At 40.9% G+C, this 144,179-nt stretch overlaps 3 protein-coding genes across 3 annotated transcripts in view; 1 reads left to right on the plus strand and 2 right to left on the minus strand.

Annotated features, from left to right (window-relative positions):
* Positions 1–7,244: 7,244 nt before the first annotated feature.
* arhgap32a (Rho GTPase activating protein 32a) lies at positions 7,245–32,952 on the minus strand. The gene is made up of 22 exons (XM_008288782.1): positions 32,891–32,952; positions 26,540–26,653; positions 25,477–25,582; positions 23,327–23,418; positions 22,961–23,045; positions 19,193–19,279; positions 18,973–19,110; positions 18,793–18,885; positions 18,075–18,197; positions 17,814–17,891; positions 16,776–16,857; positions 16,521–16,670; positions 15,463–15,565; positions 14,086–14,230; positions 13,603–13,685; positions 13,075–13,182; positions 12,799–12,944; positions 12,489–12,702; positions 11,837–11,985; positions 11,583–11,657; positions 10,787–11,461; positions 7,245–10,610 (listed from the first exon to the last, which is right to left on the minus strand). The coding sequence occupies exons 2-22, from the start codon at positions 26,626–26,628 to the stop codon at positions 8,314–8,316; spliced, it is 5,118 nt and encodes a 1,705-aa protein (XP_008287004.1). The 5' UTR covers positions 26,629–26,653; positions 32,891–32,952; the 3' UTR covers positions 7,245–8,313.
* A 9,423-nt stretch (positions 32,953–42,375) lies between these two features.
* igsf9ba (immunoglobulin superfamily, member 9Ba) lies at positions 42,376–116,716 on the minus strand. The gene is made up of 20 exons (XM_008288783.1): positions 116,653–116,716; positions 96,432–96,629; positions 88,281–88,427; positions 79,455–79,606; positions 73,123–73,240; positions 68,752–68,893; positions 66,163–66,308; positions 64,334–64,476; positions 61,868–62,008; positions 61,659–61,778; positions 61,367–61,517; positions 59,479–59,602; positions 57,330–57,505; positions 53,649–53,875; positions 53,081–53,165; positions 52,836–52,997; positions 51,844–51,889; positions 48,595–50,220; positions 42,669–42,799; positions 42,376–42,584 (listed from the first exon to the last, which is right to left on the minus strand). The coding sequence occupies exons 1-20, from the start codon at positions 116,714–116,716 to the stop codon at positions 42,376–42,378; spliced, it is 4,308 nt and encodes a 1,435-aa protein (XP_008287005.1).
* A 21,441-nt stretch (positions 116,717–138,157) lies between these two features.
* jam3a (junctional adhesion molecule 3a) overlaps positions 138,158–144,179 on the plus strand; it is an 11,145-nt gene continuing 5,123 nt past the window's right edge. Inside the window, exons 1-3 of the mRNA XM_008288784.1 lie at positions 138,158–138,288; positions 143,704–143,775; positions 143,892–144,005. Coding sequence (XP_008287006.1) covers positions 138,225–138,288; positions 143,704–143,775; positions 143,892–144,005 — 250 coding nt within the window. The 5' untranslated portion in view covers positions 138,158–138,224. The remainder of the gene's footprint in view (positions 138,289–143,703; positions 143,776–143,891; positions 144,006–144,179) is intronic.

Below are 144,179 nucleotides of genomic sequence, written 5' to 3' on the forward strand. Positions count from 1 at the left end.
TGGTGATCCTAAATTGTCCGTAGGTGTGAATGTGAGTGTGCTTGGTTGTCTGTCTCTAAGTGTAGCCCTGTGACAGACTGGTGACCTGTCCAGGGTGTCCCCTGCCTTCACCCTGAGTCAGCTGAGATAGACTCCAGCCCCCTGCAATCCTAGTGAGGATTAAGCGGTGTATAGATAATGGATTGATGGATAGCTTGGGCCAGTGGTCTCAGATGTAGCAACAAACAGTCGTAGAATGTTGCACACAGAACCTTTGAATCCCACGAAATCATATTGATTTAGGTGGTTTGTCGATGATGGAAGATTTTGCTTCCACCTTGTTTGAACAGAATAACAAACTAAACATCTGAAATGTTGCATCATCAGAAGTCATTTTCTCTAGTTCATTCTCTGTCCAGACAATCTATAAGACACGGAAAAATTGCTATACATACAGACCAAATGTGTTCTTGTTTCTTCTGCAGAACTCTATTACTGATAATGAAGCATTAAATTAATTTTTCAAGGGGAAGGTGAGTCAAGCAGAGACGATCATCAACTAGCTGGTTTGCAGTCTGCAGTTTGGATTTTGTCTTGAGAGAATTTTCATTATGTTTTTTGTTTTTTTTTGTGACACACTACTTAAATATATTCATTTTCATCGCCAGGTATGATGTCAACAACTGTTGTGTTTTGACTTGGATGCAGATGAAATGTGAATGGATATAGAGATTTACAGACAAATACAGAGTCATGTTTGGTATTCGTTTCCTTTGTTCAGCTGTGCAGAGGATTCAGCTTTTGGTTGGTAAAACATTGCTAAAAAAGAGCTGTTTACATAGTTTGCCTGCGTGGTCACCTCTACACGTCTACGCCGAGTCTACGTTGACACAACAGTCGAGATTGCACACATGCAGCGTGACAAACTGCCACGAGATGAGGAAACCCATCTTCTAAAGCATAATTCTTGTGCTATCACCGGGTATTCATTTTAAGCCGTGAAAGCCTGAGCTTGAGATGTGTAAGCACCCAGCGTCGGTGCACTTTTTACCGAGCCACTGTGATGTGAACAAAAGAAAACGGAGGTAGTGAAACAAAAAAAAATGTGTACAGAAAAGAAAAGAGACAGGTTAATGGAAACAAGATGGAACATATTCTAGTATGGTTAATTAGTATTTTGAGGAATAGAATCTTATTTTAGTCCTTGAGTAATTATAGAGAACGTGAGGATGAACAACGCTCTCCAGTTACGTCGATAATTACCTGTGAACACATCATTAAGCCCTTTACTTCTATTCAAGACAGTCCGTCACCGCATATATGAGTAAAACCAATTAGTTGTTTGTCGTAATCTGCTGTATTTCTGTTTTGATTTACTTCAATTTGTAGGAAAAGAGTTATTTTTATTGAGGATTAGTGAACGACTTACTGACCTCTGTTAAAGAATTAAAGAATTAGCTCATGGATTGAAGTTTGGAGGGAAAGCTCACCACAGATGCAGTTTTCTATCATGTATATTATAAGGAGAGCGTTACAAATAAACAACAGAGTGGGCGAGGTAATGCAATTTACTTTTAACCATATTATATATAACATGTACTTGCTAAGTGGTTTAGTGGTTGCTGAGCTCTTAAAAAAGATTTTTTGCAGAAAACATTTTGTCTCCACCCCCTAAAGCATATTTGATTTAGTCCAATTTAAAAAGGGCATGTCAGAAAGATAAATTATATCCAAGCATGCTTTGTTTCTTAATGTAGAAATTAAATTCAGGTCTTAAATGCATAAATTAAATACTTGTGAAATTACAGAAGGTTGAGCCTGAAGCTAGACAGGCTCTCTGCTCTGCTGTGCTAAATGACTGCATGGATGTAATTACTTTTGTGCACGGTTATAGGTTTTTCTAGTCGACCTTTCCCCGCTGTGTCTTCGTCATACGTGCTATGTTATGCTATGTGTCTGACTTCAGGGTCACCGGACGACTGTAAATTAGCAAACGCGCAGTACGTCCACCTGTAGCAGTGGCGCAACCGTGCAGCCGAGGGGGAGCTTGTTTCTCTCAGTGACCAAGATGAAGGCCTTAAACAAGCGTTTATTTTTTAATTTCTCTGAATTCTGTAGCCTATTGACTTGTTTGCCTTTGGGTGCCATTTCCTCATTATTAAAGCTTTATGGATTTCAAATTTGCAAAACTCTAAATGATCATATTGCATTCAGCATTAAAAACCATGCAGCCCCTAATATAACGGATATATCATTCACAGGTAAATGTCCCAAATGGATTCACATGGCTAAAGCTTACACAGCTGGTGGTTACCTTTTGAACCAACTGTAATGCCTTGGATAATTACATTCTGTTTCTCAGGCTATTATTCATTAGTTAAAGGTCAAGAGCATTATTTGCAACACAAACTCAGCCTGGCATTGTATGGGCCAGCACACAGTCTTCTAGTAGCTTAGTCACTTTGATATGCATGTGAATGTCAAATTAGAGAACTAAGCCCTAATAGGCAGCCATTACTGCAAGTGAGGAGCCTTTGTGTAAACCTGAGGTCTAATCACTTATTCAATCACTAAGCATTGTGTCCCTGCTTCCCTCCACCCTGCCGCCACAGCTCCCCCGAAAAAAAAGCAGCTGATTTTCATTTCTCAAAACCATGGATACACTTGAATAAAATATATATTTCTTTCCATAGCCAGGGCCTAATTGGTTATCTGAAGTACTAACAAGGTTCTCTTGGTGACTTAAATTAAATGGGAATCCATTGTCATGTTAACTAGGTAATTAAGTGCGACACAGATGATCTCTAAGAACTTTCCCTTATCAGTGGCACCACACTACATCTTACAAACAAGTATACAAAATGTGAAATAACACTGGTGATTGCAGGCGGAGAAGGCTGCAGCTTCCCCTAACTACATAATCAGTGAGATGTTGAAAAGATAACAGGAGCGTGCCTAAAAGTAGAAACTGCCATCTTCTTCCTTAGCTCTTATGAAGCTCATCTCCGAATTGTCACCGCCGAGGACAATGTGGCATCGAGCCAGAGTGGCGGTGCGGATCAGACTTTTCCTCTGTCGCATGAACAAGGGAAAGCACCAGAAATTGATGTTTTAGCTTGTAATAACCAGGGGTACTGCTTTATGTGCTCACTAAAACATCTATTTTAAGGCACAATTTCAAGCCATAACACGCTGCTGTCTATATATAGTGGCGACATTTTTTGAAAAGACAACCCTTCTTTATACATATTAACAAGGGGAAAAAAGAATTCAACCCATATTTAGATGACTATGAATTCCACAATAAGCCCCAGCAGGATTCATTTCTTGTTAAAGGATTTTTTTTCTCTCTCCCTTTTTACAATTGGAGGCTTCTACAGCACCATTTTACTATTTAAATATGCTCTGCACTTCACAGTCAAGATCCATCAAAGAAACAATGAGGAAGTGTACATTCATAAAGTTCCAATAATGTTTTGTAATGGAACATTACACTGTAATGAACAACCAAAAATGGTTCATGGAGCCACTAAAGTGTCGCGAACCAGAGAAACACAGCTACTGCCATGTGCTATATTACTAATAGATCTGCCGACTGCAGTCAGAGTCAGAACCATTAAGGATTTTAAATTGTTCCTCCAGAATGTAAAGGGTCTATAATGCACAATTTTGTTCAACTCTAAAGAGTCATCTTGGTAAGTGTGTAGGGCAACTATTATCCTGCAGATCAGCAGCCCCTGGAGAGGTGACAGTCCTTTCACCTTGCACCTGCTTCTCTTTGGCACCACACGCCTCGCACATCCCGTCTCTGCATCTGGACAACACCAGATGTTCTTGAATAATTTTTCACACAGGTTAAAGTTCCTTCCCGTCGCAGCTGAACCTCAACTTGCTCGACATTTCTTCCAATTCAGACACATCAAGACAGGCTGGTGCAATTTCTCTTCAGATATTTCTTGCTTTAAAAACCTTTGCTGCAGCGCGGAGAAGGTGAAAACCTACAGGGAGGGACAGTGAAGAGGCCCCCTTTTCCCTCCACTCATTTCATTTGCCCCCTGCTGAAAAATAAGACTTTAACCTGATCCTGAAAGGTACCATGTCTCAAATGCATCACAATGTCCAAAAAGCAGATGGCTGTCTAGCAGGGCAACAATTCTTTCTCTGAAAAGCTGAATAATACATGCATATCTTGCTGTGATCCAGCGAATTCAATAGCCTATAGAAAAGGATTGCTCTCAACGTAAACCATTTTGCTAGAGGCCGTTCGCTTTCCTCAGGTCCAGTCTCCCATAAATAATTTGCCTTCAACCTTCACATGCATAAAAATTGCAACTTGTTGGTTATGAGAGAGAACAGTGAGGATGCACTTTGAATGCCAATGTGGCGATGAATAAACAATGGCTCGCTGCTCCAGGAGCAATGCCGAGCTGCCAGGAGACATTGCTTTGAGTTCACGGGCTCTCCTAATGGTTTTTGCCACAGACCAAGCCTTTCAGTCAGCTGTGAATGGGAGGCTGTTTTGATCTGGGGGGGAACACTTTAATAATTTCTAACAAAGCAACAATTCCCAAGGCACCTCGGACAACCTTGGCTGATTCGCTCTGATTATCCTCCAGCCACTCAACTCTCTTTAAACCATGACTGAATGAGCTTACTATGGCAACGGCCTTATGGTATATGAGGGAAAGACTAACACTTACTTTTAGAGCATGTCATGTACGGCCGAGGTCACTACGACAGGCAACTGGAGGGATCATCACGCTGAATAAATGAGCTCTTTACACATTTTTACACTGAATCCTGGCAGTTTTTGTAACAACCTACACTGAGAATCATAAGCAATACAAACAATAAAATAGTCAGGATCCTCTGCAGTGCTTCTGAACAGATATGAGATGTCTGAGAAGCAAATCAAAGTCTGTGATCTCCTCTGAATGCAGTAGGAGATTCAGCCGTTCCTGCAGTGCTGCAGTGCCACCTGGTGAGCAGCAGGCGCCACTGGTGAAACTGCAAGAAGATAGTGTGCTTATACAGCCTAAGTTTCCAAAATGAGAGTCAGGACACAAGATGATTACAAGAATAAGAAAGAGGAGGGAAAAAACGTGCAACTACTTTGATTGTTGTGCGACTTTTCATTCATTTTTGCTTTTTTCCTGTGGACTAACAGATAGTTTGACCTCTTCAGAACTCAAAAAATGTGTACAAAAAAAGAGAAATGCAATAGTTTAAAAACAAATCAGAATCTCCAAAGACGAGGTGGTCTTTGGAGCAGCAGTAGTTAAAACTATTGATAGAAAAGTCTTGCATTAAATCCTGATGCTATAGTTAATAAGATCTTTGACAGTCAAAAAGGTCAAATCCTGAACACATGAAAATTCTCAGAATGAACCCTTGTCTTTAAAACAGTTGTGTTTTTAAACACACTTACATGAACAGTAACACACATCAGTTTCAGTACTGATAAGGTTATCTTGTCACGATGCCTGAGTTAGCGAAGTAACGTCAGGTTTAACTCGGGGTTTTCAGTTTGCACCCAGTGTAAGGTCAATTGTCACTTTTTACACCGTCAAACACAATGCTGCGTTTTAAGCTGTGTGTTGACAGTAAACCATGAAAGGGGAAAGACACTTACAGAATCCTGAATAGAAATCTAAAGGAAAATTCTGCCCAAGATGACGGCTGTTTAACACAAAAGCTGAACTTTGAAACATCCAGCACAACATGTTGTTGCACTGTTACAAGCACAGTGTCGTGAAACTGTGCACATGTGTGTTTTCTTTTTACAAGATTTGTCTGGTGATTCTATGCATGCAGTTTTTTATGGCTCGTGACCATTGAGCTTGTTGTGGAGATGGCAGTCTGGTCTTGTTAGTCTGACATAACTGCCCGTGGGCGTTACCAAGATGGCTGCAGAGTGGTGAGATCTGCTTATAAGGACTTTGACTGAATGCCATAAGAAGTGCTATTCAATGATAATATAGAGCAGTTTTGTTGTCTGGAAAGTGAAGCCAGTACAAGTGCTTTAAGCCTTAATTTTTCCTGGTGACCAGCAGGGGGCAAATTCCAAGGGCACAAAAATAAGTTTAATTGTATAGAAGTCTAAGATAACATGGTCCTACTTCTTTCTTGATCTGTTACCTCAGCAAACATTTTCCTAATGAGTTTATGATCTCAATCACTAGTTTCAAGACTTTTTCAATAAAGCATGGTCTTCATTAAAATAGATGACAAAGTTGGGTAGATTTTAGGGTGGGGCTACCTTGTGATTGACAAGTCACCACCATACAGGCGTGAGTACTGTCCTTGAGTTCATAGTCAGATCCACCTCTTGCTCTTCATGTATGGTTTCAAAAAAACAAGATAGTGACAGCCTAATTCCAAATTCAAGGCTTTAAGACGTCCTCAAACTAGTGGGCAACGTCAAAGCCACTGTCATATAACCGCCTATGAATTATATGCATGTGGTTCAGTAACAACTTATACTCTATCTGATGCAGTAAATCCTCAACACACAACACGACGGCAGCCACGCTTGTGCATTCACCATAACAGTTTGTTATGTAAGGCAATCACTTGTTTTTGAGGCTTGCTATTAGGTAGGCGGTGCACGCCTGTGTTTTGACTGTCGCCAGCTATTTCATGAATCAGCAACAGGTGTTACACAGCTGACAGAGTACAAGATGTAGGTAAAGCATTTTTATCACAAAAGGCACTATGTTTCCAATTCTGCTGCGGGGCTGGATAAAAATATGTATATTTTGAGTCAGCATCCTTTGTATTGTTGTTTGTCGATGATATGCATTTTACATATGATGTTTACACGTGCGTTTTTTCATTCTTCATCTCGTCACACTTTGCAGACTCATACACCTAGTGTTTGTGAAAATGACAAAGCTGCAAATGTCAACATCTGTGGAACAAGGAGAACGCAATATGTAAACAAACATCACCAAACAACACAGTCACTAGTTAAATTGGAGCGCCGGCCTTCGAACGCCGCAGCCAATCACCGGCAGTCGACTTGCACTGTGAGTAACGTAGATGCCAGGTTTTGATAAACAAAGAAATGCGTTGAATAAAAAAAGGGCATATATGGTTCTGCTGCATCAATTTCTCTATGTTCTTAACTGTCCAAATTAACAGCGGGGCAATATTAGAGAACTGCAAAGCTAACTAGAGTGCTCTTTTTAAGGGTGGATAAAGCACAAAGTCTACACATAAACAGTTCTCCTCTAAAATACCCATGACACAACAAACTATAATCATTGATAATATATCTTTATTTTATTTTTTTGACTATCACTAAAATAACGCATTTAACATGTCTTAACAGAATATCCTCATCTAGATGTTTGGATTTGAAATAGCATCTTTAATGAATAAAACAACATCATATTTTCATGTAAAACACCACATTGTTAAAAGTTCCCTATAAAGAGGAAAGAAAGTTTTCATTTTTGTGACAAAACCACAATGCCATACAAAATACACTTTTTCACCTAACTGAATGAGCCGATTTGCATTTATGTCAAGCATATTTCGCCATGGTAGCTTTGACCTTAGCACAAATTATAGCACTCATTGTTATTTTAAGATTGCATTATACAATGTGTGATAAAAGGAAGGAAAAAAAAATGTGAAAGGTTAGAATCCATGAGGTTATCTTCCGTTTTGCCCCTCCCCCCAAAAGTGCTAATTAGCGTTAAACAATGATTCCGAGCAAGCCATTTCTTACAGAAAAAAATATATATGCTGTATATCAAGAGGCTTCATGTACACCACGTTAAGACAATGTGTTTCATACACAGTTATCCTCAAAAGTGCTTGTTGAAGTCTGAGCAGACTAGAATAGAAAACAAAATGTACAGTACATTGGCCACATGTTAGCTTTGTGTTATTTATACAAATATAATACATTTAAAATGAATGTTATTTAATACACATTCCTAAACGTTAAAATCATAATAATAATAGAACCAGTTAATATACCTTGTTGTCCCTTGTCACGTTGTTTAGACATTAAATAAAATACACGTCAGCCATCTTTTTCTCAAACATGCTTCTCAACTGTTGCTCTCGGATCTTTTAATTTAAGACAAAACCTGCATTCGATTGGATTCCTCCCTTTCCCAGAAGCCTTTTGCAAAATATGTAACTACCGGCGGTGCTGACAGTAGGATCCCCAGCAGCAGCCTCGCTTCACACTTTTTGTAGCAGCTCGTGAAGGTTACAACAAACACACTTTCAACACAACAGTCTGTTGGTGTGGCTGAGGATAAAGTGCAGTTCTCCTTTGGCCCCGATGTGGAATCAGATAAAAACCAGTGGTCAGAATCACTCGTAGACACCGGCCTCTGATCTCAGTGCAGCATGATAAAAAGCCTCATGACCCAGAGCCTTGGACAGCAGTCTGTGCCCGCGGGGAGACATGCAGCTCTGGCCAGGCAAATATCCTGCCACGGCTTTACCGGATCTTGTGGGTTTAGGTTTGGGCGCCACGTAATACCCCTCCATGTGGTCATATTGTGTGGGCCTGACTTTAGTGCTCTGAGTCCTTCTGTTGGGCTGAGTGGAAAAGGATCCCAGATGTTCAGGATCCAGAGGGGATTTGGCATGATAATGATAGTAGTGACGATTTTCTCTGGTGCTCTGCGACCGCCCGGGTCTCCTGAGGATGCTGGGTTTCACAACACCAGAGTAGCTGTTGACAGCGTTGGTCATCATTAATCGATCGCGGTCGTGACCCCGGGTATGGCTTCTGTCATTGTGCTCGATGTTCTTGAGGTTGGGACAGCCTCTTTCCGGGAGTGAGGGGACCTTGCGGAGCGGCGGCTGCTGCTGCTGCTGCGAGGAACTGTGTTTGATTTGAATCCGCCTCGATGGTCCCGATTCCACGCTGGACCGGTGACCAAACTGCTGCCTGGTGAACTCAGCATCTGCCTTTTGTGACCTCGGGGAGGTTGGGGATGTAACTACAAAGTTTTGGCTTTCCGCCTTGTCGGTGGAGAGGAGGCAGGCGTTTCCGGGGTCTGACTTGCTTCTGGTGTGCATTATGTCTCTGTTTCTGGTGTCAGTTGGCGAGACGGGACTCTCGCAGGGAGACACAGCTGGATATGTGTTTTTAAGTCTGGATTTATTCTCCTGCTTGACTGGTTGATATACGACTCTTTCAAAAACTTCCGAATCTCTAGCCTCGTAAACTACTGTGTCCCTGCTTTCTATGTAAAGCTCTCTGTTCACAGGAGGGACCCGACGTGGAGAGTAGTTGTAGTAATCTGGCTGTCCGCTATCTCTTGTGGAACGCACGGTGTAAGACTGGCTGTGTCGGATACCACTTTCCCGGCAGGGCTCTATGTGATAGCGGGAGCCTTCAACGGGGCTCATATCTGGATAGGGGTTGTAATGGTAGTCAGCATGTGTGTCCTCAAACTGCGGGCGTACAGGGTGAAGACCGGCTTGAATCATCCTCTGATAGGGAGCCTCCTGGCTTGTTGTTTGCTCGACATAAAACATGGTGTCAGGGGGCAGGACTTCTGTCTCTGCCAACTCGTAGTGACTAATCTGAGGGGCATGGAAGGAGCGAGCCCTCCGGATGGCCGGGTGCCCGCCTGCCCTATCTTCTGACCTCTGCCACTGGCTTTGTTGCCTAGGGCAGCCGCTGATAAGGTGCTCATCTCTACGGTAGCGTCTGTACTGAGGTGACAAAGGGTGCCGTAAACCTAAAGTGCTGTAGCGGCTTTCAGAGGACTGCCTGTATAAGCCTTTTGGCCCGGAGAGGTGAGGCGGCAGAGCATCAGGCCGAGGGCAGTGAGGTGCAGGCATTCGTCCTGCTTGAATCGGCCGGTGATGATGATGAGGAGGAGGATGATGGTGGTGGTGGTGATGATTACTGTAGACGTTCTCCACCATGCCCAGAGGTCTGTCCTCCTCTGGGCTGTAGTGACGGGCCGAGGGGGGCTGTAATGGACGTGGAAAGACCTCCTCAATGGAGGCAGGCATGGAGGTCTCTGCCAGAACAGCGCGGAAGTTAAAAACATTGATAGAGTCTGCGTTGACGTATACGGGAGAAGTTGACGGGCTCTGAGCCGAGCAGACAGGCTGAGTGGGCGTCGAGACTCCAACGCTCTGATAGGTGTGCTCTGCTTGTGTCATATCTCGAAGCTCTTTTTCCTCTCCGTGGTCCCTCCTCTCTGCGCTGCCTTCGTCTAGGCTCCCTGACCCGAGCGGGCTGACATTAGGAGTGAAATTGCACATGCTCTCCTGTCCGTCAGCGACCTGTAGCGGCTCTGAGCAGAGGTGCGAAGGCAGGAAATGAGCTGGATGGGGACAGCAGTGGGCCTCCACGGGGCTGTGCGCCGATGTCTGCCACTGGGAAACAGACGGGATATGAGGGCCACAGTACTCCTGAGGGTACACCTTGAGATCAAGAACGGAGGGCCGTGGCAGTCTGTCCTGGGCGTGGGGCACTTCCTGTCTCTGCAGAGGGTGCGATGGGGTGTTGCTTCGTCTTTGGGAGCCACTGCTCGCCTTCTGGGCAGATTCGGCCAGAGCCAAAGCCAACTTGCGTGCAGCACTCGTCAAGGGAGGGTGAGGAGGGAGAACAGACACTGAACTCATAAATCTATCTGTTCCTGGGGAGGGATAAGACAAACAACGCTACAGTATGACAGGACAAACAAAGCTATGGTAAGACATGATGGGACAGGACACAAAAGCTTTCATAAGAAACTACAAAGTGCATTATTATTTAAAAAGACACTAACTATAGAGTTAATATTATATGATGTTAACCAGGAGAAGCACTGACCTGGATCAGGCAAGTTCTGTGCAGATTGACTGAGGTCTGTCGTGGCTGACGCCTGGCTCGCTGTGCTGAGTGGGCTGCAGTGTTGATAGGGCGCTCTGGGCTGTTTTCCATCTGCCACTGCAGCTTCACACTTATCCACTGGGGGAGAAGAAGCCGGCAGAGGGGGCAGAGAGGCGGCTGCACACTGAACATCTGCTTGCGTCTTAAATGATTTCTTCCTGAGTTTTGGAGAGAGCTGCTTGGAGGTAACCTTCTTCCCACCTTTACCGAGAATGGGGCTAATATCTGGAGACTGTGAGCAGCTAAAGTTGTTGTTCGGAGAAGAGATGGGCTCTGATTCACTGGAACACCCTGCGTTTTTCCTCCATTTATTTCCATCTTTGCCGTGCTGGGGTCCGGGGGTCGCTGTGGGTGGGCTGCACTGAAAAGACATGGGGTCAAAGTCCAAAGTAGAGATGCCCGCAGCCGGCGGGAAGAGGTCGAGGTCGTCTTCCTGGTGTGGAGGTGAAATACAAGCTGCAGTGCGGACATGATCAGCACCATTCGGACTGTCGTTCAGTGGCTGAGTTCTGCGCTCGTTTTTACTTCCAGTATTGTGTAAATCGTCTTTACTGACAGCAGAAACGGCCTCACTGGTTGAACGAGGTCTGAGGGGACGGTAACTCGGAGGTTCCCCTGGAATGGAAATGAATTCATTTTTATACCGAGTATTCAGTAGACAGAAATATGCAATTAACATAAACCACTGGGAGACGATCTAAAGTGTGCAAAATAAACAGTTCTAATGAATCATCACCTTCAAAATTGTGCAAAGAGGTGAGAGATTCTTCACTCTTGGTAGAGCGCAGTGTGCCGCTATCGCCCCTTCCACCTGCAAAATGTTTGAGCAAAACAGTCCTTCTCAACAAATGAATCAGCACCTCGAAAACAACAGCACATCCAAGTGTCAAGATTAGTAGAGAAAACTGACAAACTCAAATAGAAAAAGAAGCTTTTAGAGGTACAGAAGCCGTATGATTTCCGACAGCGCAACAGCAGCAGTGAGCTGACCTGGCAGTGCAATGCTCTTTATCTCGTTAGGCTCACTCGGGTGTCGCTTCAGCTTACGTTTGGACACAGAATGGGACTTGCCCAGGTGGAAAAAGGAGAGCCAGTTCCCCACAGGAGACTTCTTAGCCTTGGCAGGAGGCCGCTTGCCGCTGCAACACAAAAACAAATCATCTTCAGCGCTTGCAGTTGCCTCATCGAGCACAAATAGAAGCTGCCACACAGGAGAAGAATAAGAAACCTTAACATTAGAGTTGCAACTACCGATTATTATCATTGCATTTAAATGTGATTAATCATTTAGTTTTGAAAAATTCAGAAAACAGTGACAAAGCCAGCGGCCCAAGTTGCTTGTTTTGTTATGATTTTTTTTGGCTAAAGACATAAAATTTTGAAGGATGAAACACAGAAAAAGCAGCAAATCCTAACAGATGAACAGCATTTTTGCTTCATGAATGGCTTTACTGATTAATCGACGATGAAAATGGCTATCTATGCTAACTAGTGATTCAGTGCATATCACATACACCGCAAAGCACAAAGATGGAACAACTCAAATCGCAAATGATGAATGTAAAGGTATGAAGAAAGGGATCAAGACGCAGAAGGATTCATGTCAGAACAAACACGGAGGACGACTCTGGCGTAGATCTACCTCTCCATCGGGAGCTCGATGACTGTGTGGAACTTGCCGAGGAGAGCTCCAGGTCCCTCCCCGACCTCGATGTAGTCGCTGTGTGTGAGGCAGGGGGTGGTAGCCGGGGAGCCCAGCTGCACCTGAGTGCGAGCCTGAGCCTCCTCTAAAGACAGCAGCTTAGTGGACGGGGAGCAGACCATCAGGGACTTTGGTCTGGATAAGGTGTTGTTACCTAAAGTTGAGGTGTTCAGTTAAGTGTGTTTCAGAATCATACAGTCGCTGTCACTTTGATTCTTCCTTTCTGTTTAGACATTACATGAGAACCTACCAGTACTTTCTCTTATGATGGCGTTGAGTTTGGGGCTGAAGAGAGCCTCAGTGTTGTTGAGGATGAACTCCACCACTACCGACTGGATGCGCACCTCCATGAACGCCGCCGTGCCGCTAAAGCAGGCCGACTCTATCTGTCTGGACCTGAAACACAGTTACAGAACAGCACAACCTATTTCACAGCTCCGGACCGCTGAGACGTGCCCCAGTTCACTGTCACAGAAAGGCTGGAATGAAACAGCAACGGCAACGGTGCCGCGATCGTGATAGTCACCTGAGGAGGTTAGGCGCCCAGACGATCGCTAGGTTTTTCGTGTGCATGTTCGTGATGGAGCTGAAGGTGGCGAGGTGGGAGAGGTGTCTCATGAGGAACTCCAGAGTCCTGTAGAGAGAGAGACGATGCAAATATTTACTATTATTTTACTCTCAGATGGCAAAATTGGCAACTTTAGGTCACAAGAGAGGCTCATATAGGTCAGATACCACTGTTACCCCTATTATTACCAGCAGGTGGAGTCACAACTAATGAGTTTAGTGCATCTGGCAACATGAAGAATGATTTTAACTTTGAATTTCTGTATTCAGTGGACATCAGAGTTGTGGAATTTCAGAGCTCAGACATGAGACTTCTGTTCTGTTGTGAATTCAAACACAGGATTGTGGAGAAAGAAAGTGCTTTGGATGCTTGTTATCTTCACTACAGAGACCGTTTGTTCTTCTCTGATGTGGAGCATCTTTTTCAAGAAATCACATTTTCCCCCCTTTTGGCCACCAGGGTGCAGCCGTGAGCTTTAAACCCGACCTGTAATGTGGAGGAGGCAGCTGCTGGATGACATTGTGGATTTTGACCAGCCTCTCCTCGTCTGTGGCTGCAGACACGGCCTCCTGTGAAGAGACAGAGGATAAAGCGCACATCACTGCGAGGCTGATAATCACAGCGGAGGGAGTTGCCTTAACATCCCCACTCTCTCTCTCTCTCTCTCTCTTTTTTTCCACCCCTTTTATATTCCGAGCAGCCAGTGTTTCAGCTCGCTTAATCTGCTATTCGGTTTTAGCATCCACATCCCCCTGCTGTTCCTAGAAAGCTCGGCATAATGCAATGACCCCATTTTGAGCAGCACTTTAAAATGAGCTGAAATCTTTATATTGTTTCCTCTGTTCCTTTGTTATTACAGAGTTACTAGAAATCCATCCCTTGGACCCTTTTATTCCTCGCAATACTTGACCCCGTCTCCTGCATTTATCCCCAGCATAAATGTCCAGGCTCTGCCGCTTTGGTCCTTACTGAGAATCTGTCGTAGAGTTGGTAGGTGAGCAGAGGGTTGGGCAGCTCTCTGAAGTACAGCTTGCAGAGGGAGCCCACTGAGTGAATGTCCTGTCTGAAGACGTCTCTGCTCAGGTCTGGGATCTGCTCGGAGTCAAACTCGTGCCTGACGGAGACAGAAAGAAAAATAAGAGGATATAGAACAGCGTGGGAGTCGTCCTACTGCCCATCTGTCAGCATGAGGCAGAAAAACAAGGAGGACTTTTCAAACTATAAGCTACTTTCGAGACACACGTCATTAATTTGTCACTTAATCTTTGATGTATTCTAATTTAGCCATAGACACCCGCAGAACACAATATCATTCCTTCTCCAAATAACAAAAGTAAAACCTTCATTCCTGTATTTCATGCATTAAGTCCTTTAATAGGCTTATTGGTCATTGTGGAAACATTACCAACATGTCAACTGCTTTTTATCTACGGCATTTTCCCAAAATGACTATTTCATGTGCTGGCAGTCAAGTTTTTCGAGTGAGGAACGTCCTTTTCATTCGCTGTCAAAGCCCATCAGCTTATGTGGCTCCCAATTTATCTACTGATGGGGGTTTGTTTCACAAATTCCTCCTGGCAAGCATAAAATACACGAGAAGACCATTACAGCCATTCAAAGCGCACAGCTTGAAACAAATTGTATTTGATGGATTTCAGGAGAGGCGGCTCAAAATCAGTACTCGGAGAGCAGCATCCATCATAGCTGTCGGTAATGGGCTCTATAATTACAGCTCTTTTAATGATATTTTCAGTATATATGCTGCGACTGCTCGCTCGTGCAGCAGCTCTGTGCATGCGGCTACAATGAAAGGTGAAGACCATATATAATGGATGATGATAATTTGCTATATGATCTGTGTTTTTAGAGGAATCATGTTATTTAATACATAAAGAACAGAGGTGCTGCTTGACATGACCTTAGATTGACTCCTATTAGATGCATTATACATCTTGGAGACGGTGTTATTTACTGTAGAAATGAAACACAGCATGGTGCACAAAGAATAACAGCAACAACATCCTGAGAAAAGATTACATGACTTCAACTAAATATGAATGGAATTAAATTGTGGACCCTGATTCCAACCCAAAAGATCACCACATGATCTTATGTCCAGATCACCCACCTCTACTCAAACCCACAACTTCTCTCTGCTGACTCACCAGCCAAGACCTTTATCCTTGAAAACACACATTTACAGCACTACCCTACTCATGCTGTTTGAAGGATTTTTGGAAAGGATGGGGGCCAGGTTTGGGATCTGTACAAGTCTGGCATTGCTCAACCTCAGGCACTGTTTGGAGTTTTGTCTGATTTAATATCTTGTACACAACAAGCGCAAACCTCAGCTTCTGAATGTTGGAAGAGATCCCTGAGAGTCTGTAGATCCCGTCCACGACTCCGTGCTTCTCTATGAACTCCGAACAACTCTTCACAACCTGTGGGACTGCAAGAGACAAGACAGTCAGCAACGTGCTTTAATTCATTTAAGACACCTTGAGAAAAAAAAAAAATCCTTCCTAAGCACATAAGAGCACAACTATTAAGCTAGTTTTAAATCATGTTAAAAGAATAAATCTGGAAATATTTTGTTTTTAAGTCTGCAAAACCAGCATGTAATCCCACTTTAAGTTTTGCTTGTGCAACTAAAGTCTGACAATCTGTATGTTATTCCTCCATTGTTCAGGAACTATTAAAAACACATCCCTGAGCCACTGGATGACATCTTCCTTCATCCCTATAAATACAAGCACTGTAGTTTATTTTAAGTGCATCCAAAATACACAACTCTACTGCTGTAAATATTCACAAGTGCACCAAATATATGTGCACCATTTAGTACATTTGCTACATCACCGAGCTGTTTTAGGACATTTAAAAAAAAAAAGAAAGAAAGTGCTTATTTGTGATCTTTTTTTATTGTTTTAGCTATCTGCTACAAACGCCACAAATATGGTTGGAAAGCTAAACATGCGTAGAGTAAATCTGCAGGTTCATAATGTTATTATCTAAAAGGGAAAGAAAACTAATTTCTGCTCTTTATAAACTGTTCCTCTTATGTTGAAATGATCTCATGATGAAGGGTCATAAATAAGTAATGCCCAAAGGCTGTGAATCTAAGGATACCTTAGAACAGAAACGATGCAACTTTAATCCAATAATGTCCAAAAGACTGAGCATAGATTGGTAAAATTTATGCAAGCTCTCTGTCCCTATGGTGCCACAGAAGAAAACACACAGAAGAAACACCTTTTGGCAAATCTACAAGGATCTACGCAGGAGCATAAATTCACAGGGCTTTCTTTGGGATTACTTCTTATCTGCTGGCAGTTTACATTGAATTATTAACTGCCAGCAGGTAAAAATGAGAAATAAAAGGCTCTACTTTGGGAATATTTTACCCTCGTGTCCTGAGTTGTGGAGATGTTCCCCCAGATCGCAGCCAAACACTCGCTCTCGGAGGATACCGCGCTGCCGGAGCTTCTGCGGCGGCGGTCGAGACTTCATGAAAGACCTCAGGAAAGTCACCAGCTTCCCATGCTTCTTACACACTGATTAAGACGGCACACACATACACATAAGAGCCACTTTAAATCAATCTGACTCATATCCTAAGAGCAAGTCTTAAATAAATCATCAAGCGCACTGAAGAGTACCTGGCTTCGGCACTGAGCTCTGAACACTGGGGGGGATCTTGTCATTTATCAGCTCAACACAGTCGCAGGGGAAGAAACCAACCTGCAAGAAGAGAGAAGAGTGAGTGGACTAAAGAGGAGAGACAGAGATGGTGATACGCTTGTAAGTTCAAAGGACCAGTGGGAGTGCAAAGCTGTGGCAGACTGTTGTAGGGTGAAGGTGCAGAAATAGGTCAGGAAGAATGAGGGTGCAAGCTGCCTCAGGCTGATAAAACAGCTAGTTTGTTTTGTTGTCATAAACATTCTTGAGTGTTGCACAGTTACAATCACAAACTGCCTTTCATTTTGCAAAGGTGATTTAAAAAGAAAAAAAAAAGGGGGTTCACCTCATGCAATATTAGAGTATGCTAAAAAAAATCTAAAACATTTTTAAAATATGATGCTATAATGTTTTATCATTTTTGTTTAATTAAAAAATATAAATACAAAATAAATTTAAAAAAATTAGGGGCTCACCTTTTGCAATATTTAATGATTTTAAAAATGTCTAAAATATTTTTAATAATATGGAGTTCACTTCATATAATATTTAATTATTTTAAAAAAATTTTAAATAATTTGGAGTTCACTTCATATAATATTTAATTATTTTAAAAAAATTTTAAATAATTTCGAAATATCGGGTAAACCTCATGCAAAATTAATATATTTTAAAAATTTTGAAAAAAAAACATTTTAACAATATGGGATTTACTTCATCCAATATTCATGTTATTAAAACTTTTTTTTTTTTTTTAAATATGGGGTTGACCTTATACAATATTCAAATATTTAAACATTTATATAAAAAATAAATATATGAGGTTCACTTCATGCAATATTGAACATCTAAAAAATATATATTTTAAAAATGCAGGGTCCACCTTGTGCAATATTAAAGATGAACTTAAACGACTGATCTCACAGTATGAACTGTCCAGACTCCAGAAGCATTATCTTCTAGCCAGTTTGCAGTCAACCTTATTGTGTATTTTATACATCCTACAACAGATATTTTACCTGAAAGCCATGCTTCCCTCTCCACCAGCCTGTGTCTTCTTTAGGAGGCATGTCGATCACTGACACAATGTCGCCCACCTGGATCACAAAGACAGTGAAGATAAGAATAAAGTTTGACCTCAGCTGAATGAGAAGGAATCATAAAAGGATAAAAAAAATATGCAAGACCTCCTATGGGATAAAATTTACTGAAAGAAGAAAAAATAATAGTTAAAACATTGATTTGAGTGCGACTGTATTTCTCTTATATCCAGCGGTTACCTCAAAGGTCAGCTCGTCTGTGGCCTGGGCCGTGTAGCGCTTGGTGACGTGGGCAGCAGCGATGGCGGGGACATTGATCGAGGCTTCTTCAGACACCAGCAGATGGTTGCCTTTGTTGTCGATCTAAAAATAAAAAAAGTGTCTTTAATAACACCACAGATGCACGTTAGCCTAGCTTTGCTCAGAGATCAGAAGCGGGGAGCGGGAGCTGGTAGCGTTTCATTAGAAGCGAGACAAGAACAAACAGAGTACAGTAAAGATAATGCTTCTTACTTCACTGTTTTCTCCCACCTGATATTTTATTCTTTTAATTAGTGGTTTTTGGAGCAGAGTCTGAACAACGCATCACAAGTAATCATGCATTTATTATGGGTGGGATTTTTAAGCAAACACTGCAGAAACCTGGTACAGAAAACACAACATAAAGCCCAATTTCACACAGCATCTCCCACATCTATGCAATGTTATCACAACTGCTCACTAGCTAGTCAGCTGGCTGATGTTGGGGTTAAACAATGACAGCTAGACTGATTGATGCACAGAGCTGTAATGTATGCAGTTTCCCTCCTTCAATATTCTTTCTTTGACTGTGGCAATCAACTGCATTTACAAAAAAGTTTCAATAAGCTTGGATAATCACACGCAAATACCAAGCAACTGTTTCCATTCTATACTTTGCAGTGTAAATCTGAGGAAACCACTGAAGAACAACTCATACCTCCATCCATGTGAGCACTGGACCACAGTTGATCTTGTTGTCAGCGATGGCAGAGAAGCGGGACAGGTAGGTGGCCAGCATCGTTGTAACAGCCTGAAAGGTGAACACAAGATCGTCAAGATTTAGAAAAGACCAACAAATTAAGCAATTAGAAACAAGGCAAAAGTAGCTGTGCGTTACCTCGACGGTGTCCTTTAACGTGTTGAATCGTGGCAGCTCGGTGAGCTCGGAGTAACGGCGGTCATAGATGCACAGGTGCAGGTGTTTGTCCAGCACCCGGAAGTCTTCATAGGATCGCTTCACCAGCCAGTTTTTACCCTGATAAAGTACATATAAGAAGCTATAGTGCAACTGAACACTACTTAAGAAATATATGCTGTCAGACAAAAGCAGTGTTTACCTGGCAAGTGATCTGCACCAGAAAGACCAGCTCCTTGGAGTCCGGACCAGCCTTCGGTGCTTCAGCCTGCCCCTCTGCGAAGGCCAACTATGAGGGGAAAAGGAGCAGAAAACAGGAGAGTCAGTGGAGCTAATGCTGAGAGGGCTAGTACGCTAAATAATGGATGAGGATAATACAACAACCTCTCTTTATATGACCTGCTATACAAGAGGAACATCATGTCTGAACCCATTTCTCCATTAAATAGTAAAACCACTTTTACACTGAGTCTGGAAGGCAACAAGGAATCATGGGAAGTAGCGCCTGAGAGGAGATGAATGTCAACATTTTGTTATAGAAAGTCTGACAAATTCTCTTTGAATAGGACAGCGTTCGTGATACAGTCTATCCAGGAAGTAAGACGAGTATACTTCTTCTGCCACCCATTTATTTTCTTACTTCACCATAAATCCCGCAGTCTGAAATGTATAATAGATTAGCTGCTGGAGCTCGGAGGAGGTGTAGATTTAGCACAGATTTTCTTCTTCTTCCTTCCCACCAATATTTCATACGCCCCTTAAACCGAGAAGATCAAAGCCTCGCCGGAGTTTGGGAATTTGTTTGATAGACGTTACTGTAGGAGCGACTTCAAAGGCCTCGAAGCCAAGGGAAGTTCTGGTTATTTATAACTGGTAGCAACTCATCCACATACTCTGTTACACAACACGCAAGCGACCTAGTTACTGCTCAACGGTAACACGGCAAATCAGGCTGACAGACGGAAACACGCCGAGAAATTACTTCTTGAGTAAGTCACAATGGGAGAGCGAGGATTTGTCTGAAATAGTAGTCCCAAGCAAACGGCTAAATTAAGCACCGAAGGGGGGCAAGAGGCCAAAGGGATGATGGGAAGAAGGATCAGAATTACAGATAAGCCACAAAACAAAACAGCAAAAAAAATCTGAAAGTTTCCACTGAAGGCACGCTTGCTTCCTCTGTGATGCTCACACACCTCCAAGGCTACTCATCTCAAACTACAGCATGCTACTACAGCCCAGCCCTCCAGCCCTTTGCGCAAGAAAACACAACTGCAACGTGTTATTTATTCATAAACATCTGCCACCAAGAAGCTCAAACGAACGCATACTCATCCATATGTCCGCGTTACCTGCCACTAAAGCATCTCAGACATCCATCCGCAACTGGAGGAAGTGCTTCTCTCTTTGTGTGCAGCCGCAGTCCTGGACCACAGTAAGCCCCCCTCCAAGAAGCCAAATCTTGGCTAAGAGCTCGCAGGAGTTTAAATGCAGCTCCTCACTCGCCTGTTTGCTGTCCCCCTCGCCGGCTCACGCAGGAAAAAAAAAGCTCATTTACAGTGCCTTGAATCACCACGCGTTCAATTCAAAGCAGAAAATATGAAAAGAGGATGCTTCCCACTGTGTGTCTTACCCCCCTTCCTGCCTCCCTCTTTTTTTCGATCTCTTCCCCCTCCTCCTCCTCCTCTCCCTCTCCTGTGCTCTGTCTCCATCACCATCCCCCCCTTCTTCTTCTTCTTCCCTCTCTCTCTCTCTCTCTCAACCGCTCTCCTTTCTCCGGTGACAAAAGGGGGGTTTGCCAGTAAATGGGCTCAAACTGGCACACGCAGATGCACAAGCTCATCCATCATACTGAGGCGCGAGACGGATAGACGGCCCTTCGTCATTTCAAAACAATTCTCATTCATTGCGCTCTCAAGGCGAGACTGGAGCTAATCTGGAAGAGGAATCAGTCAGGCAGGCTGCAGACGGCGGCAGTCTGCTGTCCTTGTGCTGCTCTGCAATCAGGACACATGAGACCCTGATCAGCGGCTTTCCCTCCTTTGCTGTGAGCGCAAAGTCAAACAAATGCATCACAGGAGATACAACAACAACAAAGACTCATCTCTGATATTAAGCCGAAGATTTATCACAGCGCACGGTGACGCGCGCCTGCTGTGTGTTTGTGCGGTGCAGCCATTAGTGTCAGACTGATATTTCTCTTAGAGCTCGCCTCAGCTGTTTGTCTCCTCCTGGAGCTTTTCAAGGTCACTGAAAGTGTTGTGCTGCTTCCTTTCCCTCCACATCACTGATGGGAGGCATCACGGTCACGGCAAACCACAGCAGGAACGTTCAACCATCAGCATCTTGGGATTAAAGTCCCGTCCAGCCTGCCACACTGTAGCTCATTAATCCTACACGTAGGGATTCAGCACCACAGAACGCATGGAACTGCTCAGGCGCCCTTTTGTGTTAACCTACGCTGGCAGCTTCAGGTTGTGCAGAGGAGACTGATGCACTCTGCTGGCGAGCAAACAGAACTACACCGAGGTTAACCAGGCGGGTAATAACCACTTCCACACATGACTGAGCAACCCCTAGTGCTTCACTGCTTCTCATTATCACCGAGAAACTCCTTCTTAAGCTTATAGAATATCTATACGTCCAAACCATTTGTTGGCTGGTAAAGGTAATTAAATTCCTAATACGGAACTTCAGGACCGCAGGATTTTCAGATTAAATATTTCCAGCTAATGTTAAAACATTTTTTTCCTAAATTTACTTGAATTTGTGAAAACAAGCCCCAGAGTCCACAGAAATAAATATCAGTACAATAATAGTGTTTATATGTTGATGTTTTGCAGATAAGGCGCAGTGGTTAGCACGGTTGCCTCGCAGCAAGAAGGTCGCCGGTTCGCATCCCGGTGAGGGCACCGGAATCTTTCTGCATCGAGTTTGCATGTTCTACCCATGCAGCGTGGGTTCTCTCCGGGTTCTCCAGCTTCCTCCCACACAGTCCAAAAACAAGTTGAGGTTAATTGGTGATTCTAAATTGTCCGTAGGTGTGAATGTGAGTGTGCTTGGTTGTCTGTCTCTAAGTGTAGCCCTGTGATAGACTGGTGACCTGTCCAGGGTGTCCCCTGCCTTCGTCCTAAGTCGGCTTGGATAGACTCCAGCCCCCCCGTGACCCTAATGAGGATTAAGCGGTGTATAGATAATGGATGGATGGATGTTGATGTTTTGTAGATGCTGATGTTTAGCCTGCTAGCATCTGCTAATAAGGGTTAAATAAGTAAATGCCATTAGTTTTGTATGAATTTTCAAAAATATAAACTTTGTGCAAATTCATCCTGAGGGAACATCTGTATCAAACTTCATTGAAATCTGTCCAGCAGTTATAGATATATTTGACTCTGAACAAAAAAAAAAGGAAGGTCTAAGGATTGCCACATTTAAAAGGCGTCACCAGCTGGGAAACATGACTATGTGCTCTGAATTTCATGGCAATCCATCCAACAGTCATTGAGATATTTCAGTCTGGACCAAAGCAGTGGATGAACATTGCCATCCCTGGAGCAGTACTGGTAATTTGACTAAAAAAAAACATCCCAGGTTGATTGTAGTCTTTTAAAAATAGTCTATAATATAGCATCTACCTTCCACCCACATGAAACTGTAACCGCATATCCTCACACCTGTTATTGTTTTGGCAGATTTTCTGTCTCCTGCAATTCCTGGAGGAAAACAGATGTCTGAAAGCTCTAATGTGGCGTTTCAGGAGGGGGAAAAAAAAAAAGGAAAATGCAATAATGAAGACAGACTGTCCCCAAAAGACAAACAAGGATATTGATTTAACTGCCACAACGCATTTTCGGAATCATGCATTTCTGAAGCAATTCACCAAAATGGCCACTTGAGACTGAGCCAAAGACACAATTACTAAACATACTAACTCTGCAGCTGAAGTCACGGTGTTAGTATTTTCAGGGCTCACCTGGACGTTGCCAAAATCAACAGTCTCATAGTGGAAATGGGCACACTCTGCCAATCTGGGGAAGTGACCTCTGGGGAACGTCAGCCTAAAAAAAACAAAAAAAAAAACACAGAACAACAGCAACTCATCAGTATTCAATCACTGTGATGGAGAGAAGAGCCAAGTGAAAGAGAGCAAAGAGGAGAAAGAGGAGGGGAGAGATTAGGCCCGAGTATGAGAACAGAGTTGGAGATGCAGCAGGCTGACTCGTCTGTCTGTGTGTGTGTGTCGCACCCATCATTTCATAGGTCCTCATTTCACTGGCCTGAATAAGAGCCCTGGTTTACAGCCTATAATAGCAGCAAGTCTGTCACGGGGAGCACCTACTTCTTCATGTTCTTGACCTTCATGCTGGCCGTGCTGACGCAGGAGCGCAGGAGGGGCTCGGCTGGGTGCTCTGTGATGTCATCACTCCTCGCCTGCAAAACACAGCAGGCGGACGTCAATAAGTGTCGGTCAGACGCAAGACAACTGCTGGAGAACCGATTAAAGCCCACGGGAATTAAGTTGACTGCATAAAACAGTGGTGGTGCAGCAAAAGACACAGGAGACACACTTTAGACACTTGGTATAAGAATAGAGAGCTGAATGGGACAGCTGTGTCCATTATTGTCAGTCATGCAGCTTTTCTTGCTACACAATGCTACACTATACTCTGCAATGCTTTTATGCCATTTCATGCTGTGTTGCATTGTGCTATGATAACATGCTATGCTTTGCTTGTGTTGTGTTATGTGAGACTCCTACACTATGTTATGTTATGCCAATGCCATCTATACTGGGCTATTTTATGCGGTGTTATATAATACTTGTGTGACGTTCTGCTTTGGTGCAGCTATGCGTTGCTATGCAGTATACAAGTAAACTATAGTATGTTGTGTTATGCTATGCAGTGCTTTTATTATGTTGCAAAGCTATGTTACATTAGGTTCCTATATTATTTTACATAACTTTCTGATTTATTATAAACAGACTTGTGACCATTAAGGACCCTAAAACATGCATTCTGTCATTCAGTGCTGTTAGTATCAGTTGTAACACGATTGGAATGTAGTTGTATTGTGTTATTATGACAGGATTTTTTTGTTTCTACCAAAATGTTGACAGTGAGCAAGAGATAGTAGGGACGTAAGGGTACACAAAATCACAGTTCAGAATAAATCTTAGTCTTTGGTTCAGTATGTTTTTGGCACAAACATTTTAAAAAAAATGAAAATATTCTAATGTGCTGAATTGGCTGTGAGTCATACTGTAGCAGTTAAGAAACTAAAATGCTGTATAGTGTCATAAAGAAAAGACTGAAGAAAAGCTTTCACACTCAGGTATGAAGTAAATCAAATGTAATCTGCCTATTAAGACAAATGCAGCACATTCATATTAAAATAAATTAACCATTAAAGCCAGCAGTGCAATTTCAGCTTTCCCTGCATTTCTCTTTTTGTCATCTACCTCAGTGCCACTGAGTACGAAGCCATCTTATCTGAAAAAACTGGAATTGTCACTAGACAAAAGCGACTGGTGGCTTGCTATACAGTTTGAGCAGGTTCTGGCTTTGGAGGAAGGCCGCTTAAAACTCCAACTCAAGAAAATACCGTCAGTTGACACATAGTATGCGTTTAATAAAACTTGCACATTGTCCCACCCAGCTTTCAAGGCCAATCCTGCGAACATAAATGAACTAATGGATGGAAACTTCTTAAAAGTTCCAGTTGAAACTCGCAATTTAGAGTTTCTGTTCTGGACTTCTAACAATCAACATAACAAACACAAGCAATTTCATACCATATCATTAGCCTCCTAATCTACAGAGATAAGAAAGTGTGAAAATGTAAAGAAAGACACACTGAGGATACGTAACAGTCTTGCATAGCTAAACCATTCGGCTGCATAGAATGGTCTGGTTGCAATAATGGAAAACAAACCCTCTTGCTCATGTTTATTCCTTTCACAGTTGTGTTGGGTGGAGCTAAGCCAAGGACGCAGAAACAGTTTGTCTTTAAAATAGTAATGTGGGAACTGTTTTGGTGAAACAGAACACATGACTGTCATTAAAATGGCCAGTTCACTGAAAAAAACTGTGACATGTAGATGGCAGAGGAAGGGAACTGTGTGAAAAGCGCATCCAACTGCAGGCTTATACCCTAAGTCTACATCCGGTGAGTCAGACTACACCGGAGTGACCAAAAGCAAAGTGACAGAGGGAGGAGGCGACATCACACACACTGTCATTACGCCTTTACCTCGGCCGTCATCACTCACTCTGAGGTGAGACATCGTCTAATGCAAATTTACACATCCTCACTTCTGTTACTGTGACAACTGACTCTCACATGTCCACCGTATGACTTCAGTGACATCATGGTGTGAATCACCTACGCAGCCGGTGTAGTCTCGTGCAGGAAAGGCAACATGTCTGTTGGTGTTTATGTATTTTCTTGTATAAGCGATGAGTCAGAATCATGTGTGTGGGTGTGTACCATGGCAGTGGATGTCTCCTGTGGCTGTTTCTCTTCTGGAGGATTACTGTTGGCAGCTTGAGGTAAGGCATCGTCTTTGTCCAGGTCCGTAGATGGTAGCACATCACTGCAGAAAAGCAGGAATATAAAGAAAAGAATGATAACATGTCAACTACAGGAGGCTGAGGTGTTCAATTAAGGGGTGTAGTTTTGTAAAAAACACACCAGAGGGAGCAAGTGAGGGAGAATTTATAATATGTGTCTTGGGCTCAAATCATGACATTGCAGCAGGATGGCCCAGAAAACATGTTGTACAAGGACTGTGATGTTTGAATTTCATCATTATCATTATTAAATTAAATCATTATTAATTCAGGCAAACTACTAATTTGTACCAATCGGGTCTATTTGGGATCAAATGCAGCAACTCATCCTTCATACAAATTAGTAGGAAGGGAAAAATGGCGAGCATCTTCAGGAGGGTCAACAAAAAGCCACAGGGTCTTTTGAATGCACTCAGGAAAGCAAAGCTCGTCTATTCAGAGAGCCATAAAGGCAAATCCACCCACAAGGGAGTGCTTCAACAAAACCTTCACTTGAAATGTGACTCAATGTATTCGGGAGTGAAGGGTGAGGTCCATTCAGCTCAACTTTTATGAGCAACAAAGAGAAAGAGGAGAGACGGGGCTTGGATTTGTAACAGTGATTCAGCGTGATGAGATCAGGACACGAGGCCAAGAACGCAGACACACAGAGTAATATATGTGATCCACACTGACACTACGAATTACATAAGCACAATGTAAATCTGGGAGACGTATAGTGAGGCCTGGGCCTGATGAAGCTCGAAACAGGGACAGTTTGTCTCTCTGAGTCACTCCGCGAACTGGGTCATGTCTTAGCCTTAACGTTGCACTGCATCTACTTACATTCACGCCGCATCTGAAATGCAAACACACGTGCACGAGGCCACGCAAGTACTCTACACATGCATGCATGCATCTCTCAGGGCACATGTATGAGGTTTTACATGATTCAGATCAGCTGATGTGAAGCAGAAAAAAAAAAAAAGAGTGTAACTCACCCCTCAAGGACGTCACTACTTCCTGGTTCTCCCTGGGGTCCTGAGGCAGCATTCTCAATCACCGCGGCAACCACGCATCCAGCCTCCATGATGCTGCCTTGCTGCAACAGCCCGCTGTAGAGAAACGTGAGTGGGAGGAGAGACAAGGATAGAGTGAGAGGGAGAGCGAGCGAGGGGTTGGTAAAAGGAAAAAACAAGAGTAGACGAAGGGAGGAAGAGTCCGATGCTATGAAGCCGCCAGACGTTAACCCACTTGAGGCTGCAGCGTGCGCGACTCTCAAGGCTACAATCCACAGAGCCCAGACTGTAATCAGTGATGACATCATGCTACAGCACCAGGAGCTGCTTCGGTGATAAAGCATGACAGGCTGCAAATTCACAGGATGGTTTCACGAGAATATCAGCTTCTTTGTAGCCGAGCACTGACAGGTTTTAGCTGGAGAACACGCACATGTATCATCCTCAAGGAAATGTCAGGACTGTCAGGGAGGCTTCAGCATGAGTTTGCTGATTTGAGGTCATTATTTTTTGCTTTAAACACCCAGAAATGCACGCTTTTTGCTCCTAAAACACTGCAAATTTAAGAAATGTCTGCCCTGAAGTTAACATAAACTCCATTTATGTAAGCTTTCTTTCTTGTTTCATCCCATCTTTCTAACAGGGACTGCTGTCATCTTCTTTCATCAAATTACAACAATGTGTTTTCAACTTAAATCATTTAAAGTGTGGTTCAACTGGTTTTATGTACGTTTCCTCTTCTGTCTTTTGACCTGTACAGAGGCCCTCGGTCAGATTTTAGCCTCGACTTTGAGTTCACATTGTCTCACATGGTGCCCATCCATCCTTTATCTATATCTGCCTATCCTTATCTGGGCGGCTGGAGGGAATCCCAGTTCACATTGGGAGGAGGAGTACATCCAGTCTGTCAGAGGCCTGACACAGACCACTAAATAATGTTCATACTTTTGCGCGGGTTATTTTTCTTGGTCTCCGCTTTTTCCAATTTAATATTTTCTTAACACTTCATCACTGAAGAGCATGTTGAAATGACGTCATAAAAACAGTTAAAGGTAGGAAAAACAGGAGCATACGTCCGACGTTCACCCCGTTGTTTTTGTAATGAATATTTTTCTACATGTGTTATTTTCACGCCATGGGAACTGCACCGGCCCCGATCGCTGACACCCCTCAACGTGCTCCTCTCCTTATGTACTGTAAACAAACAGAAGGAATGTCCTGATGGAGCAAACGTGACTCTTCCTTTAGAATCCTCCCATAAACCGGCCTCTGAACGTATGTGGGTGCTTAGCGTTAAACAATGACTCAAGGGCATGTAGGCACAAAAACAGGTCCCTTCTCACACCTCTGAGGTCCACCCACAGCACTAAAAAAAAGTTCCTCCAATTAACATCGAAGCAGTTTTACCTCCTCCCTAAGGAGCTCGGCTAATCAACACAGAAATGTTTGGAGCAGATTCATCAGCACCCGACTGTCCGGTTGCTGTAATAGCAGTTTCCCATCAGCCAGCCCCCCTTCTGGCCCGGAGCCTCGCTGAGCTGCTGTTGACGGACTTCCACAAAGCCCCCTGACTCAGCAGAATGTGAGCAGGCAGACAGGAGCATGGGCCAGATCGGAGTCCACTCTATCCACATCTCGCACTGTAACTCCTCTCCAGCAGACACCGTAACCTTGCCAGGGGAGTGCATTACACGGGGCGGCAAATTAATTTACTGTTTTGAAGCGTGACGTCAAGCGTTTGTAAAGGGTCACTTGGGGGGAGAACGTCTTTGGAAAGTCACGCGAATGTGAAAGCGGCGTGTCACCAAATGATGTGGAACTGCAGGCATTGTAATATGATTAGTGGCTGTGTAAGTCTGCAGGACAACACAAAAACAAAGTTGCACTGCACAGTCATCAAGAAATAAATGATCTTATTCGAGATATCTTGGCTAAGTTGTGCAAAGATGTAGCCGTTGCATCCTTTAAGAAATGTTGCACAGCACAATACCTGACCTTGTTGATTGTACCACATCAGACAGTGAGTCTTTTCAAGTGTAGGAACATGTTGTGCTGCACATTGCAGAGGAGGCTAGCTAGCGTTGTGCTTTAAAGCTGCCAGAAGACAAACAGAGTCCTCTATGCGAAAAGACCTTGTGGGAGAAGAGCTGGAGATGAGCGCTGTTGCGAGCCCCCATCAGCATTACCAGCATCACAAAACATGAAAAGTGGACTATTTTGGAGATGCCCCAAATAGCTTGAGCTATAAAAAGACTGTGCCGTCACGATTGTAAAAAAAGTCATTTTAGGTGACAACATGGTGACACTTGATGTAGAATCACAGTTGACAAAACAGAACAATGTCAAACAAGGCACCGCTAAGTCCCCGACACTGGCTCTGCGTTGGAAACCTTGGAAATAGCGCCCGCACGCAGCTGCAGAAATCATTTTTCAGTCACAACCACTCCAGATGCGTGAATAAAGAAGCCGCTCCACCTGTCACACTTACAGGAAGAGGCGGCGTTCTGATGTCACACGGCACAAAAGGATGTCGCCCCTCTATCTGATGGCCTACATGGCATTTTCAAGAAAGAAATAGGGCAGCCTACACGAGCTTGCACGCTGTTTATGAAACCGGTATCAGCAAGTGTGCTGACAAGAAGAATGGCTGCCTGTATATTTGTAGCTACAAACACACAGCAGATGTGTCTAAGTGAGTCACAAACACTTTATCACATATGAGAGGAGGGAAGGCGGTGAAGCCGAGGAGAAGGAGGGGGACGTAAAAAAAAGAAGAAAAACCCTTTCAGCTTTTTTGTATGACAGTTAAATGCAACTTTCATGTTAATATAAATCATCTATGGATATTCAGGCAGCATGTTTATGGGCTTTTACAGGTGATTAAGCAATTTCAAGAACATCGAATTATTTAAGACGGGCTGTAATTTAACCCACTCACATTTTCACAATGGAATTAACAGGAGCGGAAAGGTCTGATGAAACAGCCGACTAATGAATGTTCATCCTAATCGTTTTTAAATCCCTGCTACTATATGTCAAAATACTACTTAAACATGATTTTGAACCAGGCTGTACAACGACTATACGGATACATTAGCATTCAGCTGGAGTCGTGTTTCTGGCTACCTGATGAATGGAAATCCAATATTTACTCTCTATTTGGCTGTTTTGCTCTCCAACATCTCCTTAGGGAAATTGCTGGCTCTTTAGCTACTATGTTTTGTTTGCATGTCTTTCGGTGCTGAGCAGCTCGTGTGCAGCAGCATTTTTTGTGCCTGCTGTGACAATGCAGGTGGAAGAAGGTAGACGGAGCCAAAATAGTAAAGCTGCAGGCCGGAAAACAAAAACAATGAGCAGAAAGATGCTCTGCAGAGACTGCAAAGTCTACACGATGAGTGACCCCCTTTAAAGGTCCCATATTGTGCGTCTTTTTTGGCAAATTAATAAACGCTCACGTGTCAACACAGTGTGCTTTTCAGCTCAAAATACTGCAAAGATGGTTCACTTCATTGTGACTGTACAACTGCTGGTTTTAGTTCTGTTTTGCTCTTAGAAACCAACGAGCCGCTGCTGTTTCCGCCCCCTTAAAGGAGATTGGCATTCACAGCTGTCAATCACAGCTTCAGCCTATTGGTTAGTTAGGTGTTTGGCAGCACCCAGGTTAAATTATTACTTTTTTGTGAAGCTGGGGAGGCCAGCTAGCTGTGGAGGAATGTCCGAAGTCAACATTTTCACATCTCAGCAGCTTTAATGTTACACCTCAGGTTTATAGCGACCACTAAAAACACCATAAAAAAAAAGTGTTTTCACCATATTGGACTTTTAACTGCGCCTTTGACGCGCCTCGATTTTGCTGCAAAGAGGAAGTGACAGGCCAGCGTTGTGTCATCGAGGGTGAAGTTGGTTCCTCGCTCTCATCCCGAGCCGTGGATTGCAGTCAACACAAGCGCAGTGGTGAAAGCCCCTGCGGTTGCCATGGTAACCCCTCTCCCGTCCATCGTGACTTGATGCTCCTCCAGACTGAGGATGAGGTAGCGGGCAAACGCAGCCTCAGCCAGCGCTCTGCTGCTGCTGCTGCTGCTGCTGCTAAAGCCACAAAAACAAAAGCCGTCGTCGCTGGAGCTTTGTCACTCGATTTGTTTCCTTGGCTGAGGAGGAGGAGGAGGAGGAGGAGGAGGAGGAGGAGGTGACGGCGGTGGAGGGAATTATTTGATCCTATAATCTTCTTGAAATCTACCAGAGCGAGATTAACTTTATTTCATTGCACACTGAGTCGGTGACACGGCTCAATCATTGCCTCGCAACCTTCAGAGTCACAGTGATCCCTGATGAAGGGCAGAGTGCAGGGGGTGAACTGCAGACCGACTAAGACCCAAATATTTAATCAACAAGCCGAGCTGTCAGTCAGGCTGACAACCTAAGCCTTACAGTGAGATAAAGGCCTTTCTGTTAGGCGGCACAAATTTCCTCCCTCTAAAACAAACGATGAAAAAGAAAATTGTGCAAGACTAATATTTTAGGAACGTTACAGTGATTCTCAGGAGTACAAACACACCACCGTTTTACAAACTCAACACTGAGACTCCCACACAGTGATACTTGATCTCCACCGAGTACGATTCCAACAGAATCCAATACAGCTTCCCTGCAACAGTTACTAATTTTGTAAAGCTCAACTGAGGCAACGCACTGACGAGGCCGTAACTGAGTTGTAGTATTGAACTGCATTACATCACAAATTACAAAACATGTGCTTATTATATTGAGCCCACACACTCCAACACACACACACTGGCAGATGCTGTGGATACAAGTTTCACAATAAATTACAGGGCTGAGGTTATTATTGTATCCAGATTTTTTTTGTTGTCTCGATTAACCACAAGATAAACTCCTTAAACGGCATATGTTGGCCTGCAACATACCCCAAACCCCCAAAATTCACTTTAGTATACACGTGAGACAGAAAAAAAGCAAATATTCACATCTGTAAAGCTGTAACTAGTAAATTTGGGGATTTTTTTTGGCTAAAAATTGACATGAAATCAAACTGGTATTTAATCAACTAATCATCCTTATCATAAGCTTAGTCGTCAAGTCTTGTTTATCGTCGATAAAGGCTTCATAATATGATGTTGGGTGTTTTTTCTTTCAGATTATTTTCCCTGATTAACGGTTTGTTCAATAAAATGGTAAAATACAGTGAGAAACTGCCCCAAAATAAGGTTTTAAAGCCCTGAAATAACATGTTTTGTCCCACAAACTGCCAGACATAATCAGCTTACAATCACATCTGAAAAAAGCAGAATTTCACATGTGCGAAGCTGGAACCAGTCAATTTCAAGATTGTTTGCTTAAAACTGCCTTTGCCAAATAGTCTGTCATCAAAATACATTACTATCTTTCTTTGCTGTCAATCCTAAATGGAAGACTTCATGAGGAAATGCCTAAAAAAAATTCCCCTTATCTTGTTTGAGCAACAGTCCAAAACCTACAAACATCCAATTTGTATCATAAAACACATAAAAAGCAGCAAATACTCACATTTAAGCAGCTAGAACTTGAGCTTGTTTGGCTGTTTTGTCTCCGCATCTTCCTTCAAGTACAAGAACTGGCTTTACAACATGTTGTTAATCTGCAACTAATGTTTTATTTTAAGAGGTTCATCTGTAATCCTAAACTCATTTGGCGTATAAAAACAGCAGAGAGGGAGGAGCATTTTTACTTTTTTAAAAATGGCTTAAATGAGTAGTTTGCTCAGTTGACTCAAGGATTAATGACTAAGTTAGATTGTCCCTAAACATGCCCACACACATGCAGGAGCTTATATTTGCAGCATTAATGCTCAGTCTTCTTAAGATAAACTATCTATACGTCTACATATATAGATTTAAAAAAAAATGAAATTACAAAGGTAGAAGTGTGCCAAATGTGGCACAGATTTTCATTATTTTGACATCAACCATTCCAAGAAAAAAAAAAAATGCACCAAAATCCTTTAAATAACAGATAAACTCAGATTTGTTTTTCATAATCATTTCACAGCCGTCTCCTGGGATCTACTGGGAAAAGTTTACCACCGGTGTACTCTGACCTGTTGGGCCTGACAGATCACCGGTCAGCCCCATGCGCAAAAAAAAAAAAAAAAAAAAAGCGCACACGCACACACAAGCACACGGTCATTAGTCAACTTCATTGGCTGATCAGCTGTTTGTTTTTTTTCTTAAAAGAAAAACAAACAGATGTTATGATCACACCTTAAAGGCAGCTTCATTAGATTAATAAAGACAAACAGTGTGGTGGTGACGATCCCTGCTCACACAGCCAGCCTACCTGTAACTGTGCGCGCCGCTCCACTCCGCTGCCTCCTCTATGCTGCACAGCGCTGAGCTTCTCGACGAGGAAACATGTTGTTGTCAGCATCGCCAGAGACACACACACACGAGCCGCTCATCTGAGGTAGACGATCCGGGGAGAAAAAGCCCCGATCGGGCGCGGCATCGCTGAGGCAGCTGGTGGAGGAGTCTTCCTTTCTTGCTCGCTCTCCCCGCGGCCGCCCGCACTGAGCGCTGAGGAGGAGAAAAAAAAAAAAAGGCTGCACTCGGCAAGCCGGGAGCGCGCGCACGCCGATCTCGTGACCGCGCCTGGGATGTTTTAGCCTCAGGGGCTCCCGGACCTTTTCAAAGTCAAGGACCCCGGTGCGAAGTAGGCGTGAGGGTACGTGCAAGACCCCGGTTTGGTGAGACGCACCGGCCCGAGGAGCCCCATCTGGCAGATTGTGCGGTGTTAGGTAATGCTTGGTACTGAATTACATAAGACCCCAGTGTAGGTGGGTGGTAACAGTGAGAGGAGTGAAACCTGGTGTACAAATCACTCATCCTAATACATCATCTCGCTGTGCTGCTCCACTCAAGGAGATAATGTGGGATGCAGCTATTCCTCTTTATTTGCTGGGGGCCTCAGGGGACCATTTAATTATCTCTAAATGTATTTCCTTCTTTTTTTATCTACTTATTTATGACAGATCATTAAGTTCATGCTAATAAACAGTTCCACATCAGATGAGAAGATCAGGAAACCTTTGCTGTTTTACAATATGGCAATAGAGACCGGAAGTAGAGAAACATCACTTCCTGTTGTCATCCACGGTCGGCCATTGTTGTTGCCAGTCAGGATTGTTAACCGTCTGTTGTCCTTCAGTTAATACTTTGTTTCCTCATGTAAACTCTCACAACACTGTCCCCTATTTTTTTATAGTTTAGTTTAGGGATGGACAGATACCTCTTTTTGATTTCCGATACCGATACTTCAACTTTGAGTATCTGCCGATACCAATACCAACACCGATACCATCTCTCCCCCTAAACTTCTTTGGAAATACCTTATTTGCATGGATACATTTGTTTAAGATGGCTTTATCAAAAGCCTCATACTATTAAAGCATAGACTTTGCTTTTCTAAGACAGGAAAAATAGCCAAAAGCATGTCTAAAGTGAAGCTGTAGCTGCTTTATTTGAGCTGCAATCAGACTACAGTGTGCACTCAGTGCCATTCACATATTTAGAACAGATCAAAATGACACAGCAACATTAAGCTGCAATTTAAAGGTTAAATTACCAAAACTTGGTACTAAATAATAGTACCACTAATAGCCGCTCTCGGCTCTGCGCATGAGCAGTAGGAAATGAGGCCGGAAACGTTGTGACCTGCTGCGGGATGGTATCCAATAGGAAGGGTCTGTCTGCAGAGCCGGAGAGCCACGTACAGGCTGCTGGTAGAGGGCTGCACGTAGAGGCTGGACTCGTCTTCTACGGCCGTATAAGTGCACAGCTTGTAGTTCGGGTGCGCGACGTAGTTTTAAAGGGTGATTTCACTCAAAATATACTTCCAATTTAAAACCGCTCCCACGGCCCGCCGGCGGGACGTGACCACTTTCCAAACACATTACAGCCAGATGTGCGCATGCTCCACAATCACGTTTCCCGACAACATACACATTAAATGAAAGCTCAGAGTCTCGTCTTTCCGATGATATAAACCTTTTTGACCTGCAGCAACCACAGCGTTGACACAAAGAGCTTTTTGTACAGAAAAGCAACATGTTAAAATCCGAGTTTTCTTACTTTTGAAGGCTCTCTGCAGCTCAAACATCGCTCATTCCTCACCAGCTTGGTCTCTTTCTGTCCGGACACAACCAGTCAACTTCATCCCATAAAATAATTCGGTCCGTAAAACGTATTAGATCCTCAAAGGCACAAATTCTGAAGTAATGTCTTCCCAGCTTGAGATCAGCTCCGGCTGTTTCATTCATTTTTTCTGGCAAAATCAGCCTGAATCTATTTCAGATCGCGCTGAAAGCGCTACAGGCAGCTAGACGGAAGCCTCAGCTTTTGATTGACACCTAGCTTGGCCAATAGGAGGGCTTTGGGGGTGAGTGACAGCCTGAAGGGCCAATGGAGTGTCTCATACAGTCAACCCGGTACGCACAAGTCCCACCCTTGTAGATTCGACCAGTCGGGTTGCAGACACTCTCTGAAGCTGTAAACTTGTAGCCAATGAGCAGACGAACACGTGGGTGTGTCGGAAGGCAGGATTGTGTGTGTGTGTGTGTGACGGTATCGGATCGGCCAGTTACCACTGTGAAGGAAATCATCCGATACCCTAATTTCGTCCAGTATCGGCCCGATACCGATACCCAGTATCGGATCGGCGCATCTCCAGTTTAGTTTTTGATCACATTAAACTATATGTAATATGTTAATTTGTGTAGTTGAGATGTTATTAGAGGGATCTTGCTACACTAGTGCTGAACGATTATGTCCAGTTCATGCTTTCTGCGTCTGTATGTAGAGGTCAATGCAGACTTCATTCATGCTATAATATGTATTTATCGCATTACTCCTCATATTGAAGACAATAAATACACCAGGCTTCCATGGATTCTTCTGAAAGGCTGAGAATTTGTGCTTTTATAGTATAGATGGGTCTGTATCATGGTGGGAATGTGATTATTTCAGTAGTTTGCCGCAGACACAGCTCAGGATATCTGGAGAAATCAGCTCCTCCAAGGTTTGGCAGCGACTACTTCAGTTACAACCCTCTTACTAAAGAATGAAAAACGCCGTGGACGATGACATACTTCTACACAGTCTCCTCTGAAGACATGTTTGTTTTAAGTATTGTTTGTTTTAGGTATCGTTTGTTTGCTTGGCACATGTGCAGTGCAGACAGTCTGTCTTTGCAGACACATGTACAGCAAGCATGAATTAGCTTTTGCTTAAAATTATGGATCAAACTTTCAAACAATTTCATTACTTGGTTGTTGGCCACGTCGACAATCAATAATCGATGATCCGTTAAAATAACTAAAATACCGTGGACACTCCTACATGTGCTGATGAAGCCATATTTAACCACTGACATGTCATGTTTGCTGCAAAATCAACTCAGAACTTGAAGGACAGAAAAAAATAAACACCAGGTTATTGAAATTTAAATCAAATATCAAAACAAATGCATACACGTCAGAACTGTAGTTTAACCGTTGTCCAAAGATCAGAGTCCAGTTGTTGCTGATCATTAGCAGTGTTAGCAACATTAGCGGCTAAGCCTGTGTTAGTGTTTAAAAATCCTAGCTTAGCTTCACCTAGCATTAGCCTCAGGTAGCTGGCACACCGTCTTCACAAATTTATCCTGCAGAGGTCATCAACACGACAGTTAGCAGTGAGGAGCGAGGATGTGCGCTTGTTTTATGCGACCCTTATGGGTGGTCAGCAAACACACCTGTAACTCCACCTGGGGGAGCAAGCAGGTACTACAGCAAATCTACGGTACATTCTTTACGTTAAGCTGCACACCCCTCATCTTATGCTTTATCAGGTGATATATTTTTAATTTATATAATTATTAACCGCAATTAATTGGTTGCCAATTAATCTTAAACATTCTTAGGTGAAATATTATCGATCTGGCCAAGTGCAATATACAACGTGCAACGTTTTGATAAAGGTCAAATGTGTCACACTGTTCTATTATAAATGAAGCATTGTGATGCTACTCAGATGACCCAGTTTACAAATCATATTGTCCAGATGTGAGGAATAATGATATTTTGGTGCAGACCACAGCAAACAAATTAAACTATTATTTATATATTTGGGTCAGTGGAAAAGAAATGCAAAAAAGTCCTTTAAAAACCCACAAAAAGTGTGACTTATATCTGTCAGAATAATCGCAATTACATGTTTTCTGCATGTTATTCACCATTTCCTCCATTTCTTGTATTTACTGTATGCAAGATGAACTAACTCCTAAAACATTTATCTGGCAGAGGTATTTACATCGTCTCAATTAACTCTAACTGAGAAAACGTTCTAAAATGTAAAATATTATTTCAAATGTTACATTTTTCTTTTTGATATCACACTTTGTATCGCTGTAAATTGAATATCTGAGGCTAACAGGTCTTTGGTAAATGATGCAATATGCATTTTTCACAGTTTGTACTGTTTTAGAGCAAACAGTCTGTCATAGTTAAGAATAAAGAACAGAAATCAGTCCTAGAATAAAGACAGTGACTTTTTAAAAATAAAAGTAGTAACAGAAAGTGAAACATACACGGCAATCAAACCTCTCTATTCAACAGTTGGCTGTGAAATTTGGGCAACATGGCATCAAAAGGTCAGTGTTTGACCAGTGGATTAACTGAACTTTTCATTTTTCCTCAGGTGTATGCAGATGGCTGCTCATTTGTTTGCTTCCCAGCATGCCAGAGGGAATTTGAACAAAAGCACAAAGGTCATTCTGACAGACCTCATCCTCTTTCAGGTTATTTGTTTTCCTTGTTCTGGCTCGGCCGCTACACAATTCATACCTTAACGTGTGGGTGGAGATGGCAAACCGAGGTCAAAATAATAATCACTGAACAACAACCGAGCATTTAAACCCAGTCTTTGATCTTCCTTGTTCCAACTTAAGTTGCATTTTTCAGACGTACGAGTAAATTAACTGATAATTATGTTTCCTTTTTGGAAGGAAACTGAACTTGAAACCTCCTGTGCTGCTCCTTCCTGTGTGTCCTAGAATTAAAAAACAAAAAAAGCCCATGACCTGATTTAGCGTCTTCCTATCGCCACACCATCTTCCCCGCTCTCTGCCCAACACTTACACCCTGTGTCCAGCGGATGAACTGCACCGCCCTCTTTGACAGACTGGAGACAAAAGCACAAGCAAAAAAATAAAAACCTCTTTTGATTTTTTTATTATATCAAAATACAAAAATTTGAGAGGAAAATTTCGTATGGGACTAAGCATTTGAAATGATATGGTGACATGATTACAACACTGCTTTCATATTCTCACAGACATGCCATAGATAGAGCATAGATCATGTGCTAGGCCCATGTCTACGTCATGATGAGCCACCGGGAGTGAGCCTGTGCGTTTTCCCTAGAAAGGCTTGTGATGGCGCCTGTCGCTGTACATCCACAGGCCAGTTGGTAACAGGCCAGAGTGGTTTTTTTTTTTGTTTGTTTTGTTTTGTTTTATACATCATAGTTCGTTCAGGTTTCTGTTTACGCAAGAAAGAAATGAGATCCATGGCAGTTGAACATGAAGAGTGAGTAAGACATGATCTCAGACGATACAGAATTCACTGGACAGCAGTGGCAAACGAGAGAAAAGTAATACAAATATTTTACATAAGGCTTTGGTACAGCACCATACAGTATGAGTTAATTGCTCACAAAAGAGTTAAGTGAAGCGTAAATACCTGATGCAGTGACGGAACAGAATGACAAGTCTAAAAAAGTGACAAAAATAAAAAACAACAGAAACATCAGGTTATCATTTTAAAACAGAGAAAAGTAAAAAAAAATGTTTTTGCTTTGAAATATTTACATATGAACATTAATGGAGACAGATTATGCACAAAATAAAGAGAAAACCCAAACATATAATACAGAATGTAAACATGTGATGTACAGCACAGAGTTCAGTGGATGAAAGTGAAATGAAATGTGGTAAATTTTCTTCCTTTAAGCACTACTTGGTTTGCTTGAGTATGAGCAATTAGCTAAAACAGTCAACGATGTAGTGCTTATTGTAGCCTACGATAATAATACATTCTAGTTTCTCAGTGCTGGTACACATGAAAAAACAGAGAATATAGAAAATACTACATATTTCTATTTTCCGTCCAATAACAACCAGCTCGGATGTCCATGAATGATTGCTAAATAGGCGTTTTTTTTTTTTTGTATTGTCTCTACATGCAAGATTAATACAATAAAAAATCAAATCTGTTCTAAGTATCATCCTACCAGCACCTAGTGATGCACTAAAAGCTGTAAGCAGAAAAATTTGGAACCAAAAAAAACCCAAGAATAATTAAAAAAAATAAAAAACTGAGCTAACAGTACGTCCAAAGCAGCCCTCTTAAACACTGTACATGTTTCTGTTGAATATGCAAAGGAAAAAAAACAAAAAAACAAAAAAACAGAAGCCCGGAAGACAACATCCATTCGTTAAAAAACCCATGGGGAGGATGCACGAGCTTTTTCCCATTACCTTTCCACCAGGAGAATAAATACAAATGTGGTTGGATGACTACTCATGGCTATACTGTACAGTACTAATAGGAATTTCTAGCTTCAAAAAGGTGGTGGTGGGATGACATGAGACGGTTACGCCCCTGCAGTAGTGTGCTTGAAAAACAGTGCTGTTAACCAAAGACCTACAAGGAAGAGTGTAGAAAAGATCCCCCTCGTGTCCTCTCCGATTCCCTCCCATGTGTCCTGCGGTGGGTTACTAATCTAAATCAGGTTATGTTTTCTCCTTTTTAGGCTGGGCTAATATTCTGAATATCATCACAAATATACTTTAGAGAGGGTACCTTGGAAGCACAGACAGACATTGCAAACACACGATAGAAAACAGGTCATCTTGAGTTCATTTTTGAATGTCACAAGTCTCTATTATTTGAGGTTATACTACTACTTTTTCCAGTATTGTCTATCACTGTCGTCACACCATGATACTGTTATGATAAGGACCTATAGTGTCTACCGGAGCTAGTTTAGTTGCTCACACACGCACACGCACAGGGCCGAAAGAGATGCTTGTGGAAACAGAAAAAAAAAAAAAAACAGAAAAAGAAAAAAAACAAAATCTTTAGACCTCTATTCTACAGCACCACAAAGTTAAACATAGCACCAAGTCGTAATGTTCAAAGCAACTATGCCCTAACACACTTTTCTTCGTCAAACTAATGTAAACACAATTTCCTCCACAGCACGTATTGTACATGACTAGAGCATGTCCGTGACTCTTAGAAAAAAGTTTCCTTCAGTTTATTTGCTTTGGACACGTGAAGGCTGAGAGATCTGGAGTGAATCTACATGTGTGCTCATGAACGGGCAAAATACAGTATTGTTTTTGTTTTCCAGAAATATTATAGAGGGCAACACACTTCTGCTTCTAAAGCTTTTTCCAATGGGCATTCACGTACTATACATCAGAGAAAATACTACTCAACTTGTGCAGCCAGCGGGCTATGGCAATAATACACTGTACGGTACTAACATTAAGTTTTCTTTTCTTCTCAGATAAAATAATGTCTGCTAAAGTATGACAAATTAGGCACCTTAAAATGTTTTAAAAACATTATCCACTTAAAGCCGTACTGTAAGCAAATACTTTTATATATAATCTAATTTCTTTTTCCGTGGGATCCCTCCCGTCTTTTTATACATCCTCATATCAGAACGTCTTCCTGTAAAACATGGTTTGATTTATCTTTACAAATACAATACACACCATGTACAGTACATAACAAATATAGATTTTTTTTCTTTTCTCCTCGTATCTTACACGAAACCAATTTGTTAAAGTAGAATATGCACTTTGACGCTCACTTTCAGGCAATCACCACTTTCTCACTTGTCAAAAGATTTCATTTAGCAGACATTGAGTCGATTCATTCATTTTTTTTTTGTTTGTTTGTTTTTCGCGGAAAACTTCTGATTTGTTGGTAGCAGATGGAAAAAAAAAAAATCAGTTTGATATGTCTCTGAGTGATTGAACTAGCTTTAACGAAACAAGGAAAAACTTTTTTTTTGTTTTCGTAGCCGTAAGAGCAAACGGGAACTTGGCTCAGAACCTGTGTGGGACAGTGATACAGGAATTTGGACTTAATGTGCCGACTGGATCCGATCGCAGCTGCACTTTTAAGCAGAATATTGGGTCATTCAATGTACTGCGACATTGGGACATTCATTTCCTGTACAGCAAAACATACATTCATTATCGGTTAGTGTCGAAAAATTAACAAACATACAGAGAAGTAGCTAGCAAGTAATATACAGTTGTTAAAGATAAACAGTCAGGGTGGCCATTGTTTGAATATTTCCCATTGCTTGTTAACAGCTTTATGAAGCAATCACATTCTCCTCCAACAGCTGCTGTTAAACATTAACATCCTCACTGTACCGCTTTGCATGAAATCTTGTTGCACATACAGAGCTTCAGTACTTTTCCACTACAGCAAAATGTATTGATTTATTTGCCTTTTTTTCCCCCCAATCTAAATGTCTGCATTTTTTTTTTCTTCTGGTTCTGTCCTATTACTTGGATATACACAGTTGAAGCAGGTACCCATGTCAAAAAGAAAAACAAAACAAGAGTTATGCATTCCTCTGTAGCATTTTCTCTCATGTGTCCTTGGCAGAGAAAGTAAAACCACACATATAATACCGGAGTCCCTCACTCCCCCAGAGAGACGAATATGAGAAGGCGAAGGAAAAAGGCAGTTTATGTTAGAAAAAACAACAGAGAAAAAGGCAAAAAAAAGGCACCTCGAGACGTGCCACATTTCACAAATGATTCCTTAACAATGAAATACATACTACAGTACACTTCACAATTCCGTCACCCCCGTTCTTCTGACCCTTTTAAGTCCAACCTCTGTTGAGCAGAAAGTCCCAAATTCGTTTGAGAGATCTCATGAAGGCTATGATCTTTGTCTTAATGCAGCGCTGCAGCGATGAGTGTAAACACACTGAGCCATCCAGCACTAAAATTAAGACACTGTCCTCTTATTGGTTGGCATCGGATCACAAATCAAAATAAACACAATATGCCAGCTATTATCGATAATAAAAAGCTTCTAAATCAGATAAAGTTAGGCCATATTATCCATTTGAATGAGAGCGGTGTGTGATATAAACCTTTTTATCCATACGTTTCATATGTAAAAAGGTCAAGTACGTACAGTATACCACAAGAATTACAGCAACTCTGCGTTTACTCTGAGGTATATTTTGTGGTAAGAACCCTGTGTTTAAATACTGACACTATTTGTATTGTAGGAAAGGTAGACTCATGTCCCTGTCCGAGGACGCACCAGGCTTAACAGTACGCTGTATCACTGAAAAACCTAAAGATATGGACCCCTCAATGACCAGTGAGTGAAAAATCTTTCACGTGTTGTGACATACTCAACCAACACATTTTTATTACTGTAAGAGGAAGCTTAATTCCCTTGTTTTACTATTTATATACATTATATATTTTCAGAGCATTTTCAAGTGAAATTCCTCAGAGACGAGTAGTGGTGACAACTGAGAAAAGCCATTGTTCTTGTCTTCAGATGGGATTTCCAACCCCCGGAGTATTCAGCTCGATGTTTCCCGCTCCCCAGATGAACTTTTAGAGATTATAAGAAATGTATTTGATAGTGAGGTGGAGCAGGGAGGGCTGCGGCGGGGCTTTTTCAGGGGACGTCAGTTTAGTCGAGTCCAATGGCTTGGTGGGCACACGGGTCAGCGTAGAGTCCCATAATTTGGGCCCTCAGAGTCTGCACTGGCCAGGATGCCTGTCTGGTCCTCCTCAGACTGCCTGCGGTGCAGGAAGGAGGTCAAATAGAGATAGGGGTTCTTCTTGTTTTGCCTTTTCCTCTTTCTGTGGAAGCTGAGATCCTTGCCCTCTTGGGGTGTCTGAGATTGCTGCTGGGTCTGAGAGGGAGACACGTCTGCAACACAGGCACAAAAGTAACACAGCAGCCGCATATTTTACCACCAATCTATTGTCTCTTCGCTCGCATCGTCAGACTAACCTGTTCTCCTCCTGGAGGTTGTATTGTTATTGTTGTTGGCAGCCACTCCCTTGGCTTTAGTTATACAGTGGTGTAGCAGTGCTGGTAAGCTCTCAGACCCGGCAGTATCACTAGACGCACCTAGAGGTTCCCTGAGAAGACGAGAGACAGCACAGCATACATTGCTCTGCATTAATCCAACAGTCGTGTTCAGTCACGTGTCTGAGCATAAAGCCAATATGGCACTTTCATTGCTATGTTTCCAGTATGATTTGATGAGCTCTTGAGCTTCTACTGAGAGCCCTTTCACTATGATGATGAAATTCCACTTTCTATCTGCATGGATGGATGATAAAAGTTAGATACAAAGAAAGAAAGAAAGGCAAAGAGAGAAAGAATGAATAAAAGAGAAAGTGAAACAAAGAATAGTTGACATAAGGTGGCAGTGGATTTGGTGAAATTATTAGCTATACGTTTGTTCTTCAACAATCATTACATTAAAGACCCAGTCCAAGATTTATAACAAATTACCATCTTACAGACTACATGTTTATTCTCAAAGGGTATTTACTCCAAACTGTCAGAATCTAGTTTGTTTCCACAATTTGAGGCCTCAAAAATTGTACTTAATTGCAACAACAGCACTAAAAATGGAAGCAAACACACTTTGTGGTTGCAATTACTGCAAAACTGAGTCTTTAAATAGTGACTGCTTCAGAAATGCGGGCAATATTTGTCGCTTTGCTGTATAAAACTCATAAAATGAAAATAATTTCTGGAACTATAAAATGACTGTTCCTGTAAAAAAGTCTTATTGTAGATTAATTTTAAAATCCTGCGGTACCACTACTTGTACCATACTGTAGGTCAGGGGTCGACAACCAATGACACGAGAGAGCAAATGCTGCAATACAATATATATAGATTAGAGACTTTACTGTCATTGCATTTAACATGCAACAAAACTTTCTTTGGCCTCTTTCTCGTAGCAGCATACAAAGTCCAAGCAGCATAATATAAAAATATAGATAAATAGAAATAGTATCAAATATTAAATAAGTTAAACGTGCAGCAGTCCAGCCAAGCAGCATGTTGATGTTATTACATCAGAGGCAATATCTGTGTATCACTACTTAAATGTTACACTAGTTAAGCTAAATTAGGTTTGTGATAAAAGAGCTTAAACCATCAGAACGAATTTATTCATCTGTTAAATCTGCTTTTACACACACTTCATGCTGAGAAGTCTGTTGGGCTGCTGTTGGGAGTGAACACCTGAACGCAACACGGCGAGTAAACCTATTTTTCAACCCAGATGGACAACAGTGTCAGGGGTTGGTTTTGGAAGAAGAGGTGAAGGTGTTCAGCATAAGACGTCATTTTGAGAGTAAACATAAAAAACATCTGAAGAGTTCATTTGCAAAAACAGACAACTCCATTTTTGTAGATTTTCAGAAAACTTTTTTTTTTTTTTGTTCGCTTGAGATAACATCAATCAAACTGAAGTTGAGTGGATTTGACTCAGTAGACTGACATGACAAGAGTAGAGATAACTTAAGTTTGATTGATATTGTCTCAGGTAGACGATAGAAAAGTGGATTTTCTGAAGGTTTGTGAAGACGGAGTTATCTGTTGTTGCAAATAAACTTTTCACTTAAAAAATGATAACTGGAGCCAATCAGAGAAAGAAAAAATCTGGATTTTCTCCTGCGTAGGGGAATATTTGGCAGCCCCTAAAACGGCTTGGTTAAGTGCTGACGGACAACCACCATGTCCGAAATATTAAGAAGCGAGAATAGGAAATATATATTTTTGTTTATCAAATGCTTCAAAAACATCGAGACGTGGCAAAGATCAGACTCATCGCCTTCACTTCGTGCTCATGCATACTGTCATGTGCAGTCACAACCCCAAAGGCCCATTCTAAGACAGGAAACAACTAAAAATGGCACGATTATTTGTGGTTGCAGAAGGCAGCGATGACATTTTAGTGTACTGCAAAGTGACTGAAAGCATCTGAGATGAAGAATACCCATGGGGAGCAGTGTTTTGGCTTGATGGACTGCTGAATAAAGACGCCATAATGTTGAGGATTAAACATTTGTCTCTATTCTTAGAACTTTTAAAAGGCACACTGATGAAATACTGAGAACAAAATGCAAATGTGTGCAATTTACATTTCACTTATTAGCAGCCTGCATCATAACTAGTGTGAATGAGTAACTAAAAGGGGGAATCCTGTGCAAATCATAAACTTGCAAACTCTACTACTGCTGTAAACAAGGTCAAACTTCCATCACTGTTTAACTATCAGGGCAGGCTTTTGCAAATCGTCGCTCATCATAGAAAAGGTTGCCGACCCCTGCAGTAGGTGCATCCAGTCAGCGTTTCTCTGACTGTTTGCTCAGCGTGCTGACATCAAACTACAGTACGTGTGCGAATGCAAACGGGAAGGTGTTTCTGAAACCTGAAGAACTATTTTCATTTCATGAGTGATACATGCTAAGGTAAATGAAAAATAATCAATGTTTAATCAGCACAAAAATAATCACATCAAGTATCTTCAGTTTCACAGGCTGTTTTGGAAGCAGCTTTACCTCATACCGAATACTCTGGTTTTGTTGTCCATCTCTCATAGAAAGATGCAATAAAGTTCAAATAAATAACCTCATAAAACGCTTAACATTTACGTTCAGGTTCATGAGGCTCAATGTTGGCTCAATGTCTTTGCCTTTCAAACAACTGAATACAAACAGCTTCAAAACCTGACTTAATGCTTTCATTAAGCCAAGTTGTTGTGCCAAACATGTATTGTTTCAAAAGGCATAGGAACACAAAGCTTTAGAGATGCTGTCCATCATTTGTCACTGTGGAGAGAGAGATTGAGAGCCATTAGCAGAGAGGGGGAGACAAAAAAAAAAATCTGAGAATTGCAACAGTCCTGGACAGATAGAGAACATTTTCCATTATCACATAAACTGTGCGCAGAGGCCACAGTGTGTGTTAAAAAAAATGTAGTACATTTCCATAGACATAAACACTATACAGCACACTTTCATAAACATGAACACTGCGTACAGAGGCTTCACCATGCTGACGGGAGGAGATGGCAGGAAGAGGAAATGGCCGTTAAAGAACAAGTCACATGACAGGAGGAGGAAATGGCCATTAAAAAACAGTCACATGACAGAAAAACGAAAGCACTTAGGACAACAAATGTGACAAAGAATTTAGTTTGAGAATTGTTGTTATTTGTTTGGTCGTAGAGAGAAGTTTAGAGAATGCATGCATGGCATTTTGCACATGGAACAAAACTTTAAAGGGGAATACTCCAGTCTATCATTCGTGTGCATCCTCTATTGATTCAAGGCTTTTTTTTTTTCTTTTTTCTTTTTTTTAGTGCAGGGAAACATGTCTGTATTCAAACAATGAAAAAGACAAAGTCAAATGCTTCTCCACAGTCCAAAACCAACTCCTTGTGCTTGCTCGCAAGCCTAATTACTGTAGCCTACGCCACAGCAGGCTTTACTGTGCCTTGGAACTGTATTGACAAATGTGTCCTGCAGTCATTATTACCATTAGTCGTACTTCACTTGAATCCAGCACAGAGGCACAACCCAAAGCGATTCCCCTTTAAAGGAGAGAGTGATTAGAGCCCTCCCCCTGCTGACCCCTCCCCTCTCAGACATGGGTCCGACCCTTACCTATTGCGGCGTAGGGGACCGGGTCACAACAACGCTGCCCAGATAGCTGAGATCAATCAAAAACAAATCAGGTAAGACCCTTACCCTCTATAAAGCAGCAGCCCTATAAGCTACTTTCCCTTAAAGGCCAGTGATAGTGCAGGAGCGAGTCTCCGCTTCCAGGCTTTAGCTACCATGTGGCTGGAGCTTCTAGGGTTGTGAGGTGGGTGTGAGGGGGCACAGGAGTGTGTGCAGTCAAGAAGCTATGTGGGGCGTTAACGAGCCTCCGCTGTTGTTTTTTTGAAATGTAAGAAATCCTGCATTATGTTTGAAAATCTGCATCGCTAATCGATGGAAATGTTGGATCCAATGGGAAAAAAATCTCCCAGCATTTCCTCTAGTTGAAAAACTGACTTATGTTGAGTGAGTTTTTTTTTTATCTCTATGGGTAACACTCTATTAACGTGCCCTATGGAATGGGTTTTACGAGTTGTCACTAATTTAACTTACTGGTTGATGATTTACTAATGCTGTAGAGGACAATTAGAAGCCATTAAAAAGAATTATTTTGGGTTGCCAGGTTGTGGCCAGCTTTTATCCTCACTTAATTTGTCTTCTTAGCTCTTTAATTCATCAGAAAGGACCCTCTAATGGACAATTTAACCCCTGACCTTCTGGAAAAGTGCTACAGAGCACCTGGACAAGAAAGTATTTAAGAGCTTATTATTATTATTTTTACTGGTCAGAATTTATTGCTGGACCTGATGGTTTGTTACCCACTGTTTATAAAGCATTTATAAGGTGTAACTAATGGCTTTATTAACAGTTAACAAAGGTTTCACTTATGACTTACAAAGCTGTTACAAGCTCTTAAATAAACAAATAAATGCATAAATAAATAGTCAGGTTTTCCAGTTCGTGAAAAATCTCTTCGCGTGCCGAGTTGTTGATTAGAGCTACGTTTACACAGTATGGTTTTTTTTCTTTCTTTTTTTTTTTACTGTAACAAAAACAGTCTCCATACAGAAGAGCTTTTCAGAAATAACAATAGACTAACATGTCTGAAAACGCACATCACATGACTATTGGGCGTGTGCCTGCTGATGTAAACAGGAAGCAGCGAGTTGGATGCTCAGCTGTGGTCATATTTCTGCATCATCACTTGCAAAAATCTCAGTTTGTCCGTGGCTACAAATCAGCACTGCAAAGGACAAAATGCTAAAATAAAAAAAGTCTTAAAAAATACCAACGTATGTGTGGACAAATCATTAATTATGAGCAACAAAACATCAGGTCTGCAGCTTTAAATCTTAACATTTCATCAGTAAAGTACCAAAAGTTTCTCTCATGCCAATAAGACAGACACTAAAATTAGTAAATCAGTCCGACAGTATTTATAAATGTTCATTAGCCATTATTAGACGGTCCAAGATAATAATATTAAAATAACTGAGGTGTGTGGTAAATAGGTCCAGATGCTGAGCTGTTTTTCAGATGATTTGTCAAATTGTTGAATGAAAACACCTAAAAAGACAAATCACATGCCTATCTGCAGGAGGATAGAAACCATGAGTGATAATGGTTCTACAAAGCATTAGTAAACAGCTCATCAACCATTAATAAAGCCAAGAGTTACAGGTTAAAAATCTAATATAACAGGTGACATATCATGTGCTTATAGTGATACTATGTGTAAAAATGTAAAATTTCATCAAATATACATTATAATGTTAAAGTTAAGCCAGAAAAACTTTGACTGGTGCCTCCCTCAAGTCTTTCATATGTCTGTCAATAATTTATCTCATCAAATTTTATTTATATCCAGCTGTGGAAAATACTTCAACTCAGAGTTTTGATGTTTAATATACGGGACAGAAAAACTGAAAATTTGAGGGATTCTGTAGCCAGTAGTGTTTCATCATAATCTTCCTTTTAAAGTTGATTTAAATTTGCATTATGATCAATATTTTATGAGGTTAAATATGAGCTATCAAATAGTAAAGACAAAAATACTTTCACATGCCATTAAACTGTCAAAGTTTAGAGAGCTGTTATTTTTAAGAGCTGACACAATGTGTGCTAAATGCAATTACATGCCTTCTGCATATTAAAGTACAATATGCATCTTAATTATTCCTAAATGGAAACATCAAAGTCAAACTGTGGATAAATACTGAGGAAATTTGGAATAGAGAGCAGACGAGGAGACAAGTCTCCTCCTTCAATAAATGTGTGACTATTCTCTACTGGAATGGATCACCTACCCTGAGGCTGATATCTGGAGCTGGGAGGGCTCTGAGGGTAGCATCTCCTCCTCTGTCCTTCTCTGGGATGGCCTCTGCCCGAAAACATCCCTGCCCTCCGGAGGGGGAGAGGGAGACTGAGAGGGGTAACTGGCTGCAGTGGAGGCATAGGACATGTGGGCGTGGTAACTGGGGCTGGGTAGCTTGGCGCACTGGCTCTGAGTGGGAGAGGCGGTCAGGGAGGACCTCCGGGAGAAACTGACAGTGGCCGAGGGCTGCAGGGTGATCTCAGGCATCTCCAGAGACCGAGAGGTGCGGAGGATGCTGGGGCGCGGAGGGGGCCGCACTAGAATATCTGGAGAACCCGGCTGGGTGCTAAGGGGGCTTTGGGAGAGTGGAGAGAGTCGGGAGGGCTGGAGTACTAGCGGGGGTAGGCTGGGGTCTGCCCGGCGCCCTGCCCTCGGGCTGAGCCAGGACTGAGGGCTACTACTGGGGGCTGTGCTTGGGCTCCCTGCACGGGCTGCCGGGTCAGGGTAAGGCAACACTGGTACACCCACACCGTGGGCCGTGTGTCTGAGCTGGCCGAGACTTTGGGCCTGTTGCATAGCTAAACGCCTAACCGGAGGCCCTGGGGGCCTGTCTCTGCCTGGGGGAGCCACAGGGACCTCCAGCTGCAGGAGTCCAGGGCTTGTTGGATCCTTTAGGGAAGGGAGGTGCAGGCGACTGGGGGGGAGAGAGTGAGGAGGGTATGGGGGTGGGTCAGGGAGGTCCTGGGGATGATGTAAGGGATGGTGTGGTGGGTATATGAACCGTGGGCCCTCTAGGCCCAAAAAGGGTAATTCATGAGGCTGCCAGCTTTCAGGTGAGCGAGGAGGAGGGCTGTGTGTGTGAGACAGAGAATGGCCAGAGGCAGTGTACTGATGGTGCTCCATCTCTCCACTCTCCTCGGGGATGGAGGGGTAACCAAAGGGCCCCTCGGCGGTGCCTGGGGGCGAGGACAGAGCGGAGCTACGCGGGCTGATGTCAGGCATGTAGAATGGTGGTGGAATCCCTGATTCAGCGCGGCTGCCTAGATACCCATAGAACGGGCCCTGGGGAAAGCCCCTGTAGCGGGAGGCCGGGGCCTGCCCTGAGGCGTGAAGTGCACTGCCCTCTGCAAAGCTCATACCTTCCATGGGCCTGTGTAGGCGGGGACTGTAGGTGGGGGGCTGCGTTGACTCCAGGCTGGAGGACGTTGGGGAGAGCTGGGGCCGCAGCGTGGGCATGATGGGCGGCAGAGGCCCGGGGTCAAAATCATTCTCCTCATCGGACTGCCGGAACTCAGGGTACATGTCAGACTCCTCAGCGAAGGGGAAGCCCTGGATGCGGCGGGGAGGCGGGCTGGTCTCCATGACGAAGCGGCCATCGGGGCCGCGGCTTATCAGCTCAATAGGCGTGGTGACCTCTGCCTCGTGTTTGGACACACTGTATTTCTTGCTGGCTATGGCACGCTTGGTTTTCTTGTAGAAGGAGAGCTCTTTGTCTTTTTCTCTCTGAGGGCTTGGCAGCTTCCTGACGTACAGGCCGGGGCCGTGGGAACCCTCCGATGAAAGAGAGCGGGGTCGAGATGGAGGGGAGCTCTCTGGACTTATTTTCCCCGATGATAACCTGTTAAAAAAAGAAATTCAAACACAAGGCACTGGCTTAATTTTAACCATACCAGATGGAATCCAAAGTGGGCTGAGTATTTTAAAAAAGAAAAGAAAATCTCTGATGCTGGAAATAAATAGGCATGATTGCAGTTTCATTCTTAAAATGAACAGATGACACAATACAAAGCCGAAGCACTCGATTAAAGCAGCCATAATGAACTACATTATGATAATGACCAGTTTATGGTAGCAGCAGCATCCAGAGAGGGCAGCAGCTAATGAACCAAGCCACAGTGACGGGATGAGAGGAGAACCAACGACGCAACCATGACAACCACATCGCAGATCTATTGAATCTACATCTTCTTGAGCAGACGTGAGACCAATTTCCATATGCTGCACCAAATGGTGATGTGAGGGAAGCAGATGACATCTAACCAGGCCTCATTTGCCCACACCAGGAGCAGCATACTCAACACTTACGGTACTGGGTCACTGAATCCGTCAGGTAGACATAAATTAGAATGAGTGCATATACACAGTATTGTACTGTACATGCAGCAGAGCTAATGCAATTTAATCCTTGTATGGTGCGTGAAAGTCTGTGCATGCAAATAGGCCGGGAGGAGGCTCCGCTACAACTACAAATAACCATTGTCAGCCAATCATTTCTATGCAATGCATTAACCATGCAGCCAAGCCAGTGCAGTGCAGCACACTCTGTATTTTGGTGCAGGCAGGCACTCACAGGGGGCTGGCCGGCGGGGGCAAGAAACTGCTCCTGGCAGGCTCGTCCCAGCAGGGCTCTACCCCTGGCAAGGGGGTGAGAGGAGGCCTGCGATGGGAGACAAACGACACGGGCCTGGTTCATCTCTAACTATGCTACTTGCAAGAAGGACTACGTTGGTAAACTCCCTGACCTGCCTGGACCATTTCATCAAAAAACAGACAGAAGTGATCTGACACTGATGATATACCTAGAGTCACAAGCAAACAAACATTTACTCTGGAATGGGATTTACACAGATTATTGTCAGAAATGAGCTTCTTGCAGTCATACATGTACACAGAGATTTACAGACAGACAAGTACACACATGTAGCTGATACTGTACAAGAAACAGCATCATTAAACACTGAGAATCATGCAGAAAGCACACAGCGTTTGAGGTTAAAGAATACAGATGGATCAAAAATCAATACACATACTGCAGCTTGGGCACTCTGGGTAATGTGCTTAAAATGCTGACTTTGCTGCTTTGAACTCTCCTTAATTTGCCCGTGATCCGCTAGAGGTTGCTACTGTCCATGTTCTTCCACACCGTCCAAGTAGCCTGAACATGTAATCGGGTTTTGTTTTGTTTTTTTTTATCATTCACTAAGGCTTCTTCTTAGATATACCATCTATTGCCAATTTACCTCTTATCTAAAAGCACAGGAGAGAGCATGCTGTGTGAAATAATCTGCTCCAATAACAAGGCTTTATGAAGTTGGCTCCAATTTTACTGTTTGTAGGTTTTGTTATCGTGTACTGTTAATGCCTTGTCACAGCATGCATGGAAAGTGCTGGAGTAAAGAGAGGATGAACAGTAGTAGCCACCTCTGGCAGACTGCAGGGGCTCCTGTGTGGCTTTACTTACGGCGACTCAATGCTTTTCCTGAAGTGTGTCACCGACAAGGGAGGATCTGAGAGGACAAACACATTTAAATTTAGCATTTCCTTTTGCCAAACACCAAAAGAAGAAGTCAAACATGGACAGATTGGGAGCACTGGGCCTCTGGTCACCAACAAAACAGGCCCCGAACCTACCCATGAAGAAACAAGACACCCCGACTGAAAGGGACAGAACATGACTACAAACTACAAGAGCTTTAAACCTCTGACCCTCAAGCAGTTTCTGCTCCTGTCACATTTTTACAAACATTTTTCGCTGTAGAGAAAACGAAAACATGCCTTTGTGCAGTATAATGAAGTCACAATGCCATAAATCATACAAAAGGAAGGCTGAATTCCTTGACTATTCATTTTACAAAAATTGAAAACACCCAGAACCAACATGTACAAAACTCTTTCAATTGCCCACAGACTACAGATTACCAAAACTGATGAAACACTGCCTGCACTTCAGGCAAACAGTCCCTGAATTTTAGACGTGTCACTGTTGTGAATTCCTAATAGCTGCACAATTGCACAGAGAAGTGCAGAATTTGTTGATTTCTCCAGAATCTGGTTACTCAAAATTGATTCTTTTAAGCTAATATCTAAATGAGACATTAAGAATCAAGTGATTTTATCATAATTTAAGCTTAGATTTGGTTAATTTTCCAAATTAAACTGAAAGTCACACATGATAAGTGTAAGGATCGTTGGGAAGTTGAAAGTATTCTTCCTGTTTTTAGACTTTCCTGCTCTGATAAATGATGTAATTTGGGGATTGTTTTAAATACAACTTGCCATGATTTCATGGTTCAGAGGGATAAGTACTGTTTGTGGTAATTATAGTCCATTTGTGTCGTTTTGTGTCCAAACAAGAACATCCAGGCCAACCTCATGGGTCTGTTAAGTAACCCATCCACAACGAGACACGACCTACGTTTAATGCATGTAAATTAAGTACACCGGGAGACCAACCTGGTTTACGCTTGAGTTTGCGACGGTGTTGCTTATTGACGAAACAAGCAGCTAGAGTGCTGAACAGTACGGCCGCTGCCAGGAAACAGATAGTTGCCACAACACCGGCCACCACAGGACGCGCCAGCCCCTCATCAGGCAACTCCGCAGGAGGGAAGGGATCTGATGGGGCAAAAGACACAAACACAAAAACTCAGAAATCTGTTTCTTGCTTGAGCCAAGCATTTCTGTGTAAAGACCCTCACCTGTGCTGGACACTCCCACTACATTGCTGCTCTCACTGATCAGGTCATCCATGACGGCCATCACTCGAAACTCGTACCAGGACTCCTGTCAGACAAAAATACCCTTTTTAAAAACTACCTCATACACTAGTTGATGAGTACAGCTTACAAGGGCGTGGCTAAGTCCACTGTCATAATAAAATATGTAATAATTCTCATTATTATTGTTTGTCATAATAAGGGAATGATAATAATCTCAAAATAAGAAAATTATAATTCCCAGCTGTCTTTGTCCATATTCTTACAACAGACTAGCTTTTTGGAGTTTTAAACTGTAGTCTGGAACTGAATATTTATAAAAAAAAAGGCTTATTTTTGATGCTACTTTATTAGGTAAAAATGTGGACTCTGTAGAAATAGAATAATCCTGTTATTAGGTACCACGAAACAGACACATCATTAACTAGAAAAGATTCTGGTCTTTAACTTCTATTTGTCAATTTTTCCTCAGCGCCGCTAAACAATCAAAGAAATAAAATCACAAAGCCACACTAACATGTTTCCCTATCAGAATGTGTCCATAACTGACCTGAACGAGGTCTCTGGCTATGAGCTCAGTCTCAGTGGACGGGATCAGGTCATCCAGAACCTCCCACCTCTCCCCGAGGCGGAACTCCATGATATATCGGTCGATGGGTGAGGAGTGGTTGGCTGGAGGGAGCCATGTGAGGAGGACACCGTGCTGCGTGCGATTGGCTGTGAGGCACCGTGGTGGAGTAAGAAGCACCAGTGGTTCTGGGGTACCCAGAGGGGAGCCTGCAGACCACAATCATTTTTTTGTGTTTTAGAAAAAACGAATGTGTCCCAAAAAGTTGTGAAATACCCTGAAAAATAAGTTTTGTTAACAGCTCTGTGAGGCTCTAACTCAGCATGCGAGCTGCATCCACGATGCCAACATGCTCACAATGTCTGACGATGCAAACGTAGTGATGCGAAGAAGGTGTAATCTTCATTATGATCACCATATTTGAGAAGTGACCTCATCATGCTAACAATCACTCAATGACGACCGAACACAAAGTACAGCTGATGATGTCATGAGGTCTCATTTTATCTGAAAAAATAAACCAATTCTGACCAGACGATGACACTGGAGGGAAAGTCCAGAGATCACCATAGTCATTGCAGTTCATCCTGAGAAGAACATGAATGTCTGAACCAGATTTCAAACCAATCCATTCAATTACTGTTGAGATATTTCACTTTAAGGGATTTCAGGAATTTCCTCTTATCTTATCTAAAACATCATATATCAGCTTCATTGTAGTACTACAGGAAAAGCAAGGGGATCAACAAAGTTATTCAAATATATTGTCTAGGTGCCATCTGGAAGTTGTTTCACAAGATAACTAAAAATCACAAAGTCAGAGGATTACTGACGTTAATAGGATTTATCCTCTGGGAACCCTCGATGTCTGTACACAGTTTCATGGCAATTTATCCAACAGTTGTTGAGCTATTTCACTGAAAAACAAACAAAATGTCAACCTGTTGGTGACACTCAGGGAAATGTTGGGAGCTCAAAGTTAGTTTGATTCATCCTCAGGGGAAAATAAATGTACAAATATTCATCATCACCATCTATCTGTAGCTGACATGTCCATCTGGATCAAAGTGGTAAACTGAGCTCTAGCATGACTAAAAACAGAAAGGAGTCAATACAGATTCAAGAGTGACTTACTCGCTCATTTGTATCATATAAATGGTGTGTTGAGTCACTGCAGCTGAAATATGTTGTATGTCTTGAGAGACAAGAGCAGTTTAGCGTTAATGTGCGAGCTTACCAGTAAACCACTTGACATCAGACTGAATACCTGCAACCCTCCTGTCTGCCTCAATAAACACACCGGCGAAGTGAAGACACAAATTGCTTTCTGTGTCGTGACTTTGACTGTTTTCTTTTACAAACAGCTTTGAGACCTGACACAGTTTCCTTAATTACCCACTAACAAAAAAATAAAAAGCTTGACAGACTAAAACACAGTCATGTACGCAGAAATATATTAGTCTGCTGTACAAAAACAGGCAAGAAAATGCAATATCTGATGTGAACAAATTGAAAATTCGACAGAAAACAAAGAGAATGTTTAAATGTCCAGTCATGACTATGGGTAAAAAATAATACTGAGCATTAAGACTATGACTGATGGCTATGGGTTGAGGTTGACCTCAGCTGGTTGGTTAATATTTGAATTACGATATTAAGATTGAATAAAAATACGAGTCATGGAACAAGACAATCCACCGCAGAAACCTTATGGTGCATTGCATCCATCTAATGGCTGCCGTCCAAGTGGCTGAATTAGGTCAGAACTTTGCAAGCCTCATTTAACCTTTGTGGGATGAAGGAAAGCGTTCTTTGTTGTAGCAGGATGTGTGATTACACTGCATCTAATGCAGCCATTGTTCTAAAGTCATTACTGTCATCAAGTCCTTGAGATAATGTTTTCTTAAACTTCTCAGGTTGATTTTATGGCCTCTCCTGATCTGTGCACAGTTTTATTCAAAGTCTTCACCCACTTCATTTTGTTATGATGCCAGAGACTGGCCATTTTCTGGCTGAACAACTTATTTTAAACATCACACACCTTTAACTTAAGTTGTGATCGAGCGGTCGAACACGCAGACCGAGCGTCATGAATGCGATTCATATTAAATCAGCAATTTAACAACGGCCACTTTGAGCTGAATTCTCCTACGAGCTGCTCTTAAAGGGATGTTTCTGTTGGCAAACACGCTGACGTGTCAAACGCAGGTGAAACTAACAGCATTAATAACAACTCTAGAATTTCACACGCCGGCTTATTGGCACACCTAAATGGAACAGTGCCAACATTAATGACATTAGTTGCACCTGTTTCTTCTCTGCTGTGACAACTAAAATGTTTGGAATGAGAATTATTTATGGCATTGTTCACGGCTGTCGACTAGTACCAAATATTAGCTTTTACTTTCCTTGTAAATCTGAAGTCAAGCATGCACAACATTCTTTTTTTACGAGGCTAAAGAAAACTCTCACGTACATACGGTAAACTGAAGTTCACATTATGTTTGCTTAGATGTTACATTTTAGTGATTTGCTGTTAGTGGTGAGGATCTTCTGGTCTGATCCATCATGAATGACGAGCAAGTAGATAAAATGACCCTGATTTATATGAGTTTAAGTGTGTATATATTATCTAATGTAAGTCAAATCCCTTTTCTTTGAGGCAGAGCCAATGACAAAGTAGAAAACACCACATATGGAGTTTGTGTACATTTCAAGCTGTCTATTTTTTAATAAAATAACATCTGTAATAATGTATTCATCTTTTTGTAGTTAAAGTTACATCTAAATCAGACTAGAAATTAAACAATGATGAAACCGATTATCTTGCTTTTCATAATAATGTTGGATAACAGAAAAAAATACAATGTCTAAAAACCACATTTCATCTCCTTGATAAAGATAATTGTGCATCTTCAGCACGAGGAGCTCAGCGCTTTACTGCATCATCAGACATATTATATGTTTATTTTTATCCTTACTGTGCTTTTGTATTTCTTATCCTGCTTCTTCGCATGCCTCATTTGTATCCAGCTGCTGTAACATGTAAATTACCCCGGTGAGGGATCGATAAAGTTTATCTTTATCTTTATTAACAGTAAGGTCAGCTGGAATAGGCTCAAGCCGCAGTGTGACCCTCTACAGGATAAAGCATGGTATAAAAAATGGATGAAAATGGATATTAACAGTACAAAATGCAGATTAAATTATCTTTTTTTCAATCTAAAAACATGTAGAGATGCTTGAAAAATGCATGCAGCTGGTCCCTTTAGGCTCCATCGTTGCCAACGAACCACTGAAACAGACTGTCTGAAGCCTGAGAGGTAAAATGTTAGACTTATACAGCCAATGTGACTGCATTTGCTGCTGCTAGTTGCTCTGAGCTACACAGCAGTTATTGAAGGTAACTTAGATGTGCACACAACTGAGATTGTCCCTCAATTTTAATAAAACAATCAACCTTAAACAGTAAAAGTGGGGGTGGGACAAGAATCCAAACACATCATACATGAATTAAAACATCACTAGAGGGCAGTATTTTCCACACCGTGTCTGATGATGTTCTAAAATTATAAATAGTGTCTCAGAGCACCTCAGCGGGTTGATTCTGAAGTCAAGAAGCAGCAAACATGGATGGAACAGCCTTTGATTAGCGGTACCCACCTGCAGTGTTGACTGTCACAACTTCACTGAATGGGCCCGTGCCCAGTTTGTTTTGTGCCAACACACTGAACTGGTACTCCGTCCCAGGCTCCAGCCCTGGCACCACCAACCAGGTCTGAGCACCAGAAACTGGCATCGAATGCCAGTCGTGAGGACCGAAGTCTATTCTCTTTGACCTGAGAACAGAAACGAGACAGGAAAATTATATATAGTATAATTAAGGTAAAACTGTATGATGATAAGAACGTTTTTTTTTATTACAGTTTGCAGTTCATATATAGTTCAGGCATCCAATAGAAAAACAGTATTGCTTTAAAGCACTTCATGGTCTTGGACCAGTCTGACATGTTTGCTGTATGTGAACCAGTGCGGCCCCTCAGGGTTTCACGCTCGAGGCTTTGAGATGTTCCAAAGAGCAGGGGGAAAAAAAAAAAAAAGATTTGGTGAGGCAGTTTTTAATTTTATGCGGTTGGAGCAGTTTGCCAGAGAATCAGAGAGCAGCTCTGAGTGAAAATGTCTTTAAACTCGATTTCTTTAAGCTGATTATGCTGTTTCATGGCCATTTTAAAAAAATATATCTAATCAGGTATATACTTAAATTAATATATTAGTCCTATCAGTTCTATTTGTTAGTATATGTTTTACTACATTTGTAGCATTTGTATTTCCCATGTGCATTAGTTTTAAATTGACTATAAAAGGAAATTAAACCTTGAATTGTCAAATCTCAAGTATGTGCTTCAGAATTCAATATGATAGTTATGTTAAGGCCAGAATTGCAACTATATCTGTTATTTCTGTAGCAACGGTGGCCTGTCATTTATTTAATGTATTTACTGCTAACATTTTTATTATTATTTTTTAACCGTGCTTTATTTTTTAAATCAGTCTAATCTCAGTGTTGCATCATTCATCTTTCCTCTACCTCTGTCTGTGCATGTTTCTTTTTGACATTAGTATTTTAAAGCAAAAATACTTATGTTAAAAATATTAGTTCTGTCATCTGTTCACAGTAAATAGTCAGTTGAGAGCCATCACTGTACATATTGTCAATATCCTTTAAAAACTGGCTATAAGTAGGTTGTACACCCAGACTAAAATGTGGAACTAACGACTCATAACTACCTGAAATGTGCATCAGCTTATTCAAACTACCAGAGTCAATGAGTCAAAACTATGGTTGCCTGATATAAATAGGGAAATCACATTTAGCTTTTCATAACAGAGACCTAATACTAATGATCATATATATACATCTGTGTGTATATGTGTTAAAGCAATGTTTCAGGAGAATATTTAACAAAAAATAAGAATTAAAAAAAATGTAAAGAGAGAAACATTTTGACTGTGAAAATAAACTGAAATAAACTGCCTTGGGTTTGGCAGAAAAAAGAATCTGAATTCAGTGCATTTAAAGCTTCAAACACTTCGTTTACGTCTAACCTTTAATACTACTTCAACTTGAGAAACAAAAAAAACACAGCAGCAAAATTCAACTTTAACTACCTTGTATTTATATTTAGTCAGTGTAAACTGTGTATATGCAGGACAACACAACCACATGAATGTAAATCAGCTTCTTTTATGCATATTTTTCAGGCAATTTTCTTGTTTTTTTTTGTTGTGTTTACATCTACGATATCCTCTCCACTAGGCCATAATGTGTTTGGCTCCACAATGTGAAATGTACTTAGCATATAATTATCTTCTACCGAGGCAATTACAGAGCTTTGACTCACGTATTTGTAATTTTACCTCCATATGTTGGCTTCACTTTCACAATCGACAAATGTGTATGTAGTGCTACAAAGATAATTGATTTACTTTAAGTCCAAAAACATATATTCTCTGTTCTGACCACTGGCTGGTGCATATGTATGACGCTGGCTGAGATGTTACTGCAGTGACGCTCCATTAGGTTCCCAGTACACACCATGAATTATGCAAAAGCACATTTTCTAAATACCCTGAGATATCTGCTGTCAAAACAATTCTGCTGCGAGCTTCTGATTGAATTTCACTTTTTTTTTTATGATCATCAGTGAAGAAGTGCTCCTACTTCATGTCAGACTAGGCTGATAACCTCCAGGTAGTGTTTCCACATCTGCAGACTGCTGCCATTGATTTGAAGTAAACGAAGAGCACTCACACTGGACCGTACCACACAGAGAATGTCTGTTCGAAGCCGCCATCATAACCTGGTTCCCAGGACACATTAGCAGAGGTTGTTGAGGGCAATACATGGATATTGCCAGGAGCGTGTGGGCTGGTGCCTGAGTGGATGACAGAGACAGAGTGGGAATGAATTTATAATACATACATACTAATTTACTGATCAAATATGTAACTACTTACATCTTGGCTTGCAGTGATTAAGCTACAGATATCCTGTTATTATGAATACCGTATGAACGTCACAGTCACATAACTGTTCATTTCATGCTGGTTGGGTTTAAGTCGAATGATGCAAATGATGAGCATTTTGTTGCAGTTTTCATCCCCCCCTCAAATGCTCTCTGTGGATAATGTGATGCTGGCTGAGGAGGCGACCACCGTAAGGTCAAGTTCAAGAGCAGCGCCGCTTTTCTGCAGCTCTGCTCATCCCCACCCACCTAACAGCTGTGCAGCGTGGCCCGGAGCCAGCTACTCCTCACTGGGATAAAAGAGAGAGACCTGAGCGTGGTCTGAGGAGCACAGCTGTCAGCACCACCCTGTGACACCTGTCGGTCGAGGGCTGGTCGCACCGAGGAAGGCTGAGCGCTGCCAGCTGTGCCGACAGTGTAACAGCTCCATAGGCGCCAGGGCAAAGGACCAGCGTGGCAGACGTGCTGACCTCCTCACCTCCTCACTAGCAGACTTAAAGGAACAGTAAGAGTTCCTATATTTGCTTTAAAGACTCTTGAATCCATGCAAAGTGTTAAGCTGCAGCTAAAGATAGTCAGCACAGCATAGCAAGAAACTAACATCAAGTATTTAATTAGGTTTTTATGTAATAAACTAATTTAATACAACATGTTCAGCGATGCGGATTTTTTACCATTTGTACAAAGCCAGCAAAGCTAGTTTCCCATTTTCATTCTTTGCTAAGCTAAGCTAACTTTTTACTAGCCTTTTACAAGCTAGCAGACTTAAAGGAACAATAAGAATTCCCTTATACACTTTTAAGACTCTTGTATATGTTTGCAAAACATTAAGCTAAAGCTAGAAGACAGTTAGCACAGCATAGCAATAAAGTAGCATCAAGTATTTCTATTTGTTTTGAATGTATGAAACTAATTTAATATAACGTGTTCACTAACGAGTTTCAGAGGCGCTAGTCAGCTGATTCTGTACCATTTGGACAGAGCCAGCAAAGCCATTTTCCTGTTTTGTGCCTTAATGCTAAGCTAAGCTAACTAGCTACTAGCGGTAGCTGCAGTATTAGCGTGCCAACTGTTTTGTAAGTTTTTTGGTATCTATGTTTTATGTAATCATCATTTGCTATGATTACATTCAGTTAATTGAGGCTGTTTTAAAACGTATCTACTCAAAGTGGCTTCTACGACATTGTCATAACTTAAGCAAGCAAAGGCTGAGCTAGTGTTACAATATCAGGATGAATAAAAGAATGGCACGATTACAAAAGTTGGTCAAACTTTTCTTAATGTATCAGACAAAAAGCTGATGTTCAAACAATGCAATCTTTGTGCGTCTGGCCTTTGTCAACACTTCACTCAATCATTTTAGGAGTAAAAAGATGTCCTTGGTCCAATGACTCAACAAGACAATGGCTGCAGTAACACTGTTTTAACAGAGGGGTTGCACACTGCACACTGTAGTTATACATTCAAGCTTTGAATTAACTATATAAAGCTATTACAGACAAGATCAAATTAAATTTTAATGATGCCCAAGGGGAAAGTGGGTAGAGGCAAGGAGTTTGAGGGATGAGGGTCACTACTTCTTCATGCAAATCACTCAAACCACACAGCAAAGTACGAAAGGTCAATGATGGAGGAAAGTGAGCAAGCTGAGAGCGCCGTGCAGATTTTTTGTACCGATGACTAGGATACGCGTGCTGGCAGTGATGCTTGTGACCACATTGGTGGCTACACACTCCCATTCTCCATGGTCCTCCTTGCTGAGGGACACAAACTGTAAGCTGCCACTGGGTAGGATGTTGTGCTTACTCCTGCTTGGCTTCCCCACCTTCAATTGACATGAAAATTACAGTGACATGGTTAAGCACGAGGCAAACACAAATTTCAGTACATGGTACATAAAGACAAAAACAAGCACACTATGGTATGTTTTACTTTCAGCTGATTGGTTTTGGTGTGTGTTTAGCACCTTTCTCCAGGTGATGGTTGGTATATCAGGGTCTCCAGAAGCAGCACAGGGGATTACTAGTTCTCTACCAGCCTCCTGACGGTACTCCCCCCCAGGCCTCACATTAAAGTAAGGGGGATCCTTGATAAACACACACATTATGTAGGTTTAGGAATAGAAACATGCATAAAGTGGACAGCAGACACAACAAAACCTGAGCAATAATTTACCTTTAGCACCAAAGTGGCAGGGGGGGACATGCCCATGGTACCCAGGGCGTTGTAAGGCACACAGGTGTAGGTGCCCAGGGAGTCTTCTGTGGCCTCCGCCACCCGGATACTTCCGTCTGGCATCAGGCTCCAACCGGGGTACTACAAGACAAGGGGGCATGCTTGATTTCAGGGCTTTTCCTGAAATCTCAGGGTCCCACCTAAATGTTTTTGAACTGCATGAGAAAACAAAGATCCCCAAAAGGCCTTTAAATCAGATGAATAAGAAGTGAACATTGATTTAACATAGACCTGCCCTTAATAGTGGCAATACATTAGTAGATATACGGTATCTAGGTGGAAGTTTGAAAAGTTTCAAAGTGGCTGAATGCTCTTACACAGACAGAATAATGCTGATTTTAAAAAAAACAACCAACATTTAACATTATTGTATGTCGCTGCTGTGACGGTGATGGCAGTAGTACAAAGATACCATACTAGTTAGTTTATAAAGTCAAAGCACCATTTCAACAATGTCAAAATACTCTCTCAGAAGTAAAAATTCAAATCCCGTGCAAGCAAAAATAAAAAAAACTATTATCTCGCTCGTGGTACTCAAAGTATAAAAAGTAAAATTTGTGGATTGGATTTAACTGGATTACAACTGTCAACATGGTGGCACGCCCACTTAAAAGAGTCAGAGGGTAAATCTGAGGAGTCAAGAAATTAATATTGTAGTAGGAACACAAAAAATAAAGTTCTGCTAAAATCATTTGGACAGAGCAAAGCCATTTCCCCAGTTTTCAGTTTTTATGCTAAGCTAACTAGCTAGTAGCGGTAGCTCCAGCTAGCAAAACTAATTTTTGAACTTTCTGTGAAATATTCAGTACTTTACCTACTGGAGCCTCTGACAGTTATTTAATTTAAACAATCTGTGAGTTTTAGAGGGTGGAAGTGTCTTGGAGCAACTTCTAGTAACTCGACACCTGAAACAAGACATTGCTTTTACCTACACCATCCAAAACTCTTGGGAACATCTAGCTCCCATCCGGTTCTTTAATTTTCATCTATAGTTGTTACACAAACGCCTGTCACATTCAAACTCTTAATTAATTCACACAATGCCCAATAAGCCTACCAGCAGCAGGTAAATCTCTCTTTGCAGTACACTTTCATTTTCCACACTGGCACACTAGTAGTAGTGCATTATACATCAACCTGCAATGACTAATTTGCCTGAGCTGAACGGGGGAGGAAACATAGACTATTTATGAGCCTACTGTGGAAAAAAATCTAGCCAACATCCAAAAAGAGCCTCTGATGCTTCAGTTCAAAAAGAAACGCAGAGGAAGGAATACAGTGGTAGACGGCGAAGCATCCGTTCAAAGTATTCATCAACAGTTTTTGTGTAGTTACTCTCTGACGTGAAATCGAAGCTTCAAATTGTGATATTTAATCAAATCACTTCATTCTGCATGTCTCATTTTAAAAACTTGTCAAAAGCTAAACTATTTGCGCTAACCAGATTCTGCACAAGAAAAAAAAAATAGACTCCTCATTGCAAAAGTGAAGCCACGAGTGTTTGAGCTGCAGCCAGAAGTCATGTGACAGAAGTTCAGGGACTTTTAAGCAAACTGCAGGTTGTGTTTGCACAAAGGAGCCACCAACAGAAACAAATTTAACATGAAAAAGCATAATATCTGTATTATGTACAGTCTCCTCTCTTTTTGTATCGGTAAAACATTTTTTCAAGCGCCCACAATATTACCATTGTTTTCATTTTTTCTAAAATACAGACTCAAAGAAATTCGTCCATTAAAAAAAAAAAGTCTTTTATGATTAATGGCATTATGATTGTTGCACAAAACCCATTTCTAAGTTCTCTCCACTTATAGCCATTGCTGTGCTGTTTCCATAGATGTGCAGGACTTAATATTGCAGCGAAAAAAATTGAGTCCACAGTGAATTAAAATGTGACAAGAGCAAGAACACCCAGACACTGCTTGGGGTTCAGAGGTTTAAAAACATTGCATCTGTAACCTTTAAAGCAGTCTGGTCGTCCAATAATGTAATAATTCCTTAAAGGCAAAGTGTTCATTGCAATAAATCTGCTTTAAATAAGCCTGGCCCTCCTTTTAAAAAGTGGGTCAACAAGTAAAAAATTTAATAAAGCTATCATTCTGAGGCTGCTCTGTGAGTTTCTGTATAATCTGCGGTTTGTGTGTTACAGTAAAAGATAAGGTAATCTCGATGTCGTAAATCAAACTGAACATGTTTTTTGAAATTAGATCATCTTTAAGCAATAAATTCAAAATGAATCAATCAGATACATCAATGCATAATAAAACAGTCGCTTGAAACTGAGACCAATTTGCAACAGACCATATTTTCCTTCAATTTTACACAGAAACATCCTGTATAAAACTCAGAAAATCCAAACTAACACATTCAAAATATATATTTTTTTAAACCCAGAGGCAGACTGACCTTCTCCACTCTGAGTGGATAGCCATCTTTCTCCCACTTCACTGATGTTACAGGTGGGTTGGCGTCCACCGGGCAGCGGATGATGCCTGGCAGTTTCCGTGGGACGTAGATGACCGGGGGCATGTTGATCACTCGGGCAGGGTCTGGACATAAAGGCAGGATCGGGGAAGTTATGTACAGGGATACATTAACATTCATGTGTGAGCAAAATGTTTTAACTAGTGTGGAAAGCAATTCAACAAATACTTGAAGGAAAAGGCAACATAAAACATTTGTGAAGCTTCTCAAAGGAGGAACTCACTCCTGAAGGACCAAAAGTTTTTAGCATGATGCACTTTGTTCCTGCCTTCAGGACTAGAAGTATTATTAGCACTAGCATTATCACTTCTCCTTATATCTTAGCCAAAATTTTGAAATATTTTAGAGATGTCCTAATGTGCTATTTGTTCCCAGGAGATGGCATTTAGTGAGTCACAGGAGAGATTATTTGGAAATGCTAGATGGCAATGAGCTTATTATACTTAAGGTATTTTTCCCAAAAACAGACTCATTTCTGAGGCTTTGCGAAACTACTTCAGAGCAGGAAATGCAATTTTACAACAATAATGTTTTTTTTTTTTATCAGAACCAACATTTCCTCAAAAGGACCTTTAGTCACAATAAGTCACAATTTAACACAGCTGTATCTCCCGCTGTTTTCCTTTTTTTTCATTTCTTTAAAACAACAGCTGTCTAAATATTTCAGAGATATGTTCATATCATTATGGAGCCTTTTTCCAAGACTGCCTGACATTATGGAAATCAATTTTTTTTTTCCCTTGCTATGTAGGGCACATAAAAGGGATGCTGAAAGGGGAATTAGTGGAGGAGAAGATTAGTCGACAGCCAGCAAAGAGAGTGTTTGACAAAACCGCTGCATGTGCCTGACGTGGTGCAGCGTTACAGTCTATTAAAGGTGCTTTATAGCGTTCAGTGCAAATTTCCTAGAGAACAATATAAACCTGAATTTTAAATCGTCATATTTCTGCAGATATAAACTCGGTAAGCTATTTTTCTACAAATGTAAAACCAAGAAATCTATTGCACGTCACAGTAATTGTAATTTCTACGTTGAATGTTTCCACTGAAATAAAGTGTAAGATTCTTAAAATGACTCTCAAGTCCTCCTCTGAGGTCGGAGTGTGTTTAGTCTTTACTGGGATGCTTCATGCATAAAGCCCGGGTTCGTTTTGCATGTAACATCCGACGCTGGTTTCAGCTGTATGTGAGGTGCCTGCAGTGCTGTGAATCCCACAGCCCTCTCTAATACTGTAGCACAATAATCAATGGCCGGCAGCAACTTGGGAGCAAATTAGCTCAACACCGAGAGCTGACGACGAAAACGTGGTAAGGCCAAGAGTGGCGTTCCTCCCTCATCGGTGTGCAGGAACGTCACCATTTCGTGTAAAAAAAAAAAAAAAAAAAGATGGGGCCCAGATTCAAAAGAAATGGAGTCTGAGGACGAGTCTGTCTCCATCTTTGTGCACAGGAATGAGGCTGGAGTAGGAATGGATCATAATGCAATCACTAAAATCCGGTGAGAACGTGAAAAGGAGTCAAAAGAGGCTCAGTCAAAACGACGTGGGGGCGAACTCTGCTGCCTCTCTGTAACGCCCGACCTTGAAATTCAAGAAGGTTACTTTGCATTACAGTCGTGGAGCAGTGCTGCCAAATACTACAGCAGCCTCCGACACGAGCAGCCTCCATACTGCTGCTGCTGCTCCTCGCACAGCTCGCTGTACCGTCTCCCCGCCCCTCCCCCTCCACTTAGTTGCCACGGTAACACTCACACTGAACAGTCAGGTAGGCTGATGCTGAGGGCGAGATACCGAGGCTGTTGCTCGGACTGCAGGTGTATTTCCCGGCATCCTCCGGCTTGACCCGGAAGATGATAAGGGTGCCGTCGATGAGAATGCGCACTCGGAGCTTCAGGTCACTGCAAGAAAGACACAGATGTTTTGTCACACCGTGCTGCTGGGAGGGGGAATAATGTAAAAAAAAGAAAAACACAACGACAGGACAGGGCACACGTCTGTTCTTCCTGTGCTAAATTACATCAAGGTGCCATAAGAGAGCAGCAGAGAGTCAAACAGCAGCCAGCTGAGAGGAATCCAAAGAACACAGAGTACAGAGCAAGAGATTCAAATAAATCTGCTAATTGCAGTAATCGCCAAATGGTACAGCGTCCATGTTTTCCCCCCTGACACCGTTTAAAATTAAACACAGTCACGATGGGGTTCATATTCACTTTGCTATTTATAACTGAGGTGCATTTCAACATTGACCATGCAAAGAAGTTCTTTAAATAAAGCGTTACCGCCCTTTATTAAAGGTTCATATCTTGTAGGTTTAACAACTTTATGGCTTTATTAATGCTAAATTGACCTCTCAGACATCTACAGTTAGGTTATGGAACTTATTGAACTGGCTGGATCAGATTACCATTTCTGGAAAAGGGCTGCACCAAAATCCATCCATCAACACTTTATCAACGTATTTCTAAATGTATTTTTCTCACTTTGGTATCACAAATGGTAGTTAAGATAATGTCACGCGTTTCCTCCTGCTTGTACTACATGTTTAGTTACAGAGCTTCTTTGAGTATCTATATAAATAGGTGCTGCATGATGCACTATCAATAAAATGTCACGTTCGCCTCATTATTGCTATAACGACTAATATATTAGTTTTCAATACTCTGTTGGCTGCAGCGGAAAATATAAGATGGTAGAGCTGCACAGAGACGAGCTGGAATACAACAAATTAGAAAAATCTACACGCAAGATTGAAGTTACTGTAAAGTCAATGTTTTCTGCAAATGTTTGTGGGGAAACTTATGCAGGCATTACATGAGAATTATATATAACGTATGAATATATATGTGAAACAAACACAATGCATAAAGTCCATTCATATTTAAATGCATAGTGCTATATATAATATACTATGTGTGCAGCAAATGCATAATACACAACATTCAGCAGTAATACAATGCTGTGAAATACATGGAGCAAAAGTCCCAAAGAACACCATGACATAGCGCTTAATAAAGTAAAAATGTGACACCAAAAATATAGTAGTAATATAATACGACTGGTCTGTCCGTATGTAAGTAAAATTATACAACACACTATAAAACACTGTGATATATAACACTAGTAATATATTAGAAATATTTGCAAGACTCCAGGGTCTGTATTTTTTTAAAGACATTCACAAAGAATCAAAGCTATTTATCAAATTTCTTACAGCCTACAAACTATTTTGAAATGAAGATGCTGATCGTGAACCAATGTACAGCTCAGAATGGGGCATTTTTAGTCTGTTACATATATTTGATTTGGTATATTTCCATTTTTCAAGGACAGTCACCTTAAATGACTTCCCCAAGAATCTTAGATAAAGGTCGGACCTTTGATAGGACATTAACCCACTTTTTTTTGATATACATACAGAGATATGTGTGTTTGGATGCTTAATATTAAAGACTACAGATTAAATCATAAGTGATTTAGAAGGAAAACTATATCACTAAGTAAAATGTAAAAAAAAAAAAAGTCTGATGTGCCAGTAAAATCCCTTCATTGTAATTGGCTAATTGTGCTCTGAGCACACATGTGATGGATCATGTGATCATCATTAAAGGTTACTCCACCACTGAGCTGGAAGTAGGAGTCGGCTGTTTGATAAATGTGTCTTATTCTTGGCTCTTAGCGCATTTTGTATTTGATAAATGCAGATTCCCCTCGATATATAAACTCTATATAAAGGGGTCTTATTATTATAAAGTGATACCAATTCTCCTCATATAAGGACGGATGCTACAAAAGCTGTTCAAAATTGGTTTGGACGTCCTCTGTGAGAGTCCCTCAGACACTTGTTTTCACCGCCAGTCATTCACTTTTTCTTCCCTCCCACTTGTTCGCTGTAAAACCCTCTCAGACTCTAAAGACCTGCTCCGGGGAGCCTGCAGAGGTCTTGGCTACGCTTCAGATCATCACTGCATGAGAGGCATATGATGACACAGGGCCTGAGTCATGTGTTGTTGTCTTTAGAGCGCACTAACTCGGCTGGCACGCTCCACACGGACCCCCGGCAGGCCCACTCTTACTGCCTCTAGGGCCGCAGCAGGACAGGCCACAAACACCAAATACCCTTGGACAGTCGCTCGAAATACAGCACAGCGGAGGGCTCAGAGACACACAATGTCAATCACAGCACAAAAAAATCGAGGATAAAGGCCTGCTTGGTGGCGATTTAAATGACTGAGTCTCTAAGCAAAAGGCTCTCCAGTCCTAACCTCACCCACGTGCTTCACTGAGACGTTTCCCTGCACACACAGTCGCTGCAGCTAGAAGTGAACTTGATCATAACTTTACTTCTTGAAGTAGACGTTATCCTCTTCCCAAAACCAGGTGTAGGTCAGGTTGCCGGGATACGCCTCCGCTTGGCAGGTGAAGAGTGCATTCTGGGATATGTTTACAGTGACGTTTTCGGGTGGTGAGACGATGTATGGAGGCCCTGGGAGAAACACAGACACGTGTTGTAGTTAGTTGTGCACCAGCATCAGCACTCTTTAACTCCTCAAAGCTGCAATAACAAACTCAAAACTGACATATTATCACCTTATCCACTCCCTAGAGTAATAATATGATTTATTTGTTTATTATTCATGCCAACACATGAATGTCAGTCCAAGTTTAACTCTCTGTTTGCTCGGTTTTTGGTCTCCACCAGCTCTAGAGGATAATATTTAGCTCTTTAGCTACTAAATGTTCCACTATGTTCACCAGATAGTTTTTAGCTTTTTCTGTGTGGTTTTTGGTGATGAGCAGGTTGCGCTCGGTTAGTTTTTTTTAAAGCATGTTTAATGAAAACAGCTGCTGAGAGCTGCAAGAATCGAGCACAACACTAAAGTTGTGAGTCACTAAACCGAAGCAAGCTGAAAGAAGCTAAAAAGCTCAGTAGACATGAGTGCAGCTGCAGTGTAATTATCTGTGTGACCTCTTTTTACGTTACACATAGTCATTTGACTTATTATTATTTCAAAAGAACACCAAAAACCAATAGCTTTTACATAGTTTCTTAGCTATTTGGGGGAAATAACTATACTTTTATTCAACTGGCTACCCAGTTTCTAAAATTTTAAACTCCACCAAATGGCTGAAATGCTCTTTTAAGTTTATTTACTTTGTCTAATAGAAAAGAACAGTGTCCAAACCCAGTAAATAAAACATTTTGTATACAACAGAAGCCTAAGAAAACCATAGCATAAAAGCCAAGCATAAAAAAATAACTATATTTCAAGCAAAAAGTCATAATATGCAGCATATTCTTTGTAAGACTAGTGGTTTTTAACAAACCTTGTTTACCTGTATTTGACCTCCTGTTTATTTCAATCTGAACAAACTGCTCGCACCACCCCAAGCACTCACGGTGAGGCTGTTAATATCCATAGTTTACTACGAAGAATCAGTTTGGCTTATCTCATCACTTCCGTTGAAAAAAAAATCACACAAATACCAAACTAATAATTTTAACAAAAAAAAAAAAAGCCACACACAAGAGGAATAACATTAGATTTTTATCACACTGACACCATTTAAAATTCAAAAAACTTAGAATTGCATGGAAATATTTAACCACATTGTGTCCTGAAATCTTTCAGGTGTCTGATATCATTTAAGACCGCGCTTGAAAATCTCCATCTGGTTGATGTAAGTGTAACTTGTTTCTCGACGTATCACAATATCAAACACGTGTTCTGCTGCAGCAAACAGCAGAAAACAGTTAAAGCAATAAGAAGTATGATTAAAACTAATTCTACAGCTCACGCAGGTCATCACTGCTTTGGAAGTGTCAACTTTTTTTCTTTCAGGAACAGATCAGAGTGAGGAAAAGCACACGCTAAGAAGTATTTACAATATATCACCACAGCCTGATGTAAAACACAGGGAGCAGCCAGCTAGTGTAGCCTTAATAGTAGTCAGCGTTGCAGCTTACGCGTGCTTCACATTGTAACCTCTCCGTCCCCTGAGGTACTTGAGGTTTGCGCTTAACTCTCAATAAAACAGCAGAAGCCATGAAAGGTAAGCTGTCTTTTATGAGAGGGCCCAGATACAAGCCTCCTGGTTATTTTCCCTCTCAGCGTGCGCAGCTTTATACATCAGGTGGGACGGCTGGCGGCGCTGAGAAAAACTGTGCGGGCGTCTCACATAACAATTAAAAACAGATCACCGGAGTGAGAATCATGACTCCTCAGATATCTGCCTGTTATTGCTCTGGGTGTGAGCAGTAATCATAGCTTTTATTTCGCTGCGCTTTTTGTGGCAATATTCAGCCAAACTCCAGTGAAAACATTTTGTTTTTGCGGTTTTCTGCAGTCACTGGTGGAACATGTTTGCAACAATGCTGACATTATTCTAATATTAATATGACAGAGATTAACAAAGGTTACCGTCGTGGCAGTAAGTTAAACACCTAACAGCATAATTTAATCAAAGCAAGTAGCCTGGCAATTAATACAACTTTTATGTTTTCCAAGCTTAAAGAAAAATACATATTTTGTAAATTTTATCCCTCGCGAGCTCAGTTTTGTCATAGATGCTTAACAAGGAACCCTGTTTCTTTCTTTCTCTTTTTTTGTGGTTGTTTGATGCAAGATGTATTTTTCCATTGTATATAAATCGGCCTATCCATCTCCAAAAATGTAGTTTTGGATGTTTAGCTGACATTTTCGTCTCATATACAATCAGCTTTGAGTATGAGAACGCCGCTTGTCAAGAATTATTTCAGATTTTTTTGCATTATTGCTACTACCTGAGGGGAGAAAAAAAAACCCCAAAAAACATTAGAAATGACCTGATTCTGGTGTCTTTGTACTTCTTGTTGGTTTAGTTTGTTGTTGTTTCTAAGCCTGCTGTGTAAGTTGTCATGTTGTTATATTGCTTCAATCTCTCCCTGTTTGTGTTTCAGAGTCCTGACTTTGTATTAAAAGTCTTAAAATAATGACTTTAACTAAACTGATATTAAATATTTCAACATATTTAGACATTTTGTGCCTTAGTTTGAAGTTGCAGCTTGTGGTGACTTTGTACTGAAATGCATTTCAGTAAAAATATATTAGTAATATTGGTAATATAGTGTATATATGAGCTAAACTAAAAACAACAACAAAAAAAACTGTCTCGTTTTCAACTCTGTGACAATGAATTCACAGATAATCCTCTGAGGTTTTAATGGCTGATTTTGCAAAAAAAAAAAAAGGGGGGGGGCTTTTTTCTCAAAGCATAAAGAAGACTTCATCAATCTGAACAAGATGGCCAAAATCCACCTGGCACTGTGGGTGAAGGAATTTAAATCACAAATCAAATGTGTGAAAAGTGAATGGCTGCAGTGTACTGGCACTTAGTGGTGCATTTTGTGTAAAATTATTTTAGAAATATTTATGGGGGAAAAAAAATTATCTAATCAGTCTAAACCAGTAAATGAAATATGAGCTCATTGATTTTTAAATTAAACTCAAATTAACCTGCATCTATTTTGAAGATCAATTATTAACTTTAGTAGTGAAAGTGCACAAAATCTTTTTTAAATGTGAGAATTCTGTCCACAAATATGTCTGTTTCTGCTCTTGTATTTTTATTTATTTTTTATTTTATTTCAAACAAAAAATTTAAAACAAAGTCAACATCTGATACACAAAACCAGAGTTTCAAAGTCAACAGTATTCATTAACTGTTGATCACTGATCGGTTATGGGTTTGGACTCTTAGAAAACATTATAAATCTGCCTCTGTGCAGAAACAAAATGACTAATCGATAAGGTGCGATCGTAAAATCTGCATTATAAAAATTAGCTATCTGGTAGAATTCATGTATTGTGCATTGCCAAATGAACAATAAATAATTAAATGCTGTTAGTTGTTGTTCCTTTGTGTAGTTAAAAAGATGCCGTTTGGATGTGATGGAGGCCTCTGCTGCAGTGTGCTGTGGTGGAAAGCAAAAGGTATCGAATCGGTAGTTCCGCTGGAGGCCTGAAGCCTTAATGCAGTTGCATCACATGCATCACCGGCTTCACTCCTCACTCGGTTACAACACAGCCACTGTTTAAATGTGTGTTTGCGGTGCGTGTACGTACCTACGTTTATTGTGCTGCGAAAGAAAGAAAGAAAGCGAGGAGTAATTCCTCCGCTGTGTTTGCACCTGCAGAAGTCAAGCGTTAAAGCAGACCTTACAGTGAGTCCACCAGAGGAGCAAGATGCTCAGTTGCTTGTTAAATACACACTGTTAACTCCCCCAAGCCCCTGTTGTATCAGGAGACTGAGAGGAACTGGAGGCTGGTATCACAACCATCTATCTGATCTGTGTCTAGCAGAGAGCCTGGTTAATGGACCGGAGACAGACAGTGACGTTCTCGCAGACAGATCCTGTTCTACACACATGGCTGTGCACGAGAGCCAGCGCACATGCACGTAGAGAGAGTCCAGACTGAGCTATTGACTGCTTGTTACAGACCCAGAAGGTATGTTACATACATCAGTACACCAGAGAGCCGCACGCCTTTGCCTGTAAGTATAAATAATGAAACGTAGCTACCGTATTGATGCAAATACAACATCAGGCCGCAGGTAGGGAGCAGGAAACACGTTTTTTCATTTCAGAACCTGGTGATCCGTGCAAATGCATTTGTCAACAGCGTTTATTAATAAAAAGGCTTCTGCGGTTCATAATCTATGGAGACTCTTTACCTTGAACCAACAGACGGGTAGTGTGGAGCACTTCTCCCTGGTCACTGTAGGCTCGGCATGTGTACGCCCCTCTGTCATCTCTGGTGATGCCAAGGATGGTCAGACTGCCATCATGTACCTGCGAATTAGAGTGTAGGAGAAACAGATAAACATCCAGCTTCTGACACAAATACATTGAAGTAATGTGATCAAATAAAAAGACAACAGTGAAACAAGCATTAAATAAGAGCTGCCATGATTCATCAACTGGAAGAAAATTAATTAGGAGCAATTTTGGTTCATCTTCTGAGAAAAAAATACAAAACCTCACCGGTTTCTGCTTCTGAAATGTAAATATTTCCTAATTTTCTGGCTCTTCTATGACAGTGAGCTGAATAATTTTAAGTTGTGGTGTGACATAATAAGGAACTTTAATTCATTTGGCATTTTTTCTGACATCTTATAAGACTCAATATTTCATTAATTGAGAAATTTGCTTCTAAAATTGTTCACAATCAAAAGCAAAAGCACACAGCATAGAGAAAAAGACAATATATTAGCAAAGTTGTTTTGTTCTCACTATTTCAGGTCAACCTCATTTTTGCAACTAATAATTATTTTCAATATTGATTAATCAGCTAATTGTTTAGTCCAAAGAAGCAAACGCCACTGGTAGTTGACTATTGGGTGGTTTAGTCAATAGCACATTTAAAAGCAGTTATGGCTATGAAGGAAATGAATGAATGAAAAATACTCTATTTATCCCAGAAGGGAAATTCAATATATATTTTTTTTAAATTCTATGTGTAAATATGTATCTAAATTTGTCAAATAAATCTTCATTATTGTTATCAAATACAGAAATATAGAGCAGCATAAAAGGAAGCTACTGCAGCTATTACAGTACCCCAAATCAGTCCTTAAGAGCAGCACTTTAGATCATGTTTTCAGGGATATTCCACCACAGATCAAAGGTGGATACCATCCCCACCCTTGAAGCAAGTTTGTGGTGAGAATAGTCTAAAGATAGTCTAAAGAAAGCACATAAAACACTTAGAAGTCATGAAAGTGTCACACTTTAATTAACTCCATGTCTGACTCCTGCATATGGTAACCTTGGAAACGTCCAACCCTATGTTGCTGTGTGCAGGCACTGATGAGAACCAATAAGTGGTGAGGAAACACATTAACCAAACCTAATAGAAATACCCTCATAAATTATGCAACAGGTTGCGAGAGGCTCTGTCCATTCAAGTCACACACAGCTGTAGTCTGTCCATTCACACAGCTGAGGGGAGAATCTGCTTGGCCTGCAGAATTATTCCTATTCATCTGTCTCTCAAACGTTTTATAGCCAAGAGATGCGACCAGCGCACAGACCAAAGCAGCATTCAACTTCTGCAAGTCTGTTGGCAAAACTGTATCGTCATCCATCTATCACAAGATAACACTTTGTGTGTCGCTGCTGTAAACACACAACACGAGTGCGAGGGATGTGACCAGTCATTTGTTGTGAAGCGTCACTTTGAGGTTTGGAAAGTCATTTGCATTGATTAAAAGAGATTAAAGTTGTCTTTATTTCAATAAAGAATTCTCTCTGGATAATTTGGTCTGTTTCTCTATCCTGCTCAGCCCTTCCTTCATGTACCAGTTACTTTCATTGATCTCATTTCATATGATGTTTTTTAGATTTTTTGTTATTTTTTTTTGTAATGTGGACATTTTTTTTCTTAAGATACTGAGTGTGAGTTTGTTTGACAAAAATGATAATGCATCAGAATCAATTTTGTTGCTAATCATTGGCTTAATCCAGACTGTCAGGATCAAAAACATTGAAAGCAGAAAATAATATTCCTATATGACATTTATATGTTTTTTTTTTTTTTTTGGACACATCTTCATCATTAAGTACCTTGGATTGACACACGTTAAAAACATTCTACATGTTGCACCTGAAAACAAATTGCATTACTTGTACGTGCCAGTATCGGAGATATCATCGAGATAGAGATTTAGATTAAGAGTTATAGATACAGTAAAGTGCAGCACATTTGAGGTTCGCCATGCATTGTGGGATTCCAGATGATGTAAGTGTAATGAGTGAAATTAACTTGTGTTGTTCTAAAAATCCATTATGGAAGGAACACAGTACTGGGACACTAGATTCAGTCTATGGAGGAGATGACAAATTTTGTTTTTGTACTTTGCTCTGGACCTCCTGAGGGGTTTACTGCACAGCAAGTTTAACATAACCAGGCTTTCTTTGAGTAAGCCGGTTCAACAAAACCTAAAACCCCTTTTAGAGATCACAGGTATCATGATCTTAGTTATTCACTTTCTTTGTTAACCTAGATTTTATTTAGCAGATTCTTTGAGTGCTTCCTTAAAAGGGGGACGTTTAATGCATGATTTGACTCTTTTGTGGAAAGTGGACCAATGACACACAGCATACTTTAGTCCTGACAAAATTATCACCGAAAATAATGCAAGAGATGAATGCTGGTAGAAAATAGCTAATGGTCGAAGTTATTTTCGCACTCAGTTCACTCTCAGTGCAGCTGCTTGTATCTACAGTAACAGCTGCATGCTTCACTTTCATTTATTTAAACATGATATACAAAAGGTACACTTAGGTCTGACTCTGTCCTATATTTTTGTTTTTTGTTTTTTCCTGTGTCGTATCTGTGTACGTCTGTTGAAAGCTGCTACCAACGATGTGAATTTCTCCACTGTGAGATAAATAAAGGCATATCTTATCTTATCTTATCTTAATGGAGACATAGGGAGATCCCTTCAGTTTTGGGAAAAATCAAAGTGAAATAACTGTTACTGATGGAATATTCTCTTGTAATCTAAACAGCATGTAAACATATACATGCGTTTTCTGCAGCTAATTAAAATCACAGACTCTGAACAGAACCTTTTCCACAACAGGTTAGCTGTGCAGCATCAGTTACCATGGTGATGTAGCAGGTTAAAAATGAGCCACCGTCATGACATTAAGGTTCAACGTATGACATTAATCCATAGATTTTTCTGCGTAGTGCCTCAGGACTAAATATACAAACAACAACAAAGTGCTATGAGGTGCAACATCATGTACAGTTGGATGATGTGCTGGTTGCTTATTTACAGTAAACACAGTTTTCTTGTCAGCAAACTCTGCACTAGCTTGGAACTCACAGCAGTGACCGGAAAGTGACACATATCACACTTTCGATCGAACTTTCACCAGTTTGAACAAAAAGTTTGCAGCTGAACAGATAAACAAAACAAAAAAGAGGCAAGAGAGGGAAGCGAAATAACAACCGCAGTTTCCAGTGAGTTTTAGGTTCAGTCAGAGGCCGAACACACTTCCGCAAATTGTTTTCAGCGAGCTTGTCATTGCAAACATACAGTTTTAGGGGTGAATTGGTGCAGTTTGTTTCCAAATCCTTGGATTTAATGTTGCTCTGAATCTAAAAAAAGTCAAAGAATCAAACTGCCGTTGGACAGAATCCTCACACTCCTACACGAAGCGAATGCGGCAGCGATTGTAACAGACTTGGAGGACAGCAAACGTAACAGGATCTGATGATATGTAATGGTCATCAGTCTGTTCCAATACTGTCTGTGCCACTGCTGAACTCAATCCAAGGTGAGGGAGGGAAGATTAAAGAAAAGAAGGAGGAGGAGGAGGAGGAAGTCTGCAGTAGATAAGGTGAGGCATGAGATGAAGGCAGAATCTCAATTTCTGTCACATGCACTTCACTGGCACATCCAGCCAGAGCGATATTTGGTTCCGAAAGCTGCTGTTGTTTTCCTGCTTACATTTATTGTTTGTGATGTTTGCGAATACCCTTATAATCCCATCTCGCTTTCTGTCCTCTCCTTCTCCACTTTTGTATTTAGTGTCTCTGTTTTAAGTCTTTTTTTTTTCTGTGCGTATAAGAAGAAGAAAAAAAAAAAGTAATGAAGGAAAGTAAAGAGAGGAGGAGGAGGTGGAGGATGAGGATTCCTGCTCCTCTCTAACCCTGTCTGTCACATTCCTCCCTTTCTCCACGACGTCTCCATGGATCCGAGCATGTGGGTGAGCAAATATACCCTCATGCTCGCTCTCTGTCACACGCACAGTTTTTTTCTTCTCGTCGAAAGAAAGAATGAGCTTTTTTTCCCGAATTTTCAGGGGAGCTGCGCCGCAAAACAGGATGAGGGAAGCGGATAAAACGCAAAGCGAAGCAGCTGAAATACGGCGTTTTGGCTCTATTTCCTTTTTCAGTGCGGCATTCATATTAAGACTAATGCAATATTGATGCAGAAAAGGGAAGATTAATAATGCATCAGAATGTTGTCTAATCATTTACCGACGGGATGGTGTTAAAAGGAGGAGACTGGAGGGAGAGATGGTGGAGCAAAGAGGCAAAAAAAAATTTAAAAATCAAAGAAAAAAAAAAAAAAGAGGGGAGAGGGGAGCAGCCCTGAACAGACACTCCTGTATGCTCCTGTCACTTCCTCTACAGTGTATCACACGGGCAGCTGGGAAGAGTTGATAGCGCCTGCAGCAGACTGCAATATCAGTGACATATGAGAATGTGAAGGCATGCAGAAAAGGAAGGCAGCAAAACCACCTTTGAGAAAGTCCCCAGAAAACAATTACAAGCTGGATGAAAAATGCCCTTCACCGTTGTCCTGCACTCGTTAGACGTGATCTGCTGCGTTCCGGCAGCTCTTTTAGCAATAAGCTGCTGTGATTTCATTTTTTTTGCTTCTCCCCTTGTCGACTTTTGTTTTCAACTTTTGCACGGCTAACTCCAGACAATTGGGAACTTGTTGCACAGAGCGAGGCGTGTAGGTGGAGAGCGCGGCTGATTGTATGGCTGGAGCAAGACGAGACATTTGCACCTTTTTGTCAAGACGCAGCATCCCGTGGCTGCAGTGCATCATCGCTTCACGGAGCTTCTTTTTTTTTTTGCTGTTTCTGAGTCATCTATGATGGAACTGCGTCTTTGATTCCACGCAACTAACACCAACAAACCTTGTTGGTTTATGCAGCTGAGACATTTTGCTGCTATCAAACCGCACGGAGGCTGAGCCAGAAATATCTTGTCATGACATCAGACTGTCTACATTTGGGAGTTTATCAACAGGAATAAAAATCAGGCATCACCAGACAACAAAGCGGGCTCAGAAATGTGAGGAGTGCTGCCAGTAGCTGCTCTTAATGTGGTTAGCATATCTCAGGGTGTATTTTTTATTTATTTTTTTATTTTTATTTTTTTACTGAAAGCATTACAAGGAAGAAGAAGCAGCCTGACTGTCAGTCATGATGGGCTGCCGGGATATTTGGGTCCTAATTAAGCAAATATCTGCAACTTTTAACTCCCTGAGCACCAAAACCCACCGGTGGGTTTCCAAGGCATGTTAACTTTAAAAAACTGGCAAGATTACATCATGTATCGGAGCCAGAAACAGTGAGAAAAACAGAAAGAAGTTGTATTTTTAACTGGTCAACAACCCTTGAATGAATCATCTGCTGTTCCATCAGGAAAGTTAACCAAATATAATCTTCAACTTGTCATATTTCTGCTACCAAAATCATTTTATTCTACATGTGTCACTTAAAAATTCACCCAAATCCTGAAAATGTGCTTCTCGGTGCATCTGTGAAGCCATTAGTGACTCAGCTGTAAAATAACAATCACGTGACAAAAATAAAAGACTTTTCAACTGAACTGCAGACTGTTTAGAGACGCAGGTGTGACAAGTGGAAGAAAATTAAAAATGTAAGTCGTAAAATATCTATAGAGTCACTTTGTAACATCTGTGGACACATGAAAAAGTTGTACATGGTTCCATTTTAATTAATTTCTTTCTTTTTACACCATTATAACTTTGTTCCACTGTACCAAATGGATCGTTAAGTTCTCTCTACTTTTAGCCATAGCTGTGCTGTTTCCATAAAGGTGCAGGACTTTATATTATAGTAAAGAGTAGTGAAAAATGCCCAGGGTTAACGTCTCATTCACCAAAAACATACAGAAAGAACTTTGCACAGTCTGTCACACAATACTCTCACTATTCTCACCATATGTAAAGTAACTCACTGCTGGCAGTTTTGTTGTTTTTGGACTCCGATCAACAAATCTCAGCCAGTTTTAAAGACTAAAGCAGGTTTTCTTTAAAAAACCGGATACGACAACAACAGAACAAACTGGTATTAGCGTATTAGAGTGAGATATCGTCCATAACGTACGACCATTACAGATGGGCTCAGTGGATGACACCATCTGTGCACAAACCCTGCTTCTATTCTGGTACACAATCATAAATGGGAGTTATGGTTATTACATTTTTTTTGTTCATTATGTTCTTACCGAGTATTTTGCGTTGGTTGCGAGCTCCTCCCCCTCCCTCAGCCAGCTGATCATTGGTTTTGGATTTCCCTGGGCAGAGCAGCTAAGCAGAGTGCTTCCCCCTTCCTTCGCCTCCACATACTGTGGCGGCGTCGCTGTAAATGAAGGTGGGGCTGCGGAGAAAATAGAAAAAAAAGGAATCATTTTTTTTATATAACAGTAGACTCGAATAGCTCAACGGCTATTAGGTGGATTGCGGTGAAATGTTATAAGGCTGTTGAAAAGGGGGCCTCTTGTTGTGAGTGTAATGATTCCTTTAGCATCATCAGCAGGCCGGTTTTCACTCAACGCGTTCACGATGCATTGGCACAAAAGTTTGCACAGTCATTAATGATTCCCAGATGAGCCTTTTCCTCCGGGGCCACCGTGACATCTAGTCGATGCTGCATCATCAAATCCGCTCCACACATCCATGTCTTGCTTGGAATCAATTGTAGAAACTTCAATGAGCCGCTGACTTTTCCTCTCCTCTCATGCCACAATCATTATCTTATACTTTTTGTTGATGAAATACCTTCAAAACTGATTACTTTGACCCCTTTATTATCTCTGGGGTCAATTTGATTCCATTCAATGTTTAACGTCTCTAAATAAGTGGCGTCATTTTGTTCAGTTTTATTTAAAGGGTTATTCACACATAAACTTGGGAAACAATTTTAATTGTGATCATTTTCTGGAGGTTTAAATTTCTGGGAGTCAAACTGACCCAAGGATAAAAGATGTCATTAAATTTGAAAGGTAGTAGGAAGGTAATATGAGCCTCAGCTGTACATTGGGTTTAATGCTAATTGTTAGCATGCTAAATTGCAAAATTAGTATGTTTTGCTGACATCAGCACAGATTAAAAAAAACTAAGAAACTGCTTCACAAAGCTGCAAACATGTCTGTTGATTCCAGCAAAAGGTTCTTATTTAAAGTAGATCTGTAAGGATGCATTTGTTAATTCATCAGCTGTCAGCTATTAAATGAACTGTTTTTGTAATCGTTAACTGAAAAATTCTCTTATTCCAGCTTCTTAAATGTAAATATGCTTTATATCCTCCTCCATGACATTCAACTTAATATCTTTGGAATGTGTAAAAAAAATGTTTTTTAAAGAGTAATTGAGAAAATAATCAATACATTAATCAACAACTAAAATAATCATCATTTGTAGCCTTTAAACTGCTGAGTCACCTTTATAACCATTTAAAGAACTATAGTTTGTGGTGAATTTTGTTGCATTTTACTAAGAGATGTTTTCAATACGTTGTTCATCTTATTTGTATCAATAAAGGTAAAGCCAACAATTCTAATCCAACAGAGTTTTTGTCAAATTCAGTGTATTCCTCCTCATTCATTGCTCACTACTCCAGAAATGCTGAAATATTATCATAAAAAATAGGAGAAAGAACACTTCTATTCAACAAAAATTCCAACCTCCATACACGTTGTATTCTTTTGCAGGTTTGTTGTGTTGTGGGTACATGTGGGACAACTGTGCATTTTTTAGGATGATGGAGGTATCCAAGTGAAACTACATCCAGCAGATGATGTGCAGCAGTTCTGCAGCAGACACGCTCCAGAGCTGATAACAAACCGGCCCTGCACGCTGCAGCTTTCTTCTTTAAGACCTGCAGAAACCACTTTGCGACATCGCTGCATTTCCACCTGATGTTTCCGAGCTTCGCTAACAGCCACAAGGGAGCTGTTCGCCAACCCCTGTAGGCCAATAAACTGCAGCTTCCTCAGCCAGCTGCTTTCAGGGTTTCAACCTAATATTTAATATTATAAATAGTGGCACTGTGTTTAGTTAAATAGAAAAAAAAAAAAAAAAGGCGCTGCCATACAAGTGGGTCACTGCTTGCCGCTGGGAGGGCTGCCATGCTTCAGACTGCACACAAGCACCTGGCATGGAATAAACAAATTGCCCAATTAGCACATTTAGACATCTGCCCATCCATACTGGCCTCTCACTCCCCAACACTCATTACATTATATGATACAGTAGATTAATGGAGATTCTAATAAAATGCACCACTGATTTATGTATCCCTTTGCTCTTGCAGTTGATGGGTCAACGGCTGCATTAAACGGATCATGATGCATCATTTTGGTTATTAGGAGGCGACCTCGCGCAGTTTGCTTCACAATGAGTTTGTGCTTTTTATTCCAAGACATACTTCGCTGATTCTCATCGGGAGCCGCCACTTGATCATTCCGCTCCGGTTGCAAAATATTACACTTCGCTATGTGTGTTCAACGGCATCAGTCACTCTCACTTAAAGACCATACAAAAAAAACCAAAAACAACTAAACAAATGATAAGCGTATATAAAACAACGCACCCATGCATTCCAACATTTTTGGCTTTCATAAACAAGTAGTGTCTAGTTGAAGCTTAGCTGCAAGTAGTTCTCTCCCGATAAATTAACCCATATTTAACAACAAAAGAAAAAAACAAAGATAAATAGATCAAAGTTCATATAGCAGAACACTGTTGAGTCCTTTTTCCTACCTCATTAATCATCGCGTGACCTCATACATTTGTGTTATGAGACCTTGAAGGAGCCTGACCTGAACAACTACACATGGTTGCTTACAAACTGATGCATCAGTATTATTAATATTGTAAAACAAATATGTCCAATCCATGGGCTAATTTCTGCAAATCGCTCTACTGTTGTTATTAAATGTGTCTGATAATAATATAAGTAGAATTTTACATTTTTATCCTGAATTAATCTCAGAATGATATAAGTGGAATTTAAAATGTTTGTTTTACCTTCACTTGTTTAGTTTTTCTTAGTTGATCCACAAATGTCATGCTCTGATTACTTGTAACATTTTAGGACTATTTTATTATTCTATACAATAAATATATTTTGCTTTTTATTCTCAATGTTTAATTGTTCATTTATGTGCAAGACACTTACTTGTGCTTACGTCTAAAAAAAAATATTCATCTATATTGTAGATAAATCGTATTCCAAGTTTAAAATACAGGTTAAATAAATTCAAATAAAGCACCGAAAATACTGTAATTATTCTGTTATTTTACCTCCAGTTGTTTCTGTTTTAGTTGATCTGCTGATTTTATTTTGGATTTTAATTGCTTTAATTGTTCTTAATGTGCTACGATTAGTATTTTATTATTCATCATGCTTTTTTAATTATTCGATTATTAATGCGATTTAATATTTTTGTTGTTGACTCATATACAACTTTGGTATTCGTGTGCCTACATCTTTATTTCTTACTTAGTGACATTGTAAATGAGAACTCTATAACTCATTGTATTCAGAGTTTAAAATACAGGTCGAATGAATGGGAAAAAAAATAAAAAATCAGGAAATTTAGGTGTAAAAAAAACAAAAAACACCTGGAATACTGTAATTATTTCATATTTTAGGATAATTATTTTATCATTCATTTTTTTATTGTTCGATTAATAATGTTTTTTAATAGTTTCAATGTTTATTCGAGCCCTGCGATGGACTGGCGATCTGTCCAGGGTGTATAGATAATGGATGGATGGATGGATGGATGGATGGATGGATGTTTATTCATATTCAAGCTCCTTATTTGTGTGCCTCCGTGTTCACTTTCTTACTCAGCTATACCTAAATGAAAACTCCATAAGTCATTGTATTCTAAGTTTAAAATAAAGGTTGAATGAATAAAACAAAAAAGCAGGACGTTCAGGTGTAATGGGGTCTTTATACACTGTGGTATTGCTGCTTTCACTTAGGTAAAGTACCTGAGTGCCTCTCCCACCACTGTAAGTGCCGTTATTAATTCTAATCCTATTCCATATTTTTCTCAGGGGACTGAGCGTCAGCTGACAGGAAGTAGGTGGCACACACGGCGGCGCCGGTGACAGCAGCAGGTACATTGGTCAACCTGGGATTTGTTTCACACCGTCAACCGCGGCTCGTCACAGAAGAAGTGTCACTACGGTTGGGAAACCTGGGAGTTGCTCTACAAAAAAAAAGTAAGCTGAGCGTCAAATTCTCGCCCTACTTACTGCGGCTCTTCATCAATTATATACATTAGAAGTTGCTTGAAGATCCCACACTCCCGCTGTTCTTCTCTGAAGACCACACAGCGCATCAGCAGATGGCCTGGATGCGGAGACGCGGGGTTCGGCCCGCTCCTTTGAAGGCTTACATTTACTGCTATTTGCTCGCAAGAGTGTGTCTGCATCGTTTTACTCCCTCGCCTGGTTTTTCTTTTCTTGTCTCTGCTCCGAAGAGAATACGGCTACATAGAGTACACATTTTTCATTGATTTCACATCATCGGCCTCAAATGTTTCAGTGTAAACTGTTACACAGAGAAGAAAGAGGCACTCAAGGACACTTTCCTGCCTCTTCTAATGTCAGCACACTCCAGAATCTCCATTATTATATTGTAATTAAGAGAAGAATAAAAAAGGGACTTAGTTCCTCTCACTGCCATATTCCCATCCGCCTTTTCTCTTAGTGCGGGATGAGATGACGCTTTGACATCAGATAATTATGAAAATACTTAGTAGAGACATATGGCAGATTTCATTTTGGCCTTAGATCTCTAACAATTACCTAACCATGACTTTTTTTTAATATCGCTAGAATCATTTCCATTCACCCGTTGAATCAGCTGAATCCAACTAACAGAAATATCACATTTCCATCACTACTTTCACATTATTTTCCTCGTCTTCTGCTATGGCGAAATGGCACAACTTCCAATATTTGACCAACTGCAGTCTGGTAAGTATCTATTGACACGAACATCACGGATTTAAGTGAAGAGTCAAACACCACAGCACCACCTGGACACAGTTTGGTTTAAATTCAAATTAAACCAAATTAAAAACGAGGTTTGTCAGATTTGCAGCGAAAAGATGGCAGTCGAAAGCACTAATACTGCTAATTTTAAACTATCGCAACGAACAGAAAAAGACAAATCGGAATCACAAATATATGACAAACATCTGTTGACAGCCATAGTTGGCTCACAGACCGACGTCACTGTTCAACTTGACAGCACCAACAACAAATACGTTCATCTCCGCTCGATGGCGAAGGTGCGCTCTGTCTTGTTCCTGCCATGTTCCAGTCCATTTTGTGTGGAAGAAGAGTCGACTGATGCATCAAACGCCTCCTTTTATGAGATGTAGCACAGAGCCTGGTGGAGAAAACCTGCTTAACAAAAGAAGTTGATAACCAGTCTAGAGATACCCATTAACTCTCGCTGGGATTTGAGCTTTTGTCGAGAAAATTTACACAAAGAAATCCTGACTAAGTGGAATTTGCTTCATAGTACAACCTTCTGGTGTCACAGCAATGCAAGAAAAAAAGCTAAATTAGTTTTTTTTATTTCGAAAAAAGTAGCTTCCTATTTAAGAGCCACATGTCTACGTACGACATGCATGCGTTTCTAATGGGATGTTCTTTTTTTTTGTCTTCAAGTGAGCAATTGAAGGAAAAACGCGTAGACAAAAATATCTACCTATTTTTAAATCTGCACATTCGGGTCCCATGTGGTTCTGGAGGATGATTGTTAACATCAGCTCCACTGTGCTGGCCGCCGTAGCCACCGACAAAGACGGATACACATGGGAAATATATACGGCGCTGACATTTGGGCCCCAGTTGACTCGACCAAATGGGACCTAAATGCCACCCCATCACTAACCCAGCAGCACAGTGGCAGGGTCGAATTCTTTCTAAGCTCAAAAATGGGACGAAAATGATGGCGTGAGGTGTTTTGATCTTTTAAAATGTTGCTGATGAGTATAAAGAAGGGAAGAACAAAGGAGATAGGACTGGTGACAGAGAGGAGAGGAGGGAGGAGGGAGATAGAAAGAGAGAGAGAGAGAGAGAGAGAGAGAGAGTGGCCTTAGTGTCTTTTTCGGGCACAAGGCCTTGCCATCTGACACCTGCCACTGAGTGGGCATGAATTCCCTGTCCGCTTGGCAGGAAGTTAAGGCCGAGCAAACAGGAACTCAAAGGAGGAGTGTATGCAAATACCAACGGCCAAAGGAAATGAGTGCCCTTAGTGTCTGTGTCTCGGCCAGACGAAAATGGCACCTGCTCCCATCACAGGCTCCCATTTAGAGGACAACAGTACCATAAAGTCTTCATATGAACTCCCCTGTTAGATGTCTAGACACTGAAACAGCTTTTCATAGCCCAATGAACGTCTTTCTATTATTAACACACCAGAAAAATACCGTTTTTTTTGTACCGGTTAACTACGTTCACCTGCTTAAGGGGGATTTGCAGGGTCACTGCATCTCCCAAATACAAAGTTGAGCAAAATGGCATCATTTAAAACGCCAAATATATATATACAGCATTCAGGGATATTATTAGTCCTGCTGCAGCCCGAAGAGCTCAGTTTCTGTTGAAAGGCCTGTCAGGAGTAGAGAGCATAAGAGGGAGGGAGGGAGCATTTAAGAGTGAATATTGATGAGGCAGCTACAGAGATGCAGTATGCCTGCACAACAAGACATTCATACACACACACACGCCTACAGATTTTTCGCAAACTCCAAACATCACGAGAGCGCGCAGGTGACGCTCGGCGGCGGAGTACGACCGGTTCAACTTCCAACAGAGATCTCATTTAGTCGAACCCACGCGACGAGACGCTTCCACGTCAGCGTCCACGCGCGTAACCTTAATTTGTAAGCGTGCAAACCCCCGCACAAACACATGCGAGAGAAAACGTTATGTTCTGCATTGATAATAACTATTCACACAGATCAGCATCTTTTTTTAAACTCCGAGGTGATTATGCGGTGCAATGGACTTTATAAATGGTTCTTTACACAGTATTTCGAACACAGCGCGTCGTAATCATTATTCAAACACCAGAATTGCATCCATTGTAAAACATATGCATGATCAAATCGAATATGCATGAGTTTCACGCAGCACTCATAAGTTCACAGCCCGAAAATACACATGCGAATGAGCTTGACAGTACTTTGCACCCAAAGTCTCTCTGTAACAACACGGAGGATTAAAGCTTTCTGAAGTTAGAGACCTGTGAAGCTTTAACACAAGAACATCACCACTTTTAGACGGAATATTTCATTTATTAAATGCCTGTTTGGGAACTATTCCACCGCCCCAGAGCCAAATAAGAATTGCAGATGAGGGCAGTAATACTACAGAATTAAGACGTGCTGCTGCAGTTTCTTTACTGCATCTTTGCCGCAAAACATATGCAAAGCATTCCTCGTACGAAACAGATACAAGCCTTGAAAACATGAAACACAAAGGCATCGTTGTCTCTGGTGCTCTGCAACAATACGAACACACACTTCACACAGGATTCTCTGAGCCACTGGGGCATTCCTGGGAAATGCAAAGGTGCAGATTTTTTTTCCGCCTGGTCATCAGTTTGATCGCTCTCAGACTATCACAGACGATCCCAGCCGGAACCGCCTTAAACTAGCCACAATCAATCCTCCTCTAACCAGCCTCTCATCCCTTTTTTACCCGAGGCCTTTTGAAAAGGAGCTGCAGGAGTGATCTGAAACAGAGCCTCATTCAAATGGCCTGATAAAAACTTAAATAACTGGAAATGATGTGTAACAGACAACTGGATCAGGGAGTCGACTGTTTGAGCTGAAGATTCGATGTAATTCAAAGTCTGTTTGTAGGACTGCAACCCATTATTAGTTTTTATTAGCTAGGCAGTTTTTTTGTTTTGTTTTGTTTTTTTTAAATAAATATCAGTAAAAGAAATAAAAAGACTGTGGTCGATAAAAAAGGACAAAGGAGGGAGGAATCAGTGTTCAGCAAGTACACAAGATCAAAGCTGCTTTAAATGAAGTTTAAATATTTAAAGCAAATGAGAGTAAAATAATTAACCAAGGATTGATTTTTCTATATAAAGTGTCAGCAAAGAGAAGGAAAAAGAAGTGTACTGTACTTTCCCAGTGATGTCTTCAAAGGCCTTGTTTTGTCAAAAACCAACAATATCTAATTCATGATAATACCAAAGTTAACAGAGCTACATATTTTCAAATTTAAGAGGCTAGAATCAGTAAATGTTTGCAGTTTTCCTTGAAAATGTACATTAACAATATATTTCCTAAGACTTCAAAGAAAAATTCCACTTCATTCTAAAACACCAGGAAGATGTAAGGACAAAAATCAAGGTTAAAACTGTAATGTAGAATTAAAGCGAGGATAAGAAACCGATAATTAAAGCTTCCATTAATGCACTTGATAAAAAGGATCATTTTAACTTCCTGAAAAAAATACAAAAAGCAGAAGAATATGTGAAAATGATGCTGCATGTCCACTGATCCTCACATGTCAGGTGACATTTCTGTTACCTGCCACTGACTAAAATTAAGTGAACTTAATGTAATGGAAATCAGACTGACACAGAGATGTATAGCTGCTCCTATTTTACAGTTTTCTACTCCACTTCTACACATGACACTTGGTTGGGGACTATGTATTTTACACATGCACACTACTAATCAAATCGAAATGACCCATTTTGGTTTTTTCGGTCTGTGCGTTCAGCTCTCTTGCAGCAAAAAACAGCACAACAAATTGAAGGGTATGTCTTCACAGACTTGAGTGCACCCTTTGATTTTAAAATCAGGTCACTCAGACCGTAGTGGACCTTCATGTACTCTCAGATGCAGGATTTTAAAAAGCTAGCCTTACAAACACTCAGTTATTACGGATGGAGCTTAAGTGTGTGACACACATCCCTTTTTTTTTTTTTTTGTCGTCTTCATTCACACCCACATGTTTCCAGGTCAGAGCTACCGCTTTCCCAGATGACTCACCATTGACTGTGAGGTGCACCCAGCTGCCGTTGTGGAAGGTGTCGTACTGTTGCTCCAGCATCAGGACCCTGCACTCGTACCAGCCCTGGTCCTCGGAGCGCACCGGATCAATCTGCAGGGAGGCCTTCCCATGCAGAGAGGCTCTACCTGCACACAGAGGGGAGGGAAAAGGAGAAAAAAAAACACCACAATTTACCACTTCAACACTGTAAATTTATCTTTTAGGATACCTACAGGCTCTTTTCCAGCACATATCACACCCAAGAGCTTTGCTGGTCACACAAAGATCCATCATAGCAGTCGGGGGTTAAGTGCCTTATTCCAGGGCAGCGACTCTGTCTGGATGTGGGTTATCTTTTTGCATTGACAAATAGTCCACAGGTCACAGAGCGATAACATTTTTAATAGTGGACAAGAAAATAATACACAAAACGACATAGCTCTGCACCGCCCAGTTTCCTTCTCTCTTTCACACAGACTTTGAACTACTAGTTTTTAAAATATGCACAAGCCTATTTTGATGCACAAAGTCCAAGTCGAGCGTGAAAAACAATTTCATTCTTTAGCTCTCTCTCTCTCTTTTTTTTAAGTACGTATTCCTATTCAGGCAGTACAACAGTCTGGAGCCCTTCCAAGCTCTGGATGGAAGGCAAGAAAACACCCGGGACTGGCTGCAGTCTCTCATAGAGCTAACAGAGACAGACAATCCCTAACACTTACTGTACATTCATACCTACAGGCAATTTGGAGCCTTCAATCACCCTGACTTGCAGCTCTTTGGACTGCTGGAGGAAACACGTGCGGATATGAATGGCATGCAAAATCTAGAAACCCCTGGAAACGTAGAGGATTATCAGTGAAAAAAAAAAGTTGATAGATTTAAAAGCAAAATGGTTTTGATACTCAGGCAAATCCATGTACGACATGGTTCTGTCTGAAACAACCAGCCACAACATTAAAACCACCCACAGGTAAAGTGAATGCATCACATCATAATGAAATGTTCTGCTGGGAAACCTCTGGCATTAATGTGGATGTTGCTTTGAGATTACTGAAAACCAAACACACCTTTTCATGGCAGCAGCACTCCTACATGGCAGAGTAATATAGAGTCATTATTTCTTTTCAGTTTTTCGTGTTTTTCCTCTCTCCCATTGTTCTCCTATTGGTCCCTGTTCGTCCTCTTTGTGGCTAAATTCTGATCTCCACACAAACTCTGACTACATGAGGACTCCGATGTGAATGTTTCGATACTATTACATTTCTAAGTGAGTCTAAATATCTGCAGATTTTCTTGAATGACTGGCACATAGTTCATGGTGACAATAGTGGCGCCGCAAACCAAGCATTAATGATGCAGGGGAGGGAAAAAAAAAAACAACTTGTAGGAAGTGACAGCGACTGTGTGTTCACTGCTGTGACTTTTTATTGCACCTTTGTACAGTTTTTTGTATTTGGGTTTACAGATGTTCATGGCTTTCCTCATTTTTTTTTCTAAGCAAACATTTTTAAACACTGTAGAGTCACAAACAGGAAGTGATCAGCTGAGAAACTGACCAAACTGCAAATTAAACAGTCCAATTTTATTTTTTTTTATGCCAATGCATTGCTTCCAACCAACATGTCTGTCCCATTCCTCCTTTTTACACCATTTCACATACCTAAGCAAGTGCCTGCTCCTGGATTTCTGGACCAACATGGCAGCTCATTTTGCAAAAAGTCTGTCATCCAACATATGTTTCTGAAAGCATATTAGTTATTTTAAACGTTTCCAGAGGTGACGGATCACGCTCAACGCTCCTCGTTTGTATAAAGTAGCCGAGACCTCAGCTTTATGTGAATGAGGAGCAGCCAGCACAACCCCCCCCCCTCTCGAAATGCCTCGCCACGCTGCGTACACAAACAATGAATGGGAAGCGCTAAAGTGACGAATCCTGTGGACATGTATCACTGTAAGGATGTATATCCGTGACTTGGCGTGGCCACCTGCTCCTCTCCTGCTGTAGTACCATCAGCCAAACTCTGCTTGTAGCATTTGCTTCCCCCGTGTTTTGTTCCAATTTTAACCTGCAACATCCTTGTGCTTCGGGTTCCTGTCTTCTGCCTCTTCTTTGCCAACTTGCTCATACCGCTGTTTCAGACGCACCGTTCACGCCCCGCTCAGAGCCACCAGGCATCACGTGCCAAGTGCTTCAAGTAACAGCTCTCTCATCTCTGGTTTTTCTTCCGCATTATAGAGCCTCCAGTAAAACCCGTTCAACAGAGTTTGTGTACTGCACTTGGAGCGTAAACCATGAGCCATAACCCTTGACTATCTTGTGGAGCCCGACAAAGAACCCAAGGCATCAACCTGGCCTCCAAACTTCCCACATCCCACCTAAATCAAGCGTCCTGCTGATGCACCAGAACAAGCCCGATCCATGAACGCCCCAAATTACAGCCCCAACGGATCCACTGCCAACACCACATGACCCCCAAGAGGTTTATTGTCCAAGCTCTGATGGGTCAGAGGTGTTTGGTGGCACAAGGGGGACCTACACAGTAATAGCTAAAATATATTTTGCTGATTGGTGCATAATGTTTGATTAATCCAGAAAAAAACTAAAGTCCAGAAAACAGTTGACGTTAGCCTAGCCCAGTCTGAACATAATAAGATATGCAAAGAAGCAGAATTAAACCTCAAAGTGTGGAGATAGATATGCCCAGGACTATTTCTGCAACTTTCGTGTACAAGATGAAACGTGCAACTTAGCGAGCTTCAGAGATGCTGCTACAGGGTCAGAATAACGTTAAACTATCCTCCTCCTGACTGTAGCTTCACATCCAATAGCCCTCATCTGTCGACAGGAAAGTAAATATATTCCCCCAAAATGTTCAACTATTCCTTTAACTGATTAAATGTCACAATATTTAAACATAAATGAACACCCATCCGGCTTGAAGTATTAAGAATTTATGCATGAAACTGCCTGGGAGCCACACCTCGGCTGAATTAAAGCATTTGGTGTCAGTGTGGAAAAAGCCCAGCCTTCGACTTCACAGAAGTCATATTTCTTATAAAACTTCTCCATTCCCCACCTCTTTTTTTCTTCAAGGCTGAGGATAAATTGGAATTCTAAAAGGAGGAAATCACAAGGGATGAGAGACGTTCAGGAAACCAGGCATGGTGAAATCTTCAGCTGCTAAGCTGTCTGTCTTCAAGCCTCCAGCCCGCTGCTCACATGGCTGCCTCTGACAGCCCAACAGACTACAACACTCGCTTCTGCTCTGTCTGACGAGTGTTCGGAGATGGAGCATTTTTCCCAACTTTGATGTGTAGATGTACTGTAAGCACTCTTTCCTGTTACTTCAGACTGAGTGTCAGGCAAATATATTGACGTTGAGGGCGGGCTGAATTGCTCTAGCAGCATAGTTTAATGCAATAGATAGACACCCAACCCCGGGATTGCTGCCGTAGTTTGGGTAGCTAGAAAATCTGACGTTTTTTTTTTTTTTTTTTTTAGCAGAAAATCAATACAGCAAAGAGGAAGCGTGAGGAGTGAGGACTGCAGTCTTGCAGTAAAAAGGTAGCTTGTCTTTAAAAAGTCAGGTCTATTTTTGCCTGGGCATTGAAGTGCTGAGTGGGGCGGGCGGCGGCGTGAAGGGTAGGGATCAGCCTCGGCTCCCATTTGTCAGGGAGTGAGAGGGTGCTGCTGTAAACAGAGTTAACAGCACTGTATCCACGTCAGGACGGGCCTCCTGGGGATAGACCACTTACACAGTACAGGCTTCTGTCTACGGTGGAAGCAGAGGAGCTAACACCTTGTTCAGATCACATCACGGGCTGTGTCAGAAAGGAAAGCTTTGAAAAGTAAACGCTCGAGATCCAAAGTGACAAAGTTTGCAGACACAGCGAGAAAAAAAATGACTTAAACTCAATTAAAAGAGCAAAAGGGGAACGCTCATGTGCTTTGGTTACAAATACAGCAATGCAAAGATATTTTATTTTTGTCTGTATCAACTGAAGAAAATGGCGTTGACATTTGAATTTTTCTTTTACTCCCTATATAATCCACACTCTATATTGTACACTATCATAAACATACTTTTTATAGATATTGGACTCTACATGCATTGTATAGTTGGATTGTTAGCAAAAAGTAGTCTAGAAACGCTTTTTCTTTTTGGCACTGGTTGCTGCTTTACAATTACGATTCCATTTTTCTACTAGGACATGTTAAAATGTCTGAATGGTCTATTGCGGCCAGCGGTGCAAAGCTAACCACTAACCGCAAACATCTTAACTCCGGAGAGGAAAAGCAAATCATTATCAACTCCCTGTTTATTTTAGCATTAAGAAAAAAAAAACAAAACGTGGCATTTTGCATCGAGTCTGCAGCCATCTGCAGACGACGATAATAACATTGCGTACATATCCATATTATTCATGCGCAGGCTGTGGCTAAACTTGGTGGCAAGAGAGATATGATTTAGTTTTCCAACAGCCAAAGCGGGAGGATCTGACACTAAAATTTCACAAGCTGCACATCTGAATTATTGATTGCGTCTTTGCAAGAGTGGGCACAAAAATAGATGTTTTTAAATGTTATAATTTCCATATAGCCGCAGGACAAACTGGCAAAGTGATCTGGGGTAGCAGGGAGATATGGAGCGCTTCTCATTTTGCAGGGAATTAGACGGGGAAAACACACAGCTGTAATGAGGACACGTTTTCTCTTGAATCTGAACAACATGTGAAAATGAAGCGGATGCTGAACACCAGTGATGATCACTGACCCAGACGAGCTGACACACTGAACCCGGATGGATTCCTGGTGTCGGCACAGTGAAAACGTCTGGATACTGTAAGTACAGTCTTCACGGATGATGATCGTCCCTGTTTTGGAAGCAGCCGTGCGATGGAATAATCACACATTTACCCTATTCGTCAGTTTTATTCATACTGAGTGGTAAAAGTTCATGGGAATAGCCCAAATGAGCTCAGAGACCGCATGGACCCATTAAGCGCCCCGACGAGCATCTCATAAACTACAGTCCAGTGTCATTATCACACTGTCACCATGCACATGCAATCCCCAGAATACACTTTAATCTATGTAATGAGACTGGCCATATTCGTGTTGCATCTGTTCGCTGGTAATTCCTCAACAGTGGACTTGACGCCACATGGCAGAGGCCCACCAGCGGAGTCCAAGTGAGCACAGCCGAGTGTTGAAAAGTGCTGCTCGTTCATACCCTGCTGTTAGTCGGGAGGTTAAAGTAAACAATGAAACGCTCCAGCAGCTGCAGCATCTACTGTAGCCACTAAAAGAAAAAAAGAAAAAAAGGAAGACTCCCAAGACAGCAAGTCACTGCCAAAGGGGGTTCTTTGCAGTGAAGAGTTCCCAATGAATTCAATGTTATTCACACACTTCTTTTCTCATAAATAAAAACAATGACAAATGTGTTGCGTCCACATTTAGGGATGCTCACACGTGGAGAAGTACATCCTCCAGCTTTTGCCTTAATTTCACAGCATATTACCAGGTCAGGCAGGAGTTCTGGGGTTGGTAAAGAGGTGGGAACAGGAAGGGACAATTCTGACCTCGTTCTGACAGCTAGACACCTTCGCACAGACACTGAAGCAACATCAGAGGAGCCAATTTCCTGCTTTAAGGGCTCAGAGTAAAGGCAGCTGCAGACAGATTGTCTAAGCCAGGAGATGGTGATTGTACATTTGTGTGATGCTGTAAAGGAAAACGTATGTATCGCCATAATTTTAAAGCTGCCGCAATCAATATTTCTACAGGAAAAGGGCATCAAATGTGAAGAAAAACCTTTGGTGATTCCATTTTAGCTTATTGTTAAGGCCCATAACTTTATCGTTCTGGTTCCTTACGGCTCTCGGAGCCACAACAAGCAGCTGTTTGAAGCAAAAAATCCAACTGTAAGCTCCTGTCCAGCACCACACAGCAAACAAACACAGTCAACAATTAGCTGCTGAAGCTACAGAGTCAGATTATCTCTGGAACCTGAGTGCATGTTAGTTTTGTGTTTACCGCGTGTTTCCTTTGCCATCAGGCCTTCAGTTAATGCAGGTGTAGTAAATCAAAAGTTTTTCAGTTAAAATACAATAATTTGTTGGTTTTGGCCCAATAAAAGCAAAGATTTTCATACTTTATTGCTATTAAATTAGTTTTCTTTATCTCATTTTCTTTCATATGTACAGTATGCATGTTTTTTTTTACAATATGCTCTATTGACTGTATAGTATATATGTGTTCTGTGGTGCATTGTCACTGGAGTGTGTGGGACGGCACGTATGTACAATGCAGTAGTAAGTTGCTGAGACACAGTTATTTCCCTCTATTCACTGAGACGTAGCAGATGCCCCTATGCAGCCATGTTCGAACAGACAGAAGTGCAGTTCAAGAGAACCAGAACGGTCCGTAAAGGCGCCCGGGCCGCTCCCCGGCTGCATAAAGGCCTCAGTGTGCCGCACTCGCCTCCTGCTTGAAGCCCAAACAGCTGAAGCACATTGTGAAGGGAAAACCCTCTGGATCATGCTGAAATTGCAGGTCAGTCTTCTCAATGAAATAGGATTTGCACTGCAATCTATTTAAAACTGGTTGTCAGAAATGGTCCTGCTCTCAGCCAGAAACTAATAATTAGGTCTGCAGCAGCGCAGGAAAATCTATATCCTGTGTAATCATAGAAATGTTTATGAATGATTAGAGTTATGCAGCTAAACTCCTTAATGTTTCTGTAGTAATATATTACTATCGCAGTCATGAGTTTGATGAAGTCACAACGACAGATTTAGCAGCATCTGAGCTCCAAACTACTTCTTATAGATACGTATGGAGGTGCTCACTTGATTGGTTCATCAAAACAACAGAATCCAACTGAAATAACTTTAACAAGAGACAAACTGTGACTGACAGTTTTCAGAAATACACTTATTAAAGGTGACAAAAATCCACCTTCCACCACCTCTAAAGCTCAGTAATTATCACATTTATACAAACTTAAGTGTCAGAAAGACAAAACGTGTTTTTATGAGGGACTATCTGAGGGACCATGTCTTGCAGAAACACAAACACCTTTCTGTTCGTGTGAAGTTTGCAGCATTCCTGCAAAAGGAGCTAAGAAGTTACTGTACCAAGCAAAGAAATACTCGTAATCCGCCAACATATATCTGTTTTATACTTTGGTTTTGGCACAAAAGAGTTGTAATGTGCTATTTAGCCGAATGTATACATAGCAGTAGATGGATTCTTTAGGCCAGACTAGCGGTTTACAACTATTTTTCCATCTTCTAAGCTAGCTGACTGGTTATAACTTTATATCATGCAAACAGTGGTATGAATTGTCCACTAGGGATGTATCCGACTCCGAATTTGGATTTTTGATATTTAATATGAAGAATAGGCCAATTTTCATATCTGTCAGTCAAAAGATCCACTAGCATGGTGGTTTTAATCCCATTAAAACAGTCAAATGCAACAGAGTAATGCTAACGTATTTTAGAGCATTTTAAAGTGCCACTACCAGCTATCCCTGCTAGAATATAAATGTATTTATAATTTATCATCGAAAACATTACCTTTGACTGACCAAAAAACAACAACAAAAGACTGTCTGACTTCAAGAATCCCAGTCGGTCAAATGGTCTCCGACAGATGATCTGACTTTCAGGAAGCAGCCCCTTTTTCCACCTTAACAAGAACGCAAGTTTTACCCAAAATGTCAAACTATGCCTCTGAATCTTCAGAAAAGGTAATGCAGCCTCAGTAAAATCTCCCCACCTTTTTCACATGTGCAGCAAATTCAGTTCAAAACTAGAATCACATGAGGTTTTGAGCAGAGCGTTGGTGTAGCTGTACAGTATGTGGATCACACGTGTTTTAGTCCTTCTTTGTGCCCTTCTACTTGGCTATTGTTTATCAGCATGTAGTGTGAAATTCTGTTGTCAACTTTGTTTCTGCTGCAAGGTCAACAAGACAAAGTCTTGTGGATTTACTGTGCTTGGCAACAGAAAAAATTCATCCTGAGATGCATCCAAGTCCTCATTTATTCAGAAAGTTTTAGACCAAATCCGTTACAGATGTAACAATGTGTCTGTATCCTTTGTGAGACAGATTGTTTGCTTTATATCAGCGTTCATCTTACCAGTGTACTCTGGATCCACATGGGGAGGGTAGAAGCGGAAGTTGATGAAGAAGGGGATAGGCACTCCAAACTTGAACCACTCCACCACATAGGGGGGCTGCTGGCCGTCCAGGGGAGGGGACACGTCACACCCCAGGATCACGCTCTCTCCAGCGCGAGCCGTCACAAACCGGGGCTCCTCTCTCACTCCGTGGGCACCTGAGAGGAGAGAGACGGAGCTTTCAATATAAGCGAAGAAGTTCGGTGGAGTCTGACGAACAAGATGCAGGAAAATTCTCGTGCACGGAATACATGCAGACCAAGCAGGAAAATCTCAAGTCAGCCAAGACTAATTTACAAACAATAATCAGGCAGTAATTAAAGGTGATCGACTGAATGAATGGATTGAAACCACATTTTGTTTAAGGTCTACGATGCTGTACATTAAGATGGCAACGCGCACTCTGAGTGGTCACCGTGCACATGGGTAAACCCTCTCCTTTTCATCAGCCTCCCTCATCCCGTCCGCCGATCGTCATCTGTCACCTGCATCTGTTGGTGAGTGTTTTGTGGCTGTGCCATACTGTACTATAAATGAGCTGCCAAGAGGCTCCATTGATCATAGCTGGCTGCTGCTCAGATGAGCTTTACTATGAGCACCACCAGGCCTGGCGTTTAGCCATGAATGTCCAGGCACGCTGCCGAGCGTTGACCTATCAGATGACTCAAAGGTCGGCATACCTGCCTCAGCAGAACGCTCACTCTGGGAATGGATTTTCTCCAGCTGCCACCCCCGCTTTCATTGAGCTGGCTGTGTCTCCACCGTCAGAGCAAGCATGACTACCCGCCCTCGCCCAGGGGGAAAATCGCTTCAGGGATCAAGAGACATGCTGACGTTTCACTCCAGAGAAACACCAGCTGAATAACTTAACGCTTTCATTAGCAGCACCATTTGCATTATCAGGGATAATTTTTACCGAAGAACAAATACGCGAGGACTTGGAGGTATTATGGGCTCAAGCTGTTACTGTCTGTAATTATGTTCGACCACCATCGCCGTTGTGTAACTGTGACCTGACTTTTTATCTGTGTGTACTGAAATGAACACCCAAATGTTTTCACCCAGTTGTTCTGTCTGAAAAATAAAGCTTTAACTCCGCCCCTACAGGCCATATGCACCACTTAGTGATTGTGTTTACCAGTTTAATCTGCATTATCCTGTGACAGAGTTAATCCACTTTATTCATTTCAGCCAGCACAGATTCTAGACTAAAACAGAGCAGATTTAATCAAATTACACTTTTTTAAAGTGGAGATATGGTCTGCCAGTTACGGGCCACAGTGCTGGAATCTGCTTTGCTATTGTGCCTCCTTAATAAGAGGAGGGAAAACAGCCATGTTGTGCTACCCTGAGCTCTAATGAGCAACACAAAGTAAATGAAACGTGACTCGGTGAACACCACATGACCATTTAACTGCTCCTGTAGGTCTCTGATAGACCAGAACGAGAATACAGGGAGTCTGACCCTGAAGAACAGCGCATTTTAGGTGTAAAAAATCTGACATGGGAGCTGATTGACAAGTACAAGCCACAGAAGCTGTACATCAGAGAAAGAACAAAACCGCATGTCAAAATGCATAAAGATTGCTTAGACTGAGCATGAGGAGAGCTGCTGTGGGCCTGATGCTGCCCTGCAACCTGTGCAAACAGTGACCTTTTAACATGCCTCTGAGGAAACCCGTCCCGTCCAGCTATAAGCACAACTAAATCAGAAATCTGCTCAACTAATCCTTACAGGCTTGCCCAAAGCCTGAAACTCACACCTGAGCACGCTCCATTGCAGCCTCATTTATAACAACTTTAAAAACGATTATAATAACCCCATTTCAACGCCCCATGAGGTGCTTTTGCAGAGACATATGATGCATACTTGTTAAATTCAATTTAGGAAACAAAGAAAAAAACTAATTCCGCATCAGTGAACCCCCAAGTGCCTCAAAGCAACGGTTGGATATTTTGGGAAATGCACTTACAACTACCTTAGCTTAGCATAAAGACTGGAATCAGAGGGAAACTGCTAGCCTGGCTCTGTCCAAAGGTAGGAAAATCCACTTAAGAGCACCGCTAAAGCTCACGAATTAACACATAATATCTTTGCTTTGTTTGTTTAATCCGTACAAAGGTTAAACAACTTTCAGGCGCCGGTAAGGCCAGACTGGTGTTTTCTGAGTGTTTCCAGTTTGAGTTCAGTTCACTGGCTGAATTCATGTTTATTCCACAGACATGAGACTGATATTGATCTTCTCATCTAACTAAAGAAAAAAAAACAAAAAGCAAATTTAGCGTATTTCTCAAAATGCCAGTATTTCTTTACTGGGCACTTTTAGAAGCATTTTATCTAATTAAAAACAAGGCAACATCTACATTAAATACAATTTTATACCATGTTTTCTTTTTTTTTAAAGTAATTAATAAGCAATGTGTTGCAGAAGCTTGAGACTGCTAGCAGCTGTTTTCAGGAGACACCTGATCAGGGGTAGTTGGACGACAGATTATGGTGTCTTTTGTTTTAACTTTTAAGCACTTGAGCTCTTATGGATTCCAGAAGAAAAGAGCGAACAGGCTCCCATCCATAATGAAACACACTGGACACATTGTTTGGTTGGAGTAAGTAGAGTCACTTGACATGAAGCACAAGCTCAAACCCGGTGGCACAACAGTGCATGCTGCTGAAATCCATTGTTTTTCTCTGCAGACAGTTCAGGTTGCAGAAATTTAGCAGCTCAGGTTTCTAGCTGGCATTATTTTTGGATCCTTGTAGCCGAGAGAGCAAGTCTTGGACGCAAAATAGACTTTGGGGACTTGAGATAATATATTACAGGGCTAATAATTCTCCCGTTCTTTTATGAGATCCTCATGAGGGGACAATCAGCATAGGTTTGGTCACCACTTTTCATTTCCTTAATGGAGACACGGTAACCCAGTACGGTTTATGGGAGCTTATTCAGGGGAAATATTTATGCGTTCAACAAGTCATAAATGCAATACAAGGGCCCATGCTTAAGATCTTCATAATAAACAGCACTGTAGATATAAAGGAATCAATGCAGTTGAGAGATGGTTGCAACTCGTGATTGCTTTGGCACTGTAAATGTCAACTGTACCCAAGTTGCAGAGTGAAGAGTGAAACTCACCAAATATACAGAGGAAGAAATCTGTTGAGTAAGATCTGCATAAATCAGACTATCTAATAAATCCTGTGGACCAATATGTTTTATGTATCTATCCTCGGCCTATAGCGGATTTACGGCTATGATCATGAATTCCTGAAGGGTAACAATTCAGTCAACTGCCAGATAAATCACCTATATGGCGAGCAGTTCATGTACAAAAGCAAAATCGAGGAGGAATAATTCCTCTGTGTTTGGCATTGGTTAAACAGGCAGCGTCACAGTGAGTTAAAGCGAGGACAAGAGCCGTAGCTAAGAATTATTTTCTTTATCGATCAATCTGCTAATTACTGTCTCAATTAATCCTTTTGACTATAAAATGTAGTGCAAAAAACACCTGTTAGCTAAAAACCCAAGTTCATAATCAACAATATGCTTTTTAAAGGTCCCATGTGCTGCCCCATTTTGGTAAATTCATTAAAGTCTCTCATGTTCTCAGAATGTGTACTTCAATTTTCAGCTCAAAATACGACAAAGACAATTCATTTTAGCCTGACTGTATAATGCCTGGTCTTAGTCCCATTCTAAACAGGCTGTTTCAGCATATGTGGCTTTAAATGGAGCTGAGCTGCTGTCGTCCACGTCACCTTCAGGAAGAAGACTCCCCCTGACTCTGTGACTGACAGCGTGGACATAAACAGCTGACCACACAGCTGCTGACACAGACATGAGTGATTGTGGGAGACCAGAAATGTCAAGCACAACCGTTTCCTCTAATCACGTGTATGGTGAGTTTGTTGGACAATAGTGTGGTTACAAAATCTGTAGTTTAACAGAGCAAAGCAGCAGCTTGGATATGGCTCTGGAGTGACTTCATACTCTGTGTGTCAGTCACTATTTGATATCTGTTGTCTGAAAACAGAAACAGAAAAATATGTAAGTGAGAACAGATTTTTTTAGGAATGTGGCTTTACTCAAGTGAAACATATGTGAGCACAGAGGGCAGGAGAGAAGCAAACAGATAAACACTGGCTGACTTTTGGTTGCACTGAAGCACAGCATCCAACATGAAAACACAATGACCCACCCAGTCTTTGTTTATAGGCTCCAAATCGGTCTAAGAATTTTTACCATGTCTGGATGTCCCTCCATTTTACAGTTTCTGCAGAGCTCTGACCTGCCAGCACAGGATCAAAACTAATGGGAACGTTAGCCACACAAATGCTAACAGTTAGGATTTTCCTATTGTTGTGGTGGGATTGCCATCTAATAATGAAGATGCTGGGAGTGCATGAAGACTCTTGTGTTCACTCTTGCAGCCAACAGGACAGCATTTGGTGCACTTTGTGTGTAGCTAAGACAAGAAAGTAAATAAACATGGTGGACTGTGAGGCAGCAGCTCATTCTCAATAGCTCACCTCGCGAGAAGCTGACAGTGAGCAAGTAGGATTATACAAAATTTGAGCTGGATGTAGCAGCTCAGTAAAGTTTCCTACTAGCTTGTAAAGCTGGGAGGCCGTCTAATGGATTTTTACCATATGGGACCTTGGTGTAAAGCAATGCGACTCATCCTCAGCATACACCTGTCATCTAAATTTCTCAGATTGCCTTATTTGAATACATTTTGAAGCGCAAAGAGGTTAAACTATCAGATACTACAGAAGCACAAATGGCAGAAAAGTCAAATGTGTGTAAAGCAGAACTCATCCCTCAGATTGAACTTGTGACCCTTTAATGGTGCCTCAAACCCCATGTTGGGAAACACTGATGAGAGTGAAGACAAGCTGGAAATCCTCACAAAATTAACCAGTAATATCTGAAAAATGACTCAAATGATGAACCAATTATCAAACTAGTGGCTAGATCAATATTTTCTGTTGTTTGACTGATTGATTAATCAACTAACTGCTGCAGTTCTAGTTGGAGTGTTGCTCAGTGACTTATAGCAACCATTATTTACAGAGTGCTTATCGAATCAGTGTGTTACAGAGCTTTATGAGATAAACAGTAAAAACAATATTAAGAACCAAGTGAAGCAGCCAAAGAGAAATGTTTACTGATACACACAGAAGACGTAACAAGCATCATAAAGCAATAAAAGATCCGTCTGAGGTCAATCAGCAGCTGTCCGGAGCAGCGCATGCATCATCACAGCGGAGCAGCGACGGCACACGGGGGTTAAATACAGCAAGGGACTTCAACTCGGGGCAGTTTTCAAGTGGCGGTGGCTTAAAATGGCTCTCTGCACAAAAAGAACACTGCACTGTACTTTCAGTAATGATCACAGATTTGTACAGTAAATAGCCTCTCAAGGCAATTTTGAGCAATAATCAGGCAGAGCAGAGCTGGGGAAATGTTTTCACAGTAATAACACAAAATATGAAAACCCAGGGAGTTCAGTGAGAGACAATTTAAGATGAGCAGTGCTCGGATTTTCTGATGTAGCCTTCCTAAACCTCTTTTTTTTTTTTTTTTTTGGGCGAACAATATTTCACCCAGTAAAACTAAAATCTAATATTTACCTCATGCTTGGATTTGATTCAGCGCTCGAGCGAGGAAGCCCATTGCTCACTGCAGCTAGAGATTTTGTAAAGGATACATCAAAAGTTAAAACACTGCGTGTGTGTGTGTGTGTGTTTCACAGGGATGAGGATATGAGCGGCGCTTTATGCTGGACGGAGCTCCTGATGTGGAGGATGTAATGGAATATAGACTGGACGGAGGCTGGAGAGAGAATCTCAAGGACGTGCAGCCACTGGGCTGGATGGGCCACTGACAGGGCGGTAATTGAATGCCAGCCTGCATGTGCTGAAGGTCACATCAGCCAAAGGCCTGAGTGTATGTGTGTGTGTGTAGGGAGGTTATATTTGTATGTGTGTGTGTATACATATCTGTGCATCGGTGTTAATCTGAGACTGTAAAATTAAAACAGCAGCGCCTAAACACCAACAGAATACAAACTACATCCGTCAAGGATAGAAGTGCTGCAGATGTTCTTGAAAGAGAGGATTTATTTTATTCCTTACAACAGGTATTCAGGCTGGCAAAATGTTCAGCTTCCTGCTTTTCTATCATTCATAGTTAATCACTGCTCTCTACCCGCCAACCAGTTTCCTCCAACAGAGAACACCATTTCAGTAAAGCTACTCGACTGCTGAGGCTCCATTCACAACCAGTATGTGCAAAGCGTTCTCTAAAACAGTCTGCAGTTTGTAAACCAAAGGGTATTCTCCAGTGCAGCTCACAGCTTTGTATTCATCAGACAGCAGCCTCAGTAGTCAGGGATCCAAACTCAACTGTCCTGCTACAATGCAAATATTACTAGAATCCTAATTCATCCATGAATTCAGCAACTACACAAATGGTCAGAGCTGTCGAAATGACATAAAAACTATGTTCACTTGGCACAGACACATATTCCATGTGAGCTTGACCTCATTTTTTCTGTTAAGTCAACAAGGTTTGATTTTTAAGTTTATCGTACTAAGATTATTAAGTTGATGCAGTTTAATTTGTTTAATTCTTACATTGTACATATATTTTATATGCCGACTGAATTAAAAAATACTTTATATTTAGTTTTCAGAAACCCAAGACAAAAACATTTTCAATATTTCTCTGTCTTAACAGAAAACCACCAAAATTGTAAGTCCTTTTTCACCAACTAATTATTTTCTACCACATAGAACTATATCATTCAATTAAGGTTAAGTGAAAAACTACCAGAAATGTAGTAAAACAGTTCATTTGTGTCAGTTGTACTCACATCCATGAATCACTAGTGGCTGAACCAACGTGCCAAGAAATACATTTTCTTTTTTGTTACAGACTCTAATTAGAGTAATGTTTTTGTTTTTTCTGGTGATTTTTTTTTTAAAATGACACATATAGAATCAAGTGGTTCTCATGAAATATCACAACTTTAACCTCAGAACGGCACATCACACATGATTAGTCCAAAAACTGAAGGTTAAAAACCCAAAGACTCCTTTTGTTTTTACATTTTTCGTAATTTTTGCTTCTTTTTCTTTAAGTTAAAATGTCTTATAAAGCCTTATGGGTTTAAGGGTTCAGAGGGTTACATGATGAAAAAAAAAAAAGCATCAGTCAAACCTCAAATAGTGGAATTACGACATTCGAGGAACGCTACAGACTCCTCATCCCTCCACACATATGCTTTCAACGGCATTTTCGTCTGCTGCTATTTTTATCTCTCAGTGGGGTGGAAGCTTCAGTGGGTGTTTAAGTCACATGCTTCATGTATGTCATGATTTATTCACTAAGTCTGATTCCACTGCACATTTTGCTTCTATTGATTCATGAAGAATAGTTTTTCAGTCAACTCTTTTGTTACAACATGCTGCGTATAAGTCTGAATCCACATGTCAACATGATTCACAGATCAAGCAACGCTCGGAAACGTTCCCACGATCGCCTGTTTTGACACCATGATCCGATCTCGTCGCTACTTTGTCTGGTATCTAAATGCAAACCATACGCCGCCCATCGATTATAACTCTGTACAGTCTCCTCCTAACCTTTTGATCAGCTGTATAAATGTTCTGCCAATGCTCCTGGTTGGCTTACTTTCCCAGACCCGCTCTCTACATCTATAAGCTCTCATACTATTAAAGACTCCACTGCAGCAGCAAACATCTGAGGAGGACTTTGAGTAATTTCTTCATTCCCTCAACTCGACACAACAACTTCTCCAACTCAGCCAAGCATAAAAACTTATTTACGACAGTAAAAAAAAAAAATTACAGGCAAATGGAAATGCACTTTGTGACTACTTTTGTGCAGGAACAATCCCAAGAAAAATCTGATCTCTTCATTATTTAGGCCTCTTTAATGGCAAAGTTCCCCCCCCTCGCTGCCAAGCAATGCTCAGTCAGGGATGCAACGGATGTGCTGACACCTGCTTGAACGTGCAGCAAGCAGTGACGAGAGAAGAGGGATGTGTGAAATGGGCTTGGCTTGCCAAAGGCACAAAGGGTGAACCAACATTGCTGGGCACTGCGCTGCCAGAGGTGCATATTATAGGGCATCTTTGGCAGGAGCTGTAAGTCACACAGATTCCTCAATCCAGCCATGATTCAGTCATTTTTAGAGTCGCTCACAGCAATTTTCAGATGAGTTATAAATGCTTTAGCCAAGGTGTTTGAAAGTAATTACACAAGGAGGGATATTGCTGCTTATTAGCGCTTTCACATCGCTTGTCTAATTACAGCTGCTTATGAGACTGTTTATTCAGCATCAATAAATCACATATAACCATGTGGGTGAAAAAGTCAAAGCAACACGGAGCTTCTGTGTTGCACATGAGCTGGTCAGACATCCACAGAACAACATCGGCTCCACACATCTTCCAATCAACGTATCCACTTCCATGTAATTCCCGTTCGCTCCCCCTCCTCCCTCCCTGCCCCACGCTCACTTCCTCTTTCTAAGAGTCTCACACTCGAGCTGCAGTTCAGAGCGACATAAGAGTGCTCACTGCGGATCCAACACTTATCTCTGGATAGAAGCACTTCTTGGACAGATGCATGGAAATGTTTCCCCAAAATAGAGGAAAGATGTGAGAAATGAGCCTGAACCTAAAGTGGCGTGTGTCTCGCAAGTGCAGTGTTCAGAGGGAAAGCGAAATTAGAGCTTATTGTGATGTATAAGTGTATTATTAAAGGTCCCTTTAGTGCGTGCCCCCCGCTCAGGTTCAATAATGCGGTTACAAAAATGAGCTTATTTCGTTTTTTGGAAATTGTGTTTCAACTCATTAGCATCATTCAGGATCTGCATTTGTTTTCTTGTCTTATAATCTTTTGTTAATGACTGTTAAGCTGCGCTTTAGCACCTTTAAAGAATTATGGTCAAACTTATTTTTGTATCTATTTAAATAACAATGTTTCATTTGCTAATCAATAAAAGAAGAATTAATGCTGCTACATCTAGTACTATTCTGCATACCATATAAATGTTGTTCATACTTGCAAGGCTAGGATGTAGGATGTCACTGATATTATTCATTGTAAAAACATCTTTAAAGTGTACATAAATGCAGTATGTACTGTGCAAACACTGTTTTCACTTATTTCATCTGCAATGTCATGATTAATATTAACAGAGCCGATAAAATATAGTAACACTTTCTATATAATGCATATCAGTACACCGCCAATCGTTATAACCTCAATAATACATATAAAGTAGATTAATCACCTTTCTCAAAAACTGAAAATGCAGAAGCTTTATAAAAGCAGAATTTATGGTCGAGTTATTAAACTCGATTCAGCAGGCGGTCCTTATAAAGTGGTCACTAAGTATATTTAATGTTCGTCTTTTCAGAACCAGCAGGGATGTTGGAAAAATAATGTCTGGACCACAAGCAGGTATCGTCTACACCAGAGGTCGGCAACCTTCAACACTCAAAGAGCCATTTGGACCTGTTTCCCACAGAAAAGAAAACACCAGGAGCCACAAAACCCTTTTGACATCTAAAACGAAGATAACACAGAGAGCATATATAGTGTCTACGTTAATGCTATGTATAAAAAACTATAGTGTGTTGCATTTATAAAATGAATGAACTACTGCAGAGAAAACAAAATTTTATTTCTGCATGCAACAAAAACATTTTGAACTCCAAAAAGAAAGACGCTGGGTTTAAGGTTACTTTCAAATAAAATACTCAATGTCTATTTGAGTCCTCCTCGTATTTAGGAAATAGAAAGCCGAACTTAATTATCCACCTGCAGCAAAATAAAAATGACATCTGGTTGTCCTGCTGACTGCAGCTGAGACTGCTGACCAGACTCCTGACCGCCTGTGAGTGCTTTGGGACGGGAGGAGCTCATGAGAGCACCGCTGATAGTAACTGCAGAACGATACATGTTTTCACATCAGTCTCCAAAACACCAGAAAAATCTCCATTAACACCAGAAAGAGTCGCTAGATTTGTCGCTAGTCACTTTTGACCAAAAAAAAAAAAGTCGCCAAGAGGATTTGGAAAGTTGCCAGATTTAGCGAGAAAGTCAAGTTTATCAACATTGCGCGTGCCGGTGGGTGTCGCATATCGGCAAATGTGACGTATATTTTGAGCGACAAAAAAATTAGACACATTTTGTTTTAATGTTACAAGATCACCATAATCTTCAAATTCAGAATTGCATTTTAAAAACTAACGAACTGAAAAAAATACATTTAAATTAAATACTCATTTGTTTTCCAAAGCCACAAGGAGCCGCAGCAGAGGTATGAAAGAGCCGCGGGTTTCCGACTCCTGGTCTACACCTACATTTTGTATATTATAATGGCTTTAAGAGACTGCTCATTAAGGTCGACCAGGGACAAACCAGTCAGAGTCAAATGCAGCTAAACCAGTCGCTGGGATGTTCTAGTCGAACTTGAAGGTTTCAGTACTTTTCGGTCTAACAATAAAGTTGCATTGAGCTGCCTCAGTCCACCTTGAGGGTGTCCGTGTTCAGCTAAATGAGAACAGCAGCCCTTTCTCAAACAGATAAACCTCGATCGACCTCGACTACCCAAAACAATGAAATGAACTGACGTCTGGAATACCTGATTCACTGTACACAATCAAATACCTGACCATCCTCAAGAAGAACACTCCACTCTGTTAATGAAGTGCCTCGCTATTATCTGTTCAGTCCAGCCATGTCTCACTGCTATGAGTGTCCAGATCCTTATCTCCAACTCCCAACCCTGAATAATCAAAGGGCTAGTGACTTATCTTTCTATTCAAACCCCACAATACTCCATCTAATTTACTGATTTTGATCAGAAGATGGTTCTCTGTTAATCACTGCACTCACTCCAACAAGTCCTCCTAACCAACAGACAAAAGCACCTTTGTGTGAGACTCCTCTAAGGTTTATGTACGTTTGGGAAAGGGTCAAAGCAGCTTTGTACAAGAGTCAAACTGATATTGGAATCTGGGGGAGATATGAGTAGGAAACTGTGATACCGACATATCGGCCAATATTATTCATGTATATGTTAAAATTATCAATAAGGGAAGTAATGGGGTTGTTGTCTAGTAGCTGTCCAGCAATATATCTCGCAAACTAGTGAGCAAATTTCCACGAAAACACCACTTGACTCCACACCATTTGCTCAGCTGTGATATGTGTTCTGCTACATGTGCTGCAGACAGCTTTGAGAGTATTGTGGAGTCGGACAAACTATCTGAAAACACAATTTCTAACCTACCCCAAGCCTCTTTTTCTGCACTACAATCTGTAAAAGAACGTTTTCTTTGGCGTATATGTTGTCTCATATACTCTAATACTGATTTTTCCGTGATAGACCAACAGAAGTAACACTGGGAAACCGATTCATCAGTCAGACTCTAGTTTGTACAAATAAACCATCCGACCAACCGCCTTCCTAAGACTTTTCATGGCAGTAAACCAACATTACACAGCTTCCACCTTTGCTCATTATTTGTATTACTCAACCAACGGCCAGTATTGTTTTCTTTCATCCTGCAATATGGACATCGTCTCAGACCTTCTGGAAGTGCAAGAGACTACAAATTCACTCTCCCTCGCTTGTTAATTCACTGTGATTGCTTCAAATAACAATAATTTACATTATAAATAGCACTTTTAAATGAAACAAGCCAATTTTTATCCTATTTAAGGCTAGAAAAAAGTGCAAAACATTCATCACATATGATGGTTTTGCTCAACCAAGAACAGAATGACAAAGATATTTAGACCATTAATGATTCAGCAATAAAACCGTACGGACTTATTTCATGTTTAAAAGCCAAACTGGTGAAGAGTCAGTGAGTTCACTGCTTTTATTTTGTTTCTATTTGTATTTGCATTTGTATTTGTCTGCAACGTTGTCACCAGCACAAGTGTGAGATTGGCAAAAGCATAAGAGCATGTTTAGTGTATAAAAACGAAATATTAACATAAAACATAAAATGTGTATGTGAACGTACACAGAAGAACTGCAAAAGATCAAGAATGTAAGCTGCATTGCACAGCCTGAATTACATTACACTGATCCACTGACTATTGGTTTTCCCTCAGTTTAAATCCCTAATTAATCATTAAGTACATTTATTGGTTGAATGCCTGATTAATCTCAGGTCTATGCATATTTATTTTTCAGCTGCATGTAGAGAGAGAGAGAGAGAGAGAGAGAGAGAGAGAGAGAGAGCTCTGGTGTACAGATTGTTTAACCAGCGCTAGTACAACTGTCACATCAACATAATATCATATTATTATTACAAGCAGTGAACGACTACAGAGACGAGGACATGAGGTTAGTCCGTCCAACCAGAAGCACATGATCTGAAAAAAAAAAACTGGCTTTCCCAGAATGCTGCAGGCTTTGTTTGCAAGGAGACTCCTCTGGGACTGGACTGGCTCAGGGAGAGGAGAGGAGAGAGGAGAGGGGAGGGGGCATCACCAGAAAGAGCTGGCACATGCCCAGTACTGAGAGTCTGCCATCCACAGCTTGAGCACAGCCCCTCTCCTAAGCTCATTACTAAGCTTTACTCTCACGATTGTGAGCGAGAAAGTACAGCGGAGAGGGGGAGAAAAAAAAATGAGTACAAGAGAGGAAGTTGTACTGTGCGGCTGCTGGAAAATGGCAAATTGCTCGGACCAAATCAGGAGGAGTCCAGTTCAGAACGGATTGGCCGAGATGTGAAGCAAATGGGTTGAATATGCACATATTTGGTTGGACATGTGAGCACACACATGGTAGGATGCTGCTAAAAATGAACAGTATTCTGGGAAAATAAACCAATATGTTTCATTAAACATTGTCAGTGATGTTCGTGTGAGGTGCTGATCGCCATCATTTACCAACAAGATAGTCCTGCTTCGGAAACTACTTCTATTTAAGCAGAACTTCAATGCAGGACTTCAACTTGCAGTACAGTAACACATCTGCATCCATATCTTGGAGATAATAATGAACGAAATCAATGAATGAAGGAGAAGGGAATATGATGACACAGTAAATCCTCCCCCCCAATACAACCTGATATGAACCCATCCGCTGCGTTGGTCAGCACTGAAAATATCTAAGATCGTGCACTACAAAGAGCAGCATGCACTCATCTCATTGCTTTAGTCGCTATAGCAACACATATAGTAATGTCTGTCCATTTACTCAGCAGTGTGCAGCGTTTACACAAACTGTAGTGGTAGTTTGCTGCGTATGTTTGACTGAGTTTTCTACTGTCGCCACTTTACAAATGTGGTTTCTCCCATCCTTATTATTGTTAGAATAAAAAATAAAAAAAACCTTTTAAAATGCCGGTCATATGTTGTATCTCTAGTACAAGCTTCTTTTTTTTCCCCAGCTGTATAAAAATGACTTTAGGCTTTTGATTATCAGTCAGGTTTGTGCACATAGTACCATATTTATGAGGACAAGTTTTGAAAGTGCATCATCTATTTTTTTTTTTACATTCAAGTGAGAGTCCAAAATCAGACATAAATCTATTTGTAATTTTGTTATTTGTGAATCAAGTCAAAATACTTGCGTTTGTTTTTCATAATTCAGTGAATATAAGTGATTGATTTATATTCAAGTCAGAAATGGGACTTGATAAAATGAGCCACAGCATGATTCTAATATTCGATCTGTCTGATTTATGCCTGATCAATCTATCAATTACTGGTCTAGTCGATTATTGGATATAATATCCAGCATTTTTGTCAATATCTGTATTATGTTTTATGTGCTTTTTTTTTATCATTTTAAAATGTGTTACTTTAGCTATGATTCAGCCGCCTCTCTTTACAGTTAGTCACCAACGGGTCTTCTCGAGTAATGTCCCACCCACAGCACCATCTGATTGGTTACACGCTACAAGCCTATGAACACCGAACACTAGATGTTAAACACCCATCCATTGTCTATACACCACTTAATCCTCACTAGGGTCGTGGGGGGGCTGGAGTCGATCCCAGCTGACTTAGGGTGAAGGCAGGGGACACCCTGGACAGGTCACCTATCACAGGACTACACTTAGAGACAGACAACCAAGCACACTCATATTCACACCTATGGACAATTTAGAGTCACCAGTTAACCTCAACATGTTTTTGGACTGTGGGAGGAAGCCGGAGAACCCAGAGAGAACCAACACTGCACGGGGGGAACATGCAAACTCTACACAGAAAGATCCCGGTGCCTCTACCGGACGTGGCGACCTTCTTGCTGCGCCACCTTGCAGCCAGATGTTAAACACTTCAGTTCAAATTAAACATGTATTAAATGTAAATAAAGGCATTGCAACAAAGTGGGAGTTTGTGCTATTGTTAATTTTGACACCAAGGCTTTCGTTTTTAGTACAAATGTGTATTGGTTCCAAATACTGGTTGTCACTTTCCTTGATTAATATTAATGGGTACCAATATTAGCCCTGAAAAAAACATATCAGTCAAACCCTAATCATAAGGCTTGGTGCTATCTGATATGAGTCTTGCATGCATAAGTGAAAACGGTCACTTAAGGTCCGCCATCTGTACTGGATTATATAAAAGCACAGACGACCTTCTCACAGTCTGAAGGCAAACACTGTGACTGGAACAAGTTCACCACTGATCTCAGCACAGCAGAACTCGATGGAGGAAAAACAATAACGTCTGTCTTAATTCATAGTATGATAAAACTGGATATAGAAAAACGCAGTGTTGTAGCAACAATTCATAAAAATCTGCAAAACAAAAATACACAATGTTCTGGGTATATATACGTAAAATGAATATACTAAGTAGTCTTCTCTCTCGACAGCTTTCACTGTTACATTGGGATGAACACGCAGGTGTCTGTAGCTTTTCAACAAGTTTGAAGAAGCATCCATAGACAGTGAAGGCCGGTACAGACGTGATGTAAACCGTTTACGTCCATGCATGCATGACTCAGATCAGGAAGTGACTTATATCCGGTTCTGAATTTCATCTCAGAGGAATTAACAGAGTAACTCTGAAACATGATGGTGTGAAAACAAGAAAGTCTGACGCAGCCATGGTGTCAAAACCAGAGTGGTCGACTTAAAATACTGATGCCCTGACGTACAATCACAATGTCATTTTGGTTTTTCCGCCTTTCCAGCTGCGTGATTATCAAATACAACACATGAAGACGTCCACAACTATCTGATCGATCGGACAAAAATAGCAAAACTCTGTACAAAATCCTAAGTGTGAAAAACAAGCAGCCATTTGTATTTCTATGTTACATTCACACATGAATAATGAAACAACATACAGGTTGTTCATTTAATTTTCTGATTTTGGTTTTTGGATTAAAAAATGAAAAGAAGGAACCACAGATAGATTTGCGTCAAATCCATAAGCATTTTTCTGTAATAATTAGCTGCATTTAAATAGTGTTAATAACCACACTATAACTGTGACTACGTCTCATAGGTGTCGAAGGCCAAACAGCAAGGCATGAAATGTCAAAATCATAAAGAAATTCCACTTAAACTTAGTTCCAATTGTGCTAAAAAAAAAAAAAAAAAAAGTAGATCTTTCACAAAAACTAAAATTTCTATTGTTGCAGTTTTGCAATCCACTTTTTATCAAACACAGAAAAGCAGTCATCACATAAAACGCTGTTAAACTGCACTGCAGCACCAGTATAAAGGAAAGACATTCACGTCTCCTATCCATATCATTAAAACTTTTGAAACACTGGAGATGTCAGACAAATTAAAACTGTGCTGTCAAAACATTTTCCCAACCATCTCATGAAAAGCAGCCTCACTTCATGTCCCAGACGGTTCCAAGGATCCAGACAAAAACCAAAGACAGACCCATTTATCTGAATCACAATCTGAAGCTGCACCCACAGAAGCAGTAGGAGGGCTTTCAGACGACGCCTCGGTGCTACTGGGAGGCCTCAGATATGTGAGTGACATTTCTGACACCTTCACATATCCTGTCTGCTTCTATATATCTCCTTTCTTTCAGAAACAAGTATGCCAAGGCACGGCTCACGAGGGAGCTCCAGATCCTGTGAAACATCAAGGAGGCGGCTCACAAGAAGGGAATTACAGATGAATACCATCTGGCCTAAAGCCAGCTTGACAAACGCTTAAAAAATACCAAGTCCCAGCACAGGACCTGAGAGGAGAGTCGGTCTGCCATCAGTGACTCTGGCTGAAAATAGTCCTTCAAATAGACCACTCCCCGACACTTGCCAATGACATTTAATTACTTCTATATTGCCGTCAGCGTCCCTTTTGTTTCACCTTGATTGGATGCCAAGTCACCGTTGACTTTGTTGAACTAACCTCAGGTCTCCCTGACCATATGCTGTCTCCCTGACGGGCATGAGGCACAATAAAACTTCGTTGAATGTCTGTTTACTGGGACTAATCGCTCATACTGTACCTGAAATATTCTGTCCATCTAGTCAATGACATTTTCCTAGAAACTGTATTAATTGTTACACCAACATTTACTTCAGAAAGTTGTAACATACTTCCCAGCATTAAAGCTAAACTCATTATCTGATCAAACACCCATATGCAGGTTAATACAACAGTTAACAGACACCGATAGTGACAAATTCATGAGATTATTGACAAGGTGAAGACAAACAATGCTGTTTACCTCAAGTTTAAGCAGCCCCATTTTTATGCTGCATTGATGGGGGCGTGTTGTTTCAGGCAGCGGTGAGATGATGAAATAAGTTTAAGTAAGGTCAGTTTGAGTAATAGATCTGTCAGTTTTAAGTCTTATGAAACAAACGCCTACAATCACTGCACAGGGGTTTAAAATACTATAAGGAAGGGCTTTGCAAGCCTTGAAGATTACATTACAAAGTAATCCTCCAGGAATGCGCGCCTGCTTGCACAGGTTCAAATCTTTTGCAGTCGTATGCAACAGCATGACAAGCAGCGGATTCACTAAATGAATCGGGGGTTACTTTTTATAACCCAGTACTGTTTGGCCCGACAACCCCGCGCACACTGCAGCTATCACAAGCAAATACGGTGTTCCTTTCAGGTGCAAATCCATATTTTTGCCACGAACACTCGCAAAACAACAACAAAAAAAACCCCAGAGTTGTATCTACACGGGAGACGTTCCGCCGCATATGACAGGCGTCTGACACAACAGATACATCTTTCTACAAAGGGTACGAAGCAGCACATTTTAGTAGCACCGTATGCGAGTAACTAAGCATATTTTTGCACTTTGTAGTTATTCAGTATTGTTGCGCTGAGCTCCGAACACTGCCAGAAAAACACAATATGGTGCCTGAACACATTGTGCAGACACCGAAGTCTGAAGTTTCTGCTGTTGTTCTGCAAACATGCTGCTCACAATACAACTCCTGCACAGACACAATGCAACACAAATTCTTTGGCCAACTGCGCGTCAAAGATGGACAAGTTTGGTCGGTCATCATTTAAAGGGAGGGTGCAGTAAACCTAGGTGGCATTTTGGTTGAATTATGTTGACACGCTGCTTATCCTTCCACTTAAAACACCATTTTAAGACCTACTATACAAAAAGTCGTCCCACCCTTTACTTTTCAAACCTGGAGACTACGTCCATCTTTTGTGGTATCAATAATTAAAACTTACAATCCATAACATCGTAGTGTTTCTGGTTGTATGTTTCTAATTTTAAGAATACAGACAGCAATGTCCTGATCAAGTTCATTTTAAGTAAACATATCATTATAGTGATTTTCATGGTGCAATACCAGGATATTTTAGCCAATTTGAAACGTAATTATCAAGAGGAGAAATGAAAAAGGAGTCAACTGAGCTGCCTTAATCCAAAATGTTCCCTCTCTTTGTTTTGGAGTCAGTCAGTTTTAGACAATCCATTTTAATTTTTGTCTGTTGAAACTTAAAAATCTGACCTGCAGTTCTCATGAATGGAGGAAATTACCAAGATTAAATCAACTAAAAAATCTAAACTAAAATCAGAGGTGGACCAAAGTTCTGTTAGTATATGTTAGATATATGATAAGCCGTAAGGTTCAGCAGGAAAGCACATGGTCTCAGCTTCGAGAATAAAGACGGATGCTTATTTAAAGGAATAGTGCCGCTTTTTCAGAAACACACTTTCTGGTGAGAAAATCAATTCCACAATGTCATGTCTAAACAGCAGCTATGAAGGCAAAGCCGTTAGCTTAGCATAGCATTTCAACAGGGGGAAACAGTTAGCATGGCTCTATCAAAAAGCAACAAAATACACCTACTACTCCAAAGCTTAATAAAATCCTGTCACACTTTGTTTCTTTAACCTCTGCAGTGAGAGCAGCCAAAAACAAAACAACAAAAAAAACTTGTCTTGTATGGATAAAAGAGCTTTAAGCTGCTGCTCGCCAGATTTTTGGGCCAGGCCAGCTGCTTCTTCCCATGTGCAGTGTTTATGCTAAGCTAAGCTAATTAGCTGCAGGTTGTGGCTTTGTGCTTAACAGACATGAAACTAGTATGTAAACTGAGCTACTTGTGCCTCCATAGTACATATTTAATCCTAATATTTTGACATAGCGCTAATTATTTTCAAATGTACTTTACTTTTTCTGGTACTTAGCACATGTCTGTTGTCCTTCTCTCAGACATTCAGTATCTATGACATCAAAACTGCATATGTATCATCAGAAAACATCAAACTCTAATGACATATTCTGTCTTTATCTTTAGTAATAGTGTTGCATACATATAACACAGCTGGTGTCATCCTGCTTTTTAAAGGATTCTGTGCAGTGCCAAAGCTGAAATCAAAACACACAGTATATTCTGGGACACTGTAATATAGGAAGTGGACCAGCTCTCATTTGTAATTACTAATAGGCTATATTGTGATTTGTGACTCTCTGGTGCAGCTTGTAAAGACTTAAATCACCTTCATTGCAGTGCCGATACCAGACAACACCTTACAATCGATAATATTAAGCCACATCTACGCCCGCATGAGGTGGATAATTTGTGCTTTAAAAAATGACACCCCCGAGAGGTTCTTCTGTTCCTAAATCAAACGTTGTTTCGCTGCATTAGTGCAAGTTTTCATAGTGAGCTTATGTCGGCCTCGACCGGCATCACAGGAGGAGCCAGACCTGCGAGCAGACCAGTTTTGACTGGGTATATGTGGGGTCATTGGGATCATTTACCAGGCGACAGCTTGGCACATGTCTCCCTCATCTGGACACAAGTGGAAAAGCAAGGTTAAGTAAGTACATGGGTCAATACAGAAGTGCTCAGGAAAAAATAGGAACAAAAGGGATATTGTGCAGTTTGTGGCTGCAGGAAGGACTAGTTTGTGACCCTCCTGGATCAGCACTAGGTGAGCCTGGCAGCCTGGAGGGGCTCGGTGCATCCCAGCATGCACTGTGACCCCTCTGATCATGTGCAGAGGGTGAAATCCAGCATATGAATCCCCCCCTTGCATGCAGCAGCGTAGGGCTTTATCAAATTCAAGAGTGCATTTTATCTGACACGTGATGCATTATTTAGTTACTTTTCCATCTTGAGGGCTGAGACGGTCACACCCCTCTCTGGAGAACTCAAATGGGACCTGCTTGCTATGATACAATGCACACATTTCTTCTCCTCCTCCTCCTCCCCCCACCTTCTTCATCTCCAAACCAGCAGCGAAGGGGGGGACCTTATCTCCCCCTTTAAAAAAAAATAAAAATAAAATGTTTGCTTTCTAATCTCACAAATGAAGCCTTTACAGACACACCGGCTCATTAAATCCAGCTATCTTCTGCCTGGATCTCTCCTCACTTGGCATGTGAATTATCCCATTGCAGACATCATGCATGTATGTGAGCCTGGCCATTTTTTTCTTTTATTATTATTATTTTTAAAAAATGACATTTTTTTGTTTCCTCCTGATGCGATTGAACTGAACTTTCACGTGACACGTTAGATATGCAGCCATTTGTTAGAATGAAATTGCCCTCACAGTTCATATGACCAGGAAAAAAAAAAAAGCCATGCGATTGCAAAAAAAAAAAAAAAAAAAAAAGCAGCACCAAAGCGCACACGCAGAAGACAGCACAAATCATAAGCGATGTGCGGCACAACATATATTGCACTTCAACTCACCTTGAGCGGCCGTTCCTCTGGTGCTGAATACACTTGCTATCAGAGTGGCCACATACCAAATCATAGTACTATTGCCGACCAGCTATTACCACGCAAAGTGCCCCGTTCAACCAATCTCTCATATTCGACCTTGCACCTCACGGTCTCTCTTGGCTTTCCAAAAAAAAAATAAAGCCCCCCCTTTTTGTTCCTATCATATCCTATTCTCTTTCCTCGTGGCGTTTCCCTTCATCCCTTCCCTCCCCCGTCCTTCCATCCGCATCCTCTCTCCCGAAGAGACAGAGCACCTGCACCGCCGCGTTTGTAGTAGACGGAGCCCGTTTTTTTTTTTTTTTTTTTACGAGCGCATAGTGAAACCAAGTGTGAGAATGCAGCCACAGGTCCGCCTCTGCCGCCATCCGATTGGCTGCCGACGGAGGCTTTGGGGCGTGTATTGGTCCTCCGTACGCACCCGCACCCCGAATGACAGGAGCGCGGCCAGTGCGCCGATTCAAGGTGAGTTGGAGCGTGCCGTAGTAGTGGAGCCGCAGTATCATGCGCATTGACAAGAAGAAGAGCGCCGCGTCCACATCTTTAAATACCCTAAAACTGGCCCCCACGTGCAACCCATCCTCATCCATTCATCTACAATTTTTTTATTTTTTTTTTTGGGCAAGAACCCCCCTTCATATCAAATATCGGCACCCTCCAGCTATTTATGCTGCTAATAAAACAGGGGGGTGGCGTGTGACTCATCCGTGGCTCACCCTCATAGCCCTCGGGCTGTTGTCATGTCGCTGTCGCCGACATAGAAACGCTTTTTTTTTTTTTTTGCGTGTCTGGTGCTTTATGTGAAGGGTGTGGCGACACATACAATACAGTTTTTTTTTTTTTCTTTTTCTTTTCCTCGACGGCCGAGCGAGAGGATGCGGCTCCATCACTGCTGCCCACTGCGCACACATGGTCACCGCTGATAAGACTGCTGCCTTCTCAGATTCACTCCCCCTCTCTGTGTTTTTTTTTTTTCTCCCCCTACATGCATGACCACAGAGGGATTCATAACGCCCTGTGCTGCTTCTGGCTGGCTCGACATGAGCTCAGATCTCACCCAAATAACACACCGCTCATTCCTCCTCCTCCTGCTGCTGCTGCTGCTTGCTGCTGCGTCAGGCTACTGGATGATAAACATGTAGGTGATCTATCATTTGAGAGATTGCAGGAGCATATTTTACCAATCTTCCAGCAGAATTTGTCTCATTTTTTCTCTCTCTATTTTGTCTCGACGCCTATGTCTGTCTGTCTCCCCTCCCCTCCCTTTTTTTTTTTTTTTTTTTTTTTTTTTTTTTTTTTTTTTTTTTTTTTTTTTTTTTTTTTTCCTCCCCTCCCTTTTTTTTTTTTTTTTTTTTTTTGGGAGACTGTCATGCTCCTGCCTGAAAATCAAAGAAAATCTAAAAATGTGCCCAAAAAGAATCAAAGATCTTTCTGTTTCTGTCTGGAACACCTTCTTTTTGTGATCAGCTTTGGCTCAGTTGGGACTTAGCAAACCTCTCAGGTCCATTTATGTTAAATACAGATGGAGGTGCATAGTAAAGAAATAGCATCATGATGCATATATGCTCCTCCACATGTAACCTCTCTTGACCTCTAGGGGGGTAAAAACCATTTTTTCCAAACTCTATTCCCTCATTGTTTCCTTAGATGATCGTCACTCCAAAATCTCCCAGGTGCCAGGTTCACATGCGGTGACTGTGAAGGCCGTAGCATATGAATTCACACGAAACCCCTCAGTGAACCCTCTTGTGTGGAAGCATTTGCACTTATTGGTCAGATTTAGTGCTTCGCTTGTCTGTTAGTGTTCCTCTTAAATAGTCAAGTCATCATTTTTTTACACAGCACATTCAAGACAACACAAAAGCCAAAGTGTTTTCCAATAAAGAACCACGACTGGTGATTCAGATTTGCCCAATGAGTTTAAATATTATGGTTAAGACTCTACAGTGTGATTCATGATGGGAATTTATGGGGAAAACTGCACAAAATGACACAAAATGCAAATCTACTTGACTATATTTAGGTTAAGACCCTACAGCATCATTAATTATGGAGATTTGCCTGACTAGATTAAAACTTAAGACCTACAAAGATATACACTGAAAACCCAAAGAATCCAAAGGTTTCCTTATAGCAGAGTTATCTGTAACTGTGAAAAACCAGGCTCAGGGAGGACAGACTTCTGCCGCGACTGGTTGGGGTGAGGTTAAAGCGAGAGACAGAAAAAAGTTAGCAGAGACAAACAAGAGGACAAAAACGCTGGACAGATTGGTTACACAAGTGGCTGCAGATCAGAAACATGCCAGACATACCTGCAGGGAGGTGCACTTAGCAAGAGGCTGAATGCAGAGGAGAGAAAACACAATGTTAGTAACATGCAAAAGTGCAAGTAAATGCATGGAGGGAATGATAAGAGTGACTATATGTGAAGACAGTCATATGGAGAGGATAGCTAAGCTAAAAAATATGAGCTACATTAAAAAAAGAAGCAGAACTATAAAAACAAAAAAGATAAAAATGTTTGAAATCAAGCCACTGATCAATACATAACAGCAGAGTGATAAAAAGAGTAGACACGACTAGAGCAGCTTCACAAAGAACTAAAAGCAATGAGAATAAAGGTGATCCTATAAATTTGATCATGGTGGGACAGGATCTAAAATGTAGAATAAGGGGCTGTTTCAGAGCCAAAAGTCCCGTCGGCGACTGTGAGGATGATCTAAGAGGCCTAGGGACAGAAAAACACAAAATAATTGCCCTTAAGGGGATCCTAGATCAGTCTGAGGGGTTACCAGATGATTTACAAGATGAACATTTCACATCCTTTTCTCTAATCTTTGCTTTTATTCAGAAATTCTGCACAGTTTTGCAATAAAACCTCATCAAACTGATACATCTATATGATATAAATACATCCCCCCCTCGGCTGATGCTGCTGCAGCCTGTGAACTCATCCATAGTTCAGTGTCCCAAACATCACACCCTCAGTCTCTGATCGTCATCTCAGGAGACTTTAATCATACATTGCTCTCTACCGCTCTCCCCACATTCAGCCAGCATGCGGACTGCCCAACCGGAGACGGTGGGGCCTTGGACCTGCTGTGTGCCGACACTGGGACGCATATTACTTAATTATTGTTATTTTTTTGTACTTCATATATTTTTGGATGCTGCTGTGGCGTGTAAATTTGCCCCAATGGGAGAGCAATAAAAAAGTATTCTATTCTATTCTATTCTATTCTATAAATGGAGATAATTATTTCTTCTCTTTAAACGGTTCCCACCCCCAAAAGGTTGGGAACGAACGCCTCTAAAATAAACCCAGCTCTGTGCATTAATGATCACATATGGAAGAGGAAGCATCTGCTCCTCCCTCACACAGCAGGTCACACGGCGCCGCAGACATGTTTCAGTGTAAGCAGGTATAGGTGTGAGATCAAGTGTTGAAAGCTCAAGAAAAACCTCCTTTAACAAGTGTTGTTGCCTGAAAGAGAGCAGCATGACTGGAGGGGAAGCTTTACTCTGCAGAACGCTCAATGCCAATGCAAGGTATGAGTCATAAATTATGGATCCTAATTATCAATAGCTGTGTGGCAGGGAGTCCTTGTTCAGCTCTACGTTCTAAACTCTTTTCGGGCTGCGACGAGGAATTGTTATTGTCGAAGCCGTTTGGAAGGCGGGGCATCCGTCAGATTCTCACAATTGCTGTCGGTGGAGGTGTGCGACGGTGTGCCTTGACTGCCGTGCAGCAAAACAAGGTCATATTACCGACATACCCCCCTCCAACCCTCACCTAAAGTTACAGAAGTGCTGACGCAACACGAGGACACACTGTAGGCCGACAGCTTCAGTAGCCGGAGTCTTGATGAGTCTGTTTCCACTGTGACACACACGGCATTTGCTGTATAAGACCACATAAGAGATTGGTTTTCTTTTTCTTTTTTTCCCCCCATGGTTGAATTGGATTTTCTACAAGCCGAGCCACAGAAAAGATAAGAACAGTTAAGATAATCTCTTATGTAATACTGGTACTATTAGTTTTACGGCTCTGTTAGAGCAGACTGGAGATGGCTGTTACCAAAGGGCAGGGAGGGAACATTAAATGTTTCCAACTTTCAGTAGGAACAGTGGTGCTACTCAGAAAAAAATAACATCAGGATTATTTTCTGTGGAAAATGCTCACATCCCCTGTATGATCAATCAGATTTCTCTATTACAGAGTTGGATGTTTAGACTTGCAGCAGCTTGTTATTGATCAGATGAAGGATATTCTCATAATGAACAGAGTCCAACACTCTGGTTTTCACATTTAAAGCTGTTCAACTTCTGCTCTGCTACATTTCATGAAGGAAAATTGCACTTTTTATAGCTTTGAGTGAGAACTTTACTCATTTATGTAACTGATGGAGGCCTGAATAGGTAAAATTGTTCAATACTTAACAAAAAAAGCAAATATTCAGAAAAAATCCAACAAATTAAAATAGATATACATCGCACAACTCAGGCTTTCTTCTTTTCTGCGAAAGTTACCATCTCACGTCCCCTCTGATTTGACTTGTGGCTCTCTAGAAGGGCCTTAGGGTGGAGATCCCTGGACAAAGCTAGTTCCATCTGAACCAGCTACTGCAGCAAAACTCTAATACACCAGTATAATTATATATGCTTATTATTGTTATTTTCTTATCTTAAATACCAGCAATTTTGCACCTTATTTCCATGTGTACCTTCTTTTGTACATTGCTTTCCTTATTTTTCTTAAACGTAACACATGTGAACTTGCAGTAGTTACTTACACAGTTTTACTGGTATTTTTACTTAAATAAAAGAGTAATTCTTATTATTTTGAGCAGGAATTAATAAAAGAAACGATACAGTATTCATCTGTTCTGATGAATGCTGGCTGAAGGTAGAATCAGGATCCCTGCATTTCCTGTCTGTCAGGTGGCCTGCCAAAAATAATGAAATGAAAAATTAATAGAAATGTGTCTTTGAGTACAGCACACTCATTTATTTTTAGGGTCACCCTCCATCGGGATCTCCTCAGTCTGTCACACTTTGACGCTGCTTTTATTTTATCTCCTACCAAGCACAACTCGAAAAGAACGCAGTTAAGGAATCCCCTGATCTGCAACGTTGAACCCAAACTACTGCAAATGCCGTCATTGTCCCTTTGCTCCCATGTTCCTGAATATCAGGGATCCGTGCGACCATGCATAGCCCCAAATGCTTGCACAGGCTCAGATGCTTCAGTGACACAGACATATGGATGTGTACGCTGAGGGCCCCCTCCAGCATCAGTCAGTCAGCCTGCAGCTCTCTAACCTGCCTGCACCAAGCGAGATGTCGAGCGCGCCGGCTGCCGAACAGATGTTCCGCTGCATGTCTGTTTATGGTGTTTTATAAGCCCTGCATGTCCTTATACTGTAGCCTCGTTCCCCCTCTGAGATATAGTTCATGCTTTTGGCCAGTAGTGGTCAGCAGCGTTTTACACAAGAGACAGGCCCTGTTCTTCAGTTTCTGGATGTGTTGGTTTATTTTATTTTTTTCATTCTTATCTGAATGCTGTTTAAGATAAAGTAAAGCTCTATAAGAATACAAAATGTGCAGATAGTTGGGATCAAATTGGATTTTTTTTTCAAAGTTATGAGCTTTCTATGATTTTTCCTTTTACATAACAGCAAATTCAGGGTATTGATTATCCTTTATTTCTTTTTTAAAGCAATATCTCTGACAAAAATGTCATTACTATCTATTTTAGAGAACATCTGAAGACACACGACTACCACTAATAATACATTTACGTGAGAATATTTTGAGAACGTGTGTGCATGAACATGTCTATTGTATGATAGCAGAACCTAATTGTACATAAAGGTTAGCTGCTGAGGTGCTCTATGATTACAACAGTGTACGTAAATAATACGGACATTTATAGTCATCAGTTAACAGAGAAGTAAATGGCAACTATTGAGAGTCAGTTAATTGTTTTCAAAGGGGGAAAAAAACAGAAAGAGAGAGAGAAAAAAAAGGCTGGTTCCAGCTTATCAAAGTCACAAAGATGTTGAATATTTTAAGCCAGTTGGTGGGATATAAGAAATAATTTAAAGATGTGTCTTGTCCTCTAGGATAGAGACGTTTTGACATTTTATCATCAGAACTGAGCAAATAATCTGCAGATGATTTGATAATGATACATTACAGTTTGATATGTGAATGTTTGCGATGCAGCAACTGCAAATTCCTCACATATGAGGGGAACTGACAAATAGATTTTGGATTCAGCCTGATGTACTGTACAATAAGGAAAATGTGCATCTCTTGTAAAACAGAACGCGTCTCTCAGTGTTTCAGAATAACTGAAGCGTAGCCTCGACAACAGCTGGATTTGAAGTCAGGTGCAGGAATCCAGGAAACCTTGAGAGATTTCTCTGGCAATGAAATGTTTTGAGAAACTATAATATCACCAAATACCACATCTAAGTGAAGAATATCTTCTTCAGAGCAAATGCTTTCCCCCCTCTTTTGTCGGCATTGACGTCAGCACTGATCTGCAGTAGATTTTTTTGATGCATTCAAATTTTTCACCTAATTTACAGTTGTTTTTTTTTGCTTCATGCCTCTTCATTGCAACATTACCGATAATTTATTATGTAAAACTGTAATTAGAAGTGGAATTAAAGGTTAAACGAAACCCACAACACCACGAGCGAGACATCACTGTGTCGTTCGCCTCTTCGTCTGTGAGGCAGCAGATGTGAATGACACATGCGTTGCGTTGGCAGGAGGGCTCAGGGCCTTGAAGTCACTTTGATTCTCCGCAGTGCTCCTCAGATGAGAATCACTTGTCATGTTCAGTGGTCATCAGCAGAGTCTGCGTACAGCCCACTCAAATGCTGGAAAGTACGAGAGTAGCAAAGTGCCACCCTTTGTCTTTTGTGATGCACCGAATTACCGCAACTTCTCACAAGTCTGTCTGTGGCCCCTCAGGGGGAGTAAATCATTGAATTTCAACTGATTCAGTCTTCATACAGAATGCATCTACACATCTATTAAAAGCACTGCACGGTTAAGACATGCCAAACTAAACTCATCTGGAGGCAACATGTGGAGTTGCCATGGTTTCACACATCTCTACAGGTGTACAATGCCGCCAGAAATAGCACTTCTTATTGGTTAGTCTAATTAAGACACGCACAGTTCCGGGTGAAAGAAAAGTTGCACAACGTGGAAGTTAGACAGAAACGTGATTTTTAAATCTTCTCCCTACGAGCCTCTAAGCATCTTCCTCTCCTGTTCATCACACCATCTTTCAGCTCACTTGTGAATCCTATAAATACACATGTGCTAAAAGGGCTGTAGATGCGGCGGCTGCTAATTCCTCCGTCTCATCACAGTGCCATTTAGCCCCGCTGAATATGATGAACTCCACTGCGAGCGAGACTCTGTTGACAGCATCTCTCGTCTTCGCACAGGAAGGAGTTGGAGCTGCTGTGGCCGAGGGGAGAATCAGAGTGTGTTTGTGAACAAGTGATGGGGAAAGAACGTATTCAGAGTCAGTTGTTGTTTTTTTAAATCTTTTTTTCCCTCAATACTTTTGAGAAAGTTAATCCCACTGGATTTAATGTAGAAACTGTCTGCGGTGCTTCTGATGCAGCCGGCTGATCAGTACAGTCTGTTCCTGAGTGACTAATACTATAATAGCTGGCTCTTATTATTACAGCAGAATTGAAACTGTCACTAATTAGCGATTATAATGTTATTATAATGGTAACATTAGTACTCAGTGATTACAGCTAATTCAAACTTAGAGATGGTGTCTGATTACTGACTGTTATCCTCAGAAAAGATACTACACATGTCACAACAGAGGTTTATATATATATAAGAAAAACGCACAAAAAAATGAAAAAAAGAGATTACTTTGGGAATAAAAAAGTATAAAGTTTGTAAGATTTATGAAGAAATTTTGTATAGATATATTAACAGTATTAATAAAATTAAATAGGTAGAAACTGTTGAGTTGAACAATCTTCTCTGATACATTGCTGACAGATAAAGGTGATAAACTCAAATGACACATAGAATTCTCATTTCTTTGGTCATTTTCATATTATAAATACATTTTAAAAATAAATCAGTAAAATGGAAGCACACTTAAACGGCTCTAAATCCATTAAATTAGAATCAATGATTAGAACCCTCTGACATCTAGGGGCTGGTGTCATCCTTAAAGTGCATGATGTCATTAGACCATGAAGGATGGGGATGAATCCGACAAAAAGAAAAAGAAATTATTCAAACTAAGACATTCTACGGTGAAGAAAATCATTTATAAGTTGTGTAGATGGCAAATAACTGTCAGCTTGTCCAGGACTGGGTGCCCAGCAAATTCAGTTCAAGAGTATCAAAGTGTCTGATACAAGAAGAAATCTCTTAAAGTTCAGCGCAGGATCTGCAGGTAACTCCTGCAGCCTTTAATGTCAAAGGACGTGCATCTGTAATCAGAAAGAGATCGCACAAATTCAACCTTCACTGGAGTCGCACCAAAAAAAAAGAACAAAACAAAAGAAAAAGGTTCTGCTGTCCAGACAGAATTGACAAAAAGTGTGGGGGTCTTTCACTGTAGGGCGTTTTGCATGGTAGCGTGGACGACAGCTTCAGTGAGTTGATATCAGAGTTAACTACAGGCAACACCTACAGAAAGATAGTTACTGATGCTAAAGCGCTAATAGTAGCCTCTGAGGTCAAAAGTGTAGTCACTGTTTCCACAGAGGAATATAAAAGCTATTTATGGTTTTGTTCAATACATGATTATTAAAGCTCACAGTTTCCATGGCTTTTTTCACAACTGCACATCATCACCAAGGTTAAGTGATCACAGCACAGAAGAGATGATCACTGAGTAAAACACACCAATCAGCCACATCCACATCTCCTGCTGCCATTCAGGATATGACGAATGCAATGGAGGCACAACTTATATCACTAGGTTTTGACCTTGACTCTACAAAAACTATGTCTTTTGTATTTAAAAAAAAAAAAACTTATGACATATTGTGTTTGTCTATAAAATGTGCACAGTCTCTTAAAAATGGTTTTCCCTTCCCAGGTTGGTTCATTTGAGCAATTGATGTGCAAAACTAGATGGAATGTCTCAAGTGTAAAGTGCAGATTAGTAATAAGAATTTTGCATATAACAAAAACTAAATGTTTGGGTCATTCCACCTTAAATTATCAGATTGTATCAAAGCAATTCCTGCTCAACCATCTCTGATTTGTCTGAAATTTCTTTTTACATAAAATATGGATATTTATAAAATTTTAGCATGTTATATCAAGTACCTTTCAAGATAAGTTTTTTCCTAAAACTTGCCGGCGGTCAACCCACTTCTTGTTTTTTCGTACATTGAAATTTGATGCAGTATGAAGATGTCAATATCTTATAAACTACTGAAGATAAATGTTTGGAGAACCATTTGTAAAACCAAGCACTCTGTTCTACTTGGATTTAGCTATTTCGCTATTGTTATATCTGCTTAAGCAGTTGCAAAAGTTCAACCAAAATATTGTTTTGTTCTGTTTTTCCATTTCAGAATTTCATAATAAGAAGTATTCTATTTGCTTGTTTTGTATTATCGTGACATGTGACTACATGTGGTTCAGAAAATATCCCAAGTTGACTTCTGCATGAATTCATAAAATATTTTTGGGAATTTGTGCTCAAAGATGGAACATCTCTAGACATCTTCATGTTTTTTTCATATTACAACTCATCCATAATCAGTATTTGATCTACTTTTCCTTATTGCGGATTCTGAATCAATGACATGATGAAAAATAACAGTGAACATTTCAAACTTAACATTTCCTGAGTTATTGTCATTTAAATATAGTCTCAAATTTCAATGTGTGAAAAAATGTTCTAAAAGTTAAAGTTCAAATGAATTACATCAATCTAAAACAATCAAAAAGGCCTTTGGTTATGTGACGTAACCATATCTGTTGGATTGTTTGTTATTTATCTCTTGGTTACCAAAGAGAGAACAGCTGGATTTTATTTTTTTTCTAAATCTTCTCACAGATATCGGTTTGCATCACATGAATACATCATCCAGTTCTACACAGGAGCTCGGTTTTCTACATCACATTTAAATGACTTAATTACAGAAAAAGCCAAAAAAAAAAAAAAAAAAGTGCAATTTTCCAGTAATTTTTCCATTTGAAGCGTGTGCTGATTTCTGGTCACAATCTGCCCTGTAATTCAGCTCTTGTGTTTGCTCAGATATTGACACTCCATGCTGACACCGGTGCAGAGTCAAACCGAGTGATGGTGGCAAATTATAAATGGATGTAGAGTGGAAGAGACTGTTAGAGCAGATAAAGTATTAATTATTATGAAAGAGAGTCTGGGAGCTTTTCTATGGGTCTGTTAAATGGGATTTTAATGGTATTTAGAGGATCTTTTCTGTTGGTTTGCTGTGTTTTTCTTTTTAAATCTATTTTACGACATTTAAAAAACATACCGAGTGGGAATAATTTCAAAAGAAAAATACAACCATGATATTAATAGGCTACAGCTAGGGGGTATGGCTTACTACATTTGCTTTAAGCGTGATTTGAGGAAAAGATTTCATTGCAAATAGCATCAAATAAGGAGTGTTAAGAAGCCAGTCATGTTGTTAAACTTTCACCTTTCCTGCTTTGTTCGTTTGCTTCCATCTGATCGTCACGTCTGGGGAATTTGAGCTTTTTCCTTATCTGAACCTGAAAGTTCTGTTCTGGGGAGACCCCGCTGGCTCTTCTGGCTGCAGCTTTTTTTTTTAAATGAAAGCTGCAGCCAAATGTGTGTCAGCTACAATCTTGGATATGTAAAATAAAAAAAAATCAGAGACCACAAGTAGCACACACACACATCCCGAGGAATCTCCACAGTTTGACGTGCAGGCTGCAGCTTAAATATACTTAGATTACAGAGTTAGCGGAAGAACAATAAGCAGCAGTAATATCGGGAGGAGGAGAAAGCGTCTCGCTTCACAAGCACACTAATAATAGCTGCCAGGAGGGGGTTCGAGGGGGGTTTATGGGAATCTTCAAAGAGCAGGTTTCTGACTCTCACAGAAGGTTACTTAGAGATAAGAATATCCATCAAAGGAAGTGTGACAGTTATGACCAATATACAGCCAGATATAGTTTGCATTAGCATTTCTTTGAATCACTTAAGACGTGGAGTGCCATTATCTATTCAACCTGGGTAGCATTTACTTTGTGTGGAGGTCTTTCTTTATGTACAAACACTTTGCCCTGAGTCACATATAATACATTTACAGTAAAAAATAATACGTCAATAAGATATACAGTTTGGCTGTAGTTGTCCATTATGTTGACCAGGTTTATAATGATGCATCTCAGGACAGTGAATGTATGTTTTTTTTAACTTCTTCCATAGTGTTTGAATTGAAATACACCAAAAAACAGTTACGATGGTTGCAGAACTGTATACAATGAGAGTAATAAGTTAACTACTGTTAACTGCTCGCTCTGTATTCTGGTGTAACTAACTCATGAGTTCAGCAGTTAAGAGATGATAGACTGCAGATGGAAAATGTGGCTGAAGTTTAGGCTTAGAGGAGGAGACATATTAGAGGATTAGAGGAAGGCCTTCTGATGTATAGCATTTACGTTAAAGGAGGGTGAAAGTCTTTCATTAACTAAATCTTAAGGAAAAAAAATCCAAAATGTAGGCTTCACCCTCTCTACACTGAAGGCCCCTTAACAGGACCACACTGCATCTGGAATTAAAACACAACTCGCCACCATTTTTCAAAGATTGCACAGTGTGGCGCATTTATAGGAGAATTAAAATGGATGTAGCATTTTGAGGGATTTACTTCTGTTGCACCAAATTTGGTTGAAGTTGCAGTCGAGAAAATTCAGTTTGAAAACATTCAGTCACTGTTACAAGCTTTTTACTTGCGCTGTAATTCAAAGCTTGATTAATTGGGAGTGACTCAAACCTCACTGTGGCCTTGTGATGAGTACAAGGAGACTTGTTGTGTATTAAAGTCAGGGTTGTTCATTTTGGCCTCACGGTTGTAGAACTGGTAAAATAAATGAATTATATTTAGGGCTGTTTTTGTGTGTGTGTGTGTATTTGAACAAAAAAGGTCTAAATGGTTTAAATAAAATATAAATATATATAAAATCTTGTACAAAAAAAATCACCAGTTTGTAAATTCCAACTTGTTTATGAAGCTTTTGTGCACAATAAAGCTTAACAGGTTTCCATCCATCCATCCATTTTCTATACACCGCTTAATCCTCACTAGGGTCATGAGGGGCTGGAGTCTATCCGAGCCGCCTTAGGATGAAGGCAGGGGACACCCTGGACTTTCATGTTGCTATACATAGAAGGTCTTTGGGGGTCCATTGGACCCCAAGAAAGAATATGTGCAAAATAACTGTTGGTATTCATTATAGGCTTTATACGATGTTAAATACATTTTCTGATAAATTGACATATTTTTGGCTCCAAATGCATTACAAATGCTTCTCTTTTTATATTTAAAAATCATCCATCCATCCATTATCTATACACCGCTTAATCCTCAATCGGGTCACGGGGGCTGGAGCCTATCCCAGCCGCCTTAGGGTGAAGGCAGGGGACACCCTGGACAGGTCACCAGTCTATCACAGGGCTACACTTAGAGACAGACAACCAAGCACACTCACATTCACACCTACGGACAATTTAGAATCACCAATTAACCTCAACATGTTTTTGGACTTGTGGGAGGAAGCCGGAGAACCTGGAGAGAACCCACGCTGCACGGGGAGAACATGCAAACTCCATCTGGTGCCCCCACCAGGACGCGAACCGGCAACCATCTTGCTGCGAGGCAACAGTGCTACCAACTGTGCCACCTTACAGCCCCTTAACAGGTTTCCTCATCTTATTATGCTTTCTAATATACTGCAAGACTCAAAACAGGAAAGAACATAAACTTCTTTCATTTATTCAACCTGCAGCACCTGCGTGTTCGTAATCTTCTTTTATGTAAAAGAAATTTGCTGTTTCAATTCACTGTAGGTTTGGAATAATGTTGCCGGCTGATGCGCTTTAATATCCTGTGCTTATTACCTTAAATAGCTCGGTTGGTGTTAGACCTGTCTGTCAAGTTTGCAGGAATGGAGCTCACGGGTTTGAGGACCGGATAGACGAGTGGATATTAAATCCACAACTAACAGCCGTGCATTATTTATATCTTGGAAGATATGCAGTTTTATTGGCAGTGCAAACGATGCAAGCAGGCACAAAGCATCTTGTACAACAAGTACATACCACAGGACACGAAGGTGCCAAGAAGCAACACCTGCAAAATGACTCACTGTCACACTGTGAAGGTGTCAGTAATTTGGCTCAGAGTGACATTTATTTCAATTAACTGGAGCTGAATATCACTTTCTCCTGCACTGACTTTTTCTCTTCTTTTCCCCTCCCGTGATCACATTCACTTCATGTCCATGCATGTAGAATTACAGCGACAATAGGAATCTTGCTGAGTCTGTTCTTACAAACCTGAATAATTCCTAAAACAATGAAAATGTACACTTCAACAAAGAAAGAGCAACCAGGAAGGGCAATGCGACAGAGGAGTTATTGCCTAGCAACATACGCTGCCAACAATGGAAGCAGGGTAGGCTGGTCTGATGGAGCATTCAGAAAGGGCAACAAGTTCATTTTTACTATTTTTGCCTTTTTAGTTCTTCCTCTCCACCCCACCCCGCCACCTTTTTTTAATATATATATTTGAGTGTGTAGACCAGAGAGTTGTATCCCCTCCAAACATCTTTAGTTTAGTTTACTTTTAAGTTTAGAATTAGGGGTTTTGAGGAATTTTAAAACAGGCAACATATAATATAAATACTACTATATATCTATGCAAGATGGTGCTGTTAGTTTGATGTGTCTGATGTAGTGACAAAATGAATAATGTCTGGTTTAATACTGCCACCTGCTGTTTCTTTCCAGGAATCCAAGCAGCTGCTGCTTCTTTTAAACAAAGGCAAGAAATACAAATTGATAAAAGATTGCATTCATTGAATCTCAGATGAATAATTTGATGTCCGCAGTATGAACCTCCTAACAGAGGTTGGTGTTCTTTCACGATTCAGGTGTTGCAGAAAATATTCTGCTCATGTCTTCATTTAATTTTCCATCATCAGTGGGTTTAATATGCATCTTGTAATATTTGTTTTGGGAATGAGTCTCGGTCCAAAGGAATGCTGACACTAGATATCAAAAAGCACATTGGCACTATGATGTTAAGGCATTTCCTGTCTGCAAAGGGTGCATCTTCCGCCCTGATGCCCTTGTAGTGAATCTCCAAGCTGCAAATTCCCTCAGCGTGGTCTTACAGGCAACAACTGTTTGTCATAGACGTGGATTTTCAGTCATGTTTCTGTGGCTTATTTGTCTCTGCTGTTGAAATGCTTGATTCATGTCCTGCATCACCAGTTCCTTAAAAATTGGTTATTAAAGAATCAAAACACACACATTTTGTCAAGCTTTAGGTCTTTCCACCTAAGAATCATGTGAAGATTCACACATTTTTGGTGTCTAGATACAGATTTCAAGGGTTAATTTGCAAAAAATAGTCATCTCTGTTTGGATTTATTTTTGCTAAATTAGGTTTTTTTTAATTATGCACGCCACAATCAAAATGATGCTGGGTTATCCATTTTAAAAATGGCTTTATGTATTTTTTGCAAATAAACTCATTACTTGCTTTATTTGTGTCGGGCAGCAGGCAGCCAGCCATTAGCTTCCATCTGCTACCACGTAGTTTTGAAATCAGTGCTGAAAACTTCTGAAGTCTGTCACAGTGAACAAGTCGGCATTAAAATATTATAACTGTGAAATAATTAATTTTAAGTGCAGATTAATTTTTCAAATCCTGCGGCACATAAACTCAAAATGATACCTCTGACAAAAATTAATGTGGACTTGATGTTCAGTTTGATTTGCAAATCATGCATGTTTAAAGAGCCTGAGTATTGGTTTTCCCAGAGTGAGATAGTAATGGGAAGCAGTAGAGGGCTGGAATGGAAAGAAAAACTACATTTAACTTTCTCACACATGGCAAAGTGATTTGGAAAATGCTTAGTAAATATTAAAAACTATTAATAGTAGAAAGCAACTTATTACATTTACTGCTATTCTGTATTTAAGTGCACTTGAATTTATGTATGTAGCACATTTACACATTGAGGAAAGTGCTGCACAATACCAGACAAATCAAACCATTAAAACAAATTAGAGACAATAAAACAATTAAACCATCCATCCATTATCTATACACCGCTTAATCCTCACTGGGGTCGTGGGGGGGCTGGAGCCTATCCCAGCTGACTTAGGGTGAAGGCAGGGGACCAAGCTGGACCAAGCACACTCACATTCACACCTACAGACAATTTAGAATCACCAATTAACCTCAACATGTTTATGGGACCTTGTGGGAGGAAGCCGGAGAACCCGGAGAGAACCCACGCTGCATGGGGAGAACATGCAAACTCGGTGATCCCGGGTGTCCTCACCGGGACGTGAACCGGCGACCTTCTAGGTGGGGCAACAACCCACCGACCCACCTTGCAGCCCACAATTTAACCATCACGACAAAATAAACTAAATCATTGTATGATAAAAACAATCAAATTAAAATCGGATCAAAACTAGAAAAACATAAAATTATATTTAAGTACAGCAGTTTTTACCACCTAATACTGCCACTCTGCATTGTTTTAAAGGAAAATATGGCTTTTTGTCCACAGACTGTCCAGATTATTGGTCACTTTTAGATTAAAAATGTACCTAAAAACCATATCAGCTTATAAAATAAATCATTTTGTCAAAAATTAAATAAATAATAAGTAAGTAAACCAAAGGTTGGTAACACTTTTTTGTTAGTGACTTAAAGAAATGACATTCCACATGTCTATCAGTTCCACCAAAGAGACAGTTTCTAATATTTTCATTTAATTTAAATCAATATTCGAAATTTGTCACATATCTGCTCATCAAACTTGTCAAAGTAAATTAACTTGCAGCTATTGTTCACCTGCTATAAATACGGCTGAGCTTTAAGTTTCCAACAGAACATTGCTGACTAAGTAGCACTGAGATAGCGAGACACATCGCATCATAACTAAGTGCCAGAAGTCAGATTGTTATTCTGAGCAAAGAGGGCCTTTGTCAGCGTCAAATCAAAGCTAGATTGAAGGTTTCTGAGGGGGCAGCGCATGTCACTCCAACACTTGGTGGAAACTGACTCGGTTGTATCCAAAGCACGATCGGGCAGACGGAAAGTGGCTGTATCATCAGAACATCAATACATCAAGCTTTGTTCGCTGAAGGATGGAAAAGCAGCTTCGACGTAGATACACAAGTTACTAAATAAAGACGAAAAGACTCCAGTGGTCTCTAAACCTCTTCTCAGGAGGGAAAATAAGGCCAAACACTTGGGGTGGGTTAAGACACAGCCGCAGTTCACAGTGGATGAAGCAAATAAAAAGGCTTATCCACTAAAAAATGTCAAGTTTGAGATTTGTGGCAGTAACAGAAGGGTGTTTGTAAAGAGAAGAACAGGAGAGAGAATGACACTGCAGTAAGCCACAGTGAAGCATAATAATGGGAATATCAACCAAGATGAAGCAGCTCTCCGCTCCTCAGAGACATGTGCCACCTCATGGTTTGCATCTTCATGGAGAAGGATTCATACTTCAGCAAGACCTCAAACACATCTCAACGCTTTGACTTGAAGACCAAAGAAGACTAAGGAGGTCATGAACTTTCCTGCACACTCAGTTATCTGCACTGAACATGGATGGCGCACTGGAAGACTGAGACATCCAAGCATTTCTGACATCTCGAGAAGCTCTTCAGACTGGGATTACATGGTTATGAGGTTTTGAAAACACTTGTGGAGTCCACGAAGCACAAGTGCATTCTGACAATACAGCAAAAGCGGCCATAAATACGAAGATGTTCTCAAAGATTCAACATTTCACTCGAATTGATGAGCTGATATCATTTGTACCAAACATACTGTAAAGGAAGGATGCTCCTATGAACTCTCACAGACCCGGCTAGACTTCTGCAAAGTTCTAGTAAAGTTTTCAGTCGGAAGTTTGTTTGGTTTTTTCTCCTAGAACAGGGGTCGGCAACCCACAGCTCCAGAGCCACATGAGGCTCTTTAATACCTCTGCTGTGGCTCCTTGTGGCTTTGGAAAATAAATAATGAGCATCTAATTAAAATGTATTTTATTTTAGTTCGTTAGTTTTAAAAATGTAATTCTACAGATGAATATTATGGTGATCTTGTAACATAAAAACAAAACGTTTAATGTTTAAATTCTAATTTTTTGTCACTCAAAATATGCATCACACCCAAACACATCACACAACAAAGTTCTTCAGGGGACGAATGAAGACCTCAGAAAGGTCAAAGAACTTCTGGAGGCCAAAAATAATGACCTCCAGAAGGACAAAAAAATTCTGCGGGGGACAAATGAAGACCTTAAAAAGGTCAAAGAACTTCTGGAGGTGACAAACAAAGACCTCCAGAAGGACAAAGACGTTCTGGAGCAGGACCAGAAACTGATGCAGCAGGAGGTTCAAGTCCTGCTAGAAAAGAGCCAGGAAGTGGAGGAGTCATATAAAATCCTGGAGAAGGACAACAAGGAGTTCCAGGAGCAGCTCGTGAAAAAGCGCCAGAAGAAGAGATTCTTCAGTCTTTTCAGGAGCTGCGAGCAGAAGGAGGAGGACAGAAGGCTCAAAAGAGAAAAGAAAGAGAAGAAACAACAGGAAAAGGAACAGCGGAGACAGCAAAGAGAGAGAGAGCTGGGCGACAAGACAAGATCAGAAGGTTGTTCAGAAGCAGGAGAACGAAAAGTTGGGTGCTGCAGTTGGTTTCATTAAAACATTTGTATGCACCTTGTGGTGGAGAAAGACGGGAGGCTTTCTATTTCAATTCCACCCCAGTTTACTGCACACATTACATCTGAGGCTTAGGTTGCAGTTGAAGTGCATTAAAACCGGCAACAATTGGAAAATAAACACTGCGTTATTCGTAGATGTAGCCTACAGCAATTTCTCGAGAACTGTTCTTTACTTGTACTCACATTGTATGACTAAATATAGGCGTACCCTGATTAAATAAATCTAACAAAATAAACATGATCTGGAAAATTGCTTCTTTTTAAAGCAACTCATGACACTCAAACTGATTCACAGTGAAGACTCATGTTAGCAACAGCCTGATGGCTCAAGGTACATAACAATGATACATACACGTAAATACACACATAAACACAATGCTCTCCTCTTTTATATTACCAATGTTGTTCTTCATTTGCTCTGAGGAATGTCTGTCTGTCCTGCTCTGCCTTTCACCTGGTGCTGATGATGGGCTACAGCTGCTGGACTGGTCCTGCTTTGGATACCTGTCCTCAGAACTGTCCCCCTGAACCTGTCTGGTTCACTGGTCTGACTCTCACATGGCTTCTTCTTAACTCTATTCAGGACTTCTGGGGTCTTTTGGACCCCAGGCCATTTGGTTTAGATGACAGGTATTGGTTTTTGATTTTTAAAGATTTGATTTTTAAATAACAATAGCTCACCAGTTTGAGCCGGCATCCTTCCACACTGGGGGACTGCAAGGTAGCGCAGTTAGTACCACTGTTGCCTCGCAGCAAGAAGGTCGCCGGTGGGGGCACCAGGATCTTTCTGTGTGGAGTTTGCATGTTCTCCCCGTGCAGCGTGGGTTCTCTCTGGGTTCTCCGGCTTCCTCCCTTACAGTCCAAAAACATGTTGAGGTTAATTGGTGATTCTAAATTGTCCATAGGTGTGAATGTGAGTGTGCTTGGTTGTCTGTCTCTAAGTGACTCCAGCCCCCCCGTGACCCTAGTGAGGATTAAGCGGTGTATAGATGATGGCTGGATGGATGATTTTTAAATATAAATAGAGAAGCATTTGTCATGCATTTGCAGCCAAAAATATGTCAACTTATCAGAAAATGTATTTAACATTGTATAAAGCCTATAATGAATACCAACAGTTATTTTGCACATATTCTTTCTTGGGGTCCAATGGACCCCCAAAGACCTTCTACGTATAGCAACATGAAAGTCCTGAACAGGGTTAAGATAACTAACCATGCTGGCTGCGCCTCTTTCTGACATTTCTGAGTCCAGCTGCTGCTGGAACAGAGACTAAATGACACCATTCAGTTGGAACTCAAACTTGGGATTGGGAATGTCCTGGCTGCTCCCAGAACACCTCTGTGTAAAGTGTCTTCATGTAACATTAGCGCATTTTCCTTGTTTCAACAAAAAAAGAAGGAAAAGGAGAGGCCCCTCCTCTCCCTTCGCCTATGTTTGCTGCAGGTGGATAGTTTACGTTCGGCTTTTTATTTCATATAAAGGAGGAGGACTCAAATAGACGTTGACTATTTTATTTCAAACCTTCAACCCAGTGTCTTTGTTTTCGGCGGTCAAAATGTTTTTGTTGCAGAAATAACATTTTGTTTTCTCTGTGGCAGTTCATTGATTTCATAAATGCAACACACTAGAGTTTTTTATACATACCATAAAGGTGAAAAAAAAAAAAAGCAATGGTAACCTCAATTTAAAAGGCAAAAAGGGTTTTGTGGCTCCCGGTGTTTTCTTTTTTGTGAGAAACAGGCCCAAATGGCTCTTTGAGTGTTTAAGGTTGCCGACCCCTGTCCTAGAATGTTCTCAAAGTTAGGATTGTGTTATTTACGGATATGTTTTGGTGATGACATTGTAAGAACTTAAATCCCCAACATTCTTGAAATATTTTTCAAATGTTCCATTGAGAGTGTCCTTTCTTTATCATGTACCAGTGTATGACATTTGAGGAATATTTTATAAACGAATGTTCTACAGGTTCAAACACTGTTTTGAAGTTTTAATCCAATTTTCAAAGAACGTTGTAGGGATATCTATATTTTCAAGTAATGTTTCTATAAGGTTAAAAGTGAACTAAGACATGGCATTTTAGCTGCAACATTCCGTGGATGTTTGGAGGACGTTGTCAGGGCTTCAGATTAGAAGATTCTCCACTCAACATTCAAAAAATGTTTTCAAGATGTTATCAAGACCTCACAAGTCACATATTCGATGACAGACCTTCATTTTTCTTCATCATGTAATGTGATACATTAGCAACGGTAGAACAGTTTTCCTCCAGTGTTCTGAGAATGTTTGGGTGGATGATGTGGAGGCAACACATTACAGAACATTCTTTTATAAAATATTCCCTAAATGTAATGTAATGTTTAATGATTTAAAAAAAAATCCCTAATCCAACATTTGAAAAATGTTTAATTCATGTTTTAAAGGTTTAATCTAAACTTCAAGGAGCATTTTAGGGATATTTAACTTTATCTGATAAAGTTCCTGAAGGGCAACAGACTATGTCATATAATGACAGAGCAAGTAGGTTCTCAAACCAGCACTGCAACGTTCTAAGAATGTTTGGCATATGCTGTTGCGTACCACATTATAGAACATTCTTTTACAAAATATTCCCTAATACAATGTTTTAAAAAGAAGAACATTCTCAATGCAACATTTGAAAAATGTTCAATCAATGTTCCAAATGTTTAATCTAGTCTTCAAAGAACGTTTTTGGGGATATTTATCTTTTCAAATAATGAGCTACAGATTATGTCCCATAATGACAGAGGAAGAGCAGACTCAAAAAATATTCAAAAAATCTTTTCAAGATGTTATCGAGGCCCCACATCTCATACACTAAGAAAGGTAGAACATTTTCCCTGTAATGTTTTGGGGGTATGCTGTTGAGGTTAAAGAAATTAACTAGAGGGCCCTCAGTAGATGGGATAAGTTGCCCCTGGAGGCCACAATATGGCATCTTTGAAAACGTGACCTTTGACTTCTAGCGGAGCTATTATTGCACTGATTGACCCCAAAATCAAATCATTCAGAGAAGAGGCCATTCCTAGCTTATCTGTAGAATATCAACTTGTCAGGGGCAACGATAACAAAATTAACGTTCTCAAAGTAGCACTTAAAAAATGTTTTAAGAAGGTTTGGGAATTACGATCTTACAATATCATGTCAAAAATCTTGCTGAAAACTTATTAGACCAACAGCAACAACAAAATAGTCTGTGGGAGTTTGAAGGACTACTCCAGGGATGCTGTATGTTTTCAAGTCGTCAAAAAGAAAGTTTTGGAAGGGAAAGGTAATGTTCACAACCACTAGAGGGTGTGGGTCGCCAATTTCCCACGATGACATACGCTCGGTGTAGTGTGATGTAGAGGAGGAGGAGGAGGAGGATGTGTTTTCTCCTCCCACCGCCTGTCAGCCAGAGTTCAGGGCTCAACCCCTCGCGCAGCCCTGGTAGCTATGGAAACTCGTCGATGGCAACATCCACCAGTCCGCTCTGCCCCCATCCTCAAACCTCAGAGGTGCTGAGTGTGTGCAGCTGTAGCCGAGCGATGATACGCTGCAAGATGGCGATGGCGCGACTCGTAGCTTGTTTGGCTCTTTACACCAGCCTGGGTGAGTTATTTCCTCCCTGTCTCTCTCTTTTTTTTTCATTTCATTTTCTCACGGAGCTACAACCGAAGCGGAGTCCCCGAGCCGCGGCTTGCCGTCGGTTTCACCGCCGCTGTAACGGAGCTGTCAGAGCTAACCAGACGTTAGCTTGACACAAACCGGCTGAGAAATGTCAAGGCAGCGTTATTGTGGTGTGTTGTAGTGATTTAACGTTTTTTTTTTCTTCCCTTCTTCACGTTTTTACACACTGAAGCTGACGTTACATGCAAGCTGGAAAATGACGTAGTTTTCAATTTGGCGTGTTTGTTTTACTGGAGAGAAAAGAGAAAAAAAAAAAACTCGGTTAGCTAGCTCGTATGTTTTACTATTTCTTTGGAAATTTCCAGAATGAAAACAAGTTTGGCGTAAAAAGAAAAAAGAAAAAAAAAGGCAGCCACGTGATGAGGGACCTGTGGGGTTATCAGAAATCACAGGCCTGCAGGAGCATCAAATAACATGCGTGCACTGTGTGGGTGAAATGCACAGGTTACATATCTCACATGCAAGTTTCAAATAAGCAGCTTTAAATTTATCTGACCTTTCACATGCTGATTAGTGATGGTGTTATCAGTGAGGCAGGTCAGCTGCAGTGATGAAGGCTGCAGGATGAAGATGATGTGCAACACAGCAGCTGGAGATTTGGGGCTGATCAGATGCACAAATTGGCAGTTAGGTGGGTGCATCTGCAGGTGCTGAACTTTTGACCCAGGTGCTCTGAAAGCCTGGATCAAACGCCTAAGCGGGTGACAGGAACAGATTCATTTGTTCTGCTCTTGACAGTTTGTTTTTTTTTTGGCTCTGAAGCTCAGGACTGGCTGATCCAGTGGGTGAATGTAGCTTACGGCTACAGAAGCAGGAGGAATGATCAAAATTCATTTTTTTTAAAGACTAAACTCAGTAGTCCAAGTGCTACCCTGGAGTTTTAGACTGCTGTTAGGCTGGAATAAGGGATGAAAATGAGAATTGGCACGAGAATTGTGAATCAAGATGCATTATTTTTGTTTAACTGAAGACAAAATTGATGGATTTTAGGATTTAGATTTAGGAGAACGATGGTGTTAATCCCTAAACATCTAGATTCCTTAAAATTATCCTTTTATGTAGCTTTAAGGTTGGAAAAATTATGTTATTCCATACTGAGAGTATCATACACAGCATGTACTTTGCCAGCTAGCTCCATATTTTGAATAAACTAATATGATTTTTCCATAAAAACTGCAACTAATAATTATTTTCTTCATGGATTCATCTACTGACAGTTTTCATGATTGATGGATTCATATTTTTTGTGTCTAACTTGTCAGAAAACTGAAAAAACCCCTGTCATAATTCCCCCAAACCGTCCTCCAAACCCAAATATGTTCAGTTTACAATCATACATGTCAAAGAAAAGCAGCAAATCTTCACATTTAAGAAGCTGGAACCAGAGAGTTAATTGGTATTTTTGTGTTGAAAATGGTTAAACAACTGTCATTGCAGATTAACTATCTGTCAGCAGAGTGATCAGTTGATGAAAATGAAATAATCAAAGCTGAGACTCTACGTTCTTGATGGCTACACCCCTGAATGAAATGATATTGTTACTGACAGCTTGACACATGCTGCAAAATTTGGGATCTCTACTTCAATCTATCATTAGTTTGTGTTTCCTCATCAGGACAGTGGAGCTGCAGAAGTTACACATAGTGGAGCTACATTTTATCTTCCTCTCTCCTGCGGTGACATTTTCTTCGCCCGTGTCGCATGCGTAGCCTCGAGTGTTCTTTCTTTTAAAAAACACACACAAGGGCAAAACGTAGCTCACAGGTCCCTTCCTTACATTCCCCTCAAGTGCTTATGATATCATGACTGTCGCAATCTAATCTACGGGAGTGATTAGTTGTTATTACACAGTCGCTCCAGTATGCTGTGAATCCCAGTGGTCCTCTCTCCATCCTCCAGCCTTCAGCGTATTTGCTGCGACTGCACTGGAATGTCTGGGAAAAAAGCTTTTTATAGATGCACTGAATCAACAACTTTTGTTGTAGCGATGGGGATGGGTGGTTGTTTTCATATTTAGCGCATAAGAGGATTGCAGAATGTGGCTATTTAAAAGCAGGTTTCTCTTTAGAACAGGCTACGGACCTACTTTGTATGTGCACTACAATAACAGAGGGATTAAAAATGAGCCCGTGTTTGTTTTCCAGCCGGCGCTGAGATTATTTTCATAATTCAGAAATATTGTCTTCTCTTCAGCCTAGATTGTGTCACAGGGGGACCGAGCATTGTTGTACGAGTGCTTTTATTCTAAGCTCGTATTAGTAATTAGTTTCACATTGTCTTGTTAATTGACTGTGGTTATTCTTTCCCACGGCCTACTTTTTGTTTTGTTTTTAGGCAGGGATGAGAGGAACCTTTAATAAGCTCATGTTAACACTGGGCCTGGTTGTGCAATTGCAGCATTTGTTTTAGATTTCGGTTGATATCCGTGCAGTCCACTGGAACCCCAGTATCAGTCATTGTGCAATGCAAATAATAAGGGCTGTGAACTTTTATTCAGGCCACATGGATGTTGGGGGAGGTGGCAAGCAACAAAGGTCATCCCCAAGGACCTTTTGTCAATGTTCCAGAGAGCTTATGAAAACAGATGGGCTCTAGCAAATCTTAAGTGTCTCCTGGTAACTTAGACTAAGACATTACAAACCGGTAGAATTGTGAAAGCTGTTTCTTTTTGTCACATAGTGCAGTTTGAGTGTATAAGATTTAATATAATGGCTAATATTTAAAGGAGATACAGTTAAATGAATCTTAAAGTGGCTGCAAAATGTCATAGCCATAGAAGAAGCAGTTGAAAGAGTAGTTTCGGGGCCCGGTACGTCCATAACGCCGAGGGAGCGTTTGTTGGACGTGCTGTCCCCGTGTCTCTCAGGATGTCCAGTCACAGCTGGGGTAAAAATAGCCGTTGATGTACAGGGTGGGAAAGTCAGCAACAGAGACGGAAGCTGAGACCTGGGAGTCAAATCTCATCAGCGTCCGCAGCTGTGCTTATATGACCGGATGCTTTGGCAGGAGGCACGTTTTCATCGTTTCCAGGCCGAGCGTCAGCCACACAATACGCGAGGCTCCCTTTGACTCCCCGACACATCTCAGGGTCACTTGTGCGCGAACGAGGCTGCTTTGAATAAAAGAAGAAAAAAAAAAAGCCTCGGAGTTAGTCGGCGCACGGCGCCTCGGGAGAACAGGAGGGGACGTCTCGTTGTGTTCGAGGGCTGCTGAGATGATTATTATTGTCTAATTTCAGCCTTCATTTAAAAGCATTTATACTGCCCCCACTGGGAGCACGAACGCCTCCATTACTCAACATGGGTGCTGTTAGCTGCGTGTATACCCAGCAATTACTGCGTTTGGAAAAAGACAGACAAAAAATGTTGAGTATAGGGTATCAGCGTAAGGCAGAAGCATACTTATTTATCCTCAGCGTTTTAAAACACCCTCATTGTTGAATTATTTGTACATATAGAACAGTAATTTCCTTAATTTGTTGTCGCCCTGCACACCCCTCTCCCCCACAGTTCACTAATATATTTGCATTCTGCCGTCCCGAACTTGACAAAACTTGTAAATTATGCCTCTTGCCGTTGAAATCTGACATTTACTAAATAGCACTGATTGCTGTAAGCAGTTCACTCAAGCGTGGAAGTTAAAAGAAGTGCATCTCATGTGTTGTGTTTGTGCCAGAGGGAAACCAAGACGGTTGATTAAATATGGTTCAAATGTAACCACATTCCCACTGTTTTATTTCTGTGCTTCTGATTTGATTTGTTTGGGGGATTTTTTTTGGCTAAATTATTTATTTTGCAAACCTCGGTATAAATTAGCGTCACAGTTTAGTGTAGGAGCTCTTCCGCTAAACCTGAAAAAATACATTTAAAAATTGATATCGTGTTGTGTTGAGTGGTAAAATAACTAAATGGTTAAACAGCATACAACTTCACAAAACCCATCTCTTTTTTAAAATGCTTTTAGAGTACATTGTCCCAAATACGGAGATGATTTGTTTGTTAAAAAAAGAAATGGGCACTCTCTGCTCTAATGGGTGACACATCATTGACCGATTCCAGCTCTTCCTTAGAGGCATATCGTCATCTGAACACTAGTGAGATGTGGTGAAGTAATGATGCAGACACTCACATTCTAACATCAGCTGTATCTTTGGCAGAAATCACGCATCTCCACCCTCGTTGTGTGTGGATACGCTGTCTTTTCTTTTTCTGTTAGTTTTGATCACCAGAGTAGTTTCAGCATAGAAATCAGTAGATAAAGAAACTGAAAGCTCCTAATCGATTACATCAATAACCAGCAATTTCCTGAAGTATATATACCCTTTACTTCGCCAGACCCAGCTGTACCCCAGTAAGCACAGAGAATGTAATCCTTTCTTGATATGAGACTTGCTTCAGGAGCTTTTTGCCTTCAGTCCTAGTTATCAGTAATTGAAATAAATTGACTTTGGCTTTAAAACACTTAGTTGCCTCGACTATCGGGCTGCAACTAATGCTTATTTTCATTGTCGAGTATTCTTCCGGTTATTTTCTTGATTAGTCAATTAGTTTTTTCGACTATAAAATGTCAGAAAATGATGAAAAATGTCAACCACAGTTTCTCAAGGTTCATGTTGTTGTCTTGTTTTACCCAGAACCCAAAGATTTACAGTCAAAGAGAAGCAAAGAAACAGAAAATGTTCAGTTTTAAAAAGCTGAAATCAGATTTTTCCTTTAAAACAATACTTAGTTAATAGTTAATTGATTATCAAACTAGTTGAGGGCTAACTAACAGATGTATTGTTCTAGCTCTACTCTGCTGAATCCTCCTAAAACACACTTAAAGAAAAAATTAAAGCTTTCCTTTCAGATGCATTGTGCTGAATTAAAGCCAAAACAATTAAAAAAATGGATCACTGCCTAAATATACAGACATCTCTGTAGTAATCTTTTTACAGCAGTAGCTTAACATTATGAACTTTCTGTCTCTTGCAATGATTCATCACCATCCAAATTATTATCTAATTAAGCTCCACAAAAGAAACCAATTAAATACCAAAGTCGGAACATTTCTACCGCAAGTTTATTCCAAAAGCTTCTTCTGTGCGGTCCACGTGTTCATTAAACTATAGAACTTTTTGGCCCAAAGCGTCAGTTTTTTTAAATAGAAATGGGAAGTAATTAATGCGATATGTTCACCCTAAATCACATCCCAAGGCTCTCACACTCGCTGTATTTATCAGTCTAATCCACTGTTTATTAGGCAACATGCCCGCTTGATAGTGTCTGCTAATGAAAATGCTTGTGTGTGCAATCAGGGTTACTCAGCATTTAATGTCTTTTTTTTTCCCCCCCACAGGCCACATTCCATCATCACTGGGAGTAATCCTCCGAACCACGGACAAGATTGTGTGGGCAAATGAGTTTGAGCGTAAGTTGCTGGAAAATTGCTCCAACCTATTTAGCCAAAGCACCTTTTCTTTTTTTTTGTTTCTGATCTGGGCTCTACTTCTTCCTGCATTCTCACGCGTTCTGTTTTCTTCCCAGCCATCGAACTGACCTGTTTAATAGAATCCATCTCAACAAACAACCCACGGATTGAATGGAAAAAGATTAAAAACGGTGTCCCCAGTTATGTGTACTTTCAGAACAAGATATCAGGTAAACCTCTTGGAAACTCACTTTAAAAAAAAAAAAAAAAAAAAAACCATCAACTGGTCGACCACAGCATTTCAAAGCAATGTCTAAGGACAAGCTTAGCTGAATGAATGGTACCTTGAAAGAAGTTGGCACTGAATGCTGTTTTTTAACTGTGAAGTCACGCTGTGTATTTGA

The sequence above is a fragment of the Stegastes partitus genome, unplaced genomic scaffold (genome assembly GCF_000690725.1).
Source record: "Stegastes partitus isolate 25-593 unplaced genomic scaffold, Stegastes_partitus-1.0.2 Scaffold574, whole genome shotgun sequence".
In the NCBI taxonomy this organism is placed as follows: domain Eukaryota; kingdom Metazoa; phylum Chordata; class Actinopteri; family Pomacentridae; genus Stegastes; species Stegastes partitus.

Coding starts and splice junctions, on each gene's coding strand:
- arhgap32a (XM_008288782.1), bottom strand. CDS start 26,628: ATGGAGGCTGGATGCGTGGTTGCCGCGGTGATTGAGAATGCTGCCTCA. Junction 12,703..12,798: donor CATCATAAGAGAAAGTACTG/GTAGGTTCTCAT, acceptor CCTCAACTTTAG/GTAACAACACCTTATCCAGA. Junction 11,658..11,836: donor AAAGAGCATTGCACTGCCAG/GTCAGCTCACTG, acceptor AACATTTTGCAG/GTGGAAGGGGCGATAGCGGC.
- igsf9ba (XM_008288783.1), bottom strand. CDS start 116,716: ATGATTTGGTATGTGGCCACTCTGATAGCAAGTGTATTCAGCACCAGA. Junction 79,607..88,280: donor GGTGCACCTCACAGTCAATG/GTGAGTCATCTG, acceptor TTTTCTCCGCAG/CCCCACCTTCATTTACAGCG. Junction 50,221..51,843: donor AGGAAAAGCATTGAGTCGCC/GTAAGTAAAGCC, acceptor TTTTTTTAACAG/GTTATCATCGGGGAAAATAA.